The sequence below is a fragment of the Patiria miniata genome, unplaced genomic scaffold, assembly GCF_015706575.1.
Source record: "Patiria miniata isolate m_02_andy unplaced genomic scaffold, ASM1570657v1 HiC_scaffold_7, whole genome shotgun sequence".
In the NCBI taxonomy this organism is placed as follows: domain Eukaryota; kingdom Metazoa; phylum Echinodermata; class Asteroidea; order Valvatida; family Asterinidae; genus Patiria; species Patiria miniata.
This window is the reverse complement of record NW_024037074.1, coordinates 4,236,805-4,358,030: the sequence shown is the minus strand read 5'-3', so window position 1 is coordinate 4,358,030 and position 121,226 is coordinate 4,236,805. Positions and strand designations below refer to the sequence as shown.

At 41.1% G+C, this 121,226-nt stretch overlaps 4 protein-coding genes across 9 annotated transcripts; 1 reads left to right on the top strand and 3 right to left on the bottom strand.

Moving 5' to 3' along the window:
• The first annotated feature begins 3,481 nt into the window (after positions 1-3,481).
• On the top strand, positions 3,482-34,476 carry LOC119744447 (GRB10-interacting GYF protein 2-like). 3 transcript variants are annotated; one of them, XM_038220377.1, is made up of 24 exons: positions 3,482-3,576; positions 11,629-12,075; positions 13,383-13,491; positions 14,666-14,771; positions 15,887-16,128; positions 16,638-16,846; positions 17,133-17,208; positions 17,692-18,278; positions 18,497-18,635; positions 18,860-19,026; positions 19,601-19,872; positions 21,174-21,490; positions 22,598-22,653; positions 23,985-24,169; positions 25,035-25,418; positions 25,611-25,695; positions 27,700-27,816; positions 28,420-28,532; positions 29,533-29,641; positions 30,760-30,935; positions 31,224-31,326; positions 31,866-31,962; positions 32,278-32,441; positions 33,856-34,476. In XM_038220377.1, the coding sequence occupies exons 2-24, from the start codon at positions 11,725-11,727 to the stop codon at positions 34,090-34,092; spliced, it is 4,401 nt and encodes a 1,466-aa protein (XP_038076305.1). In that variant the 5' UTR covers positions 3,482-3,576; positions 11,629-11,724; the 3' UTR covers positions 34,093-34,476. The 3 variants fall into 3 exon arrangements, with proteins under 3 accessions (XP_038076305.1, XP_038076304.1, XP_038076306.1); XM_038220376.1 differs by having other exon boundaries at positions 3,483-3,637; XM_038220378.1 differs by having other exon boundaries at positions 3,483-3,637; positions 33,729-33,987.
• Positions 34,477-54,608: 20,132 nt separating this feature from the next.
• LOC119745869 (transient receptor potential cation channel subfamily M member 2-like) lies at positions 54,609-88,191 on the bottom strand. Its single transcript, XM_038222519.1, has 25 exons — positions 88,062-88,191; positions 85,923-86,021; positions 85,005-85,073; positions 83,258-83,381; positions 82,432-82,618; positions 81,391-81,557; positions 80,097-80,283; positions 78,779-78,935; positions 77,637-77,764; positions 76,628-76,740; positions 74,943-75,080; positions 73,316-73,472; positions 70,879-71,071; positions 69,654-69,879; positions 68,564-68,650; positions 67,438-67,496; positions 65,840-66,002; positions 62,102-62,230; positions 60,943-61,191; positions 60,162-60,336; positions 59,117-59,273; positions 58,115-58,311; positions 57,761-57,902; positions 56,928-57,036; positions 54,609-55,025 (listed from the first exon to the last, which is right to left on the bottom strand). Exons 2-25 carry the CDS (start codon positions 85,931-85,933, stop codon positions 54,918-54,920), a joined length of 3,432 nt encoding a protein of 1,143 aa, XP_038078447.1. The 5' UTR covers positions 85,934-86,021; positions 88,062-88,191; the 3' UTR covers positions 54,609-54,917.
• A 3,513-nt stretch (positions 88,192-91,704) lies between these two features.
• Positions 91,705-108,982, bottom strand: LOC119745817 (CMP-N-acetylneuraminate-poly-alpha-2,8-sialyltransferase-like). Of its 4 annotated transcripts, none has more exons than XM_038222433.1 (8): positions 108,323-108,982; positions 106,277-106,366; positions 100,051-100,170; positions 98,292-98,442; positions 96,300-96,412; positions 94,703-94,792; positions 93,019-93,263; positions 91,705-92,338 (listed from the first exon to the last, which is right to left on the bottom strand). In XM_038222433.1, the coding sequence occupies exons 1-8, from the start codon at positions 108,640-108,642 to the stop codon at positions 92,121-92,123; spliced, it is 1,347 nt and encodes a 448-aa protein (XP_038078361.1). In that variant the 5' UTR covers positions 108,643-108,982; the 3' UTR covers positions 91,705-92,120. The 4 variants fall into 4 exon arrangements, with proteins under 4 accessions (XP_038078361.1, XP_038078362.1, XP_038078363.1 ...); XM_038222434.1 differs by having other exon boundaries at positions 100,051-100,167; positions 108,323-108,981; XM_038222435.1 differs by lacking the exon at positions 106,277-106,366 and having other exon boundaries at positions 108,323-108,979.
• Positions 108,983-114,091: 5,109 nt separating this feature from the next.
• Positions 114,092-117,036, bottom strand: LOC119744356 (monocarboxylate transporter 12-like). The gene is made up of 4 exons (XM_038220238.1): positions 116,907-117,036; positions 115,794-116,440; positions 115,369-115,537; positions 114,092-114,310 (listed from the first exon to the last, which is right to left on the bottom strand). The coding sequence occupies exons 1-4, from the start codon at positions 116,995-116,997 to the stop codon at positions 114,183-114,185; spliced, it is 1,035 nt and encodes a 344-aa protein (XP_038076166.1). The 5' UTR covers positions 116,998-117,036; the 3' UTR covers positions 114,092-114,182.
• Between the last annotated feature and the right edge of the window lie 4,190 nt (positions 117,037-121,226).

Genomic DNA, 121,226 nt, shown 5'->3' with positions numbered 1-121,226 from the left:
AGGAAGTGGGGATGGCATTCTGGGTAATTTATCATGACCTATGTATATAAAGCATCTGGCTGCAGCTGTAGACCGCGGTTAGCCAATGCGCGCAAATACTATCCGAAAAGTTTGCCACAGAAATGCATACACACCATACCGGATGTGATTTCTTTTCATTGCGAACCATGTGGACACAATTTTGAGCGTCGAATCCGTGCATTTCGTTGACCCTTCGTGAATTCGAAACGGAGCCTGAGCAACCGTGACGGGAGTTGAACATTTACAATACAGATAAGTTTGACAGATTTTCCTACATTATTATGCTTTTCAACCAAAAAGGGCATCGCATTTATGAATGGGAATAAAAGAGATCAGTGATGAGTGACTCAGTCTTAGCGGCCGTTTCAAACCTTGCAGGGTCGTGGCCGTGATGACGTGCAGGTCACAGGTCACGCAAAATCTATCCAATCAGAGCATTAATTCGTCAGCCCTTCCCAGCGTCCTGTTTGCAAGGCGGGGGGTATACGAGCGAACCATAGGGCTTACTTTATTTGCAACCTCGTTTTCAATACTATTAAGGGGCCATTAAAAGTTTTCAATGTTTTTAAAAAATTTTTTATAGAAATTGTGGGTGGGTGTGATCAAGTTAAATTGAAAATCGAAATACACTTTTCATAGAAAAAGCAAACAAAAGCCAAAAGAAAAAAAACCAGATCTTGTGACTTTCCGGAACTATACGTGCCAGCATTCCGATGCGCGTTTCTTTTAATTCTTCCCCGTTTACAGCCAAAATGACCTGTACTGTTTTTTTTTAATATTGGCAGTTTCCTCTTTGTTTCAACTTCAAAGTTGCTTGCTGGAAGCCTAGAAAAGCCAATGAAAACTCCTGAGCTGGGAGAGCATCGACCTAAATATCTGGTTCATTTGAAGCATTACTTTGATCTTCGGTGTATAGGATATATTGAATAGTCATTCAACATTAAAAAAAACCCCGAAATTTGGGGTGGGTGGGTGGGTCAAAACAATTTCGAGGGGAAAAAAAATTCGAAATTTAAAAACATTTATAATTTTGAATGGCCCCTAACCCCTGGGTAGGAAACTTTCTTCTGGTATCCTGATTCGATACCTACTTCTAGCGATTTTATTTTTAACGTTCAAATTTGGCCTACGTGTTTTGAAGGGCCTATGACATGAATTTTACCTGGGAACATAGTTTTTGCAACTTTGGACTCCTCTTAAATATACGAAACTGACTATTTGACATCCCTTTTTGGTTAATCTTATTGAAAAGTGTACTTCTTTAATCTTTAAAACATTTAAAATTGTCCTTTCTTTTCTGGACACATTTAAATGAGGGCGCTGTTGCTGTGTAGGGGTTTTCGGTACAAATTGTGAATATGTTTCGAACGAGCACATTTTGGGCTCACAATTTGTACAGAAAATACCTCAACTGAACAGTGTCTTCCTGAACTTGATATCACAGCAACAGCGCCCTCATTAATTATTGTCCAGAAAAAGCATGGACAATTATAAATGTCTGCACTTTTCAATAAGATTAACCAAAAAGGTATGTCAAAAAGAACATATTTAAGAGGAGCTGAAAGGTGCACAACACATATGTTTCCACAGGTAAAATTCATGTCATGAATGATAAAAATCACCAGAAGTAGGCCTACTATAAGTATTACTATTACGTCCACTCCTCCTCGAAAACAATGCTCCCTTTCCCTTTACTTACAATGATAATTTTTATGTAATGTATGGGTACGAATCCATTATAACTTTGAATAAAGAATCGTGTCTTCGGATCTCACCCAGCGACGACTTGATTCCGTATTTATCCAAATTTCGAATTTAGCTTGCGATCATCTCCCAGATAATTTCGCTCGTACCCCCCCCCCCCCCCCCGCCCTGCATCAGGGCGGGGGTTCAAGCTAACCAGATAACAACTTGGATCAATCGAAATAAGCAGTGGATGGACCGGGAACCAGTCTAGGTCTCACCAACTCTCCTTTTCTGGCCGTTGAAGGGGTACTTGTCTTGTGCACGAACCCCATAAGGGTGCAGACAAGTAAATCGGTCCGAAATTGCCTACGCCGGCCAAATCACGATTTGCATGCCCTCAAAATCTTCAGTATTTGAGCATGCTGTGGGCCATGAACTTGAGGGTTTGTAAAAAATATGGGTGGAAGCCGTGCACAGGACTGGGAGCTTGCAGTTAATTTGGATGTACTTTGGACCCTAAAAGCGCTCTATTTTGCAATGGAGTGTAGGCATCGTTTTTCAAAATGGCGATGGGCTTCAGGACTATTTTCAGGGGTGATCATCTTCAGATGGAAATTTCTCCTAAAAGTCGTCAGTTGACCCCCCCCCCCCCCCGAAAATTGAAAAGAAAATGAAAGATGATGAAATAAGCTTTAATTTGATGTGTGTCTCGAACACCTTGGAGAGTTGTGAGTATTTTTGCCGAATTTCTGAATTGGGAGCATTTACCATTGGGGTCTATGGAAGTTTATTTACTGGTCTGCTACCATAATGTGTGTCACCGGCGCGTATTAACGCACGAAGCTGAATGACAAATTTATGGCTGCGCCCAGCAGGCATGGTCTGGAGTTTGCCAAGTTGATTGAGGTATCGATGTTTGTTTTTACGAAAGATATTCTGAAAGCCCATAACAAAAACACTGAATCGGAAATATTGATGGACATGCGACCCCCCCCCCCCTCCCCCCAGTTTTGTACGCTTTTGAAAATGTGATAATTATGGAGGCCCCTTACCTCGGGGAAAAAGTACTTAACCCATAATGGCAAAAGATAGAGGGCTCACTTCGGAGAATTCTGGGGACAGGAAATTGGTGCGCCCTCTATTGGCCCGGCGAGACACGCAGTATAAGCTAGCTCGGTTGGGTCATCTTTAAGATGTTGAGCACGTACGGGCTGAAATTTGATATGATTTCTTTTCAATCGTCACATATTAAGTTACAAATAAATGAAAATTATGTGCGGAATATGCAATGATTTGGAATAATCAGATGATGAATCGGGGAGGGGGGGGGGGGGCAGAAAACCCATTTAATTGTACAATATAGGTCTACTTATGCCTATGGCCGGCCGGAGCTGTGTGATAATAACGCAGTTGAATCCGAATAACAAAATTACTAAATATAGAGGAATCGAAGTTGCATGCTTTAAAAGCAGGAAAATAAGATTTATCGATCCATATATGGTTTATAGAGAGAATTTTTTTTTTAAAAGTGACCTTTATTCAAAGATTATGATATCATGACAGATCACATGCGACAAAGACTGCAGTAAATGGTACAGCTTGAACTTTTTCACTAATATTTAATGACAAAATTTCACCAATGCTTACTTTAACAAAATAGTTACGAGAAAAAGAAAATCCTAACTTGGGCCATGCAATTTACATCTAGCTGTGAATTTACATAAAGGTCAGAGGGGAAAGTTTTTATACATCGAAGATATGCTAATTGTACTGGTCACGTGGTACATCATTCAGCGCAGCCATATTGGAATCGAACACGTACAGAAAGTTGAGATTGGAATTTTGCAGTCAAATTTGAACGAAAGAAAGGTAGATTTTTCAAGAGATCCTACTCGTATAAGCCTGCTAATAGTCGTCAGTTTACGTTCAGGTATATTAGCCTTTATTAATATCCTGGTTGTGTGATAATCTGCCGTTATTATGAGGCGTATGGAGGTTTATTCTGGTCCGACGTGCTCGTGTTGTGAGTGAATGCGAAGTGAGGGCGGTGCATTTTGTATTCAGTTTGTGCACTGTTTTGGTGTCAATGTGTGTGTGAACGAACATGACGAAGTGTTGTACGCTATGCGCACTGTGCATACGGTACACGCTGTACTGAAATTGTGAAAAGTGTATTGACGTACTTCTTCAGTTCTACCATAGGTTCCTTGCTCTATGGTTCTACTTTTCGAAGTTCCAGGCCAAATTTCTTAAGTTTTGCTCACAATTTTAAGTCAGAAGGGACTAGCATGACTAGGTAGGATACTCTTCCTTTTTTTTTCTTACTAGTTCTTGAATCTTGTGTTATGATTGATTGTTTGTAGACCTAGGCTAGTAACTAAGTCAAGTAGACCTAGGTGAAATATGGCCTACTGATTACTGTCCTGTCAATGCCTGTGGCTGTGCTCTCCCCCTGACTCTGTTAATTGAATTGTCATGACCATCTTTTGTTATTAAACATTTAGACTAGGAAATAAGTTCGCATCCTGACCTCACTTTTTTTTCATCATTTTCTCAAATGAAGGTCAGTCTATGAGCCATTTGCAAAAATGTTGAAAAGACATGAATCTGGGACTGAGAAAAATTTCCAATTTTGTTAGAAAATACTTTGAAAATGCACCCAACTCTCCATAGACTTTGTACACAACCCAAAAAGTGGCGTCAGGATACTACATTAATTCCGGCCTTAATTACATTTTTTTTTAGCAGGCATTGATTGACACAACTTTTGCCAGATTTTTAGTTTATGTCTTACACAAAAAGAGGAAGCCTTTACTAGACTAGTCCGACTGCCTCTGTCTTGGGCTCCTCTTTAACCCTAACTCCCTAGGCCATTTTGCTAGGATGTAGCCTCAATCCTGCAAAATCCTCCAATTGGCCTCATGGAAAAATAGCATATAGCCTCAATCCTGCAAATTCCTCAGCTATTTCTTGAATATGGTCCATGGAGGGGTGATCACTGCCTGAATCCTGCAAAATCCTCCGGCTATGACTGTCAATAGGCTGAGGCAGAGGCAGTGACATCCTGGAGCAGTGCGGAGGATGTCAAGTATAATCAAGGGCTAAATTTATGCACGGCTGAGCATAAACAACACAAGGTCCGGCCCAAGACCTTGACACAGTGCGTACGTCGAAATAGCAACGCACTTTTGCCATGTAACCTCAATCCTGCAAATTTCTCCAATTTGCAAAAAGGATTTTGGAGGATTCAGGGCGGTTAGGGTTAATGACTCGTGCCTAGACTAGTCGCCTATAAACACGATAAATGTCAGACTACATGTATAAGACCATCATCAAACACTAAATATCATGTTAGCAAATTCGCTTACTGGAAAATGTATGATTTCTCGCTTCTTGAAAGTCGTACTGTTTTTTAGAACATCATTAACCCTAACCTTTCCAACTCCATCAAATCCATCCCCCCTACTGTAGGTAGCATTAACTCATAACATTATGTAAAGAGATACATATGTAAGCTAGCTGTGTCAGAAAATCTCAATGTTTCAACATACACAATGTACCCCACATTCCAACAAACACCCCACTCTCCCCTTGTCCCCTACATGTTATTACAGGTAATAAACAACATAAATTTGCAAACATCAAATAACAAAACTACCAAATTATTATTGGACTATAAGTGAATAATTCCTAAGCATCCTCTGAAATGATGACACCTGGTGTGCTGTCATTTAGAAGAAAAGGTTTTTTTATATCAATTTCCAACGATGGTGGGCCGACCATCAATGGAAAAAAATGATTTTTTTTACTTCAAATACTGCCACCAATTTACCAAATTTCCTTAGTCCACATTTTGTTTGCAAGCGGTTACATATCCATGAATTTGTGCAAGCCAGCTAGTCTGGTCCCTGACCTGATAATTCCCTGACATCTATAAATTGCTCCGTTTCGTCTGCATTAGTTGGGTCAGGGAACCAGGTTACAAGAACAACATTTTTTCTTGGTTTTCCCAGCATCTATGAACACAAAACTTTAAAGGGAGTGTACATCATTGGCTTTTGCTGTAATTTTCAGAAATGAACTATTTGAGGGGTTAGTTTAATAGATCAAATATTGTTACACTGACATGTTTGAAGTTTTGTGTTCGAAAATGCTGGAAAAAAAACAAAGAAAAACAAAAATGTTCAAGTAGTCTGGTTCCCCCTGACTCCACTAAAGATGAAATGGATCAATTTATAGATCCCGGAAAATTGTTAGGCAAGGGAACCAGTCTAGCTGGCCTGCACCCATTCATGAACATGTTACCAATAGCAAACAAAAATTTTGACTGAAAAAAAAAATGATAAATTTGGAGCAGTAGTTGAAAAATAGTTAGGTTTTTCCAACGGTGGTCGGCCAGCCACTGTTGAAAAATGTTTACAAAAATACCTCTTTCTTGAAAATGACTGCATGCCAGGTGCCATAATTTTACAGGATGCTTTAGACTGTCATTTACCAACATCCAATAAGGTATTTCGTAAAAACTTGGTAGTTTTGTTTTTCGATGTTAGCAAATGTTGTATATTCCCTTTAAACAGGTCAGTGTATCAATATTTGCTTTAAAATACTAAAATACTAAACCCCAAATCCATCCATTTCTGAAAATTACAGCAAACACAAAAGTTGTATACATTACATGTACCTTTAACTCTCCTGAATTGGCAAAAACCCAACAATTTGGAGCTCTCCTTTCATGGGACCACTAACTGTAGGCCTACGCAAGTTCATGATGTAAAGATCATTCCCAACTGTATGTACACGTACCTGTACATGTACATTGTAAGCATACATGTACCGGTAGTGTTAATTTTTAATACATTTTTTACACATGCTATGTGTTAGGGATAACATTTCTGAACAAAATTGTACCTTTGTTTAACTGCTCATTATTGAACTTGGGAGGTACATGTATTTATAATTAAAGTTGTATTTAATGATGGGCACCAGTGAATTGTAGATTCTGTTCTCGTGTGAGTGTTCCACATGCAGTTCCCCATCTAGTCATGTCTTATGAATTGACTTGTTGACAGTAAGGGTAAAAATATTAAAGGGAAGATACAACATTTTGCAAACATCAAAAAACGAAATGATCAAATTATCACGAAATATCTTACTGGATTGTGAGGGATGACAGTTTAAAGCATCCTGTAAAATTGTGGCTCCTGGTGTTCTGACATTTTCAAGAAAACTTGTATTTTTCCAACGCTGGTCGGCCGACCAGCGTTGGAGAAAACTGATTTTTTTTCTCAAAAAGTGCTCCTAATTTTTCATATTTAGTTATTCCCCATTTCTTTGCAATTGATTGCACAACAGTTGATTGCACAACTGTTACATGTACATACTAATCCTCCAAATCCATTTATTTCTAAAAATTGCAGCAAAAGCAAATGTTGTACATTCCTTTTAACCCAAGCCCGTGAATACAACATCAGTAAAGCAGATAGCCATATGTTGGTTGACCTTCAACCCCTGGATAACTCATAGGAGTCCACTCGTTGGGGTAAGATTATGTCAGATGTGTTGGTGCTGTCTTTATCAATGCATTTATGGGCTGACCCTTGACACTGGAGGGTAATGGAACGTGCATTGTTGTCATTGGGATTGGCACAGAGCCAAATAACCTGTGTTTGAGTCTGAATATTTTATTGATCACAAAACAAAGTTATATAGAAACTGCGTGCATCTACTGTCGAGTGAAATTGATACAACTTTAGAGTCCGGATAGTTGATCTTAAATGTTGGCTTTAACGTAGTCGATAATGTATGTAATTTTGTTTGCTAAAAAGAGGTTTCAGTGATTTTTGCTTTTTCTGCTTCCGTATATAGTGGCAAAGCATGGAGTGTTGCTCCAAAAGTTTTAACTTTTCGAGTTACATAATAGTAGAACTTATTTTTTTTGGCAAGGGTTCATGTATAAAGATATAGGCCTACTACGGCTTTGAACTTGCGAATTTACATAGCTTCTAGTATATATCATTGAGGACATGTTTGTTTTATTCCTCCATGGTTACATCTATTGTGTAGTGAGATTATTTTTGGGGGATGAGGATGTTAAAGTTCTGGTTTTGCATAAAGCAACCCACATGTCAAATGTGGTGCGGAACAAACAATGTTGGACAGTAGTAAAACTGTTTTTAAGTTCCTACACGTATGCTCATGAACGCATGTACATGTAGTACTGTACATGTATGTAGTACATGTATACTGCCACAAATGCTCTGTGTTGTGTAACCTTTGACCCATCCTGTTTGTGTGCCCTTTCATGTAGTACATGTATGTAAATCACAAGGCAGAATGGATGCTCCATAGGGAGGTGGGCAAGACTGGGGAAGTTCATGATCATACTCCCAATACATTCCCAATTGGGAATTTTACGGTTTTTGCCAAACTTGCCTGGAAACGGACAGGAAAACTACACGTTTTCAGCAGATGTACGTATCCATTATGCTGAGTACAGTATGTCGCAGGTCAAAATACTAACTTGAATACCACACAAGTGTTACAACAGTGGACGGAGCAGACATTCGGATCGGGTGAGCTTTTTGCTCTCCGATGTCGATAGATTGGATCCCAGATCCCAGTTTGATATGTCTCTGTGTGCAGTACATGTACATGTAGGCAAAGAATCCCAGCTAACTAAATAATGGAAAAAAAATCCTTGTTAGCGGTTAGCATTTTTCACAGGTAAACAAGGAAGTTAGAGCTGTGAGCATGCTTTTGTACATGATACGTACATGTACATCCCATAACTAATGCTAGGTTCACACATTCCCAATTTTTAAGCCGAATCTCAGCGAATACCAATTCTTGAGTAAATCGGGGATGGTTCTTGGTAGTCTTGGGATGATTCTGTTAGTTCGGTGAAAGATCGTTAAAGATCGGGAAGCGCTCAACAAATTTGAACATGTTCAAAATTGTCGGGGTGATTCGGGAACCAATTTCAATTCTTGGTTTACTCTTGTTGTATTCATAACTAATTTGGGAATGTGTGAACCTAGCGTAAGGATTCTTTGCTTACAGGATAAGTGCAGAATTTCTGTGCAAGCTCAGAGTTTCAGTGTGTTTTGCTAATGACATTTGCTTTTGTTCTGTTCTTTGAACCATGCAGTCTACATTAGCGATTAGAAAAGCGATTAAAAAAAACATGGGTACCCGGCTACCTGTTAAAGAAACCCAACCCCAAAATTCAAATTTGGCAAGTTGCTGTTCAGATTGTTTACAAAGGTCCGCACGATAATACTACCACATCGGTACGTCAATACAGCAATAAACAAGTGTGTACAGTGAGCTTTATTATAGCTTTACGGTGTACATGTAAACTTCAACTTTCGTGAGCGTCATAAATATGTTATGTTTTCCTGTGTAGCCTGATTTTCATTTTGAAAATGCACCACAAATGACATTCAAAACCTTTCTTTTTTTATTGTCTGAGAAGCTCAGTCGCATAATCTTGAACCAGTTCCTGGCATCAACTGTTGGGTACTTGGGTACCGAGTTCCGATGCACAGCCCTATTGTACACTGTGTACATTGTACACATTGTATCACAATGATACACAATTGTACACAATGTATCACAATGATACACAATTGTACACATTGTATCACAATAATAAACACAATTGTACACAATGTATCACAATGATACACAATTGTACACAGTGTATCACAATGATACACAATTGTACACAATGTATCACAATGATACACAATTGTACACAATGTATCACAATGATACACAATTGTACACAATGTATCACAATGATACACAATTGTACACAATGATACACAATTGTACACAATGATACACAATTGTACACAATGTATCACAATGATACACAATTGTACACAATGTATCAATGTGTGGCGGGTTTTACTTTTTCCTTTAAATTGAATTCAAATATAAGGAGTGGTTTGATGCTTTTTAATTTTCTTTATTCAGCAAAAATGTTGCAACCTGATACCACTTCAGCGGTTGTGTACAAAGTCTATGGAGAGTCAAGAACATTTTCTTAAGTATTTCCTAACAAAATTGGAAATGTTTCTCAGTCCCAGATTCATACATCTTATCATCATTTTTGCAATGACTGACCTTTATTGAGATGATATATGAAGAAAAAAGTGGCGTCAGGTTGCAAAATTTTCCCCCTGTATTCCTCTTTAACTGCAAACACTACCAGGACTACTGTTTTGCTGACCTTGTCAAAGAAATATTTTACTTTAGAATGTAAATTAGCAAACATATATTGTCAAACACATGAACATGTATGTATAGCCGTGGGATCAAACCAGTTACATGTATTATTAATTTGTTTTATAGTGCAATTTTTTTTCTCAAATCTGCTTCCTGTGAATAAAAAGGAAATTGTTTTATTGTAGTTATTTTTACTGCGACACAAATGGAATTCCATGTGTATGGTTACATGTACCTGTATTTACTCAAAGTGAGGCATTTTTTCCCCACCCATGCAGTGTGGAAAGCGATGATGAAATAGTTGCCGCCATTTTGTTCCTCTGAGCAGGCTGGTACATGTACAATAAATACTTGTCCGAGGCAGTGGTATTACCAAGCATTATCACCTCTTGAACTTTGACTCATTATCTGACAACCATTATTTTCAAATTTAAAATCAATAGATCCAGATATAAATGTGGATATGCACATTGCACAACCAATGGTGCACTTTGGAAAAAAGACGACAAATTTTCATGAAAAATGATAACATTGCTTATTATCTTCAAGCAAACTTGAATCGTCGATCCTGATTGGTCGATCCATGGCAACAGGCCGTGCTACATATAACCATACCGCACGGCCACGGTTCATACCGCACTCCGCGTATTGCGCTAATCTAAGCCGTAGGTTAGTGCGCGATTAGTGCTGCACAATTCACTGTGAATTCAAAAGTTGCGCGTAGGTTACACAGCTGTATGCGTGTTCCAACTTTACTGTGCGTCAAGTTTGCTTGAAGATAAATTCGTTATCGCGCTCGCGCTCGTGGAACACGGAAAATGTATTGCGTCTGTGTCCCATATACCACTCAGCCTTCGGCCTCGTGGTATGTGGGACACATATGCACTACATTATTCCGTGTTCCACTCGCGCTCGCAAGATAACTAATATTATAGTCATTCCTGTCCTGTCTGGCAGTGTTAGGCACTAACAATTAATATACACTGAAGAGATACTGAGTTTAAGCCTTAGAAAACATGGTTGGAATACCAAGACTCAATTATGTGTATAGGAATCTGGGTTTTTTGATAAATTGATATTTTGATATAAAATGTTTAAGTAGGCCCTACATGAATGTATTTTCAAAATCTTGGAATGAGACGGTCTTTTCACAAATATTTGCACATTTTCTGGTGCTCTATTTTGGTTATGCATTTGAGCGCTTGATTCCTACTTATTCAACAGTACTACGCACAGCCTTAGTAAAGTGAAGTAAAGTCTGTCACAAGGCTATGTGGCCCAACAGGCCAGCGTTTGTCTCCGGTTTCAGTAGCACGAAACGACTGGGAATATTTCTACTCCCCCCTGGACGGGATGCGACATGTCCATGGCAGGTTACTCCCCAGCTGATGACGGTACCCATAACGTATACTCCTGGGTGGAGAGAAGCAAGTGGGAATGAAGTGGCTTGCCCAAGGACACAACATATGGTCAGCCGCTGACGTCAAACTCCTGGCCCTCTGATTATGGGTCACAAATCCTAACCACTAGGCCACACTCCCCCCCTTAGGGCTTGGGCGTAATTCCTTTTTTACCGTCTTTTTATTAAGTGTACTTAGATTTGGGAACAACATTGGTGATTGCAGATATCTGATTTTGAAATTTCTGGTCTTATAACGAAAAGCTGTTCTTTTTTTCTTAACTGCACAGTGTCGTCAGCAACAGTACCTCCAAGCCTCTTTCAGCTAAGTTCCATCTTGGCCACTTCCTCGCACCAAGTCCTGCCAGCAGCAACCCCCAAGCGACATGTCCGAGACGCTGAACTTCGGTCCCCAGTGGCTTCGCAACCTATCGTCCGGCACCGCCTCCAATGTCACCTCTCCCCCTCCCTCCCCCGGCATCGGTGGTCCCACAATGTCCTCGTCCGCTGGCCCGGGTTTGATGCCTCAGTCGGCCCCCGGTCCTCCTCCGTCCTCCTTGGCCCCGGTGCCCATGACCCAGTTCAAGCTCGCCGAGCACCGCTATGGCCGGGAGGAGATGCTGGCACTGTATCGCAAGACGGAGCGGATGCCTGCGGGCGTGGAGGAGGTGCAGTCCATTGCTAAGAAAGAACCGCTGACGCCCATGGCTTTGCTGCCGCTGAACGACGAAGAACAGGTGAGATTTTCCATCAGTAACAAGTCACCTCAATAAGGCCACCCCAAAAAATAGTTCTGCTTCCGATTACATGGCATTTGAAAATAGGGTAGGTAGGTAGAGAAATAAAAAAAATTTGCAAATTTTTTTGTGTACGATCATATGGAGGCGTCTGCATGTTGTCAAAGGTAGAAATTGATGGTTTGGGTGTTTTTTTTCTCATTTTTCCCATACAAAAATTAGGGTAGGGGCTGTCAGAATAGGGTAGGTAGGAAAACCGGAAGCAGAACTATTATTTTTTTTGGCCTAATGATCCCGTAAAAGTTGTGGAGGAATGTCTTTGATTGCCAATTGATTAGTGAAATCCACGCACTCTGTTGCACGAACAGTCCTGCTCCGACATCAAGCGGTGTCTGATGGAGTTTTCAATTAAGATTCACCCAGAGAAGTGTTGTAGTCGCGTCCATCAAATGTCCCTGCAAGTCCAAACAAGTGCATCACAAGTCCTCCAGTCCCAATTCAAGTCACAAGCTATTCAAGTGAGGTATGACAAAGGCATTCCTTTGTTATTGTTCATTCACTGTTATTTGTGACTGGGCTTGTGATTTACTTCTAACAGGACTTATGATGGACTTCTGCCCTAGAATAATTTACAGAGTTTAACCCTTAAAGGGCCGGGTTATTTTGACCATCTCTCAGCCGAGGGGGGGGGGGGGGTGGATTCTGCCCCCCCCCCAGATCTCGGCCATCGAGTGACGAAAAATTTTGAAACTCGGTTCATGCATAGAGCAACTCATCATGAACATACCCAAGAAATTTCATGACTATAGGTCAAAGGGATTTGGAATTATGGCTAATTAATTATTCATATGTACGAGTGGTAACTCTGCTCTGTGTACACGACGTATATGGGAAAATTCAGTTTTTACGTGGCGGAAAATTATTTAGTTCGGCAGATGTTATGCAAAACTTTCATCAACCTTAAAACCGTACAAAGACTTCTGCCGATTGCATCAAACTGCTAAAGTAAAATCAAGTCCTAAGCAAATATCAGCCAAGAAATAGTCACAAGCGATAGATATCGCATGAAATTTTAAAGTGGTAACCAGTTTTGGTTAAACTAATGCATTCTGTGCTAAGGGAGGACGGTGGATACCCTAACGCAGAAAAGCCTTTGAAAGAACAAGCCATGCCACAGCTAAGCCTGGGCCTTAACTGCCTTTTTCAATCCCCATCTTTCATTTCTTACCAGCCCCAAGTCTGACTTGGTTATTTGGATTTCTTTTTGAAGTATTGTTCATTATTCCCATTCCGTGTTGCCGTTCCAGCGGTGTTTGTCACAGTGTGTGAACAGTTCAGTGGTGCTACGACTGACAGGCAGAGGGGGTGGGGGTCCAGCAATTAGAGGGGCTAGGGGAGGAACTGGTCGAGGAAGGGGTAAGTAACAGGTTTTTGTTATCATCATCAGTGTACCAGTATAAGTTGAGCTTAACCCTAACGTACCTGAATCCATCAAAATCCACCCCCCTGTATCGGGGGATTTTGGCGGATTCAGGATACCTCCATATTGCACAAACTGGGGGATTTCGATGGAATGCGGATACCTCTATTTTTCAGCTGTTGGGGGACTTTGATGGATTCAGGTCTTAACAGTTTAACTCTTTTGCAATGTTTGTGGTCATGCCACTGCTGGCACTAGCCCTGCCAAGTCTGTCACAAACATGTACACACATGTACTGGGTGGATGGGAGCTTGTGACTGGGGCTATATATAGGCCTCAGCATATAAACAATGGATTATGTAAATAACCCATCCAGGCAATGCAATGCTGGGGTCGCCATGCATTGGTGTATTTTGATGGATCCTATGCAACAACACACATAACAATTATCATGCGAGCATGGTATCCTGAATCTGTCAAAATCCACCAGAAATTTAGGTGATGGATTTTGAAGACTCTATGGAAAAAAATGCTGTATTTTTTTTATGCCACCATGGTATCCTGAATCCGCCAGAATCCATCAAGACTTTTGCTGGTGGACTTTGGCGGATTCAGAATACCTTCATTATCTACACTGGGTTTTTTTGCATGACAAAATTGGTGGATTTTGGCGGATTCAGGATACTTTCTAGTAAAAAAGCCCCAGGAGTTAGGGTTAAAAGATTTATCCTCTCTGAAATAAAAAAAAAAAATCAGCATTTTAATTGATGCAAGTTACACAAGTTTAACCGCCTAAAAAATGTGTGAAGCGAATGAAGATATTTTCAACACTCGGTTTTGCCCTTCAGCGACGTATTTTATAAAGACACTGCGTACTCGGTGTTTCCCTTGAGTGATTGTGAGAAAAAAATCCCTCAGGTGGGACTTTTTTTTGTTATTTTTTTCTCATTTTTTATTTCCTCACAATCACACCTGGCCAACACTGGGTAAACAGTGTTTATAAAAATACGTCGGTGAAGGGCAAAAGTCAATATTGAATTTACATCACCCCGACGCAAAATTCAATCTTACGATTAGAAGATAGTTTGATATATTCAAATTGTTTGTATCAGAGTCTACATGTATGTTCGTTGTAATTTATGTAATGATTACATTGATTGATTGACTCAGGTAGGGGACGGGGAGAGTTTCAGCGTAACGTCTCGATGTACGATGAAGAAACTCCAGGGTTCCAGCGGGGACGGGAGTTCAATCGCACCTTGAGCTGGGATGAAAGGTGGGTAAGAAGTGAAAGGAGACTCTGAAATGCTTGCAGTGGTCCAGGACTATTTCTGGCCTGCTACTTCAACACCAGGGAGTTGTTATCTTGTCAATCGCAAGTTGGTCACAAAATGAAAGGCAGGACGGGTCCCAAATACTGGCTTAAGATTTTTCAGACATTTGTCTTAGATCAGACATTTTGAATCTGAGAAAAAGATGTTATCAGTTATAAAGACATGCATCTTTAAGACAATCATCCAATTTTCAGACCTTTTTTAATTCAAAATTTCATCATATAGGGCTGTCCATTTTCGATTACTTGAAACTGCGTTTGCTGCAACTGCGTGCTGCACCGGTAAAAAGTTGCACAAAGAGTGGCGAGTTAAACTTTGCGTGCAGCTTCCGATATGGAGCACTGGAGTGTTTTGCTCAGTACTTTCTGTAGAAGGCTTTAATCTGCTAAAAGAATGTGAACAATGAACCACCATCAACCAAAAAAGTTACCGTCGACAAAATATAGTGGCACCTGACAATATGGCAGCTTTACGATAAAATAATATCACAGTCGTGTGTGTTATGATATGTGCATATTTTCTTTTTTTGTCCTGAACATTCAAACCGTCAAAAAGCTATTTGAATTTTTGGTTGATGATCGAATATTCAATTCCTTGGTATATTCTGGACATCCCTACATCCCTACAAGTAATAGTGGACAAACATTGACAAAGGAAAGCTTTTGTCACAGTTGATTTAAAGAGATTTTTACAAGAGACACGAGTGACTTTTTGATGACTTGTCATTGTTTTTTTTTCCAAATGATGACTTAAAGTGACTTTTGGTGACTTGTGATGCCTTTTAATGCCTTGTGGTTGACTTTAGATGTCTTGTTGATCATTTTGCCTGTGAAAAGTTGTTCATTTGTGTACCCGTCACCTGTTATTGGCATATCTGGCAAATTGGTTCAAACTTAAACTCATACGGCCAGGCTTTAAAAAAACAGAGAAAAGACACAAAATTACATGATGTCTTTAAGAACAAAAATTACCTATGTATATGAAGTGCAGGTGGAAGTAGAGACTATTCTTTGATTACATATTGAATGTGTTCCATTGTTGACATACATACTCACAGTCAAGAGCACCGCTTTGACAAACGGCTGGACTCGCGTAACTTTGAGGACGCGGCCGGTGGGCCCGTCTCCCCTCGCAAGCACATCGAGCGCGGAGGCAGCTCCAGCGACAACTGGCGATCGTCACCGAGGGACCGGCCGTCGCGGGGGGACGAGGAGGACGAAGGCGGGACATGGAGGCAGGCCGGGGCACGCTCCATGAGGATGCCGCGAGATGGGGAGGATAATTGGCGCAGCGCAACAGGTAAGCATCCTCTTTCTTATGTTCCACCTTTACCTTAATAAGGAGTGACTACGTTAAAAGATCGCCTTATCTCAGTCATCCAGAACTACTGCAGAGTGCAGTCAATGGAAAAATTTATACATATCTGAAACCAAATCTATTTTGGTCAACCCAAGTTGCTCCTAGTGGGCTCTGTGCACAAGTACCCCCTCAACGGTCAGAAAGGGAGAGTTGGGGAAGACCACTGGGAGAGATATTCGAACGTATTGTTGACAGCGCCTGATACTCATGCGAAGATGCTTTGGCTTTGTGCACATGTGCACAATTCAGAATAAAATGGTGTGTGTACTTGTTGCTATAAGTGTGAGGACCAGTCTGGAATGCTGTTGAAAGTGGTAAAAAAAGCGCCCTCTCAGTTGGCGCAAAAAGCCCATACTATTCGGTTAGGCACAATTCTGAAACCGGTGTCAACTGACCAAGAGGTATTAAAATCATGTTGTAGCCTACCCGTTCTCGTAACATTTTGCCAGGGTTATCGAGGACAAATTGGAACCATCCCAGAGACCGGGAGGAGCTGGGGCGAGGAGGGGGCCTGAGGGAGCGTCGCTACAGCGGCCGGTCACGCCAGGATAGCTGGCACGAGGACAGCATGGAGGAGATGCCGGAGTGGACCATGGACGACCCCTTTGACGGGGACATTGGGACGTTTGACTCATCGGGAGCTTTTTGCTCGACTAAGGTGAGTGGGATTGCTCAGCCACTCTGTCAAGAGGCTGGCTTGTAGTTCAGATTTGGAGGAGTTCTCCTTACGTGTGAAATGAAGCATGGGATGTGTAACTGTTGTTGGACCCGAAGGGCCTAGCTGTTGTCCTCTCACTGAGTCACTGACTAACTCCCCGCCTGACTGACTCCCCGACTGACTGACAATTTACAAAGTCTACAATTTACAAATGTTTCTAAGTTCTCTCAAATGCTGATATTTTACCGAGTTTTGTATCGGTTTATTGTGTGTGTTGAACCTGCAGAAAGCAGATAAGGATTCAGGATCTGGGGACTCCAACAACAAGGATGAAGGCAATGAAGATCAGCAAACTAGTCAAGGTAAAAATGAAAAATATAATATGTGAGATTTTCTGGCAAAATGAGACAGAACTGGGCAGGGACGGTGGTAGAGAAAATGATATTTTTTTTTTTTTTCAGACTTATTGATATTTGTAATTTTTGATATGTCTGTCACACGTGTTTTCAAGAAATAGTATCAAAAACATGGAATAAAAGTGTTTTTAAGGGAAAACAACTTGCATGTTTCACTTTCACAACAAAACTTGAAATTTTAAGTGTCTTTTCCTCAGTAATTAAATTTGTATACATATTGATCAATGCAAACTTTAAATAACCATAATTTGTCAATGAAGTGCCCAATTGAAGTGTAACGAACAGTTTTGCCGGGAGAATTTTATGCTCTTTCATAATGCCCGCAAACCCTCAGTTCTGCTTCATTTTGTCAGAAGAAAGTTCTCGGTACCCTCTTGAGCAAATTTGTGTGAAACAAGTATTCCTTTGGTGGTTTACTATTTGGTTTAGACGATAAAGACAAAGAAGAGTCAGAACCTGACAGCTCCCTTCAGGCTTCACCCCACCCAGACAGCTCGGATAACTCGGAGCTGAGCGCCAAGAGCACAGAGTCTCAGAACTTCAAACCAGCCAAGCCTCAGAAAATCAGCGCGAAGGAGGAGCGTCGGACAACAGGCCCCTCCCCAATCACGGTGCAGCTGACAAACAACGTGGTCAACAGCGGCAAGAAACTGACCGGCGGCAACAACAACAGCAGCAGCAGCAGCAGTATCACCAGCAACACCAGCGCTGCGGGCGACGGGCCTGTGGCAGCAGCCCCACCAGAGCCTGCCCCTCAAAACTCAGGGAACCAAAACGACGAAACTAAGCAATCACAGGGCGGGGACGGGGTGCCCACGATCAGCGAGGTCATGGCCCAGGTGGCCAAGGTCGCGCTGCAGGATGCTGGGAAGGAGGCGGAGCCGACGCCCACTGCAGATGAATCTCAAGCAACGACGGAGAAGAAAGAGGAGAACCGGAAACCAGAAGAAGAGGACGACAGTCTGGCACAGATGGAGAAAGATGCAGAGAGTCTCATGTCAAAACTCATTGAAGAGGTACTGTATTCAGGCTGATTCACACTTAATGTGTATTCAAATGGGAAGTAAATTCGGTGCCATTGTATATTCACAGAAAAAAAAACGTCATTGATTGAAATGTGTTGTATTCACAGCAAAAGTTGTTGCCATGATGTCTCATGGTGCCAACTTAGCATTTTTAACTTGAAATGGCTCGCAGATGTCCCTAAGTTATTTGTTCATTGTCTTGACATCAGGATGATGACAAAGGACCAGAGGAGGAGGAGGCACCCATCCCCAAGCAGGCTAGCAGTGTTGCAGACACCAAAGTCTTGCACGCAACTCACGAACACGCCTTCAAGTGGTTCTACAAGGATCCACAGGGCTCCGTTCAAGGTATCGTCAAAATGAGTGTTATTTCGGGCACCGCATTCAAAAACAGGTTTTGATTTCGAAATGTCGCCTCAAATGTTGTAATCAAAACTAGTTGAATGAGCAATATATTGACTTGTAACAGAGTGCAGGTTTTTTTGGCCAAAACGTGTTTCATTTAGCATTAGTGAAAAAATTCTTTCTGTTCTCCCTCCCTCCCCCCCCCCCCCCCCCCCCATTTGCCACAGGTCCCTTCATGTCGAGTGAGATGGCGGACTGGTTCGGTGCTGGCTACTTCACCATGACGCTGCTGGTCAAGCGGGGCTGCGACGAGGACTTCATGTGCCTGGGAGAGGTCATCAAGAGATGGGGTCGGGTGCCCTTCATGCAGGGTCCCGAACCCCCTCCAATGGGGGTAAGAACCGACAAAAATCCGTAACCAGTTCCTACGTCATGCAAATGGGAAATACAAAGTGAACTTTGACGTCGTGAAAATGTCTGTGCGAATATCGCTACAGTTGAATGTGTTTCCAGCTTTTGCCAATTTTATTTCATGTCTGGTCTGGTCTGGTCTGGTCTGGTCTGTCCTGGCCTGGCCAGACACGAAGTAGCACAGTCGTTCAACCAAAGTTGTTCAATTTGTTCTTCCGAAGCTCTATTTTAAGGTAGTTTAGTGCCAACAGTAATAATAAAAATACTAAAGCATTTGAAAGGCGCACAGTATCTGAAAATAATAGTCATTCAAATTTGCCGGTCAGTTAAAAGTCAGTGTGTGTGAAGGTAGAGGCCATTATGTGTGAGAGAGAAACTGATTGAAGAGGTGGGTTGTTAGGTGGCGTGTGAGGAGAGATGATTCCTGGATTGCCCTTAACAATAGTAAGATTTCCAGTGCCAATGGCAACTCTACCAGGCGTGCCCAAGGTAAAGGCCACCCGATATTTCAACAGTGGTCTGTGAAAGGCATAAACTGTATTCTGACTTATTTTCAGAAACTGCCGTCACCAATCACATCCGAGGTCCGCCCAGTGCCCCCACCCTCCCAACCCCAGCAGCAGGCACGCCATGGTCTCCCTCCGCAGCTTTTTGCCCAACACCAACAGCAACAGCAGCAACAACAACAGCAGCAACAACAACAACAGCAACAACAACAACAGCAGCAGCAAGCTCCGCCCACACAGCAGCAGCAGAGAGAGCACCTGCAGCAGCAACAGCAACACCATGTCTTCCAGCAACTGATCCAACAGCAGCAGGCTTTTATCAGGTACGGGTTTTTAGACCCAGATTGAAAACGAGTCAAGTGTTTAACAAATACAATAATCTAGGACATAAGAGTAAGTACAGAAATTGACTTGAGATGGATTTGAACCCTGAACCTCTGGAGAATCAGACCAACATTCTTCCAACTAAGGCCAAGTTCAGGCAAGGACCATTAGTCGACTAGTGGTTGATTTGTGACGTACCTTACGCCTGCGCACTGATAGCAACGTGCGAACGTCTCTAGTCAAACGCTGGTCAAAATGTCATCGCAAAACTTCTGGATCCTTGCTCTCTGCTAGCGTTATGAATGCGCGCGGCTATTGGTTACCAGGGATGCAACCAGCCCCAGTAGGTTGGTTTCAAATAGTTGACTAGTGTAGTCAACCACTGTCGACTAGACAGAGTTCGGGCAAGCGTTAGTCAAACTATGGTTAACCATTGGTCAACTATAGTCCTTGCGCGAACTTGGCCTGAGCCTTGTGTGCAGTCACCCTCCTACTCAGAAGGCATAAATCATACAGCCAAGGATCACACCAAACGTCACGTTGAAGTTACATCAATAGTAATGCTGCACTCTTGAGAAATGGCAATAAGGATTACCTTGAGATAATAAGTTTTTCTAATCACAAGTATAGGCCAACCATCATCAACCTAAACATGTAAGCATCTTTTGCATGTTATTTTGCCCACAGCACTTTTAAACCATTTGTATTTCAAGAGATATACATGCAGTGCAGAAGAGAACCCTTTGCTGAAACTTGTCTCATGTTCTATACCTTGTTGAATTTCCTTCGTATTTGTTTGTTCATTTTTTTTGTAATAAAAAGATGTATCTACATAAAGTTAGGCACTGCCATTGGCATAAAGTTAGCGCTGCCACGGCTTTGCCATGGGTGCAACGGATCCCTAATCTGTTAAAAACTTAACCCTAACCACCTAGGCTCTTTTTGCTAGGAGCCATCCTCAATCCTCCAAAATCCTCCAAAATCCTCCAAAATTTTCATTAATGTTCAAATGAAGGATACCCAGTGCCTCAATCCTTCAAAATCGTCAGACAGTCCTGCCTCAAAAAATGCATTCATCATCAATCCTCCAAAATCATCCTCCTCTTCAAACTTCATTCATCCTCAATCCTCCAAAATCCTCATGTTTCTCAAACACCATTCATCCTTATTCATCTGAAATCCTCCAAAACCCCAATGAGGCTTTTGGAGGATTGAGGTGGGTTAGGGTAAGTGTCCCCTCACCATGGCCCACATCGTCAACAGTCATTAAATCTTTGTTCCCTCAACGTTGTCCCCCAAGGGTGCAAGCCAGCCGCATCTACCAGGAGCTCCTGCAGCGAGGCAAGTCCCTGACTGGGCCCCAGCAGACCCTCCTGCGCCAGCAGCTGATCAGCTTACAGCAGCAGCACCAGCTCCTGCTGCAGCAGATGGCGCTGCAGGGGGACCCGTCCCGTTCCGACATCGCTGCGGCGGCCGCGGTGGTGGAGCAGCAGCACGGCATGATGGGAGGCATGGGCGGGGGTCGCAGTGGGTCCGGAGGCAGCCCTGTGCCGACGTCGAAATCCGAAAACGTCATGGACAACATCTCCATCTGGGGCGGACCTCCTTCTAAAAAAGGTACCAATAAATCTTCAATTCAAAATCTTCAATTTATACTTACGATCCAGTGATTTCCCCCCAAAAATATTCCTGTAAAATAATTGTCAAGAGGATAAACTCTTACAGAATCGTAACGTTTACTTAAGAACCGGTGTCATGGTCGAAAGCAGGTGCAATTGAAATGTAAACTAGCGGAAAGAAGAGTCTGTACAAAAATAGCAGAACGCGCTGTTTTACTTGTGTTTCGAACTGGCCAGCTGACCTCAGCAAGCGCGGCATTTCTGTGTTAACCCTAACCCTGCTAAATGCAACAGAAAGCAACAAAGGTAAAAAGATGTTGCATACTGTTGCATTTAGCAGCAACAAAACAACAAGTCCCCTTGCTTTGTGGCATCTGGTTGCATGTAGCAGGGTAGTTACTCATAGTGCCAAGGCGATGCAAGAGTATTCACTGTTGCAGTTTGTTGCATTTAGCAGGGTAACTGCTTGGTGCCAAGGTTGGTATGCACTGGATTCACTAGTGCACTACGCTACAGAATCCACTGTTGCGGTTTGTTGCATTTATCAGGGTTCTCATTTGAGTTGAATTGTATATTGTTGCATTTAGCAGGGTAACTGCTTGGTGCCAAGGTTGGTATGCACTCACTGCAGAATGCAACAGAATCCACTGTTGTAGTTTGTTGCATTTAGCAGGGTTCTCATTTGAGTTGAATTGTATAGTGTTGCATTTAGCACGGTTCTCATTTGAGTTGAGTTGGATGTTGTTGCATTTAGCAGGGTACCTGAAAAATACCCGATGGGGGTTAGGGTTGAAGACATCAGTACTAGTAAGCAGGACGTTTTGGGTTCATATTCATGCTGAGCCAACCTGTGAATTGTCTTCACAAGCTCTTGAACAGCGTCGAGTCAACAGTGCTTATAAAATAAAGGAGAAAACCAAATGTTAAAAAATCCCTACCGGAGAACGTTTACCAGGTAGTTTCATTCCTGCTGGAGTTTATGAGGATGTGAAAGAGGGATTGTGATTGAGTAAATGTGTGTTCCAGTCATATTTCTTTGCGTTGCTTTGTCAGTTTACAATTTAACTGACAAGAGCCCTGTATTTCCGCTCTTCTTTTGTTCCAGATGACTGGGATATCGGCTTCTGGCATCCCTCCATGGCCAAAGATGCGATGGAAGAGGCAAGAATAATTTAACTCCTGTTTAACTTTTGGGAATGGAGTACTGAGAGATTGACAAGTGTTGAGCCCATTATCAATTATATTTGTGACCTGCTGTAGCATAATGAGGAATAACCCCCACCTTTGACTTTTCATGTTATGTACATCATGTTAAAGCACAAATCATTGGCTTTCCAATGATACCAAATTTATTTATGTAGCTTAATTTATTCCAAAGATATGACGCAGGAACTTCAACAGTGTCCTGCCAAGTTTCTTTAACGTCATTTTAAAAAACGGCATTGAAAAAAAAAACACGCATTGCGCTGCCAACGGCAGTGAAAAACGTTACTTAGTTTTTCCACTTTTGTGGGTATTTTTTCCCAACAAAAATGTGCAGTGTGAATCTTGGATATCTTGGCTACTCAAAAATACAAAACAGTCAATATTGATTTTGACACATTTTTTGCTAGTTTGTCCGAATTCAGATGTCTATTACTCAAAACGAGGTTTTGGGGGACATTCCTCATTTTGCCTCAGTAGGTCACATTTGATCCATCTATTAGTGGAAACCCTTGTACAGTAATGGGTAATTCCGTGTCAGTTCAACACGCTTTTTGACCCGACCCTCTCAGATTGAAACGATATTTGGTGTGATGATTGGCCTATATGAGAAACGCCCAGGACTAAATTTATTTTTGTAATTTGGCACGTTAGTTTTTGTGATACGGGTCAACAAACTTTTGACAAGTGAGCATGACCTTTGAACTTTAAATACTTGTATCAAAAACTATAGGCCTACAAAGCCAAGTCGTACATCATATTAAGCTCTTTGAATGGCCTCCATTTCATAAAATTAAACCAAAATCGTAGCATGAAGCGCAGAGAAAATGTGTAAGTAAATGATCTTTGACCTTGAATTACGAAAATCAATATTCTTCAAATTAAACGAGCCAAACTTCAAAAATTTCAGTTCTGGGGGTTTCTCATAATAGGCCAATCATCACACCAAATATCGTTTCAATCTGTGAGGGTCAGGTGACCCTAATCGGAGTCTGGTTAGAGACACCGAAACGAGGGAAGATGCTGAAATAATGAGACTGAAGGGGGATTTTTAAATACCCTTTTTTTTTCAAAGAGTTTCATAAATTGTTTGACATCATTTTTGAATTGTTTTATCTGAAAAAAAAAGAGGGATACAATTTGCAGATGGGAGCATTCCCCCTGTCTGTAGACCTCATAGAGTCGCTTCCTTGCTGACTTGCCAGCTGAGCACATCAAATGTGGCAAGTGGTATTTGCCAAGAGGTCCCCACTATGAAGGAAACCTCTCTGTGTGTTCTCAATTGACAGACAAGAAGAGAGAAGTTGAAGGCGAGGGAGGTGGCCAGACGCCTGGAGGAGGAGCGACGCCAGAAGGAGCAGCGAGATCAGGAGGAGAGACGGAGGCAGGACCAGGAACAGGAAGAGGAGATGAGACGGCAGCAGGAGATGGAACTCAAGAGACAGGAGGAGCTGAAACGCCAGGAGGAGCTCAGGTGAAAAGGGGTTGTGAAGTATAGTACAGCGGGGAATTTAGAAGAGTGGAGAAAGAGTGGAGAAAGAGCAGAGAAAGAGCTAAGATGGGAAATGGGTGATCTTATGTAGGGAAGGTCTGACTTCAAGAGATAAAAAGAGCTAGAGTGCCAGGTGGAGCTCGGGTAAAAAGAAGGAACAGCTAAGGGACCGTGACCATTCAGCCCTGGTATGAAAAGGGCCCCCGGTACCTCGTCCGGTCCAGAGCCAGTCCGGTTTTCAGCCCAGTCTCGTCCGGTACATGGTCCTGTCTGACCAGAAGTTTTGAAGTCAGTCAGGCGCATCAATTTATTGCCCTTCAGAGAACGTCCAGAGCAGAACAATAGCAGAATTACTGGATTAAAGATAAAATCCTTCCAAACGCCTTTTTAATTTACGGTCCCATTGTGATAACACGCATGGCAGGGGTTTTGATCTGTGCCGACGAAAGTGTTCTATTGTTTCGCACTGAGAGATGAAAACCACAAGCAGGTTTCTTCTGGAATATATTACATGTGTCAATACTTGCAAACAATAGACCCTAGGATAGAGGAGTTCCTGATTAGCAACTGGACCAGCTCCTGGGACGGTACGAGAGGACTTCTTGGGAGGGGACGAGCTTACCGGGGGGCCCTTTTCATACCGGGGCTAAATGGTCACAGTCCCTAAAGTAGAAAGTAGAGGAACTGAGGTTGGCAAGAGAGTTGAGATGATAAATTTCTGTCTAGGAGATCAGGCTGCAGGAGTATGAAGAAAGAGGAGGAGATGAAACTCCTAAGAGGGGATGTAAGGGGAATGCAAATACGTTATGAATATGTCTTTGGTTACACATTTACTTTTGATTCACAGAAGACAGGAAGATGTGAGACGCCAGGAGGAGATTCGTCGGCTGGAGGAACTCCGACAGGAAGACGAGAGGCGACGCAAACAGGAGGAGCAGCTGAGACTGGAGCAGCAACAGCAACAGCAACAACAACGCAAGGAAGAGCTGCGTCGGCAGGAGGAGGCCAACGCAGCGGCAGCGGTGGCCGCCAGGAAAGTCCAAGAGGACGTGGTCCGGCGGGAGGTCACGCGACGGGCCCAGGAGGAGGCCGAGAGACGGGCCCAGGAGGACGTGGCCAGAAGGGCACAGGAGGAGGCATCCAGGCGTGTCCGAGATGAGCAGGAACGAGCGAGACGGGAGGAGGACAAGCAGAAGGAAACGGAGAGACAACGACACCAAGACATAATCAGGTACAGATATTAAATGTCAAGTTGAGATTTCATTCAAATTTTTTCTTGACACACTGTGTGCTCAGTCTTAGACAATCGCATCTTCTAAATGCATCATCTGCACATAACATGACTGATGACAGAAATAAACAGACGGTTCGTGTCAATCTGTGCGAAGCTTGCCTGATGCAATGCCCATTTTTATTCCTCCAGGCAACAAGAGATGCAGCGGCAGCAACAGCAGCAACAAGACGCCTTGAGAAGACTCCAGCAGCAGCAGCAGCAACAACAGTCAAAAGTAAGAATCCACATTGATGACATCAGTAGCTACAGTAGCTGACATCCAAGATGTTGTAGACTTTATCAGCGTTGTATTGGTTTCCATCACAAGTCCCCACAAATTCTCACAAGTCCCCACAAATTCTCACAAGTCCATTACAAGTTCTACAGTCTCTATTCAAGTCACAAGTTGTTCAAATAAACTGTGACAAACTGCTGCTCATTTCCTGTTACTTTTGATAGGACTTGTAAGGACTTGCAATATTTATACTTTTATGATAATAATAACGGAGTCTTATATAGCGCACGTATCTACCAGCAATTAGGTACTCAAGGCGCTGGAAATTATGTCTATTATTAAAGAAATGTAAATACAAATAAAGTATATGAGAAATATGAGACCCATTATGTAGCACCTCATAAGGGTTGACAAGGTGCTGCGGCGCATATTGCAGCCACTGCCAGAAACACCGGGGCAAACCCCCTTCTCTTAGCGATAAGTGTCACTGGGTTCTTTAACGTGCATTACACAACACACAGGACCTACGGCTTTACGTCCCATCCGAAGGACGAAGCAATATTGGTAAAGTGCCTTGCTCAAGAGCACAAGTACCATGTTCCCATGGTCAGGATTCGAACCCATGTACCACGGCACACGAATCAAACACCGTAACCATTGGACCACAGCACCCCACTTTTGACCCGACTTTTGATGGACTTGTGATAAGTTCACCTGCAACATACATCTATTTTTAGAGAATAGATGTATGTAGCATGACTGGGTTGTTCACTTGTTTAAAAAAAAATAAAAATACAAAATCATTTGAAGTTATACTTAATGATATTTAAATGACAAATTACCAAGGGTAACAGGGACGGGAAAATGTAACACTTTCGACCCTGTATTGGGTCCAATGGTTACAGTGTTCGACTTGTGTGCCGTGGTACATGGGTTCGAATCCTGACCGTGGGAACATGGTGATTTTGCTCTTGAGTAAGGCACTTTACCACTTTTGCTTTGTCCTTCGGATGGGACGTAAAGCCGTAGGTCCCGTTAAAGCTGTTGGTCCCGTAATGCACGTCAAAGAACCCAGTAACACTTGTCGCTATTAGAGAAGGGGTTCGCCCCGGTGTTTCTGGCAGTGGCCGCAGCACCTTGTAAACCCTGGTGCCACATAATGGGTCTCATATCTCTCGTGTACTTCATTCATCTAACAATAGACATAACTCCCAGTGCTTTGAGTACCTGTTGCGTGCTAATGCCTGAATTGGTTTCTGCAATGTAGCCAACAGATAGAATGACCTGAAATAGGTCCTGAAATTTATTTTCTGGTCAAAGGCAAATCTTAATCGGAAACTTCTTTTTAACCCTTTCATTACCACATTGTTCATTGACTTGGCTCTCCCCAGGACCAAATTGTTTGCTCAGTCATGCGGAAATCACTAGAGCGTGAACAAAATGACCACAAGTCCAAAACTCACTTTTTTCAACCCAGATTTTCACTGCCAAGGAGTGATTTAAATCATAGGTGTTGTGTGTAAAGTTTGTTCCTCGAACCTTATTCTTTTACGTGATGTAAAAATGAAGTCCATATGTGTAAAGATAAGAAAGTTTTGCCTGTTTGTTCATCTGGTTCCATTTATCAAACTGCAAGCCATTTCACCACATGACCGAATGGCACTCCATACCTCAATTTGTGAGTGGATAGTTCTAAAGCACTTTTCTCATTTTTTTGTAATGGCAACACTATGAATAAACTACACCATTAGAACGATCCGAAAACACTCTTTCAGCTGGTATATGGTTGATGTATGGGCGGCCAAACATATCAACATGCCGCCTTTCTGAAAAGAAGTGAATATATCTGTGTTGAGGGTGTTCTGTGTGTGGTTTCCTGGTCGACTTAAGTCGCCCATGGGAACCAGCAGGGGGGTTCTTCTTGTCGACAAAAGTCGCCCATGGTAAGGAAAGGGTTGACAGTTCTTCTGTTCATTTAAATGTCTTCCCCGTATTTGTCTCCAGCTCCCCAGCACGGCCATGTGGGGTCAGGCCAGCACAGCCAGTACCCCGACGTCAACCAGCACGCCAACCCTGACTCAGATCCAACAGATGCAGCAGGAGCAGCGGGATAGGGAGGAAGTAAGTTCCCCTGCCATCCCCTTCTTTTTTTTCCTTCATTTTCTTACTCTACGTCCTGTGCCAAGTGCCAAAAGGCTTCACATTTGCGATTTGGTTGTGTAATGCATATCTGAATCTAGGCTGAACCTCAAATAATAGTGTTCCAAGCACTTGGCGAGCTTAACTGTTGTAACCCCTGCTCAAGTGGCTTTATAGGAGCAATTCCACGGTTACTCTCGTTACATTTTTGATGTACTTTTGAGTTTCCTTGGGCTGTAATTACCTTACTGAAAAGGTATAATAACGGTTATCCCCATGGTAGATAGAGTAGACCTAGACCTACCTAAGCACCAAAGATGACATCCAGAAAAATGTGTTATGTATGATAAACAAGACGCACAAAATCGGTTACTCACGTTACATTTTCGTAACGTGAGTAACCGTGGAATTGCCCATATGATGCGTCTCGTTCCCCCAGGAGCATGCTGTTGCCTTCTCGTTGCTCATTGGCTGATCAAAATACAGCAACCATCTCTGGATGGTGAGAAGCAATCCGCAACAAAGCGATTGCACGTAAATGTTATAAATGGAACTGTTTTGTTTTTTCCTACTCTGCAATTTCAGCAACAGCGCCAGCGACAGCTTCAAGCCCAGATGTTGCAGCAGCAGCAACAGCAGCAGCAGCAGCAGCAACAACAGCAGACCAGGCCCACTGGCTGGGGAAGTGCAAATCCAGGGTAGGTCCTTGTCATCTCACAGGCATAGCTGCCAACTATTACAAATTTTTCATAATTATTATGAATTATTTTGTTGAATTGCGAAATACGAATTGCCACTAAAAAATTACGAATTTCCCATTTTTTACCTAACAAAAAAACAAAATACTTAAAAGTATCGTTTTTGCCCGAAAACTTCTGGCGAAATGGTACGATAATGGATGGACTGGTGATAAGTCTAATAAGCAATGCGGTTAAGCACCTGATAGACATCAATGCGGTTTGCACAGTGGAGTACTTGAGAACCAGACTAAAAATATTTTTCAATGGTGTGTCATTTGTGTGCACCTACCTCATGGATGTGTGGTTGTGTGCACTGACTACTTTTCAGTGACGATCGTACGAGCACAATTGGTCGCTTATTGCCGGGATGAGACCCCTCAGTGCGAGATTTTGATCGTGGAATTTAATAAGAGTATAGTTGGAAGAATTGGTAATAGAGTTTGAGTTTATCACATGTCCAGAAAAGATAAATCAGCATGCGTTTGCAAGGTATGTTGGCGGGATATTTCTATTGCATACGGTGGCCCTAAAATCATTGTGTGTAAAAACATTAGAACTCGAAACTCAACATCGATAGCATGCATCTCAAAAAAATATGCGCACATGTTATTGTTATTATTTCTTTGCCTTCAACCAATAAATACAGACAGTAAAACAAAATTAATTAAATAAAAATTATTAATTTTTTTTTAAATTATTGTTTTAATTTTTAACTTTTTTTTTAATTACATTTTTTTTTTTAAATTATTTTTTTAATTTTTAACTTGTAGGAAGGAAGTATATTAGGCGTTGTACAGATGGAGCATGGCAGTTGATGGAAGATACTGACGTACCAGCTCAGACTTGGACACTTCCATGTCTCAGCATGTGTGCTCAGTAAAAGCTGTAAATATGTCACTTGATGTGCGTAGAGTAAAGTCAAAATTTGCTGGTTTCCTTTGGTTCCCCCCCCCCCCAGGATAAAAGGGAGCGCTCCCCCCACGAAGTCCCTGCGTGAGATCCAGGAGGAGCAAGCTCGGCAGCTGATAGAGAGAGGCAAGCAACAAGCCGCCAGCAAGCCACCGGTGGTATGTCTAACCTCTTTTTTTTTGCTCAGCACAAAAAAAAATTGTTTGACAATATTCTGTGAACAGTTTATAAGAATTGACCCTTGGATCGATTTCACAAAGTACTACGAGTGACAAGTTTCAAAACAAGTTACAAAATACTGTTTTATTGACTTTTGGACAGCGCCATGTAGATTGTCACTAGAAGTATCCCGGTAATAGTCGTGATTGTTTTTGCATAGTTTCACGACATATTTTTTGGTGTAAATGTGACTCCTCGCTTTGCACATGTGACTCGTGGCTGTGACTCGTCGCAATGTCCAATGCGATTTTCTATGACTGCATTGATTGGAACGTGGACATTATTTCTGTGTTCATGACAAAGACTGTTCATTGTGCACAGGCCTGCGCGCACCGTTTTCGTCTTCTTTACTCTTGAGGTGCCGTAACCTATCTTAACGCGTTACCCGCTATGGGTTGTACCACTTGGTACTTGTTTTTAAGTTAAGTCACAGTATTCATACACCACTTTCTTAGCGATTTGATAATAAATTCAAGAGAAAATAGGAAAACTCTTTCACAATTTGTTAGTCCATCCATTTCAAATCCCATCACATCTACAATTATTCGTAGCCCTGCGATGCATCATATAGTCCTAAGATCAATCTTAACCCTAACTCCCTAGGCCTTTTTGCTAGGATGTAGCCTCAATCCTGCAAAATCCTCCAGTTGGCCTCATGGAAAAATAGCATATGGCCTCAATCCTGCAAATTTCTCCATTATTTCTTGAATGTGGTCTGTGGAGGGGTGACCACTGCCTCAATCCTGCAAAATCCTCCGGCTATGACTGTCAATATGTCGAGGCAGAGGCAGTGACATCTTGGAGCAGTGCGGAGGATTTCAAGTATAATCAAGGACTAAATTTATGCACGGCTGAGCATAAACAACACAAGGTCCGGCCCAAGACCTTGACACAGTGCGTCCTCCAAAATCAGTAACGCACTTTTGCCATGTAACATTAATCCTGCAAATTCCTCCAATTTGCAAAAAGGATTTTGGAGGATTTGGGATGGTTAAGGTTAAGTTTCGATAATGTTTGCGAAAGTGACCCCTGGTTTGATTTTTTTTTTTTTTACCAGTCCATGTCGCTGGGCACGGCCGCTGTCTGGGGCGGGGCCAACACAAATGCAGCTCTGAGCTGGGGCAGTGACGGCACCAGCGTGTGGGGTGACCCCAAACCCAAGTCGGCCTCTCAGCCCACTGGCTTCTGGGACGAGGCTGTGGCTAACAACAATGCCGGAATCAAGTCACAGAGGTATAGCCGCAGCCGCTTGGAATATACATTTATCAATCAAGTGAATCCTGAATCTATACCAGTTACTACATTTTAAACCTTGCCTTACCATGGGCAACTTTTGTCCACATAGAACTACCCCCCTGCTGCTTACCAAATGCGACTTTAGTCGACCAGGAAACCACAAACAGAACACCCTCTGCATAGATTTATTCAATAATGTTTGATTCGGCTAGCAGGCTACCGCTAAAGTCGAACCCTGGAATAGTGTATAAAATCTTTCTTATTTTTTCCCCCATCACACTGCAGCAATTCCAACTTCCCGTCGCTTCGTAGCTCCACCCAGTCGGCCCCCATGCAGCGCCAGCAATCCTCCAACACCAACTCCAAGTCCAGAGTAGCAAAGGAAGAGGTACGTCAAATCCCAAGACCTCGGGTCTCAAGTCAGGAGATAAATCTACCTAAATGACTCACGGAGCACAGTGCAGAAAACGTAGGGTGATACCTCTGTGTCTCTGGACTTTAGCAAGTCAAATGACAGTGTCTTTTACAAAAATGTTGTTTTGCTTCTTAAACATTGCTATGTTGCCTCATTTTCCAATGCCAAGTTGGTTCCAAATATGCTGGAGAAGCCTAAGGCAATGCATCGCTTTGTATTCAGCCTCTTTTTCGTAAAGAGATGATGCTTACAAAGAGGATTTATTAAAACTGACAAGATCCGACCTCCACAACCACGGATCAAGTGAGCAGTCAGCTGAAGGCTTATTGACCAATCACAAGCAACCAGATCCATCAGGTGACCAACAATTTGTAGTCAGCTGAGGGGTGTTGGCCAATCACAACCAACCAAAGCGATCGGGTGACCAACACTGACAACAGAATAATCCAATGACCTTGCCTCCATCTTGATAATGTTTTTGTTTATTTTATAATTTTCTTGTTTATTTGCAGGAGAATGTCCGCAAGTTGTTTCAGAACAACTCGGCATCGGACGAGTTCACCCAGTGGTGTGAGTACATGCTGCAGGGGTTAGCCACATCGGTGGATAGTGAGTATCAAATTTAAGATCAGTTCATCTAAACTGACTTTGACTTCGTTGCGCCAGTGCAACAAGGTCTTAACTCGATTCTGCAACAAAGTCGTATCTCGCGCGAATACGCTCCGTACAACAATGTCATATCTTGACGTCCATTGACTTTGTACATCTGGGTTATTTGATGCGAGATACGATGCTATGCAACCCTGCTTTATATCGGTAGGGATCACTCAACTGTTAAAAACAGTCATGCAGTTAAGTTTTGACTGCCAACTTTTTTTTTGATTGCCCCCGTAATCATAACCTGTAATTCTGTTGGTCTTTCAGTCCCCACGTTCATATCATTCCTACAAGACGTGGAGTCGCCGTACGAGGTGCACGACTACGTCAAGATGTACCTGGGGGAGACGCGGGAGAGCAGCGAGTTTGCCCGGCAGTTCCTGGAACGCCGCAGCCGCTACAAAGAACAACAGAGGAAACAACAGGAAATGGTACGTTCAGGTTTCATTCGAACGGTTTCCCAATTGTGATAAAATGATTGAAATTTGTTACGAGATGCAAAGTCTGTGATATTGGGCAGAGTTTTGAGCCAAGCAAGCTGAGGATTATTTTCCCCTTCCTAAAAAGCACATCATTTGTGATGCGATCAAGCTAAATGGGTCGTTTGTTGGGAACTTTCATTTGGAGATTCAGGCCAAAATAGGGCCACTTCATCACATCACTTCATCACAGCACTTCATCACATCTCTTGGTGTTCCGACTTCCATAATTTTTGAACTAAAGATGGTATCAGCGTGCGGTTTTCACAGCAGTAATGCTGAGATTGTGCTCTTTTCAAAACTGTAAAAGAAAAAAAAAAATGACCAGGGTGGACAAACGACTCATTTAGCTTGATCACCTCACATTTGGAGTATACTTCAAGATTGATTATTTTTTATAGAAAAATTCAAGAAAATCGCCAGAGACTAGATAGCTTCAAGCTGTTAAGTTACTGATTTGGCGCTTGTTGTATATGGGTATAGAAAGTTTCAAGAGGGCATATGTGGCCGAAACAAGAAGGAGACACATAGCCCTGGCAGAAAGTCCCAGGAGCAATAGTGGGAAATCTAATTACTGTGACTATTGGGTGATGGTGCTGTCTGAGTACTGACTGTTGTTTAAAGATATAGTCCATCATTTGTAATTTGTGAATTTTTGTTCGTTTGAAGCAACAAAAGTGCTCAAAATCTAAAGAAGGGTACTGAACAACTAACCTGATGAAGTTTCAGCTCAGCTTCAGCTGTATAGTCCGAGAAAAACAGCATTCTAGGATCTCACTTTCAAATCAAAAGTTGCTGAATCATGTTTTGAATTGGGCCTGAATTCAGCGTCCGAGACACGTTCTCACTGAGCCGATTGCAGCTACGCGATGTCGCGCACTGATCCGACGAATTATAGCAACCGCGCGTGCGTGTGCATCGTGCCAATGCTTGTGCGCGCTTCGACGAATAACAAGAGAACTACTAATTTAAATTTCCTACGGTGCGTCTTACGAAGCACCGTTGGAAAGGCCTTCTTTCGTTGATTACTTCAAAATGACAGCTTGCCAGAAAGAATAATTTCACAGGGAGTTTAGTCCCCTTACTATCTTTCAACCAAGTATGTTTTTCAACAATAATTACGCCAGTTACTTTTCGGGTAGCTGCAAATGATGGACTATAGCGTTAATGATATTGGGAAGCGTGATCAAAATCCTTGTTTAAAAAGCACTGTGGTTGCCACCGCTTTGCTGTCGACAGATGCAGGGAGTCCACCCATTCTCTGGACTCCAAATCCGATGACTTCAACCAACCACAACGTAACCGAACCCCGACTTCCAGAAAAACTGGCCGCATCCACGTCTGTCTGTCTATGTCTCTTTGGTAGGGCAATATCTGGGGAGGAGGAGGAGGCAGTGGCTCGTCCTCGTCGCCGTCTCCGTCGCCAAGGCCCCAGGACTGGGACGACGGGGATGCGGGTCACCACGGCAACAATGGCGTCCCCGGCAACAACGGCAAGAAGAAGAAGCAGCGCATGCAGCGCGTGGACCGCAGCATTCTGGGTTTCAGCATCAACCCGGCCGCCCGCATCAACATGGGGGAGATTGAGACCTTGGATGAGTGAACTCTTGACCTCCGACCCCCCAGCCCTGCAGCTCGGCTTGGTTGACCTTGGACACGAATGATGTTGGTCCGTGGGACGTCGTTGCCAGCCGGCACTGTTGGTCGAGGCTCATGCCACAAAAAAATCGTAACAATGTCACAACTCTCAAAATTATACCTTGCCAGTGGAAATCCATTGCTACCTTTGAGTAGCCGTTTCTCGTTAGCCTTGAACCCGAGTTGTAGTCAAATTCCTTGCAAGTCAGTCACAAGTCCTTGAATCCTGGGCAAGTTAAGGTTAAGGCATTCCTTTGTCATCGTTCATCCCCTCTAACCCTAACCCCCATCAGGTATTCTTTAGGTACCCTGCTAAATGCAACAATATCCAACTTAACTCAAATGAGAACCCTGCTAAATGCAACAAACTGCAACAGTGTATTCTGTTGCATTGTGCAGTGAATCCAGTGCATACCAGCCTTGGCACCAAGCAGTTGCCCTGCTAAATGCAACCAACTGCAACAGTGGATAACTTGTATTGCCTTGGCACTATGAGCAGTTACCCTGCTAAATGCAACAAGATGCAACAAAGCACGGGGACTTGAGTTGCTGCTAAATTGCAACAGTATGCAACAAGTTTTTACCTTTGTTGCTTTCTGTTGCATTTAGCAGGGTAAGGGCTAAGGCCAGGTCTGAATCACGTGGCTATGGCCAGAAATAACACAGGAGTCTGTGGGAAGTAGTTGCAGCCACCAGCCAGTGGCAACAAAGCACGGGGACTTAGGTTGCCTGCTCAATGCAACAGTATGCAACAAGTTTTTACCTTTGTTGCTTTCTGTTGCATTTAGCAGGGTAAGGGCTAAGGCCAGGTCTGAATCACTTGGCTATGGCCAGAAATAACACAGGAGTCTGTGGGAAGTAGTTGCAGCCACTAGCCAGTGGCAACAAAGCACGGGGACTTAGAATGCCTGCTAAATGCAACAGTATGCAACAAGTTTTTACCTTTGTTGCTTTCTGTTGCATTTAGCAGGGTAAGGGCTAAGGCCAGGTCTGAATCACTTGGCTGTGGCCAGAAATAACACAGGAGTCTATGGGAAGTAGTTGCAGCCACTAGCCAGTGGCTTCTGCAGATGTGTGTGTGGTACTCCCGGCCGTAGGTAAGTGATTCAGATACGGCCTTATTTTATGACCTCACTTGTGGCTTGACTTGCGATATACTCGATTTCAACTCCACCTCTAATACCAGAGTGATCCTTCTGACAGGCTTCTGAATGACAATGGTACTTACTTTTCAGATTTCATTGGCATGTTCCTTGTTTAATGGTGCTGGCTTAAGTATGGCTTATTCTCAATATTGATAATGGTACATTTTGTTCTGCTCTTTCCCCAAAACTGTGTGGTGCCTTATTGCACATTTCAAACAAATTTCTAGACCTGACTCGTAATTCAATACTTACGTATCACAAAACGGTTAATTTGATTTTGATGATGATGATGATGATGACGACATACAAAGTTGACCCATGGAAGAAATTTTATAACGTGCGAATTCCAGGTCGAAAATAAGAATCTTTACCGTGTCATAACATCAGTTCTCTATTTACAAAAAAAAGACATAATTTGTGCATGGAATTTAAAAAAAAACAGTGTTGGTTGATAAGTAAATTTCACTACAGAAATATTTGTTGTCAACTTTGTTTGGTTCAGTTTTCATCGCAATCGCAACTATCATTGCATGTTTTGAACACGACCACGCCGTTCTCTCATTGGTCGACAATCGAAACATCAGTTCATTCTCGGAGCAAAAGCAAACGCAGTCACAAATTTGTGATGTCGCAGCAAAACATTTCAACTTTGGTAAAATCCACGGCGAGTGTTTTGCGACATCAAATTTGCTTCACGTTCACTCCTGCACCAAGTATGAACTGGGGCCAATTTCATAGAGCTGCTTAAGCACAAAATTCGCTTAAGCACAAAAACGTCTTGCTTAATAAAATCAGGTTTCCGGCCAAAACTCCATGCGATTGTTATGCTAAGTAAACAACCGCTAAATACTAGTCACAAGCAATGTACATCGCATGGAGTTTTGGCCGGTAACCGAATTTTAAAAAGCAATGTTTTTTCGTGCTTAAGCAAATTTTCTGCTCAAGCAGCCCTATGAAATTGGGCCCTGGACTTGACTCACGACAGCTGCTATCTTTGAGTGTGCATTCAGTTTCTTGTGGCACACTCTAATTCATGTTCAAACTCTTACATTGTGGAGTCGGCCATTTTGTTTTTGCAAGGCGACAGAAAATTTAACTTGATTACTCTCGGTATAAAGCCCTGTCACTTGTATGTATAAAGGTTTATGTTGAGCTTGTTGGTATAAGATGGAACTTGATGTTAACCTAAATCTCACGGCAGTACATGAAGATGTGATTTCCACTTGCTTGAAATTTCAGTGACAAATTTATAATTGAAGAGAAAAAAAAAATTGGGGTAAAACCTGCTGTCCTACTATACGAGTCATCATAACTCAACAAATAGAAGGTTTATGCTCGGTGAAGCAAATGCAGATGAATTCCCTGAAACAGTAAATGTCTTGAAAATTAAAAAAAAAGAAAAATGGAAATAAATATGCGAGTGGGTTTCTGCTGTATGTACTATCGTGAGATTGACAAATCAATAGACTTTATGAATAATTCAATATTTTTTTTTTCCCTAAGAGGGTTTTGCCCGCAAGAAATAATGACTAATAATAAGGTAGTCCCAGTTTTGTATCAACACAGATGTTTGGCCCCTTTGTAGCTAATCCTTATTTTAGCATGGAACACAAATTGTATATCCATCGGACTGAACATCAGTGGCATGGTCACATAATTATGAACGTTAGTTGTGGACTGCACGCGGAATAACCACCCCCGCTATGAAATAGCCATGTCCCAGCTTGGCCTTCCATGCTTTGTGAACGGGAGAGCCGATTGTCACTGGAGGGGTGTTAGTAACTGGCGGATTTGCTTGACTAATTGTGTTTACATTTCAAAGAAGATTTCCACTCTTCTGTATAAAGTGCATAATATCGGGGATTGTTAATAACCCATGCCCCGCCCTCTTCCCTTCCCAGCGAATAATTTGTCTAAAACTGTTGGTTCAGTTTCGGTCATAAGCGGTTTTGAGCACTACGTTGCATTACCGTTTTATACATGTTGGACTTTTGATGCTTACTTTCAGAATGCCATCCAGCTGGATACAAAGCTAGTAAGGCAATTCAATCTGGGACAATGAAAGCCCCAGAACATGCAGGGCTGCGTTCCACTTCGCTGGTACCCACCGCCCCAAAACAGGGCGCTGGGAAGGGCGGATCTCCTTGGAAGCACAAACGCGCAAAGCCAACTGCCTCATCTCATGCACGTACATTCTGTACGCGCGTGTCATGCGCAGGCGTTATTGTTCAAACAAATTCTATCCAATGAGTGCTGGAAGAAATTACGTCATGCATCCAGGAGAAATTAGCCCTTCCCAGCGCCCTGTTTGGGCGGTGGGTACGAGCGAAGCGTTCCACTCCCACCAACGTTCCAAACGTTCCCGATCATTTGTAAATATCTAATAGGAAATCATTTGCCAACGTTGGTAATGTATACGCAAGTGGAACGCACCCGTGGTGTAGTCTGGCCTTTTCGGGCCCAGAATGTTTTGCACCATCTTCTAGCCGGCACCTATTCAGCCAAGGTCTTCGGCAGCATCCGATTTGCTTGGCTGTGACTTGAAATTGCACTTGGGCCTATGGAAGTAGCCACAGCCACTTCACATAAGTGCATGTGTTTCTGTCGTCCGCAGCCAAGTAACTCCAACGCAGCCTGTTTATCTTTGAAAAATCTTGAAGGCGGAAATAAGTAATGATCTACAGCTTGGAATCCATTGACTGTTCTGTGTCAGTTGTTAGAAAATATGGGACATTGTGTATCATACAAATGGCACATGAACAATAAAGACCCCCTTTGTATTATTAAGCCCACTGTTGAGTACATGTATCTGTACAACAAATCTAAAGCTTTTTTTTTTGTGTTTCTTGTTTTCTTGGAGACTATGATGTTATTAAAGAGAAATGGGCCAGCGGTCCAACATTAAGAGAAATGTACATGTACATAGACAAAAACAAATTTAAAGACACATTAAAGTCATACACTTTGAAGAATATAAAACTTTTGTCATTGTGTAGCGGCTGTCATTTTTCTTGTGTGTGTGTGCTTACTTAATACCGTCAACGTGTTCACCAAGAGCCACACATGTGGATTTTAATAAGAAAAAGCGTTTTCGAGATAATCGCAAAAGAAGTTTCTCCTATTTTAAAACTGCAAAAAAATGCTACTTTGAAACAACTTTGTGCACTAAGGAAACCTGCCTAATGGACCATAGATGCCTAATGCACCATAGAACACATTCCAATTCGATTTCTGGATTGATCAGCTTTTAAAAGGATGTTTTGAGAAAAGTTTTGCAGTGAAAACAGTATAAAAAAAATTTCACCAAAAATTGATGATTTTAGCCGAAATCTTTTTTAAAATATTAGGTGGTTGAATGGTGATTGATGCTCCTCTCACCTTTAAAAGTATTTCTGCATAATTTGGAGAAAAGTCACTTTTTGGCCAAATTCCAAGAAAAAGTAAGGCTAACTTGTGGTGTTTTTTTTTTTCAATTTTGGACAAAAAATGAAATTGATTGAAATTTGCTGAGAAGATGCCTAAAGGACCCTAGAACACATTCCAATATATAATTTGTTTTTCTTCAAACAGGCCTTTTGCTTATTTTGGCGAAAATCTTTAAAATACATGTATAAGGTGTTTGAGTGCTGATTGATCCTCCTCTCGCCTTTAAAAGTATGTCTGCATAGTTTGGAGAAAAGTCATTTTTTGGCAAAATTTCATGAAAAAGTAAGGCTAACCAAAAAATGAAATTGCTTCAAACTTGCAGGAAAGATGCCTAAGGGACCCTAGAACACATTCCAATGTGATTTGTGGACGAATGGACTTTTCAAAAGAATGTCTGCATTGTTTTGGAGAAAAGTCAATTTTTGACCAAATTTCATTCAAAAGTAAGGCTAACCCCTTACATTTTTTTTTCAATTTTGGCGAAAAAATTAAATTGCTTCAACCTTGTAGGAAAGATGCTTACGGGACACTAGAACACATTCCAATGCGATTTGGGGATGGATGGACTTTTCAAAGGAATTTCTGCATTGTTTTGAAAAAGTCAATTTTTGACCAAAATTTCATGGAAAAAGAAAGGCTAACCCCTTGCATTTTTTCCAACTTTGGCCAAAAAATTAAATTGCTTCAAACTTGCAGAAAAAATACCTAAGGTACACTAGAAAACATTCCAATGTGATTTGTGGACGGATGGTCTTTTCAAAAGAATTTCTGCATTGTTTGGAAAAAAGTCAATTTTTGACCAAATTTCATTCAAAAAGTAAGGCTAACCCCTTGCATGTTTTTTTCAATTTTGGAGAAAAAATGAAATTGCTTCAAACTTGCAGGAAAGATGCTTAAGGGACACTAGAACACATTCCATTGCGATTTGTGGATGGATGGACTTTTCAAAGGAATTTCTGCATTGTTTTCAATTTTGACCAAATTCCATCAAAAAAGTAAGGCTAACCCCTTGCATTTTTTTCGAATTTGGCCAAAAAATGAAATTGCTTCAAACTTGCAGGTAAGATGCCTAAGGGACACTAGAACACATTCCAATGCGATTTGTGGACGGATGGACTTTTCGAAGGAATTTCTGCATTGTTTGGAGAAAAGTCAATTTTTGACCAAATTTCATGAAAAAAGTAAGGCTAACCCCTTGCATTTTTTTCAATTTTGGCCAAAAATAAAATTACTTCAAACTTGCAGGAAAGATGCCAAAGGTACACTAGAACACATTCCAATGCGATTTGTGGACGGATGGACTTTTCAAAGGAATTCCTGAATTGTTTTGAAAAAGTCAATTTTTGACCAAATTTCATGAAAAAAGTAAGGCTAACCCCTTGCATTTTTTTTCAAGTTTGGCCAAAAGATAAAACTGCTTCAAACTTGCAGGAAAGATGCCTAAGGGACCATAGAACACTTTCCAATGCAATTCGTGGACGGATGGACTTTTCAAAGAAATTTCTGCATTGTTTTGAAAAGGTCAATTTTTGACCAAATTTCATCAAAAAAGTAAGGCCAACCCCTTGCATTTTTTTTCAATTTTGGCAAAAAAATAAAAATTAAATTTCATGAAAAAGTAAGGCTAACCAAAAAATGAAATTGCTTCAAACTTGCAGGAAAGATGCCAAAGGTACACTAGAACACATTCCAATGTGATTTGTGGACAGATGGACTTTTCAAAAGAATTTCTGCTTTGTTTTGAAAAAAGACAATTTTTGACCAAATTTCATTCTAAAAGTAAGGCTAACCCCTTGCATGTTTTTTTCAATTTTGGAGAAAAAATGAAATTGCTTCAAACTTGCTGGAAACATGCCTAAGTGACACTAGAACACATTCCAATGCGATTTGTGGACGGATGGACTTTTCAAAGGAATTCCTGCATTGTTTTGAAAAAAGTCAATTTTTGACCAAATTTCATTTAAAACCCCTTGCATTTTTTTTCAATTTTGGCCAAAAAATGAAATTGCTTCAAACTTGTAGGAAAGATGCTTAAGGTACACTAGAACACATTCCTATGCGATTCGTGGACGGATGGACTTTTCAAAGGAATTCCTGCATTGTTTGGAGAAAAGTAAATTTTTGACCAAAATTTCATCAAAAAAGTAAGGCTTACCCCTTGCAGTTTTTCCAACTTTGGCCAAAAAAATAAAATTGCTTCAAACTTGCAGAAAAGATACCTAAGGGACACAAGAACACATTCCAATGTGATTTGTGGACAGATGGACTTTTCAAAAGAATTTCTGCATTGTTTTGAAAAAAGTCAATTTTTGACCAAATTTCATTCAAAAAGTAAGGCTAACCCCTTGCATGTTTTTTTCAATTTTGGAGAAAAAATGAAATTGCTTCAAACTTGCAGGAAAGATGCTTAAGGGACACTAGAACACATTCCATTGCGATTTGTGGATGGATGGACTTTTCGAATGAATTTCTGCATTGTTTGGAGAAAAGTCAATTTTTGACCAAATTCCATGAAAAAAGTAAGGCTAACCCCTTGCATTTTTTTTCAATTTTGGCCAAAAGATAAAACTGCTTCAAACTTGCAGGAAAGATGCCTAAGGGACCATAGAACACTTTCCAATGCAATTCGTGGACGGATGGACTTTTCAAAGAAATGTCTGCATTGTTTTGAAAAGGTCAATTTTTGACCAAATTTCATCAAAAAAGTAAGGCTAACCCCTTGCATTTTTTTTTCAATTTTGGCAAAAAATTAAAATTGCTTCAAACTTGCAGGAAAGATGCCAAAGGTACACTAGAACACATTCCAATGCGATTTGTGGACGGATAGACTTTTCAAAGGAATTTCTGCATTGTTTGGAGAAAAGTCAATTTTGACGAAATTTCATCAAAAAAGTAAGGCTAACCCCTTGCATTTTTTTCAATTTTGGCCAAAAGATAAAACTGCTTCAAACTTGCAGGAAAGATGCCAAAGGTACACTAGAACACATTCCAATGCGATTTGTGGACGGATAGACTTTTCAAAGGAATTTCTGCATTGTTTGGAGAAAAGTCAATTTTGACGAAATTTCATCAAAAAAGTAAGGCTAACCCCTTGCATTTTTTTCAATTTTGGCCAAAAGATAAAACTGCTTCAAACTTGCAGGAAAGATGCCTAAGGGACACTAGAACACATTCCAATGTGATTTGTGGACAGATGGACTTTTCAAAAGAATTCCTGCATTGTTTTGAAAAAGTCAATTTTTGACCGAAATTTCATCAAAAAAGTAAGGCTTACCCCTTGCATTTTTTCCGACTTTGGCCAAAAAATAAAATTGCTTCCAACTTGCAGAAAGATGCCTAAGGGACATTAGAACACATTCCAATGTGATTTGTGGACGGATGGACTTTTCAAAAGAATTCCTGCATTGTTTTGAACAAGTCAATTTTTGACCAAATTTCATGAAAAAGTAAGGCTAACCCCTTGCATTTTTTTTTCAATTTCGGCCAAAAAATGAAATTGCTTCAAACTTGCTGGAAAGATGCCTAAGGTACACTAGAACACATTCCAATGCGATTTGTGGACGGATGGACTTTTCAAAGGAATTCCTGCATTGTTTTGAAAAAGTCAATTTTTGACCAAATTTTCATGAAAAAAGTAAGGCTTACCCCTTGCATTTTTTTCAACTTGGCTAAAAAGTGAAATTGCTTCAAACTTGCAGGAAAGATGCCTAAGGGACCTTAGAACACATTCCAATGTGATTTGTGGACGGATGGACTTTTCAAAAGAATTTCTGCATTGTTTTGAAAAGTCAATTTTGACCAAATTCCATCAAAAAAGTAAGGCTAACCCCTTGCATTTTTTTCAATTTTGGCCAAAAAAATGAAATTGCTTCAAACTTGCAGGTAAGATGCCAAAGGTACACTAGAACACATTCCAATGCGATTTGTGGACGGATGGACTTTTCAAAGGAATTCCTGCATTGTTTTGAAAAAGTCAATTTTTGACCAAAATTTCATCAAAAAAGTAAGGCTTACCCCTTGCACTTTTACCGACTTTGGCCAAAAAATAAAATTGCCTCCAACTTGCAGAAAGATGCCTAAGGGACATTAGAACACATTCCAATGTGATTTGTGGACGGATGGACTTTTCAAAAGAATTTCTGCATTGTTTTGAACAAGTCAATTTTTGACCAAATTTCATGAAAAAGTAAGGCTAACCCCTTGCATTTTTTTTTCAATTTTGGCCCAAAAATGAAATTGCTTCAAACTTGCAGGAAAGACGCCTAAGGAACACTAGAACACATTCCAATGTGATTTGTGGACGAATGGGTTTTTTCAAAAGAATTTCTGCATTGTATTGGAGAAAAGTCCATTTTTGACCAAATTTCATTCAAAAGTCTTACATTTTTTTTTTTCAATTTTGGCAAAAAAATGAAATTGCTTCAAACTTGTAGGAAAGATGCTAACGGGACAATAGAACACCTTCCAATGCGATTTGTGGATGGATGGACTTTTCAAAGGAATTGCTGCATTGTTTTCAATTTTGACCAAATTCCATCAAAAAAGTAAGGCTATTAAACCCATGCATTTTTTTCAAATTTGGCCAAAAAATGAAATTGCTTCAAACTTGCAGGTACGATGCCTAAGGGACACTAGAACACATTCCAATGCGATTTGTGGATGGATGGACTTTTCAAAGGAATTCCTGCATTGTTTTGAAAAAGTCAATTTTTGATCAAATTTCATCAAAAAAGTAAGGCTAACCCCTTGCATGTTTTTTTTTCAAATTTGGCCAAAAAATGAAATTGCTTCAAACTTGCAGGTACGATGCCTAAGGGACACTAGAACACATTCCAATGCGATTTGTGAACAGATGGACTTTTCAAAGGAATTTCTGCATTGTTTGGAGAAAAGTCAATTTTTGACCAAATTTCATCAAAAAAGAAAGGCTTACCCCTTGCATTTTTTCCGACTTTGGCCAAAAAATTAAATTGCTTCAAACTTGCAGGAAAGATATCTAAGGGACACTAGAACACATTCCAATGTGATTTGTGGACGGATGGACTTTTCAAAAGAATTCCCGCATTGTTTTGAACAAGTCAATTTTTGACCAAATTTCATTCAAAAAGTAAGGCTAACCCCTTGCATGTTTTTTTTCAATTTTGGCCAAAAAATTGAAATTGCTTCAAACTTGCAGGAAAGACGGCTAAGGAACACTAGAACACATTCCAATGTGATTTGTGGACGGATGGACTTTTCAAAGGAATTCCTGCATTGTTTTGAAAAAGTCAATTTTCGACCAAATTTCATCAAAAAAGTAAGGCTAACCCCTTGCATTTTTTTTTCAATTTTGGCCAAAAAATGAAATTGCTTCAAACTTGCAGGAAAGATGCTTAAGGGACATCAGAACACATACCATTGCGATTTGGGGATGGATGGACTTTTCAAAGGAATTTCTGCATTGTTTTCAATTTTGACCAAATTCCATCAAAAAAGTAAGGCTAACCCCTTGCATTTTTTTTCAATTTTGGCCAAAAAATGAAATTGCTTCAAACTTGCTGGAAAGATGCCTAAGGTACACTAGAACACATTCCAATGCGATTTGTGGACGGATGGACTTTTCAAAGGAATTCCTGCATTGTTTTGAAAAAGTCAATTTTTGACCAAAATTTCATCAAAAAAGTAAGGCTTACCCCTTGCATATTTTTTTCAACTTGGCTAAAAAGTGAAATTGCTTCAAACTTGCAGGAAAGATGCCTAAGGGATCTTAGAACACATTCCAATGTGATTTGTGGACGGATGGACTTTTCAAAAGAATTTCTGCATTGTTTTGAAAAGTCAATTTTGACCAAATTCCATCAAAAAAGTAAGGCTAACCCCTTGCATTTTTTTCAATTTTGGCCAAAAAAATGAAATTGCTTCAAACTTGCAGGAAAGATGCCAAAGGTACACTAGAACACATTCCAATGCGATTTGTGGACGGATGGACTTTTCAAAGGAATTCCTGCATTGTTTTGAAAAAGTCAATTTTTGACCAAAATTTCATCAAAAAAGTAAGGCTTACCCCTTGCATTTTTTCCGACTTTGGCCAAAAAATAAATTGCTTCCAACTTTCAGAAAGATGCCTAAGGGACATTAGAACACATTCCAATGTGATTTGTGGACGGATGGACTTTTCAAAAGAATTCCTGCATTGTTTTGAACAAGTCAATTTTTGACCAAATTTCATGAAAAAGTAAGGCTTACCCCTTGCACTTTTACCGACTTTGGCCAAAAAATAAAATTGCTTCCAACTTGCAGGAAAGATATCTAAGGGACACTAGAACACATTCCAATGTGATTTGTGGACGGATGGACTTTTCAAAAGAATTCCCGCATTGTTTTGAACAAGTCAATTTTTGACCAAATTACATTCAAAAAGTAAGGCTAACCCCTTGCATGTTTTTTTTCAATTTTGGCCAAAAAATTGAAATTGCTTCAAACTTGCAGGAAAGACGGCTAAGGAACACTAGAACACATTCCAATGTGATTTGTGGACGGATGGACTTTTCAAAGGAATTCCTGCATTGTTTTGAAAAAGTCAATTTTCGACCAAATTTCATCAAAAAAGAAAGGCTAACCCCTTGCATTTTTTTTTCAATTTTGGCCAAAAAATGAAATTGCTTCAAACTTGCAGGAAAGACACCGAAGGAACACTAGAACACATTCCAATGTGATTTGTGGACGGATGGACTTTTCAAAGGAATTCCTGCATTGTTTTGAAAAAGTCAATTTTTGACCAAATTTCATGAAAAAAGTAAGGCTAACCCCTTGCATTTTTTTCAATTTTTGCCAAAAAATGAAATTGCTTCAAACTTGCAGGAAAGATGCCTAAGGGACATTAGAACACATTCCAATGTGATTTGTGGACGGATGGACTTTTCAAAAGAATTCCTGCATTGTTTTGAACAAGTCAATTTTGACCAAATTCCATCAAAAAAGTAAGGCTAACCCCTTGCATTTTTTTCAATTTTGGCCAAAAAAATGAAATTGCTTCAAACTTGCAGGAAAGATGCCAAAGGTACACTAGAACACATTCCAATGCGATTTGTGGACGGATGGACTTTTCAAAGGAATTCCTGCATTGTTTTGAAAAAGTCAATTTTTGACCAAAATTTCATCAAAAAAGTAAGGCTTACCCCTTGCATTTTTTCCGACTTTGGCCAAAAAATAAATTGCTTCCAACTTGCAGAAAGATGCCTAAGGGACATTAGAACACATTCCAATGTGATTTGTGGACGGATGGACTTTTCAAAAGAATTCCTGCATTGTTTTGAACAAGTCAATTTTTGACCAAATTTCATGAAAAAGTAAGGCTTACCCCTTGCACTTTTACCGACTTTGGCCAAAAAATAAAATTGCTTCCAACTTGCAGGAAAGATATCTAAGGGACACTAGAACACATTCCAATGTGATTTGTGGACGGATGGACTTTTCAAAAGAATTCCCGCATTGTTTTGAACAAGTCAATTTTTGACCAAATTTCATTCAAAAAGTAAGGCTAACCCCTTGCATGTTTTTTTTCAATTTTGGCCAAAAAATTGAAATTGCTTCAAACTTGCAGGAAAGACGGCTAAGGAACACTAGAACACATTCCAATGTGATTTGTGGACGGATGGACTTTTCAAAGGAATTCCTGCATTGTTTTGAAAAAGTCAATTTTCGACCAAATTTCATGAAAAAAGTAAGGCTAACCCCTTGCATTTTTTTTTCAATTTTGGCCAAAAAATGAAATTGCTTCAAACTTGCAGGAAAGACACCGAAGGAACACTAGAACACATTCCAATGTGATTTGTGGACGGATGGACTTTTCAAAGGAATTCCTGCATTGTTTTGAAAAAGTCAATTTTTGACCAAATTTCATGAAAAAAGTAAGGCTAACCCCTTGCATTTTTTTCAATTTTTGCCAAAAAATGAAATTGCTTCAAACTTGCAGGAAAGATGCAAAAGGTACACTAGAACACATTCCAATGCGATTTGTGGACGGATGGACTTTTCAAAGGAATTCCTGCAACGGTTTTGAACAAGTCAATTTTTGACGAAATTTCATCAAAAAAGTAAGGCTTGCATTTTTTTTCAATTTTGGCCAAAAATGAAATTGCTTCAAACATGCAGGAAAGATGCCAAAGGTACACTAGAACACATTCCAAAGCGATTTGTGGACGGATGGACTTTTCAAGGGAATTCCTGCAACGGTTTTGAACAAGTCAATTTTTGACGAAATTTCATCAAAAAAGTAAGGCTAACCCCTTGCATTTTTTTTCAATTTTGGCCAAAAAATGAAATTGCTTCAAACTTGCAAGAAAGATGCCTACGGGACACTAGAACACATTCCAATGTGATTTGTGGATGGATGGACTTTTCAAAGGAATTTCTTGATTGTTTGGAGAAAAGTCAATTTTTGACCAAATTTCATCAAAAAAGTAAGGCTAACCCCTTGCATTTTTTTTCAATTTTGGCCAAAAGTTAAAACTGCTTCAAACTTGCAGGAAAGAGGCCTAAGGGACACTAGAACACATTCCAATGTGATTTGTGGACAGATGGACTTTTCAAAAGAATTCCCGCATTGTTTTGAACAAGTCAATTTTTGACCAAATTTCATTCAAAAAGTAAGGCTAACCCCTTGCATGTTTTTTTTCAATTTTGGAGAAAAAATGAAATTGCTTCAAACTTGCTGGAAACATGCCTAAGTGACACTAGAACACATTCCAATGCGATTTGAAGACGGATGGACTTTTCAAAGGAATTCCTGCATTGTTTTGAAAAAGTCAATTTTTGACCAAATTTCATTCAAAAAGAAAGGCTAACCCCTTGCATTTTTTTTCAATTTTGGCCAAAAAATGAAATTGCTTCAAACTTGCAGGAAAGATGCTTAAGGGACACTAGAACACATACCATTGCGATTTGGGGATGGATGGACTTTTCAAAGGAATTTCTGCATTGTTTTCAATTTAGACCAAATTCCATCAAAAAAGTAACGCTAACCCCTTGCATTTTTTTTTCAATTTTTGCCAAAAAATGAAATTGCTTCAAACTTGCTGGAAAGATACCTAAGGTACACTAGAACACATTCCAATGCGATTTGTGGACGGATGGACTTTTCAAAGGAATTCCTGCATTGTTTTGAAAAAGTCAATTTTCGACCAAATTTCATCAAAAAAGTAAGGCTAACCCCTTGCATATTTTTTTCAATTTTGGCCAAAAAATGAAATTGCTTCAAACTTGCAGGAAAGACACCTAAGGAACACTAGAACACATTCCAATGTGATTTGTGGACGGATGGACTTTTCAAAGGAATTCCTGCATTGTTTTGAAAAAGTCAATTTTTGACCAAATTTCATGAAAAAAGTAAGGCTAACCCCTTGCATTTTTTTCAATTTTTGCCAAAAAAATGAAATTGCTTCAAACTTGCAGGAAAGATGCCAAAGGTACACTAGAACACATTCCAATGCGATTTGTGGACGGATGGACTTTTCAAAGGAATTCCTGCATTGTTTTGAAAAAGTAAATTTTTGACCGAAATTTCATCAAAAAAGTAAGGCTTACCCCTTGCATTTTTTCCGACTTTGGCCAAAAAATAAAATTGCTTCCAACTTGCAGAAAGATGCCTAAGGGACATTAGAACACATTCCAATGTGATTTGTGGACGGATGGACTTTTCAAAAGAATTCCTGCATTGTTTTGAACAAGTCAATTTTTGACCAAATTTCATGAAAAAGTAAGGCTAACCCCTTGCATTTTTTTTTCAATTTTGGCCAAAAAATGAAATTGCTTCAAACTTGCTGGAAAGATGCCTAAGGTACACTAGAACACATTCCAATGCGATTTGTGGACGGATGGACTTTTCAAAGAAATTCCTGCATTGTTTTGAAAAAGTCAATTTTTGACCAAAATTTCATGAAAAAAGTAAGGCTTACCCCTTGCATTTTTTTCAACTTGGCTAAAAAGTGAAATTGCTTCAAACTTGCAGGAAAGATGCCTAAGGGACCTTAGAACACATTCCAATGTGATTTGTGGACGGATGGACTTTTCAAAAGAATTTCTGCATTGTTTTGAAAAGTCAATTTTGACCAAATTCCATCAAAAAAGTAAGGCTAACCCCTTGCATTTTTTTCAATTTTGGCCAAAAAAATGAAATTGCTTCAAACTTGCAGGTAAGATGCCAAAGGTACACTAGAACACATTCCAATGCGATTTGTGGACGGATGGACTTTTCAAAGGAATTCCTGCATTGTTTTGAAAAAGTCAATTTTTGACCAAAATTTCATCAAAAAAGTAAGGCTTACCCCTTGCACTTTTACCGACTTTGGCCAAAAAATAAAATTGCTTCCAACTTGCAGAAAGATGCCTAAGGGACATTAGAACACATTCCAATGTGATTTGTGGACGGATGGACTTTTCAAAAGAATTCCTGCATTGTTTTGAACAAGTCAATTTTTGACCAAATTTCATGAAAAAGTAAGGCTAACCCCTTGCATTTTTTTTTCAATTTTGGCCCAAAAATGAAATTGCTTCAAACTTGCAGGAAAGACGCCTAAGGAACACTAGAACACATTCCAATGTGATTTGTGGACGAATGGGTTTTTTCAAAAGAATTTCTGCATTGTATTGGAGAAAAGTCCATTTTTGACCAAATTTCATTCAAAAGTCTTACATTTTTTTTTTCAATTTTGGCAAAAAAATGAAATTGCTTCAAACTTGTAGGAAAGATGCTCACGGGACAATAGAACACCTTCCAATGCGATTTGTGGATGGATGGACTTTTCAAAGGAATTGCTGCATTGTTTTCAATTTTGACCAAATTCCATCAAAAAAGTAAGGCTATTAAACCCATGCATTTTTTTCAAATTTGGCCAAAAAATGAAATTGCTTCAAACTTGCAGTACGATGCCTAAGGGACACTAGAACACATTCCAATGCGATTTGTGAACAGATGGACTTTTCAAAGGAATTGCTGCATTGTTTGGAGAAAAGTCAATTTTTGACCAAATTTCATCAAAAAAGTAAGGCTTACCCCTTGCATTTTTTCCGACTTTGGCCAAAAAATTAAATTGCTTCCAACTTGCAGGAAAGATATCTAAGGGACATTAGAACACATTCCAATGTGATTTGTGGACGGATGGACTTTTCAAAAGAATTCCTGCATTGTTTTGAACAAGTCAATTTTTGACCAAATTTCATTCAAAAGTAAGGCTAACCCCTTGCATTTTTTTTCAATTTTGGCCAAAAAATGAAATTGCTTCAAACTTGCAGGAAAGACACTTAAGGAACACTAGAACACATTCCAATGTGATTTGTGGACGGATGGACTTTTCAAAGGAATTCTTGCATTGTTTTGAAAAAGTCAATTTTTGACCAAATTTCATGAAAAAAGTAAGGCTAAACCCTTGCATTTTTTTCAATTTTTGCCAAAAAATGAAATTGCTTCAAACTTGCGGGAAAGATGCCAAAGGTACACTAGAACACATTCCAATGCGATTTGTGGACGGATGGACTTTTCAAAGGAATTCCTGCAACGGTTTTGAACAAGTCAATTTTTGACGAAATTTCATCAAAAAAGTAAGGCTTGCATTTTTTTTCAATTTTGGCCAAAAATGAAATTGCTTCAAACATGCAGGAAAGATGCCAAAGGTACACTAGAACACATTCCAATGCGATTTGTGGACGGATGGACTTTTCAAGGGAATTCCTGCAACGGTTTTGAACAAGTCAATTTTTGACGAAATTTCATCAAAAAAGTAAGGCTAACCCCTTGCATTTTTTTTCAATTTTGTCAAAAAAATGAAATTGCTTCAAACTTGCAAGAAAGATGCCTACTGGACACTAGAACACATTCCAATGTGATTTGTGGATGGATGGACTTTTCAAAGGAATTTCTGGATTGTTTGGAGAAAAGTCAATTTTTGACCAAATTTCATCAAAAAAGTAAGGCTAACCCCTTGCATTTTTTTTTCAATTTTGGCCAAAAAATGAAATTGCTTCAAACTTGCAGGAAAGATGCTTACGGGACACTAGAACACATTCCAATGCGATTTGTGGATGGATGGACTTTTCAAAGGAATTTCTGCATTGTTTTCAATTTTGACCAAATTTCATGAAAAAAGTAAGGCTAACCCCTTGTGTTTTTTTCAATTTTTGCCAAAAAATGAAATTGATTGAAATTTGCTGAGAAGATGCCTTAAGAACCCTAGAACACATTCCACTTCGATTTCTGGCCTGATCAGCTTTTAAAAAGGATATTTTTACAAAAGTCTGCGCGGTAAAAGCAGTCTAAAATATTGATTTGTTTTTCTCCAAATATTGATGATTTTTGCCAAAATCTCTAAAAAAAAATTGGGTGTTTCAATGCTGATTGATGCTTCTCTCACCTAAACGTATTTCTGCATAATTCGGAGAAAAGTCATTTTTTGGCCAAATTTCATGAAAAAGTAAGGCTAACCCCCTTGTGTTTTTTTTCTTCAATTTTTGCCAAAAATTGAAATTGATTGACATTTGCTGGAAAGATGCCTAAAGGACCCTAGAACACATTCCGATTCGATTTCTGGACAGATCAGCTTTTTTAAAAAGGATATTTTGAGAAAAATTTACGGTAAAAACAGTCTAAAAAATAATATGATTTTCTCCAAAAATTGATGATTTCGACCAAAATCTTTAAATTATTGGGTGTTTGAATGCTGATGGATGCTCCTCTCACCTTTAAAAGTATTTCTGCGTAGTTTGGAGAAAAGTCATTTTTTGGCGCAATTTCATGAAAAAGTAAGGCTAACCCCTTGTGTTTTTTCAATTTTGGCCAAAAAATGAAATTGATTGAAATTTGCTGGAAAGATGCCTTAAGGACCCAAGAACACATTCCAATTTGATTTCTGGACAGATAAACTTTTAAAAAGGATATTTTGACAAAAGTTTGCGGTAAAAACAGTCTAAAATATTAATTTGTTTTTCTCCAAATATTGATGATTTTTGCCAAAATCTTAAAAATATTAGGTGTTTGAATCCTGATTGATGCTCCTCTTACCTTTAAAAGTTGTTTTGCATAGTTTGGAGAAAAGTCATTTTTTTGGCCAAATTCATGAAAAAGTAAGGCTATTAACCTCTTGTGTTTTTTTTTCTAATTACAACCAAAAAATTAAATTATTGAAATTTTCTGAAAAGATGCCTAAAGGACCCTAGAACACATTCAAATTCGATTTCTGGACAGATCAGCTTTTAAAAAGGATGTTTCGAGAAAAGTTTACGGTAAAAACAGTCTTAAAAATAATATGTTTTTTTCCAAATATTGGTGTTTTTTGCCAAAATCTTGAAAATATTAGGTGTTTGAATCCTGATTGAAGATCCTCTCACCTTTAAAAGTATTTCTGCATAGTTTGGAGAAAAGTCATTTCTTAGCCGAATTTCATTAAAAAGTGGGGATTGTCACTTTTGAAGTGACGAAATCCCCACCCCTCGGGCAAAATTTAAGTGACAATCCCCGACCATGCCCCGACATACATACGTGGGGCGCACTAGTGATTGCCTTTAATGTAACACGCCAATGTTAACAATGCAATTTGAGCGACCAAAATCCCCACCCTGGGGCATGAAAAACGTGACCAAACCCCGACATCGGACCTGGGGCAGCGGGGGGGGGGGGGGGGGCATTATAGACAGAGTGCTGAACGTCATAGAGTTCTAAATTTCACATTGATTAAGCTCATGAATGTTTGTCTGCTACAGAAGTAAAACATTGGTCAATGGATCAATTCAAAATCTGTGTGTATTTTTTTTTTATTAAATACAATGGGCATACATTTTTTTATGTTTAATTCCAATTGTAACCCTTTACTAGGGCTAAGGGGTTTAATTGTTCAGTGAAATAAAACATAACGTAACATGAAAACAAAGGTGTCGTTCCAATTATTGAACAACTTAAGAAAATGTACAGTTTTCATGTGTGGTGTAACTTTGGGATCACCACAAAAGTAAATGATATTTCAGCAAAACAGCAACTACATATCAAAAAACACATCGGATCACTCTCATAACTATGATAACTGGCACTTATCATAACATTTATTGAAAACCTGCTGCTTCCAATGTTAAAATAACATGCTTTACATGTGAAAAGTTAAGTCTTGCACTGCCTTCTACTTGGCTACCCTGGAGACTTATGGGATTATTCTGATATCATTTTCAGGATACGACATGGTTTCATTTTCACTGAAACATCACGTACCTATGTGATCCGTGGACAAGGTTAAAATAATGTTTGTTCAAAATTCAATAACTGCAAAAGTACATGATCGATTTCAATGATTCTTTCACTAAAAGAATTTTAGCTTATTAATTGGGCTTTCATATCCTAGATTTGGAAAAAGCTACATGCGGAAATTCTTTAAAAAATAGGGTGCACCATTTGGGTTTCCTGATTTTTTTTAATCACCCATAGTACATGTATAAACATACTGTACATGTATCTGATGTAAGGAAAACTGATCAAAAAAAAAGTTGCAACCAACCAAAACCACGACACTTTCTGCTGTATACAATTGTATATAAATAGCAATAAACCAAATTTAATCTAACATGATTATAGTACTTTTATCCAGCATTTTTATGAAGATTTCAGGAATGATGATACAACCTTGTCGATAAGACCACATAATGGTACGTTTGTTTATGCATTGTATTTACACACAATATAGCTCAGTTGAAGCGCCAGTATGGTAATCCTGAGGTCACAGGTTCAAGTCCTGCTCTAGACAATTCCTTTGTCAAACTATAATAATAACTACATACAAATACAACTGCTGCTATGTACATCAGATTCGAACCAGCCAACCAATTCCGCAAGCTCGGTGGTCGAGTGGCAAGATATCTGCACTAGAAAGCAGGAGGTCGTGGGTTCGAGTCCCACCCGAGTGATTTTTTCCATCTTTCACTCGGGAGGTAACACACTGAGTATACAGTGTTTACACGTCGGTGACGGGCAACACCTAATATTGATTTTTTATCTTCAAGCAAACTTGTATCCTCGATCCTGATTGGTCCATCCATGGCAACAAGTGTGATATGAGGCTGTATCGCACAGTCCATATCGCACCCTGCGTATTGCTCTATTCCAAGATGCGAGCGACATTCCAGCTGCATTCGCTAAACCGCTAAAAGGTTCGTGTAAAACGTGCTTGTTCCAACTGTACTGCACGTCAAGTTTGCTTGAAGATAAATTCGTTATCACGCTCGCGCTCGTGGAACACGGAAAATGTAGTGCGTCTGTGTCCCACATACCACTCGGCCGTGGGATACAGACGCACTACATTATTCCGTGTTCCACTTGTGCTCGAGGGATAACTAATTATATCACCCCGATGCAAATTCCATCTTATGAATAGTACATACATATAATTATATAGAACTTAATATTTCAATATGGCACATTACAAGCTTGCAGATAAGGCGGCATTTGCATTAACGATATGAAATAATTATAAAGATCATTTATGGCACATTAGAAAAATATCTCATTTTGTAAGTCTTAAATTGCACAATAACAACTCTGCACATGAAAACAGCTTACTATCTAGATTCAAGAGTGCTTACTAAGGGTGCAACCCTGCAAAAAAAATCCCATAGACGCTAGTGCTAAATGCGCATACTTCAAAATTCTTTTACAAATACTCAGAAATCTCACAGGTTTTCAAGCTGCACAGAAAATTGATGATCAATGTGTCATCTTTCATTTTCTATTCATTTTTTTGGTGGGTTGACCATTGACTTTTCGAGATATTCTCACCCAAAGAAGACGACACCTATTTTCCCCAAAGCGAAAAAGTAGCCATCTTGAAAAAACGATCCCTCCACAACGTGGCAAAATAGCGCCACTTTCGAGCCCAATAGCATCCGAAATGCTCAGAATTGGAAGCCCCAAGTCCGGGCCAGAGGTTCATTACCATATCTCTTCAATTCCCCAATTTTATGGCTCTCAAAACTCTCTAATATAGAATATTTTGAGGGTATAACTTTCATTTATGAGCTCTGCAGACGGATTTTTGAACTATTTACAGGCGTGAACCCCTTAGTGACCAAGCAGATCAAAGTGGCTCATGGAGAATGCTGGATGCAGCTATAGCCTTCAGCAGATGCATTGACCTATTCCAATGGATGACCTATCATCCATGAGGATTGTAGGGCTTACACATTCAAGACCCTGGGTTGAGTACAGGTGTTATATGCCCTGCTGTGCTGGGTGTTGATCTGCTGTCAAGGCGCCCGAAGGGCCTGCTGACAGGTGCATGCCGCACACATTTCTGAGTAATTGTTCTAGCCCATTCATCTGAAAAAGCAAAAAGCACATATCTTTTATGCATTAATCTGCAGCATATGCGTAATTAACACTTGTCTGTTCTCAAGATTGGTGTTTTGAAATAGCTGCCTGCATGTATAGGCCTACAGTTTAATTTAATATAAAAAGTGAAAGCAATTTTTTTTTTTCAAATATGAAGAAAGACATTGATAATGAAGACTCTATCACACCCAACCTCGTCCCCAGTGCTTACTTTATTTCCAACCTCGTTTCCAATAGTAAGCCCTGGAGAGGAAACTTTCTTCCTGTATCCTGATTCGCCACCGCAGTTGGCTAGGAATGGATTTATATCATGTACTTGGTATTGTTATTCACAACGTGCAGTACGTGTTTTGCTATCATTCATCCACGCCTTCTCGAAAATATTCATTTCTTTCGAATTTGTTCATATTAATATGAAATATGATACTGCATGTTGTCTCATTAAGATCGTAAGAGTTTAATTGAAATAAAATCGAATTGTTCTGTTTTACCCCAGACAACGCATACAAAAACAAACGCAAATGTAACGCACTGGCAGGCACCAGACTACTCCTCATTTGCATAGGTGTTCAAAAATCTTGCACATGCAAATGATCCAATACCAGGGTGAGAGAGCAGGTAGTGGTGGGTGCGTACTGCTTGACACCCTGGGGACGAGGTTGCTGTCCCATCTAACCCAGTGAAGACGTCTGCTAAATACTGTATGCCAGAAATTTCTTGCAGTCGATATTTCCCGATGGTTCTAGCTATAATTCTGGGTCATTAGTACTTTTAAATACACATGATATATGTATTCCATTAGACTCGGTGCCAAGTCGGTTTTGCGTACGGTAACTGGTTACTGGCTCCACGCGCGCAAAATATCGCTGTGGCTGTAATGCCCGTAGTCTGGTTCCCAGACCAAATGATGCTGACTATTTATGATAAAATAACCGACTTGGAGAAAACGTTTTCGATTTTGTACGCAATATATGGGAGTATTTTGAATCGCTAGTGAAATCTATGCGAGCACTCTGATTGGTTCAGATTCCAGAGCGTATTCTAGGCTGCCACGGAAGATCGTTCTCATTACTTCGAGGGTTTGTACTTTGTGTTGTGTAACATTACAAAATTCATTATAGGGCATACACGACTCAAATAAATCACGTAAATCACAATGATACATTTTATTTCTATACAGAATTGACCAAGCTGAGCGTATTGGTCGATTAAACGTCGCCAGATCTGCAAACATGTCCCTGACGTATTGAGAAGAACTCCCCATGTAACGGAATGAATGAGTCCTCATTTGCATAGCGGTACGCGATTGGATCTCACCGCAAAAATGCACTGCATATGTATTACGTTGCTTGCATATGTGAATAACTTGGTTACTTGGTACTTGGTTCTTCTCCTAAGGACTTCCACAAGGAAGTATAACTAGGAGGCCAGAAACACCGGGGCAAACCCCTTCTCTTAGCGATAAGTGTAACTGGGTTCTTTTACGTGCGTTAGGCCTTATACAACACACGGGACCTCCGGCTTAACGTCCCATCCGAAGGACGAAGCAATAATGGTTAAGTGCCTTGCTTAAGGGCACAAGTGTCCTGGGCCCTGGCTCGAACCCATGCCACGGTTGCCTCTGAAACACCAGAGCATGAGTCCGGTGCTCTTAACCGCTAGGCCATGACACTCCATATAACTGTGCGGAACGTAATCGTCAAGTCGCTAGATTTGTCGCAACCCAGCCGATTACGTACTAGTCTTATACCAGCCGCGCCGATGGAGTTCGACTGAAGTTCACGGACAAAATACAACTAACGACTTGTCATCAAGTCTTGTATTCCATTTGCCAACTGGCATGAATGAAAAAAATCATCGTAAAAAAACATTGTTGGCAGTTGTTTGTACCTGAGTTTCAATTGCTGTCAGTCTCCTGTCAACCTGCGTCTGCATCGAGTCCAACCTCTGCATCAAACCTCTGTCCTCTGCTCCACTGTTTGCACTCATTTCATCCAGTCTGTATTCAATAAAAAGAAAAAAAATACTTATGAAATGTAGGCAAGTATTCCTATCGACTTTTCTTAAGCACCAGGTTTTTTCAACTAAGATTTTATAGTTGTGCCTTTCTTTGCCATGACGTAATGAACACTCCTCTTAAGACCAACCCTATAATTGGTTCCATAAAGGAACGAAGGTCACTCTGCTCGAGAGATTTCAAGCATAGTATTTTGTTGCTAAATTCAATCTGTCGGCCGACAAAAGTATTATCATAATGACATACCTGAAATGTTGGCTTGTTTTGTACATGTTGAACTCTGAAAACTGGTGAATAAACGGCCGAGAACGATCTTTTACTGCTATGCTAGCGTAAACCACAATCACCAGAAAGTATAATTCCAGAAAGCAGTATGTGTTCTTTTAGCAAAATAATGAAAACAATTCTCATCGGGGAGCCTGTGAATTGTTTTTATTTAGCTGAAAGAGCACTAACTTTTTTTGTGATCCGTGGACAGAACTTGAAAACTGTGGTTGTGTTCAAAATTCCGTAACGTGATAAGTACATGAGTGATTTGAATGATTCTTGTACTAAAAGAAAGCTCATTGAATGGGCTTTCATATCGTAGATTTTGAAACTGTATAGGCAAAAAAAAACTTCATTAATGAAATGGTTTTGCCATTTGTTTTTCTTTTTTATTCACATTGATGGCCTTGATCAGGAGCCATGAGTGATTCTGCCTGACCTTTTGTTGGTTTGTTTGATGCGACGTAGTACGTCCTTGTCATGCTGCTTCTCTGCAGCTGCAAGAAAGTCCTTTCCCTTCACTGTTTCCCATGAAGACAGTTCTGAGTACAGCTGCTGGTCTTTGATGTATATATGTTTTCCTACAGATTTACAAAATGAAAAAAATCCCACTTTCAAGTAGAGATGTTTGTGCAAACAGCAAGTAAATTATGTAAAGGAAGTCACGGCTGGGCAGTCTGGGGCGGTACAGGAAGAAACAAGCAGGGCAGTTTGAGGCGTTACAGGAAGTAACAGGCAAGGCAGTTTGGGGCAGTACAGGGAATAATGGGTTAACATCCATGTTAATACTCACTCATTACAGATGAGTCATCCCGCTGTTTGTTCTGAGACAAGAAACGGCGCCACAAAAACCTCAGGACTAGATACACGTGGGCGACGATAATAAACGGTGGAGCTACAACAGGGCGCATGTAGTATTCCTTGACGAGCTGGAAGCGCTGAAACTTCCAGTAAGTGTCCGTGTTATCTTGAACTGTGGAAAAGGTGTAGCTGGACAGGAAGAAAATTCAGATTGCACAATCAGAACACTGAATGAGCATGAGAGATCTGTTTATTAGGACAGTATGGGCTCTGTGCGCCAACGAAAGAGGGCGCCCTTTTACCTGGCAACAACGTCCCATTGCTGGGACATTTAGCTGGTTGACGCACACTGTTCCTTGTGTGTGACGCACGTACACCAGGGGATTTGTACTATGTACATGCAGTGGTACGGCCACGTGTCGCGGCAAAATTGCAGTCAGGCAAGATGGCGTCGGTCGGTCACCCCCAACTGTACTTTTTTTGCCGCCGAGGGGGTACTTGCGAGTGGCATTGATCAATTAGAGCATGAGTTTTGGTCTGTTGACCACAATAGCTGAGCCCACCTTGGCCACAGCTTTTTTTTGCTGCGACAGGGAGTGGCCCTAGTGGAATCATAGTATCATTAAGAGTTTTAATAATATAGTGCTTATATAGCGCTTTATACCAAAGGTCTCAAAGCGCTTCACAATTTTTATCCCTGTTCATCAGGCCATGAGACCAGTTTCTGCAGCAGTTCAAGATCAGCGCAATCTGGTCTCTACCTTCACAGGTACCCATTTATACTCCTGGGTGGAGAGAGGCAGTTGTAGTAAAGTGTCTTGCCCAAGAACACAAGCACCATGTTCCCCGTCCGGGTTCGAACTCACGTACAGCGGCAAGTGAGCCAAACACCGTAACCATTGGACCACAGCGCTCCACATTTCTTTCTTGAAGGTCTCTTTCAAGTTTTAGGATCAATCAGTTTAAGGTAAAATGTGAGGCATGATGCACTTACTTGAACATAGCGATCAGTAGATTGAGCAGCATGATGTTACTGATGAAGAGATAGAAGGCCAGGACAATGGTGCCAAACCAAGAATTCTGGGGGCAAGCAATCGGTGTGGAAGCTGGCGTGGTCATCATGTCAGACGTCATGCGCTCACACTCATCCCCTGGAATATAGAGTGGGAATTCTTGTGTAACGTCAAAATAACAAACACCTCTATTCCAACAATTTGGCTATATCACACAAAAACATGTACCAGGGTTCGACTTTAGCGGTAGCCCAATAGCCATAGTCAAAACAGCCGCAGACTAGTCCAACTATTCCTTAAGTAGCCCAGCTGGCGAGTCTAAAAGTATTGGGCTACGGCAAATTAAAGATGAAAGGACAGGAAGAAATAAAGAATTTAATTCAGAAAGCAAACCTGTATCAATTTGTGTCTAATTTGATTAACTGTTCGAGGTTAAATTATCAGATGTGTGCTTTAAAAGCACTGACAAGATTGCCTCAGGATACACGTTTTACATGTATGCACATTGTTGTTCATCGTGTTCATGAGACACTCTATAAAAAAAACATGCGGGCTAGCAAAAATGCCCGCTGGCTAGTTAAGAGTCTGTTTCAGTAGCCCGGCTGGTTAGTGATAAAAAAAGTGAAGATCGAGCCCTGCGTGTACCCTTTGGTTCCAAACTGTTTATGTAAAATAACAGTTTGAAAGTGCACTGTTTGAAAATATATCATAACAAAGAACCATATATTTTTGTGAGCCTCATGTGTTTGTTATGGCGACGTTATACTGTAGTGAACAATTTACTGACAGAAGTAGATGCACTGATGCTTTTGATTGTGCAGTACTTCACGTCATTTCAGTAAGAACCAGGGGCTGAGAAACATGTCTAATTTTGCTAGAATATACTCTAAAAATGCACTCGACTCTTCAAAGACTTTGTACATAACCAAAGAAGGGGTGTCTGGATACTACATGACTCTCCAAAATGTGCTTGGCGTTTTCAAGTTGGAAAGAATCATCAAGACCTGATGAGATAGACGGTCTTACCGTGTATATCTTTCAGGAAAAGTTCCCCGTACAGCTGGAAGTATGGCTGGTACAGGACTCCCCTAACAATTTCCAGTGAACTTTGCTCATTGGGGTAGAGGATCGACTGGAAGGCCACACCGTAGGCCACCAGAAAGACGAAGAGGATACAGATGAACGTCACTATGTCCACCATCTGTGAAGTGAATGACCCGAGACCGTTTAGCAGAGTTGTAACCAAGTCATTTTTTTGCAAGTCAAGTCAAGTCCCAAGACAATTTTTTTCAAGTCAAGTCAAGTCTCGAGTCATTTTGTTTTTAATATTAGATGCACATACTACGTACGGGAACCAGTTTATGTGTTCGACGACGGAGCCGGAGTAGAGATTGGAATGGGGTTTATCAAAGCGTGCATCATGTAAAGAGATTTTCAAAAAAAAATATTATACTTTTCAAACATTCTCTCTCAAACACCTTATTTGTATCTAAAGAGTCTAAAAATGCATTTTGATATATTTTAAAACTTGTTCCATCATGTTGAATGTTTGAAGGACGTCTGACAAAATGTCCTTCCGAATGTTTTCATTATATGCATGATGCAAATTAAATATCAACACCTTCCCCCCCCCCCCCAAAAAAAAAAAAATATGAGGCATTCTGACAAACTGAGACCAAACTGGCCAAAGTGGAGAAAATTGTAAAAAAAAAAAATGAATGGGGATGTAAAAAGTCATGGATTTCAGTTAATGCACACGAAGTGAGCCATTTCAGCTGAAGAAAAAAGTCGTTAAAATAACACCTACCATTTTAACGATCATGATCAGCTTGGGCCCCAGGAACTTATTGGCCGAGAAGAACTGCAGGATGCGCAGGTAGAAGACAATGAGGTCCAACGCGAGGACGATACGCGCCCCAACCAGCGTGCCATGGGTGTACCTTAGGGCCATCCCAACGCTGAACATGACCAGGGCCACGAGGTCCAGGAGGTTCCAGTAGCCCCATAGCCAGGCTTCCAAACGTTCTCTCACTGAATCATAGTCCTCCTGCAAAAACTGTAACAAGCATATAATTAAACCATTAGTAACTGTACTACTTTGTATTACATTGTTATGATTGTATTGATTCCTGAATCAATCTATGGCGACCACGTCCACGAGGTTGCAATATCCCCATAGCTAGATAGGCTTCGAAAACGTTCCCTCAGTGAATCATAGTCCTCTTTCACCACCTGTAACAAGCTTGTGTGATTAAAACATTAGAAACTGTATTCAATACTTTGTATTACATTGTTTTTATTCCTCAAAGAATCCAAGGCCACCACGTCCACGAGGTTGCAATATCCCAATAGCTAGCTAGGCTTTGAAAACATTTGCTCAGTGAATCATGGTTCTCTTGCACCAACTGTAACAAGCATGTGTAATTAAGGGAATAACTGTGTGCTTGGCTGGTTTTAAACACTACATTTAAGACCAGTTGGAGTCTGGATGCTGATAATTACCTGAGCTAAAGGCGATGGTAATTATCAGCATCCAGACTCAGATCAGAGACGAGAATAGAAATGTGATTTTGGAACAGCACAGCTGTGCAAATGTATTGCCAATTCTCAAGGGCGGATCCGGGGGGGGGGGGGGGGGGGGGCCAAAGGGGGCCATGGCCCCCCCCAAAATGAAACCAATTTTTTAAAATTTTTTATGTGACATCGCAATAAAGGCAGGCAATGAGTACACCACCATCTTTTCCTCAAAAAAACATTGGTTAAAGTGGTCAGAAATTACCTCAGATCGCACCACAGAGCATCTAGAATCCAAAAAATTTTCGGGGGCCCCCCAAAAAATTGTGTTCTGGATCCGCCCTTGCCAATTCTGCACCACATGCCGGGCAACAGGAAGAGACCCACAGTTATTAAAAAAAAAAGAAGAAGCTTGTTTGCAGAAATGAACAGTAAAAAATGCTGTCAATTACCTCTCGCAGCTCTTCAAAGATGAGAGTGACCACCCAGATCATGAGAAAAATCTCCAAGAGGGACTGGTGGTCGGTGAAATCCTTAAGGAGGATGTAGCTGAACACTAGAAGGAACAACAGGTGGGATATCTGCAGGTGGGTCAGCACAATAATGCATGCATTAGTATGAATAGCTCGATCATGTCCAAACAAGGCCTCAAAGGTAGTTTACAACGTGTTTTGTGAAATGAATTGCAGGACGCGCCGCAGCGGCCACGTATCACAGGGATGCGTCACATCGCGGCGCAGTGATGCATCGTAAGTAACAGTGCGTGTCATGCAATCTCGTTCCCATGGGTACGAGATCTTGCTGCGCCATGTTGTTTCCCATCATGCCTTGCGCGATCTCAACCCCCTGGAATTGTGTAATTTAAATGTGTCAAAATACGGCACATTATAATTAGGCTGTAGTTCATCCATTTTACGTGCCGACGCCATCTTTAAAATGTTAAAAGTTGTGATTTTGAAGAATCAATCCTTTCAAACATAAGTTTTAGACGTTGCGTTATTTAGCAAAGATTTGTATTAAATGTACGTACCTCTTTCATCCCTTTACAACTGAAGATACCGGCTTTTTTTTTTGCAAAAAACAAGGCTGCCATAATCCATATCGTACAGGTATCGCGAGTTTTGAATAACAAAAGAATTTTGTACGTGACGTGACATGCAAAGCACACGAGCACATTATGGGCGCACCCAGCTTGCGATCTTCGAAATGCGCGCGCAGTACGCTCTGAATAGCCATTCAGCATCGTTTACGCGTACATCACGGCCAGGGGTTAGTGAAGGAACGCACGCACGCACCCATGGAGTCGAGGCTGCGTGTCATGATAACATCAGGTACAGGTCTGTGAGCATTCAGAATACAATCAGCCGTGTGGCATTGGCATACCAATACAGATCAGTGCACGCAAGCCTGCAGCTCACAAGAGGTCAAATAACTACCATTTTACTTATCATGCACAGAGTTATACACGCCGTATCCACCAAAATAGGCACTCGATCATCAGCATGCACAAAAAAAGCAAGGCTCCAGATGGGTTACTTTTCTGTGTGCACAAAATGCACAGACTGGGGGACGGGTATTCACAAGCAATAGAACATATATGGGGGTTTGCAACCGAACGCATTGCATGCTTTTTAATTTTGATACTGTACACCAGGCATCAGGGGTGGATCCAGGAATTTTCGCAGGGTGGGGGGGGGGGGGGGGGTGTCTGATTGCTGTGGACAGGTGGACCTTATTACATGTAGTACTATAATTGTTATATATTTTTGTACGTGTCCGAACAGGAGGGGGGTATCAACCCCTCCCCCTCGCCCTCCCCCACCCTCTGGATCCGCATCTGGGTATCTGTTCTTGCTAAGTTCAGAATCCTAGTCTGGTTCCCAGACCAAAAGATTCTGACTATTCCTGATGAATCTTAGGTCAGGCAGCCTCCGTGGCTAAAAATAAACATGACGACATTGACAACCTTTTTTCAAAGCTCGGCTTCCTTTCCGATTTCGCTTTATCACTTAAAGCTTTTAATGTTCTTCTGATCAAATTTTTTAAAATAAATCACTTGCTTCATATATCATACAGTTATGATATACAGTTTTATAATTCTGTAAGAAACCATTCACTAATTTTCACCTGGAATCTTCAAAATTAGACACCCAAATAGCACTGTTCGCAGGCAGAGCCGAATTGAGGCCACGCCGAGTTTTGGAAAATGCCAGTAACGGTCGTCAAATTCAAACTAGTACATGACGCAGCAAAAAGTTCGCCCTCGTATACGATCCGAGTACAAAATCGGCGTTGAATTTCAAGTTTTCTAAATGAAAGCAATGGATATTAATTATCAACTAGTTTTTTAAAGGTTTTAATAAGCAATTAACAGTTAATAAAAACCTATATTATACTCGGAAATACTCGGGCACTATCCCATTGTCGACGAAATGAATTCGGCAAACGTTGGACATTTTCGGAAAAAGGAGGAATTCCTCCCGTTTTAGTCACGTGACATAAATTGTAATACAATGTATTACCGGAGGCTACCGGACCTAAGATTCATCAGGAATAGTCAGAATCTTTTGGTCTGGGAACCAGACTATTCAGAATCCTAGACTTCTGTTACTATTCATTCAAGATGCGCGCACTACCCGAAACAACACTGTGGGAGTAAGTAAGCAGAGTTAAAAAGAAAAAGTGGCAGTAAAAATATAAGAAGGGTTGTAGGTTGGGGTTAGGTTTGCACAATAAAACACCACAAATATTCAAGCAACCTTCCCCCGTCCCCTGAAAAAAAGGGTGAACAATATGCTACATGCATTTCTAGACATGCTTCAGTGTTCTTTTGAACCTGAAGTCCCCGAGTTTTGCATTCCTTGCCTTATACCCAACTGCATGCGTGAGTTGCATAACACTTGCAAAAACCACCAAAACTCACACTCTGGTACTGCCTGATTTTAGGTGAAGGCTTAATGTTTCTGGATTGATGGGGTTAGTTTTTGAAATGATTGCATTACCAGAATGTTTGGTTTTGGTGGATTTCCAACAAAAGAGAAATCTTTAAAGAACAACATGGGTTGAAGAACCTTACGTTTATTATGTCCCTTTCCTGTTTAGGATGTTTTCTGTCGTGATATTTGGGAGAAAAGGGTTTTATTATTAATGTTACTGTAAACCCTCCTATGCATACATTCTGTGCCAAGTAGTCCTTTTCAGTAAAATCAAACCAGCGACTTTTTCAACAGTTTAGAATTCCCAGCCTACAAAGCAGGATTGACTGGCTGGGACTGTTTAAGTAGCTTGATACAGCTATGCTTTGACTCCTGGTAAGTGATAAAACAGCTGTGACCACAACTTGCCTGCTTTGTCTGTTGACTGAGTTTGACTAGTCACAGTGCTTGCTTGACATATGATCTGACTGCTGGTGACTAGCCTTTGTTCAAAGTATGGCAGGGGAAAGTGGAAGTGAATTTTGACTGTCTGTGGCTGTTTAAATAGCAGGAGAGATAATCAGATTGGCATGACGCTGAAAACTATAAAACGCTGCTAATATGGTGGCACGGGTGGCTACGGCGTACAACGCTCACCTCTCACCAGTGTGGCCCGGGTTCGATTCCCAGCTCGGACCATATGTGAGTAGAGTTGTGCGTTGATTCTCTCCTGCGCCACAAAAGTTTTTCTCCGGGCTCTCCAGTTTTCCTCCCTCCGCAAAAAAATCAAACACTTTTGATCTCTGGCTGTGCTCCGTGGTCAGACGTGGGTCGCATGGCGGCTGCCAAAGGCGCCTTTACATGCCTTCGGCTTAGCCGCGTCCTTCGCAATTCAGCTTCTCAGCTGCGAGTAAGGATGATCCCCCAAAATTATTTATTACCAAAGCTCTCAAAGCTCTTCACAGTGTAACCCTTTTCATCTGGCTTTGAGACCATTGTTCTGCAGTAGCTTGAGATCAGCGCTATCTGGTCCCACAGGTACCCATTTACACACCTGTGTGGAGAGTAGCAATTGTAGAAAAGTGTCTTGCCCAAGAACACAAGTACCATGTACCCCATCAGGGTTCGAACCCACACTGCGGCACACGAATCAAACACCCTAACCACTGGACCATGGCGTTTTGTTACAATCACATTTTAGCAAATGATTTTATTAGTTTTCATACATGATATCGTACAGTATCAGAGATTTCAAGAGATCTACTGTAAGCTCACCAGGTGATAACTGAAGCCAATGACCGGAGCCTTAAAGAACAGCAAGAGCTTAGTCAACCAGAAGATTGGGGAGGGTTGATTTAGTGCCTCTGGGGTCAGCTTGGGGAACAAACTTCTCTGGAGCGACTTGTACTGACCGTCAGCTTCATCCAGGTACCGGTAGCTGGGGAACAAAACAAGTAAAGATTTTCCTCGGGGATATGTCAGCATGCTCTACATGCAGCAAGGCTTTATTGTAAACAGCTAAGAGCAGTGGTGTAGTCGAGTACTTTTTTGCTCGAGTACGAGTACGAGTACTTTGCCATAAGTCCAAGTACTTTGCCATGAGTACGAGTACTTTGCCATGAGTACGAGTACTTTGCCATGAGTACGAGTACTTTGCCATGAGTACGAGTACTTTGCCATGAGTACGACTACTTTGCCATGAGTGCGAGTATGAGCATGAACCCAAATAGTAGAAAACTGTCTTTTCCTGCATGTTGCTCTTCAATTTTTATTTTTTTAAATTCTTGCAGAAGAGTATTGCAAGAGTACGAGTAAGCGTATGGGTATTTTGTAACAAGTAGATAAAAATAATACCGGAGTCTTATATCCGCTCCGTTCCAAGTACCCCCTCACCGGCAAAGGAAGTACAGTTGTGGGTGACCGACCGACGCCATCTTGCCTGACTGCAATTTTGCCGCTATGCGTGGCCGTACCACTGCGTGTACATAGTACAAATCCCATGGTGTACGTGCATCACACACAAGGAACGGTGCGCGTCAACCAGCTAAATGTCCCGCCAATGGGACGTAATTGTTAGGTAAAAGGGCGCCCTCTTTTGTTAGCGCACGGAGCTCATAGTGCACGTATCTACCAACAAGTAGCCACTCAAGGCGCTGGTAATTATGTCTTTTTTACAGTTAGATAAATGAAGAGTACAACTTTGAGTAATTTTCTTCTTGTGAACTCATGAGTGTGAGTATGAGTATATTTTCCAGAGTATGAGTGCGAGTATGAGTACCAAAAAATGTACTCCAGCACGAGTACGAGTACTACCGGTACAACACTGGCTGAGAGTGTTCTGACTGTAACCCAGTGGTAGGCAGGATTCAAAACCTGATTTACAATTGAAGACAGTTATCTGGGTACTGAGTAACAGCTCTATTGTCAAGTCTATCATCTTGAAATAGTACTCGCTTCATTGTTGTTGTCTAGAACTGTTTTTCCTACGGCTCTAGCAATCAAGTTATTGTCATTGCTTAACCTGAGGGCAAGTTTATGCAAGAACTATAGTTGACCAATGGTTAACCATAGCTCGACTAAAGTTAACCCGAACTCTGTCTAGTCGACGATGGTTGATTACGCTAGTTGACTATTTGGAACCAGCCAACTGGGCCTGGTTGCATCGCTGGTTACCAATAGCCGCGCGCATTCATAACGTACAGCAGGGAGCCAGGGTCCAGAAGTTTTGCGATGACATTTTGACCAGCGTTTGACTAGAGATGTTCGCACTTTGCTATCAGTGCGCAGGCGTAAGGTACGTCACAAATCAACCACTAGTCGACTAATGGTCCTTGCCCGAACTTGCTCCAATGTTGTACTTAAACAGCTCCCACCTATTGTTCGGGATTCCTGATACCGCATACACCCCTCTGTTGGGTGAAGAAGGTACTACCTGTACGATCAGACAAAACAAAGTGGGAAGTTTCACAAGCTACATACACAAACTCATATAGCTGCGTACCCTTTACCTTAAAGTTTATTCAAACAATCTTCACATTATATTCAGTGTGTTACCTCCCGAGTGAAAGTTGGAAAAACTCACTCGGGTGGGACTCGAACCCACGACCTCCTGCTTTCTAGTGCATAAAACGTCGGTGAAGGGCAAAACCTAATTTGATTTATATCACCCCGACGCAAAATTCCATCTTATAATAGTTTATGCATACCCGCTGCTATGTACATCAGATTCGAACCGGCCAACCGATCCCGTTAGCTCGGTGGTCGAGTGGTAAGACATCTGCACTAGAAAGCAGGAGGTCGTGGGTTCGAGTCCCACCCGAGTGAGTTTTTCCAACTTTCACTCGGGAGGTAACACACTGAGTATACAGTGTTTAAAAAAAACGTCGGTGAAGGGCAAAACCTAATTTGATTTATATCACCCCGACGCAAAATTCCATCTTATAATAATCTTCACATTACAATGGTTATCAGTGCCATTTCTCAACTAAGAGAATGTCTTAAAAGTTGGAACGCTTGGAGCATTCCACCAGGAAACATCGCCTATTCCAATTGGGAACACGCGTTGTTCGCACTGGCAACGGCCCAGAAACACCAGGTGATCCCGCGTTGGAACATTGGTACGTGTTCTACTTAACCCCCGAGGACCGACACACAAAGGGAGAACAACAGATCCTTTCAGTCCTCGGGAGTTGGGTCTTTTGTTGGAAACGGTCCTCTGTGGTAGTAACTTTGTGTGCTTAGTCTATGGGAGAGTGTTATATTACAGGGACAAAGGGAAACACAAAGCATTGTCCTCGAGAGTAAAGTAAAACAAGAATGTCGGTCTATGATGCGTGCTCTTTAGTAAACAGCATTCTGAGGTGTGTTATGATGTGTTATAAAAGGCAAGAGAAGTATTTCTTCTTTGTGGTACAATCTGCTTTTTGAAAAGGTTTAGGATCAACAAGCTATTTATGTTATTTGTATCAGGCAGAACAAAACCCAAAAAATTGTCTGTACCTTCACTGTGGGTTTGGCAAGCTTGTCGCTGGGGGTGAACTTCACAAGGCTCAGAGCGGCAAAGGGAATCAGCGTACAGATCCACATCTGGTCAAACAAAAACATTTACCATGGTAAATCGGAGAAATCCACGACACACACCTGACATGAATTATGCAGCATTCAACTATGGAATATTAAAACGATATTTGGCCCGATGTACGTTCATACACCATTTTTAGCCGATATGTTAGCTCACCAGATACCATGTTGGATCAAAACTGTGCCCGACCCATTGTGCTCTAAATCAAGTCCAGTTTTTAAAAATGTTTTAATTACTCTCAAATGTTTTGGACAAATAATTTCATATTTCACCAGCCCCTCAGTCAAACATAGCCAAATAACATTGTGAGTGCCCCTATAAAGTAGGTTGAACCATTGAACCTGAAAATCCTAGCCAAACACCGTCCCCTCTAACAAGAACCACGTTGTGTAATAAAATGGGGGGGGGGGGGGGGCAACCGCACATCTGTGCCGAAATGTAAACATGTTTTTCTCAGGACACTTGCCCTCCGTAAAATCAAAAGGGGGGGGGGGGGGAGAGATGGAAACCCATCTTCCAAATGGGGGCGCTCTTCAAAACTGACCATTATTATGCATACTACATATTATATGGACATTTTCACGGCGCATTGTAAAGGTTGTTCAGCTGGTCTCAGTTGGTGGGATTGATGTCAGAAGAAGTCTATAAACAGTTATTTGAATTTTTGCTGACAAAAAAATTTGTCAAAAAAAATCCTCCAGGGGGGGATTGCAGCTACGAATTATAGCAACCGCGCGTGTGTGTGCGTCGTGCCAATGCTTGCGCGTGCTTCGCTGAATAACAAAACGAACTTCTAATTTAAATTTCCTACAGTGCGTCTAAAAAAGCACCGTTAGAAAGGCCTTCTTTCTTTGATTACTTCAAAATGACAGCTTGCCAGAAATAATAATTTCACAGGGAGTTTAGTCCCCTTACTATCTTTCAACCAAGTATGTTTTTCAACAATAATTACGCCAGTTACTTTTCGGATAGCTGCAAATGATGGACTATAGCTATAAGAATGTTTACCGCCATGAGACCTGTGTCCGCAGCCAGCCTCCCCATCCACAGCTTCTGCAGGAGGTTCTGCACAGCTGCCTGGCTGATGAACAGCTTGTTCTTAGCGGCGAAGGCAAACTCCAGACAGGTGGCGTTACCCCAATCAGGGAGGACCTGAGTGAGTAAGAGCCACGTAGCATGCTGGTTCTCTGCGTAGCAACAGTTCATCACCTTGATGGCTCTGTCTTGGAACTCTCTGGAAGTACATGCAATATCGAGACATATTTATTACAGTTTCCAAGAAAATATTGAAACGGAGAACCTCTTACGGAGGCCACGCCCCCCAGTTGAATATACAAAAGTCACGTAAACTCAAAATAATTAACACGGGAACACAAATTTGGGTCTCAAGAAATCAAATTGTTTGTTCCCTCTGGGGACTTTCGTCTTGGCTTCACATTCATAAATTTACCCATGGAAATAAGTAAGAAACTGAAATAGAATGGGCCACACCCAACGGCAAAACTTGTAGAACAAATCGATGGATGGTGGGTTAAATTATACAATGCAAAAGTCGCTACATATTTATGCCCTGTGGCAAAACTAATACAACAAAAAAACAGCCACCCGCCTAGCCATGTAATCGACCTATCGCGGTAGAATCGCGTTAGAATCGCGTCAACGCAGCTTGTGAAATAACGTCCAATTACATGATATACAAATGGACGCGGGACGCGCAAAATATGAGACAAACAAAACTGAGTGTACAAAAACTCCATAGGGTTGTCTAAGGGGCGTGGCTAACTCGCACACGGCAATAGGTCAATTTAGTTGTCCTCAGTCACACAGATGTAAAGAATACCTCTGCAATCATAGCGCAGAGGGGAATATACTGCATGGAAGACACCACTGATGAGACGTGCAGTCAACCATCAGTGCAGTCCATTGTTACAATTAAGAAGGTACAACAAAACTAAAGGCATACCAAGACCTGGGTGGGGCAGCAAGAGCATTGGAAAGGCCCTTGCTGAGCCTGCACACCAGAGCAGAATAATGAAATGCATTCGTGCCTCAAACAAAATATGGAATACTCATCCACAGGTGGATATTATACAAATATTGACTGCTTCAAGTGGTATAGTAAAACTAGCCTCCCGAGGTGATCCACGGTGCATTCTATTTTCCTGAGGCTCAAAGGATCACCAAGGGTGATTTGGGGTAGTGCATGCAGCAACTAAATGGATTGACCCCCTACCGGCCATGCTGAAGCATTTCGTCCGCGATGCCAGGCTCATTGACGAGTCTCGACATGCTCTTCAGTAGCTTGCTGGCCAGGAGAGCGCCCCCTATGGACGTCCCGCCATGCTTCCAAAGCACCCAGGCCATGTTCTTGCGATGCTGCAGAACAGCCCAGACCAACAGCTCATGGTACGGTTTGCTGAAGGTGTCTAGAGCGCAATGTAGAAAGGAATCAAGGGCAATTTAATACGAAATATATAGACTAAACACTTGAAATAGTTTGCAAAATTTGGAGACTTTGCATTTATGACAGTTCATGACAGGTCCATGATAACCACAGCCATACTGCTCCTATTCATGTCACAAGCTGCTGTTATTATCATTACTATCCCAAATTATATTATGTAACCAACATACAGATCCTTGTCATTCGATTGGTGGAATTCACATCACGTGTTGTTCGTTATTACTGAAATTCACGCCGGGGCTCAAAAAGTACTACCCGCCCATGGGAAATGGGAAATACTATTGAACAGTTAGGATCATTCTTGTTCCATGACGCGGTATTTGTGTGCATTGCATGCTGATGTGCGCGTTCAGCGTTGCACGTATTGTTCCAAAGAGCCAGCACTACAGCGTTGGGTTCTTGAAGGGGTGGTTTGGAAGAGAGAAATACATTTTTCACCAATTTTGTATTAAAGTAAAAGTTCAAAAATATCAAATGACAAGGATTATAGGTATAAAACAAATATTCAGTGGCTTTAAATTGTGAAATGAGAGGACTTTTACAGGCATGCAACTGGGGAGTCCACAAAAAAAGAGGGAATTCAAATCTTTCCAAGACTTTGTGCAGTGCTTTTCTATTTTCAATGGCACACATGGGAAATAAAGAGGAAATCAGCTGATCCGAGGAAAAGTTGCATGCCTGATATTATCGCTCGGTAAAATCTGGACTTTTCCAGTTCACTCGGCTTCACCTCGTAAAATGGAAAAGTCCAGATTTTACCTTGCGATAATATTTCTCCCATTCCACGCTGATCTAGTGTGGGAGGTTTGCCTTTGACATGTGGAATAAGGGAGACGTTTCAATGTCTCCCTTATGCCTCAGCTTCTATTTAGAGGCAACATTTTATCGTCGCAAATGGGCTAGATCGATTGCTCATGGTAAAAATACCCAGATTTGGGGGGTGGGGGTAGGACAAGGGGTGAAAGTTGGGGTGAAAGGTCATCAGGAAAGTCAGATTATTATTTGTGCACAAGTCTATGGGAATGTTTCCCTAATGGTGCATATTTTCCAGTTATATATATTATTATTATTATTAATTATTTCTGGTAATGAAAGCAAGGATTCCTGAAAAGCACCCTAGGCACTGTAGCTCGCAAGCCTGAAAAAAAAACCTATGGAGAGAAGACAGTGAGAAGTAATTACAGTTTTAGAGGTGGGAGGAAAAGCCCAGAAGAATATTCTGGGGAAAACCCACGGAATCAGGCAGGGACTGAAAACCCAAATCCACATATTGGCCCAGGCGGGATTCGAACCCGGGTCACAGCGGTGGAAGGCAAGGAAAGTACCGCTTCACCAACCTGATGACTCCCTTAATATGAACTTTGACAAAAGCCCGGTTCATACTTCATGCGAATGCAAAGCGAAGCGAATTTGACGTCATGAAACGTTCGCTGCGAAATTCGCTGAGTTGAAATCTGTTTAACTTTTACGAATTCGCAGCGCGGATACTTGCCACGACGTCACAAATTCGCGTTCGCTTTCGCGCAGAGTATGAACCGGGCTAAAGGCAGTCCCTTGTCAATGTTCATCCCTTGTTACTTGTGACTAGGTCTGGACTTGTGACTGGACTTGTGACTGGACTTGTGACTGGACTTGTGACTGGACTTGTGACTGGACTTGTGACTGGACTTAATTGTGATTAACTCTTGATGATGGACGTGTGATGACTGCGCTATTATTTTGCATAATGCACTGTGCAACTTGTAGACATCTGTGGATACACCAAATGAAGTAACTATTTTCTAAAATGTGGAATGGTTCTGAAAAGAACCAGAGGTCTTTCATCAACAGTCAGATAGCACTGTCCAGAAATACCTCTACCTTTTCCTCACAAACAGTTCTCCGGTATGATCACTGCAAGTGATGTATGCACTAACTTCTCCACAATGGCATCGGTCTGTTTTGATCAACACGAACAAAAGAGAAGTTTAGCTGAAACTCTTCATCGCTTGCATGTATTTAAACTCAACTAGTTCAAATTTTACTTCTATTCAATCAAACCCCAGTGATGTCCTTTTTTCCAGTCAAATGAAAGGCAAACGTACCTTCAACGTCATTCCTCAAATACTCTGGATTGTAAAGTTAAAACAATCTTGTTCAAATTTTACTTCAATTCAATCAAACTCCAGTGATGTCCTTTTTTCAGTTAAATAAAAGACCAACGTACCTTCAACGTCATTCCTCAAATACTCCGGATTGAAGCTGTTGAGCCCAATCAGACTCTTCAGGATGTTGCCCACATCTTTAAGATCGGGTTTGCTGCTGATCGGGTTTGCCTTTCTTTCGTCAATTAGCAACTTCCACAGGAGAGTTCGAGCGCCAACCTAGGATTAAAAAAACAAATAACGGAACTGTTAAAACTATAGTTTCGCAGAGTAAGCATGCTGAGCTAAATTCTCAATGGTGCAAAGCAATGTCTATAGTTAACAATAATTTAATCTGATGAGCTAAGTTGAAAAAAGCTTATTTCTCTCAAGAAGGGAGTGCATCCCCAAATGTCAGTTTTTGTACAAAATTTTATTGGAATAGAAACAAGACAAACAGTTGAAAACATTTGTTTCAAAAATCTGGTAGATCAGCACCCGATTTCATCAAACTCTTCGTAACTTACGAAACACATCGTAAGTGCGACGCGTCGAAGGTGTATTTATAGCACAACTCGGTGACTGTTTTATGTATATGGTCAGCGTACAGTAAATAGTCGTCTGATATTCAACAAAGAGTCGTTGGATCTTTGCTCAAAATTTGTTAAAACGTAAAACAAAATGGTGGTCGTGCGATGCAATTGTGAAGGAAAACAAGCTCTTAGTGGACTGTATAGCTACTTTGAAATTTCAACTGCAATATTCCAGTCTAATTCATAATTATTTAATGAATTTTCTATTTACACAAATGTACAACTTTACACACATTGCCTCGGTATTATAATCTCGTTTATGTAATGTTTATGGCATTAAACTGGCTAAGAAAGGGACTCTTCTTATTTTGCGATGACCACTAGACACATCGTAACTTGCGACGTGTTTTAAGCCGTTGTCAAGGAACTTATGACGCATTCAACACATCGCAACTTTCGTGAAATGGATGATACGACGCGTCGCGAGTTGCAACGTGTTACACGTCGTAACTTGAGTTGCGACGCGTCGCAGTGCTTCGTGAAATCGGGTGCAGTCCTCTTGCTGAGGATGCGAGTGAAGTGCAGACTTCTTTCTAAGCACGTTATTTTCACCAGAACATCATAGTGGTGTGCATTTATGAGCAGTACGGTAACCGGATATACCCTTCATTGAAGTAAAACATGGGTACTCAGGAACTCAGGTAAACGACGGTCTCATGAAAACTGAAGACAACAAGAATCCGCAAAACTGGTAAATTCCCTCTATTGTCAGGAACTTTAGTTCTTAACAAAACTTAACAGCGTGAATATTGGCGGTGTCTGAAGGGCTTCATAGCTTTCTGGTGTAAAGTTCGCGAGCGTCACCGTAAATATGGTCCGTGGAGGGGTGACCACTGCCTGAACCCTGCAAAATCTTCCGGCTATGACTTTCAATAGGTTGATGCAGAGGCAGTGACATCCTGGAGCAGTGCAGAGGATTTCAAGTATAATCAAGGACTAAATTTATGCTAGGCTGAGCATAAACAACACAAGGTCTGGCCCAAGACCTTGACATAGTGTGTCCTCTGAAATCAGCAACACACTTTTGCCATGTAACCTCAATCCTGCGAATTCCTCCAATTTCCAAAAAGGATTTTGGAGGATTTGGGATGGTTAGGGTTAGTAATGCCTGACCAACCTGACTGTAGAGATCTATGAGGCGCTCCCTCGTCAGGAATGTCTGAAGATCAATGCAGTCCCTGTCAAGGAAAAACTCCACAAACTTATGCTGATCATGGATGAGGGCATACTGCAATGACTCGGCCAACTGGATCTCCTGAAAGCACACAGAAAAACCAAGCATATTTTTGAACAAAGGCCATGAGGGCAATTCCACGGTTACTCACGTTACATTTTTGATGTGCTTTTGAGTTTCCTTGGGCTGTAATTACCTTACTGAAAAGGTTTAATAACTGTTATCCCCATGGTAGATAGAGTAGACCTAGACCTACCTAAGGACCAAAGATGACATCCAGAAAAACGTGTTATGTACGGTGAACAAGACGCACAAAATTGGTTACTCCGTTACACTTTTGTAATGTGAGTAACATATTTCGTGCGTCTTGATTATCATACATAACACATTTTTCTGGATGTCATCTTTGGTGCTTAGGTAGGTCTTGGTCTACTCTATCTACCATGGGGATAACAGTTATTAAACCTATTCAGTAAGGTAATTACAGCCCAAGGAAACTCAAAAGCACAGCCAAAATGTAAAGTGAGTAACCGTGGAATTGCCCATTAGACTGTTAAGTTCAAGAGAAACACCATTAGTACTTGCACCATATTGTATTTATTCCCTGTTTAGGGGGAGCTGGGAGTACCAGGCATGGCGGTTTGGGGCGATAAGGAGACTAGTAAGTTAGGCAGTGCACAAAAAGTTGCACAGATTATCACAACTCTTGGGTAGTTCGCTAGTGACAGCCCAGTGCACCAGAGGGTTAACTGAAATGAAATACGGCATCATTTATGCCACTCGATAACTGTTTTTGGAACTTCACTTGCAACACCCCATCGCAATATGTAGTCTTTTATTGTTGGGAATACAAGCATTAAGCCTAGCAGGAAAGGTTGCAGTAATCGAAATTGTTCATGAACAGGAAAGCTACAAAATCCTTTCCATAGGAAAGCTGGTGTGCTTCAATTGAGTCAAGTTGCCGCAGTGGTTCTTTCCTCGCCTTCCACCTCTATGGCCCAGGTTCGATGTCTGTCCTGGTCAACATGTGGATTGGTTTTCAGTCCCTACCTGATTTCGTGGGTTTTACCCAGAATATTCTTCTGGGGTTTTCCTCCCACCTCTAGAACTGTAATTGCTTCTCACTGTTTTCTCTCTTCAGGTGTCATCAGGCTTGCGAGCTACACATTACGTCCACATCCCACAAGAAGCTTTCCGAGTTACCACCCGTACAATTTTAACTTATAAGATCTTATAAGATTCTTATAAGAATCTTATAAGATCTATATAAGATTCTTATAAGAATCTTATAAGAATCTTATAAGCTTCTTGTAAACGAGTAAGAATCTTATAAGATCCTTACAAGTGAGTAAGAATATGGTAAGATTCTTATAACATATTTTCAAGTCAGAATTTCTTCTGATAATTTCTTATCGTTGCTGAGGAATTCTTATAAGAGACCAAAGTTTGAGTCAGAATGTTAAAGAATTCTTATATAAGAAACCCTTTGAGTAAGAACATGGTAGGGGGTCTCTATAAGAAACTTTGTCAGGAGTATTGTGTTACACTGAGTGCCTAGGGCGCTTTTGAGGAATCCTTGGTTTCATTACCAGAAACAAATAATAAGAATAATTATAATGAATACTTACTTGGAATTGGTCTATCCAGTTCTTGTTCATGGCAAGTTCTTTCCTCGCCAGGTCAATGCGGTTCCAGATCACCGCAAGCAGAAGTTCATTCTGACCTCTTGCACCCCGATTGGCTGAGGGAGTATAAAATCAGTAGCATGTTCACCTTTGAACTTTAACCCTAGATTTGCGCAGTGCAGTGCATCAACGTGGGGCCCAGTTTACTTTGTCCATGTCATAGGTCAGCATTTAACCTTTTCTCCAGCCTGAAAAGGATCTGATCAGCTTTGGTCTAGGTGTTTCAACGGTAGAATCACTCCATTCACGACTGGTGAAAAAGATTAAAACTACTACACTTGTGCAAATTTTTATGTGCCGTTTTCATCAACTTTTCATGGACTTTTTTTGGCAATTATAATGAAAACAAAAAAAGTTTGTGGGAAAAATCGTTAAATAATCCTTTTTGTGGGATTGTTTAAAAATCTGAAATTTCATTTGTAAAGTAAAAAAAAAATCTGATCTAGATTAAAATCTGAAAAGTTTCATCAGTGCATAATGCGAAATCTGTTTTTGTTGTCCATGTAGCCTGGTTTTCATATTGAAAATTCCCCACAAATGGCATTCAATAGCTTTCTTTTTCATTGTCTTAGAAGTTACTGATAGAGTAACTTGTAAAGATGCATGTAGTTACGGGTACCATATCCCATAATGTAAAATAACTTCATGGGGTGTTTAGTACCAGTACCATCTTTAATCCAAGTAACTTGTTCATAATGATTAGGCAGATAACTTTTGGGATGTACTTTGGAGTTTCCTTGGGTTGTAGTTACCTTTTTAATAACTGTTATCCCCATGGTAGATAGAGTAGACCTAGACGTACGTAAGCACCAAAGATGACTTCCAGAAAAATGGGTTGTGTATGAGAAACAAGATGCACAAAATCGGTTACTCACGTTATGAAAATGTAACGTGAGTAACAGTGGAATTGCCCAAATGGTCTTCCTTTGAGTCAAGACAAAGTGAAACCTACTGTTCATGAGTGACATTAAGAGCGCTGCATCCATTCCCTGATCCTCTCTGTACACCGTCACAAGATGAGCACGAGACGGGTGCATGATCTCTTGAATCTTGGATGCATTGTCCTCTTCAGCTGAGGTACTGTGGGTTTATAAGGGGATAAGGGGAGAACTAGGGTTGGAAAGGGGTGCAGAATCAGGGCACTTGGAGGAATTTAAGGGACACAGAAGGGGCGAAGATTGAGAGAAGTCAGCTTTGTTTCTGTGATGGAATTACTGCTTGTGCATTTGGTGGCTGGTCAAACAATGACACGATAATTAACCCTAACTCCCTAGGCCTTTTTTTGCTAGGATGTAGAGAAGTGGAGTGCTGTGGCCTCGTGGTTAAGGGCATTGAATTCGTGGTCTGCGGGTAATTCTGCGGGTTGTGGGTTCGAGTCCAGCCTGGAGTCATAGTGCGTGTGCCCTTGAGCAAGGCACTTTGCCACTCATTGCTTCTCTCCACCCCGGAGTAAATGGGTACCTGTGAGGGCAGAGATGGTTATGTGATTGATTTAGCTTGCTTGCGCCTAACAGGCAGCATCGAGCTGTATACTCCCCAGGGAGCTGAGATGGTATTTGGAATGTTTAATTGGCCCAATGAGCAGGGGGAATAATAATACTGTAAGCGTCGTGATTTAGTTTACTAAAAAGGGCGTTCTTAAATTACTACTATTACTGTAAAAGGGCGACAGGTTTTGCGAACTCCGTCCACAATAGGGCGATACACCTTATTGAGGCGACAAAATAACTGTCGCCCTTTTATGAAAACGACCCTTAGGACAAGGAATTTTGCCGTCGCTAACCATCTAGATCGATTCCTCATGGTCCAATTAGTATAAATACTAAATTTCGTGGAAAAAACATAAGGTAAACTTGGGTTAGGTGACAGTTTAGGTTTGTGCACAAGTCTATGGGAAAGTCACCCTATTGGGGCGAAAAGAGTAATAATTATTATTATTATTATTATTATTGATGTAGCCTCATTCCTGCAAACTCCTCCAATTGGCCTCATGGAAAAATAGCATATAGCCTCAATCCTACAAATTCCTCCATTATTTCTTGAATATGTTCCGTGCAGGGGTGACATGTGTATTCATGTCTTGAGAGCATGTACCTATAGTTGGATTGAACAGCTGCCGCTAGCCGGTCCGCCACGCCCCCTGAGCCAGCTACAATGATGACAGGGATGTTCCTGATAACCACTGCGCTGTGGACGGCAAGAAGGCTGTCCTCATCCCCACCAAACAGCACATACACCACAGGCACGGTGGCTGATAAAGCAAACAAAGACAAATGGAATAAGTTAAGGAGAATACACGAGAAAGTGTGGATTCGTAATTTAAGAATTCACGAGGCGCGAAACGCCGAGTGGATTCGTAAGTTAAGAATCCACACTTGCAAGTGTATTCTTCGACTTAAACCATTGTTTCAAATGAAGTATTGGCATTAACAGTGAGTGGAGATGAAAAGACTTGGGATAAATGTTGCAACCTGACGCCACTTCTGCGATTGTGTACAAAGTATATGGAGAGTCAAGATTTTTTTTAAAGTATTTCCTAACAAAATTGGAAATATTTCTCAGTCCCAGATTCATGTCTTATCATCATTTTTGCAATGAATGCCCTTCATCGAGATGATATATGGAGAAAAAAAGTGGCGTCAGGTTGCAACATTTGTCGCGGCTCCTTCCGTCCACAAATTGAAGGTTATACTGTCATCTGGTTTGTCAATTTTTGTGAACTGGGTCCTGTTTTTCTCACTCATGTGGAACTCCCAGATATTCCGTACATGTGTATAATAGGTCAAATGTCCTCTTGCCAACTGATATTTCTTACGCCGAGACTTGGAAAAGGTGTCAACGTTAAGCACAGGCTGAGCAGGCCTGTATTTTATCAGGTTATCTACAGGTCTCTTCCACTATAGACAGAGGGATCAATGACTTGTCACTTAAGATCTACAGTATTATCAATCGGGTATTTTTGTAAGTGGCTAGCTCCACACATTTCATTGGCGCACCTGCGGGGGGAGGGGGAGGGGGGCTTGAGCCCCCCCCCCCCCCCAGGAGGTACATGTAGTCAATTTTTTTTTAGTCCCACGATTTGACCTTGGTGATATGTATGTGGCCTATTTTCAAGTAGCATAATAGGGGTGTAAGTGGTGCCAAAATAGTCCTCCCTCCCCCCCCCCCCCAAAAAAAAAAGAAAAACCCCAATTTTTTTCTGCAGCCAAAAATTGTGGGCAACATTTTTTGAAAAAAAAAAAAATTAACTTCTAAAATGTGTGAAAAAAAATTTATGAGCCGAAAGCCAAATCCTGGCCACTGACATGTTTTGAACAATATCATCCACTCTGAAAAAAACGACAAAGGTTCAACCGCTCATAAAAGTCGCATGGACACATTTACTGACATGGAAACAAACACAGAAGCTCACCATTAGTCTGCTGTATCTTGCTCTGTGCGATCTTATCAATGAGAGCAGCGAGTAGTGGCTCTGACACCGCACCATCCTGACACCTGTCTTGCTCTATAATGAAGTGTGTATGGCTTGAGTCCAGCAGGCAGGTACTGGTATCTGAATCACCGTCGAGAATTTCCATCTGATATTCCACGGGACCACCCTGTGTTCAAAGCCACAGATGAAAGGTTATACCCCTGTCTATTGATACATAAAAGGTAAAAGGTAAAGGGGGACGAACCTGTATTCACAGGAACGGAGTGCCCATCTCTCTTTCGTTAGCGATTGGGCCAGACTCGTATGCTGCTGTTGGGGGATCGCCACACCTCCTCCACAGTGAGTCTGTTACCTTCCCAGCATTGAATAATGCCGGTACCCATTTAACACCTGGGTTGAGAGGAGTAATTGAGGTAAAGCGCCTTACTCAAGGGCACAGCACGTATGGCCACGGCGGGGCTCGAACCCACAACCTCTCGATCGCGAATCCTGTGCTCCACCGCTAGACCACACGCGCCCACAAATTGTTCATTCTTGTTTTGCCTAGCTAATTCTAATTGCACAATTGTATGTTTGCCTCAAAGTTGTCACATATTTTGTGCATGTATGACATGAGGACAAGTGTTTTAGGTTGTGTACATTACAAGTCTGTTAACACATCACATATGAATTACAACTGTGGAGTGCTGTGGCCTCGTGGTTAAGGGCACTGGATTCGTGGTCTGTGGGTAAAGCTGCGGGTTGTGGGTTCGAGTCCCGCCGGGGTCATGGTGCGTGTGCCCTTGAGCAAGGCACTTCGTCACTCGTTGCTTCTCTCCACCCAGGAGTAAATGGGTACCCGTGAGGGCAGAGATGGTTATGTGATTGATTTAGCTTACTTGCACCTAACAGGCAGCATCCAGCTGTATACTCCCCAGGGAGCTGAGATGGTATTTGGAATGTTTAATTGGCCCAATAATCAGGGGTAATAATAATACTGTAAGCGCTGTGATTTAGTTTACTAATAACAGCGTTCTGAAATGCCAATTATTATTACTATTATTATTATTAACTCAATTCACAAGCAACATGGGAAGAAAATTTCAAAGGATTGCCTTCGCCATCAGAAAAGCTGGCGGCTTAACTATAGTCCTCGCCGGAACTTGCTCCTACACGTACATCGGTCGCATCATCGGCACCGATCAATACAATGTAGCTGTGTGCATTACGATGGATATACAGCAGGGAAGCATGAATCAAGAGCTTCAGGTTGTAAATTCTTGGTCAAACATACCACTGACTGTTGCAGATTCTCAATGTGTGTTATGGCAATCGCAGGAGCCATGCCTATCGCAACCAACTGATGCTGATCTGTACTGGCAATTTTAGTGGCATCCACAAGGGCCTTCCCAACACTTTCCGTGATACCATGGTGGAGACCGTTGGTCAGAAGCCAGGCATCTGTAAAAGAATATCATTATCGCAACATGGGCCATTCTATATTTTTTTTTCCTTGTCCCTGTTACATCTGACATCTGTGATTGTATAACTCTGATGCCCTCCTTATAAATGAAGATCATCCTCATCCAAGATTGATTGTGAATTAAAACTACCTACCCAACAACAACAACAACAACCATTTAAAGTCATTCTTAATGATACTTCAATAAGGGAATACAGTCAAGTCTCGCTATAACAAACTCGTTTGGACCCAGCCAAATTGTTTGTTACCTCAGAATTTTGTATTAAGAGGAACATCAGTCCCATTCATTGTGCACATAAATGCACAGTCGGGACCAAGGCTTTATGTTTGTTACAACCAGAATTTTGTATTAACAGAGTTTGTACTAACGAGAGTCGACTGTAAATGAGTGCTTTGCCAGTTTTAAACACTCTGTTTAAAGGGACACTGCTTCCTGGAATCAACCCAATTGGGCTACAAAACGCGTTTTTAACAAAATGATGTATAATCGGAAAGAAAAATTTTTGTCAGAAATTAATACGAGTTGTTCCAAAACTTACGTTTGACAAATTTCAAAATTGTACAATTTATAATACGCATGGGAGAACATTAGATTCATAATACGCGTTTGAGAACCCTTCAATGCAAATTTCTTGAAAATGATATTTGCGTCATAACGCTCATATGCTCTTCTGCCGGGCACCCTACAATTTACATTTCTAAAGCTGGATGTGGAAACCTCTGCTTAAGAGTTGCTGAGCAAGCACCACGACCCCCCCTCCCTCCCCCTCCCCCCCCCCCCCCCATCCCCATCCCCACAAGTATCATATCAGCAAATAGGCCTGCATGTGTGTATGCATGTACTCTACCTACCAGTGTGATGAATGGCATCAATCAGTTCCTTGGAGAACGTCTTGCCCATCATCTTGCTATACTCCACTCCTGTCTGTCTCTTTGCTCCTACTAAATGGATCAGCAGCTTGGGCAAGTCCAGTTGCCATTTCTCGAGGAGAACTCTCAGCAAAGGGTCAGCTGACTCCCTGGTGTCAACGATCAGGAACTGTAAGGAATCGAGCCAAGAGGGGAAGATTAAAAAAATATCAAGAAAATCCAAGATCAAAAAGAGAGAGGCAGCCCAAGATACCCAAGGTTCTAAAATCTCCTGAAGACCCGAGATCTCATTAAGTCTCAAGAAACATAAGAACAAGCTCGATCGGATCGCGGAAGCTGCGGGCCAACAAATTCGTGTTCATGCATGAGTCCCGTGATTGTGCCATGTAATTTCTGAGGAAAGAAAAACCAATCAGTTTTTGATCCCAGTGACCCCATGATGATCTTTGACCCCAGTTTGGTCATGTGACGTGTTGGGGCTGGGCTACTGATACTTTTAACAAAGTTTGGTTGAAATCGGTCAAAATATGTAGGAGCAATAGACAATGTCAACGTTCGTTACTAACTAGGGCCAAAAAAAAAAAGTTCTGTTTCCGGTTTCCCCACCTACCCTATTCTTACAGCCCCTACCGGAAAAATGAGGGGGCAAAACACCCAAAACCATCAATTTCTACCTTTTACCCTTGACACCTCAGAAAATGGATGTCGCCGAATAAATTCATCATCAATACCTTAATAAGTGGCCAAATGTCAACATAACCAGAATACTGATACACGAGTCAATAAAGATTGCAAGCACTTCACTTACCTTGCTATTTTTCTTGTGTTTCTGAGCACCTTTGAAGAACTGAATGCTGCCGAATTCACAGCTTGCTTGACTTCTGAAGCCACACGCTGCCCAGTCTGCTATGTGCCTCGTCTGTCTATGGCGACTGCAAACCAAAAGTCACGCAACAAATGTTCATTAAAGAGGTTGTGGAATGCTCGAAGACATTTCCGTCATTTTTTGGGTATATGTAGCCTAAGGTGTGATGAAATAAAAACGACTATTGTTTCTGTCATAAAATGAGTACAAAAGGTACTTTTGTGAGCTGTTTTTCAAGTCCCGTCATGCCTGTTTCGACGCGAACGTGCAATTTGTGTAAAAGTCGTCGTTGCGGGCAGCAAACAAAACACAGTAAATCGTGACGTAACAAACAGGACTCCCGATGCAGAGTAGCATAAACGAGTCCTGTTTATTACGTCACGATTTACTGTGTTTTGTTTGCTGCCCGCAACGACGACTTTTACACAAATTGCACGTTTGGGTCGAAACAGGACCTGAAAAACAGCTCTCAAAAGTACCCTTTGTACTCATTTCATGACAGAAACAATAGTCGTTTTTATTTCATCACACCTTAGGCTACATATACCCAAAAAATGACGGAAATGTCTTCGAGCATTCCACAACCTCTTTAACCCTACATGTAACTCCCTAGCTGTTGTTAGTATAAGGCCAAAAAAAAAATAGTTTGGCTTCCGGTTTCCCTACTTACCCTATTCTGACAGCCCCTACCCTAATTTTTTTTATTGGAAAAATGAGGGGAAAAAACAGCCAAAGCAATCAATTACTACCTTTTACCTTGACTACATGCAGACGCCTCCATATGATCGTGCACAAAAAAAATTCCAAAAAAAAAAAAAAAGGCCTACCTTCCTACCATATTTTCAAATGCCATGTAATCAGAAGCAGAAGTATTAATTTTTTTGGGCCTAATTCATGCTTGGGAGTTGAAGTAAAAAAGAAACATGCAAGACAAAAAAGAAAAAAGAAAGGGAGAACAGTCCCCCCCCCCAAAGAAAACCAACCACCCCCCCCCCAAAAAAAATGTCTTTTGGGGAACACTCGTTAAAGCTATAGTCCATCATTTGCAGCAATCCGAAAAGTAACTGGCGTAATTATTGTTGAAAAACAAGCTTGGTTGAAAGATAGTAAGGAAACTAAACTCCCTGTGAAATTATTCTTTCTGGGAAGCTGTCATTTTGAAGTAATCAACGAAAGAAGGCCTTTCCAACGGTGCGTCTTAGTAGTTCGTTTTGTTATTCGGCAAAACAGGCACAAGCATTGTTGGCACGACGCACACGCGGTTGCTATAATTCGTCGGATCAGTGCGCGACGTCGCGTATAGCTGCAATTCAAAACAATTCAAAACATGATTCAGTAACTTTTGATTTGAAACTGAGATCCTAGAATGCTGTTTTTTCTCCGAATATACAGCTGAAGCTTAGCTGAAACTTCATCAGGTTAGTTGTTCAGTATCCTTCATTAGATTTTGAACACTTTTGTTGCTTCAAAGGAACAAAATGCACAAATTACAAATGATGGACTATATCTTTAAGTTTACGTAACGGTATGGACTTCGAAACTGGTGACTCAGTGTCAGAACAACCATAACCACTCATTTTTACATGCAGTCTTACTTTTTGAACAAAATCAAACACACATGCACAACAATGTATATGTATATCAGTCCAAGATGTATTTTGTTGGATGTATTCAAAATAAATGCACTTACAGTGAAGCTTGGGATCCCCTGCTACACGTTGATGAATCCATGGACAAATCCAGGGGCACCAACTCCTTACTGAGTACCAAACAAAACAGAGAGTTTCCAAGTTTTTTCACAATCGCCAAAACTGTTCCGATAATTAGCTTTGCATGTTCATGTAAACATAATGTGCAATATATTTGGAGGCAAAGGGCTGTTATTTTGTGTTAGTTTGGACTTTGTGCATTTGTGTTGCCTACTTAGTACGAACCAGAGTGTAACAGTTAAAGGTCAAAAGTGTGTCATTGCGCACACATACTGGAATTTATATCCTTGTGGAGATATTTCTTTTTTCTCGTAGTAAAGTTTTCGAGTTTGAAAGTGTGGTTTCAAAATGCTCTTATTTCAACCAGAATTAATTTCCTTGGCTGAAATTCGGACTTAATATCCCTTTTCTAAAACTCTTCCATTGATGCCTTGGAAATTCCTAGTTTTTGAGTAAAGTCCATATCTGTTTCGTGATAACCTTGTGGAGACGTATTCATCTATAGAAATTGCTCACAGAGTAAGTTACAACCATTTATCTTTTACTGGTATGATATAACGAAACAATTGTTGACTGCTGAGATTTGGGATATGTCATTTTTACCCCCCCCCCCTTTCAGGGCGCATAGCACTACATGTATGCCCCCCTCGGGTGTTTAAAACTGTGTGTTCACAGTTTTCATTTTCTGCTTTTGTCAACATGCAATGAGACTTGTTTTCTTATTGAGGTAGTATATTAAACATAGAGTATCTTGCCAAATGCAACGGAATGCAGGGGTGGAATGCATCAGATCTGGACTCTGCTAAATGCAACAACTTGCAACAACTTTTTATCACTGGCGCATTCTGTTGCATTTAGCAGGGTCAGGGTTAGTGCTAATTGGTTGAAATGAAACTCACGTGTCAGTCATCTTCAAGCCAGTCAATGGATCAGTTGCATTGCGAGACAGCTACATGTATAGTCCATCCCTGAACCTCAACAAGGACACGAAGGATCACCTGTAAATAAAACAATTGATTGGTTGGTGTAGTAATTGGGGAATACATGTCACAGTGTGAGGACAGGTCTCCACTGCGTGATAATGACCGGGTAGGGGGATGACCGCTGTTAATGGACTGAGCTGTTGTTTATATTATGCGGCCATAACCCAGGTGATTATTTTGGTCAGAGGGAAAGATTCCCATGGCATCACTAATTTTGGAAAGATTTCCATACACGGATGTCACTCTTTTCAAAGCTTCATCTATTTTCCCTCCTCGACTCTCACTCTCTACACTCCTCCAATCCTCTTTATTTACCAGCTACTTACTCCACCGGGATTCGATCCTGGAATCTTGTTATTTAATCACACCAGCCTTATCCGCTACACTAGTCGAACAATCGTTGCCAGTAAGCATGGTAACAGACTACTTGACGTTTTTACAAATGTAAAGTATTAAGGCTAATGAATATTTAATAAATTAACTAAATATTCATGATACATTAAACATTCATGATGACGTATTATCATTGGGCATGGGCGTCAATCCTGGGGGGATAAGGGGGACATGTCCCCCCTCCCACACTTTTTGAAGGGTGGGGGGACACGATATCAAATGTCCCCCCAGATTTTTGAACTTGTGTCTCATTTACAGGGCCCTTTTATGTACTACAATGTACCTTTTGCTTAGAAAATATTGGTTGAAGTGGTCAGAAATTGCCTCAGATCGCACCACAGAGTGTTTAGAATCCAACATTTTTAGGGGCCCTTAAGCGGGCCTCGAACCCCACGCCGGAAGGGCTTTGCGCTTCGCACTCGCATCAGTTCTGATCAAGGTATGTCCCCCCCCCCCCACTTTGGAGAAGCCATTGACGCCCATGTCATTGGGTACGGGTAGTGCGTAGTCGATGTCACGTCACGCACATCGCATGCAATAATAACTAACATAAAAAAATGGCCGCCTAGTCCGTCTGCTGCTGAGCTGATGTGCGCATCCAAAGTGCGCTTTAAAAACACATTTTTCCTGAAATGTCTTCACATTGCTGGAACTTCCTGGATTTGTCTTGGGTGAAACCACGACACAATGTGTTTCCTAATCCTACCTCCATTGATATTGTTTTGTGGCAGATAACTGATGTATGAGTATGGAATTATTTCCCTAATTTTGGGGATCGTGAAGTGTAGGGCCCCTGTTTTGTTTTGATCAAATTAGAATCAAAAATGTTTTTTATTGCTCAAAAATCACCTTTACAATTAAAAACCGACTTTTCTGATTTCTATAACAGTAACACCCGTTTTGCAATTTTGAACAGATTCTTGCCCAATCTTGGGGTAGAAATCACGATTTTCCTGCGTTGTTTGTGCCTTGCGATTCAGCATGTTCAGCGCGCCGTGCGTGCTCACAGTACATTGCGCGGTGACCAGTATCTTTATTTTCGGGTCGCGTGTTGTCACCGCACTGTCATCGTCATTTTACCCCCAAATATCCCTCATAAAATCAAAACCCTGCCCTGTATCTCTGACATAGGCCTATCTGTTTATTGAGAATGTCGCACGTTTGGTAGGCCTAGGTCCAATAATTTTAAAGTGGATTTTGTTCCCTTATAGGAACCGGGCCCTACACTTCACGATCGCCCTAATTTGTCCCTTTAATGACCTCAGAGCCATCAGAAAGTGATATGTCATAACAAATAGGCCTAAATCAAATTTAGCAGGGAAAATGTTGAAGCATTTACTAGTCCGAGTAACTAGGCCTCTACACATATCGCTTTTTTAACATTTGGACATGGTCGGGCGATGATACCATCACCCGACCGTGTCCAAATGTTGAAAAAGCGATCTGTGTAGAGTCTAACTTATACTCGGACTTAGACCCGTGAACGTGGCGTTTACAAGCCACGTTCACGGGTCTAACTCGGACTAACATGACTAAGCATTATAATAGACATTTTCAGAACACTGACCAGTCTTAAATAACTCTCATCACAGTTGTCAAGTGATGGAATTCTTTTCCCAACACTGCACTGCTTATTGGAAAAAAACCTGTAGATTTCCGTACCTTCTGAGGTCTAGTTAATCTGTAATTTCGGGCAGAATTCGGACGGCTTTCACGCTCACTTGTAGTTGTACTTGTAGGCCTGTCCCGTGTTATGCCTGACTCAGGTCAAGGGTCATCCCGGCTGATCGTTGCCAACAGGGTGACCGTAAGGTCATGCCTAAATTCTGCTAAATGCACTTCAAAAATCTGTCAGATTTAGGCCAAAAAAAAAAAATAGTCAGTCTCTGGTCATCGCGTGCGTGGATTTTAATCATGCGCGTCAACCTTTTTTTTTTGTTCTTAAAATTGTCCCTGGTAGCTACAACAGCGCCCTCTATTGCCGCACCTCCTCAAATTTTGTACCAAGGAATGGGGAAATTGCACCAAGGCAAATCATGGAGCTAGGGCACCAAGGCAAATTATAGAGGACACCAATGTACAGTGTATATGACACAAAAAAGCAAAAAATAGTACCCACCTTGTCTGTAAAATCAAAGCTTGATTTTCTGTCAAATAACCATTTTTGCAGAATTCTGCCGGAAATCTGCAAAAATTCCATTCTGTCAAATTTCCTGTCAAAGTTCCTGTCAAAGTTAGCCGAAAATCGGCTAAAACGGTCACTATGGTTCCTAAAGTGCATCGACGGCTGTTGCCTGTCGATTCCGGTCAACGGGTTACGTTCGGGGGATTTAATAACACCCTGTTTAAGACCGGTGGGAGACTGGATGGGTGATAATTACCCGAGGCGAAGCTGAGCTGAAACTTTTCTACTCTTGCTACTGTTCTGATCTAATTCCGATCGTCTAAATATCGTTGCAGCCAGGTCGCACAAAATCGGCGACTGAAATGTTCCCGACGGTCATTGCTCCAGGCGTAGCTATAATTGCTCCTGAAAAGTCAGTCGCCGACTGATCTGTGTTGTCGCAAGGTCGACCTGAGGCCGGCTAATTAAGCGCGTCAATGCTCGGCAAGAGGGCAGGGGTATGCGCGCTGATAATGGCTGGAGCGCCGAACCGGCAAAGCACATAATTTATTCCCTTGTTGTCAAAATGGGACAATTCTTCCGGCCAATTAAAGCGTGTGATGAAAATGTCACCGTCAAGAAACAGCACAGCAAACACATTAGTATTTCAGCCGAAAGCTTGTCGTCTTTAATTACAATTACATTACTTTATTGCTTTAGAGGTCCACCAGAAGTAATTTATAAAAACATTTTCTCCTACCCCGGCCATCATCATACACCAAATCAGCCGGTTGAGCATAATATACCGCTTTTATACCAGAATTACATGAACGGTGATAATCTCCTAGCTCTTTCTCACAGATGAAAAAAAGGTTTCAAACGTTTTTTTTTTAACATTCTAAAGTCGCTTTAAAATGTAAATTAAGTTAAATACCAACCATTTTACCCAAGTTGAATTTTTTTACTGGTCCCCCAAAAAGTAAACAAAACAAAACTAAACAACAACAATATTTTATATTCTATCAAATGGTACATTATAGGAGACACTTTGTAGTAAATTAAATGGCATTAGGGAGAAACTTGGGAGACACATTGGGGAGAAATTTGAATGGCTCCATAATGTATTAACTACCATTTCTGGAGGGAATTCAATGTCGGAAGTTGCTTATTTAATACGAGTCCTTAGACCGAGAATAGCATACAATAATTCAAAGGTTTTGATTGGGGGAAACTTCTTAGAATTGGAGTTATGGGAGGGTTTTTGTTTGTGGGCAAGTATGGGAATGTATACACCTAGGAAAATAATAATAACGTAAGAATGAATGATTATTATTATGAATTGTTAATAAATAATGATATACACTATGTTACAGATAAACTTACATCAAAGAAATGTATGTTAAAACATGTAAAAAGAAAGGTTATGGTAATTCGGGCGATTCACAATGCAGTGCGCCACCAAGAATTTGCCATGGAGGGTCAACTTTTCAAGTTTACGGTCGACAAAACATGGCCCATTTGAATGAGTGTCAGTAGACACTTGGGCTAATTTGTTATAGATTGGGACATAGCGTTCTGCCGCTTACCAAAAATCACCATATTGATACAAAGAAAAGAAAAGGTCAAACATATGCTCGAATCATACGCTTACGAAACTACTGACAGGAAAAAACGAACAATTTCAAATGTCCCGCGCTGCAAATTTGTCGACCATCTCCCACAATGCACTGGGAAAAATGAACTCTCCGTGGCAAACTATTGGTGGCGCTCTGCATCGTGGATCGCCCGAATTGCGCTACTACTAAACTGAGCAACGTGGCAATTTCGATCAATCTGCTAAACGTATTAAAGACGTATGTTAATGAAACATTTGTAATATTCCCACTTGGCCCAGGTTCAGTAGCAGTGCTATAGGAATATTTACAATAAGCAGTTCTGTTTGGCATCGGCACAGTATCCTTCTGTGTAAATGTTCGAATGACAGGCATCAAAGAAGTTTGAAAACTTCGTACAATTGTCAATCTGTAAGTTTTGGATGCATTCCTACTTTGCCAGGCAGTATTGGAATGCCAACATTGTCCCACGGGACAAAGTGGGAATTCCAACTTTCCGCGGATTCCCACTTGACCGCGACACAAGGCACAAAGGAAACAAGAAAAAAGGACAAACAATTATTTGCAGTTTTAGATCAATTCATTTCGGATCAATTCACGATGCCTGCTTTGTATAATTTTACACAGTGGCTTGTCGCATGTGTAAATATAACACAATAGTTTTTTGTAATCCAGTTAATGGTCCGTTCATCGAATGGCCATAGACCTTCGTTCGCACGAGGAGAAAATAAATGTATGGCAATCGATGACATCTGATGAAGTTCGTTATAATCATGCAATTAATTGTTTCAATGCTGCGAGCACTGAATTAAACCTAGGCGTGGTTGCTTATTTGACATCTGTATGTCGTCACATATTTCATAAGAAAATTACTTAAATTTTTAGCTAAAAATGGTTTTTTTTTTAAGACCAGAGTGCACAGTGTAGTCAACTTTATTTACAAATTCCAGTTTGAAACCAAATCTCCATGGCAGGGAATAACCCCGCTCGACAGAATTTGCCATGTAAACAAATTGTGCACTATTCAAACTGGCTTTCCCGTTATGGTCCCAACATTTGGGTTTCGTTTTTTCTACTCACCCTGTATATAATTAGCAAAATAGAACGAAACCCAAATGTTGGGACCATTGTTTCAGTGGAGTTCTGCATGTAGCACTTTCAAAATCAAGGATATAAAAGCCCAATTTATAAGCTTTGTTTTAGTACAAAAATCATTCAAATCACTCATGTACTTTTAAAGTTTTTTAGGTTCTGTCCACGGATCACAAAAACTTCAGCGTTCTTTCAGCAAAACGAAAACAAATCACTTGGGATGTGTGCGAATTATTTTCGTTTTGCTGAAAGAACGCACACTTATTTGTTGTGATCCATGGACAGAACTTTAAAACGGTCGTTGTGTTAAAAATTCCGTAACTTAAAAAGTGCATAAGTGATTTGAATGATTCTTGTACTAAAAGAAAGCTTATGAATTGGGCTTTTATGTCCTAGATTTCGAAAGTGCTACATGCAGAACTTCAATCAAACAATTGTCCCGACATTTGTGTTTCGTGTTTTTTTACTCACCCTGTACTATTTAATAAATAGCTTACCAAAATAGCTTACCAATGTAAGTTAATATAGTAAAATAGTTAATAATGACTAAAGTCTATACTGCCATATGGTTGCGAAGGCAAAGCGCCTGCCGTTGATGGGCAAAGCTAATCCGATTACATACTTAGATGTTATAACAGAGCAGTGAAATTTATGCACCCCCAAAAAACATGGCCTTTTGAACGTTGTGTTACACATAAAATATAATCAGTATGATTCAAATGTTAAATTAAAATGGAAGCCAATAAACCCTGAAAGTTGCATGAAGATACGGTCTTCCAAACGGGAGAAATTAATTTTCAAAGATTTCACCCGCAAACGCATGTCTGTGTGCATGTAGTTTCATTCAAAATAAAGTGTTACGCAACCTTTAGAAATCGCCCTTCGCAACCACATGGCTGTATGCAGGTTTCTTCAAAGACAGGAACCTACATGCAACTGGATAATACCGCGATCATGTAGCGCCACCAATGCTTTGAACTCTTTGCTGAAGCTGTGAGCGCTGGTGGCGTTGATTTTATCGTGGTAGTGGTACGGGACAGCAGCGCCCTCCAGCGACGTTTTGAAAGGCCAGAAACCGTAGACGTCAATCTGATCGCACAGGTCAAAGATGGAGGAGATTACGTGGAAGCCTGTCCAGATAGCGAGAAACAACAAAGAAATGAGAATACAATCATTCCCCCCCCCCCATAACTAGAATTTGGATACTCAACAATCTATTGAAATCCTTGGGGGGGGGCATCCGTTTCCCGCGAATTTCGGCGATTTGATTCTTGTGTCAAAATTCATGAGGTTTTGCAGCTTATGCCACACACAAGTGGGGCCATACTTTATACAGCCATGACTGTAGGATAATGTTAATGCCCAAGGTCATATTTTCCATAGTCATAGTGCAGTTAATTGAAGAAAAAAAAATCCTCTTCATCCCGAGAGTAACAACCAATTCATAGCCCTGGCCTTTGAGGCCCTTCATAAATTATTGCTCTTATTATTATATGTATCAAAGATATACGGAGCGCACATGACCTTTGACACGGTTCTTTGTTTAAAATCTCCAATTAAAAATCTTCAAGAAATACAAAACTACGTATATTCCAAGTCATGACTGATATCTCATAATTATGACTTAATAGGGACATCATAACAAAATACGCATCATACTTATGCCTTATACTATGTTTTCAGTATGACTTAGCCTAATACGCAATTTCGTTTTCATCATGTCCCTCTCACGCATATTTTGTACCAATCATGTCCCGAAGACCATCCGAAGGTTAACACCGAGAAATTACAACATTTCTAGTTTTCTCACCCGTGGTCGTCCTTTCCGTGCCATTCAACGTGTCCTTCCAAAGCTTGGCCACGGTGTCGTAATGTTGAGGATGACCGTAGATGGGCTGGACGTATTTGGAAGACCGGGCAACATCGGCAGCCTTGACTAGCACTTGGTACTTCCACCTGAACGCGAACGCTGGTAGCCACAGGTGACTGCCCCGGAACTGCTTCAACATGTCTGCAAACGTTTCGCGATCCGCTTTCTTCTTCAGTGCATTCAACCTGTACGGTTCAAATACAATGTGCGACAAGTGGTTTTTATTTTCATGTTTTGTCCTGTGTTTGGAAAAGCTAAGGAGAAATTAAAGAAAAAAACATGTTTAAAGTCCTGCCTTTTCGAAAAAAAAGGAAGCGGGAGGCCCTTTTTTCCCTCCGAAATGGCCGCCCGACCGGGCTGCGATATGTTCTTCCGTACATCATACATTCGTTATGGGCGTATTTCGAAGTACGTTGAGTTGCAAGTCAGGTTCTCGGACTTTATTTTCCCTTGAAAAAAAAATCCTCCAAACCACATATTGGTAAAAGAAAAATATTCAAAATGACTAACAACCTTTTTAAGAGAAAAAAAGGAGTAAAGAAGAAGAAATTATAAAAAGCATCCGTGAGAATCGAACTCACAGCATCGGATTAGTAATCCAATGTATACCCATGACACTACAGCAGTGACTCCATCGAAGCGGTAGTTTTAAACATTATTCTATTGCATGTATAGGGCCCTCCAGTATAATTTATCATTTTTTCGGTTAAAAAAAAGAGGCGTCCGCCAAAAAGAAAGCGGGAGGGGACGCTAAACATGTTTTTTTTTTATTTGGCCTAATAAGAACCAATTACTATTTCACGTGAATGGGGAAGGTGGAGTGAATTAAACGTCACGGAACATTCGCAGCGGAATTTGACAGAGTTGAAGGGTTGTGTTTAACATTTTGCGAAATCGCGTTCGCGGTCACTTTCGAGTTAAATTTGATGTTCATCAAATGCTGGGTACACGGACAACAAAGTCGGGGTTTGTTTTTATTCAACTTCGTTTTTTAACGAGTTTATCTTTCGGGCAAGGGATGGGTACGTCAGGAAGATTTTTTTTTTATTAAACATCGTGCCACTCTTCCGCGGCAAGAGATTCGCAAATGCCCATTACATTGCAACTTTTGAAATAAATGGTTGTTTCTCAAAAATCTCGTCGAAATAATGCATCTGCCCGCAACGGGGTCGCAACGGGGCACTTACTTCTATGGTCTTATCCATGTACACATTTATATTGCTTATGTGAGTACCCGTTCATGTCATTATGTTATGATCTCATTTTATACCCATTATATACACAATATTTTTCTCATGTATTCCTATTTGTTTGACTATTTTATTTACTTTTATCCTTTTCAATTGCTAGTTTTCTTCGCTTTTTGGGGACCCCCATCCACGTTTATCTTAATTAATGTTCATACATTAATTGATGTTTGTCCTGATGCAAAACATTATGTCGAAAATTGGATTTGGATTTGGGTTTGGATGTGGATGTGGATTTGGATTTAGATTTGGGTTTGGATGTGGATGTGGATTAGGATTTGGATGTGGATGTGGATTTCGATTTGGATTTGGGTTTGGATGTGGATGTGGATCATTTGGATTTGGATTTGGATTAAAGATCAAAAATAAATACTTACTTTGCATATAGTATGGAAGGATTAAGGGTTGTGAAGTTTATTTTAGATCCCACATCTACTGCGTAGTCGTTGACGTCAGCTAAGTTGAATCTATAAAGCGAATTATAAGAAAAATAAACGTGTAGTATTTTTCAAAAGCGAGTGGAATTTTTCAAACTGGAGAATTAATATATGTCTAGTCAGAAAAAAGGGGAACAGTAGTACGTACGACCAAATGTTATATGGCCGTGGATTGTGAAAATCTGCAGGAAAAATAAATCTGAAAAAAAAAATATGGTTTTTTTTTAATATTTTGCACCTGTTTAATCCTGGCCTTTCACAATTTATGCAGTGCGCCACCAAGAGTTTGCCAAGGAGAGTTCACTTTTCCCAGTGCATTGTGGGAGCTGGTCGACAAATTCACAGCGCGGGCTATTTGAAATTGTTAGTTTGTCCGGTCAATGGTTTTATAAGCCTTTTTTTCTTTTATCAATAATTTTGTTTAGGGTGGGAGAACGCTGCCCTAATCCTCAACAAATTAGCTGTAGTTGTCTACTGATAGGCCTGCTCGTTCAAAATTATGGGCCGTGTTTTGTTGACAGTAACTTGAAAAATGGACACTCCGTGGCAAACTCTTGGTGGCGCACATCACTGTGAAACCCCGAATGATTTAAGACATGTTCACAAGCACAGCACAATTACATTAAAAAGTCAATTAGTTAAAACATTAAAACAAACCAGTGAAATACAAACAGCAATCAAGTACCACATGTAAATTCACAAGTATACCAATATTACACAATAAAGAATTAAAAGAATCTGTCATGTTCACAAACTGTAACATGTACATAAACATACACTGAGCAGAGCAGAAACAGAATCGTCTAACTGCATTGATCCTTAGATCCTTTGAACCAAATTCGAAATAAATGAAGAGACTAAACGAATGGTGATTGGTAAATGATTCCACAAGAGTGTTGCTAGATATAAAAATGCTCTATCCCCAGTGGTTATTTTTACTTCGAAATACAGGTGGTTACAAGAACATGTAATTTACAAGCAAATTTTCCGGGGAGCGACCGACCGACCACCAAACTAGCTTTGTAGCAGCATGTTGAACCCTTGACGGTCTGTTATTTACCCGGGAGTTTACCCAGCTTGTGCCGTCAACGTTGTGTATGCAAGAGCTCGCCTCCACGTACGTTTGTGTTGATCGATAGCATTGTGTAACTTTCATTTTGATAACTATTTGCTTTGTCTTCATATCCTTTATAGCCTTTTCTATTTAACTTCCGTTTTATAAAATCATTTCCTTTTTCGTCATTTCTGTTTGCCCTACTGTAGCGAGCATTTTCAATGCATACACTGCCAAAAAAAACCTGGCTATAATGTGTTGAATTACACTCTTTCTTGGTATATAAATAGGACAACAAAAAAATTGGTGTTTACGTATATATCGTCATTTGGTGTTGATATAAAAAAAACACACAGGTGAATCATTAGGCCTACTCACACTTCGAAATGTCGATGTGAGTGCATTTCCCTACAATCGACAAGGGGTCTTGAGTTTAACCAACGTCAGTGGCATCAATATCGATTATTCTATATATTGACTTACCTGAAAACAAAGTCAGCTGTGTCTATATTATGCCCGCACCCAGAACCATTTAGAATGCCGCTGGAACCGACTACGCTGCACCTGTTGTATAATCCCGATCTATACAATTTTTCCTGAAGCAAAAAAAAAAAAAAAAGAAAGAAAAAAGGAGAAAACAATTATGCAAAATCGAAAATATAAAATGTATGTTTATCTTGAATAGTTCATTATTATTATGAATTAATTCGGGTATCTGAGGAAAAAAATTCTGGACAGAGCAGCTATCTTACACCTTCTGAATTAATAATATAAGTCATCGTCGATTGATGCTTTTCCCTTAGATGGCATCAATGGTTTGGTCACGAAAACGGATATCTGTATAAGCATCTGAAAGGACAAATTCGGCAAAAAATCCGTATTTTTTTTAAATTCCGACCGAAATCAGTTAAGTGAACAGCAACGAACGTTTTGACGAAGTTTTGTTGTTTGGTCAAAATCAGTTTAAATCAATAAAATCATGACAATCAATGTATGGAAAATTCAACTGAGTTTTTTTTTTTTCAGTTTTCTCGCCATTCACACTTTATCACGTTGTTCTAATGGGCAAAAACAACGCGTTTTGAAAAAAGGCGTTTGAAATTTCACGAAGAGACGCGCGTGTGGGATTTTCAGTTTTCACAAAGAGACAAATCTATATACATGTAGTGCGCAATTGGTATGGACAAATTTCCCCTTCAAAACAATGCGCTTGTGGGATTCTGAGTTTTCACGAACAGGCAAATCTCTATGAAGATTAATTAGTCCGTAATTAATTGTTCAATTATACTGTAATTGGTACATCTTTGAACTTTATCATCTCAGCTTACTATTTGTATCAAAAATTAGTCAACAAATTGGCGAAATCTTTATTTCATAAAGTGACCAAGTTAACCCTAAAAGGGCCAGGGGCGGAATCCCCCCCCCCAATTTTTCCGTGATAGCCTTGATTTTTTTTTTTTTCGCGAACCGAGCTGTTATGACTTTTTAGCCTCGAGCCTTGCGCATCTTTTGATACCAAAAACATAAAAATCGGACCACGGGTTGCCGCGCAGGGTATGTTCATGATGAGTTGCTCTATGCATGTACCGAGTTTCAAAATTCAAGATCATGGCCGAGATCTTGGGGGAATCCGCCCCCCCCCCCCCCCCCCCGGCTGAGAGATGGCCAAAATAACCCGGCCCTTTTAGGGTTAAAACCCGAATTTTTCTTTAAACCACTGTTCAACAGCCTGTGGCTAAATTCGTCCCTTCGTGAAAACCCTGACGACAGAATTGCAAGTTAAACACTTCCATTATCACGATGTCTGTTACGTGTTCCCAAACTTGTATTACTTTGTATTCTGGTGAAAGACTGCTGTTTCCATGCCAACACCACGACCTCACAACAACAGTCTGTAAACGACATCATTCATTAACTTTTATAAAAAGTTCAGTCGCCTTCTCTAGAGCCTTTCAAACCGTCAACAACTACGTGCTGGACCAGCGAGTGCAACGCGGAAATTTAGGCAACCCCTTTCGATCCACTAGCTAGAATCCAAAAACGGCTTCTGCACGGGTCAAGGGCTATCCACAGTAAAGCGGGGTAAAATCTAACCGTACGGGTGAACTCTAACCGTAGCGGGTAAAATGTAACCGTAGAGGGTAAAATCTAACCGTAGCCGGTACGCGATTTTTTTCCCCAAACAACATCGTAGTGATGCCATAATAAATGCCATAAATTACGGTTGGCTGTCGAGCTCTCCGATGGCTCAGCTGGTTATGCCATGGTTTTGAGATCGGAGGGTGCGAGTTCGAAACCACATTTTTCTAATTTGTTTATTTTCCTTTTCTAATTTGCGGCTTTGGAGAATTTTTTTTTAAAGGGAAATAAAAAAGTCCGAATTTCATTACGTTCGAATTCATTTCTTTTTTCCCCTTTTTAAGTCAAAACCTCATTTCTGGCGAGTCGACGAGGATTTCCAGTGTGTCTACTTACACTGGCTAGCGACTTCCAGAAGACGCTGGATACCTTCACAGAACCGCCATTATATACAAAGTTGATCCTGGCTCCGGCCTTAGTGTTTTGTCTTGTGAGAATAAAGTTATTCAAGCTGGCTTTGTCTCCCAAAGCAGCCCGTAGATCATTTCTGGTTAAAAAAAACAACAACAACATAAATATATACATGTAACTGTTATTTCTTCAACTGAAAAAAAAATGACTGTGCACATTGGCGTAGCAAGGTAATTTTTATTGGGGGAATGTGTGAAAAAGGGCACTCACCATCCGTGCTGAAAGTGAAAGGTATACTATACACAGGTTTTTTTTTACACCGGTCACCCGGCCTCCGTAAAATAAAGAAGTATGAGCGCACAATAAATCTGGCCATCTTGCATGAATGTCTTGCATGAAATCTATCAAAATGATCCCTGCCAGAGTTTAAAAATGCGACCCCAAAAATACGACGCAGCTGGCAAATATGGAACACCCTATAGTAGATATACACCTAGATTTATTGCGATTTGTGATGCTGGCAAATATGGAACACCCTATTTTAGATATATACCTAGATTTATTGCGATTTGTGATAAATGCCACGAGACTATAACATTACCGCACATATTTTGCCTCCATTCACAAAATGTTCACATAAACATCTTTCCGAATTGTTACAAACAGTTTTTGTTACGTTTGTAAATTATTTTGTTGAAATTTGTTTTTGAAAATTTGGTAGCTATATTTTATGGGAAACTTAGGGGCTTATTTTGGTCAATTTTCCGCGGGGACCGACCGACCGACCGACCACCAAGAAGCTCCTGCCAGAGCTTAAAAAGCGGGGGGGGGGGGGGGGGGGGAGGAGGCTGGACATGTACGAGGCAATGTTCAAACCGCATGTCCATGCACGGGCACTCTCGGATAATAGGTGGCGCTTTTCATGGCGGCATAATTGCAGACGTTCGCGCGACATTCCAATAGAGGGCGCCCGTGAAAAAAGGCACTCTTCACAAAATATTGGGGGTTAAAATACCGCCGCCCCCCCCCCTCCCTTCCTCCCCCTGACTACGCCACTGAAGCATGACTGAAGTGCCCAATTATGCGACCGTCTGTTGGTTAACCAGCCCTGTGCCATTAACAAATGTCAGTACTTCTAGAGGTGTTTGCTATCCAGAGGTCATGAAACTCAAAGTACATTGTAATAATAGCGTATCCGGGTTTCATATCCGTGGGGGGCGGGGGGGGGGCGTGTCATTTTTCATCAAAATGTGGCCCCATTGTTTCCTTCGTGGACGTGGTTGAAAAGGGGTTATCACTACTAGTAGCGCCTTTTATATAGTTTGGATGTTCTGGGGCTACCGTTGAAAAGAAAGAAGAGACATATCGCCAGAGGGGAAAAATTCCCCACCCCTTCCGCTTGCAAACCTCAGTGCAGACCAAGAGACTAATAGCGGAAGAAACCATATATTTTTTAATCACTATGGCAAATTTGTGTTGACTACTTCTTAATCAATATATGTTTAGTGAGCCTTGCTACGTCTACAAGACGTTGACAAGTGCAGGTAATTGCACTTGGATGTTTTACTTTGCAAAACCTCAGCATTAGATATACTTGATTGTCAATGTATTAGGCTATGACTTTGTAACTTGACAATCGAATCCATGTCTCAGCTTCCAATAATGTTGTCGAAGTAAAACAATGCCCCTATCAGGTTATAGCATGGACAGCGGTTTCCGGGCGGAGGGGGTAAATAAGGCTTACCTAAATTCCTCCAAGTTGGTTACATTTTTCCTCCATTTCCGATCCATGATGTCGTGCAGGTCAAAGAGAAAATCCGTGTCGTTCTCACAGTAGTGGTTGGCGTACTTCTGTGCAAAACTACTACAAAGATAACCCAAAAAAACCCAGTTACAAATACTGAGTCCTAGATTGTGTGAATACGGCCTATAGGGAAAAATGTTCACGCTAACAAACTTGTAAGAATAAACAATGAATAATTATAATGTTATGTGAGTAGCGCAGTTTTAGACCCAATCCTGGCAGTTTTCTATTGTTAACCCTCCTATGTAAACATACGTTCTGTGCAAAGTTGTACTTTCAGACAAAATCAGTCAAGTGACTGTTATTGACAGTTGAGCTCACAGCACACATGCTGACTGGCTGTGACTGTTTATGTAACTTGATACAGCTATACTTTAACTGTAGGTGATTGATAAGCCAGCTGTGCCTACCATTATCTGATTTTTGTCTGTTGACTGAATTTGATTAGTCACAGTGCTTGCTTGCAATATGATCCGACTGTTGGTGAAGAAGGCATGGCAGGGAAGGGGATGTACTTTTTGAACTGGCGGTAACTTTTCAGACAGCAGGATTGTAACGCCTGATTCATTAGAGGTTATTTACTTCTTAGCTCCCGTATTAAGGGTGTATTAAGTCTCTTTTTCTGAGCAATTTGACCGCAAGGGTGTCGTTGGGCGCAATAAAAAAAAAGTCATTTTGACCCAAAAACAGTGTTGGGTAAAAATTTGACCCGAATTCCGAATGAAAACCGATCCGCATTTTTTAAGAATGCATTTTGAAAAAATAAATGGGTGGCATTTATGACAATGTAATCAGATATCTCTGGTGATATCCCTGGATTTCATCCCAATGTAATCATCATCAAGTCTGGTAACTACATGTATTGAATAATTTCACATGGATCAGTTTTGCAATGAGAGTGACATGAAATGAAAATGGGTGACATCTTTACAGGTGTTAGTCATATCTAATTACGTTAATTTAGAAAAAAAAAGTTGTGCAGTCAATATCATCTGGATGACTCAGTAAGGCGGAAGTGCAAAAAAAAGAAAGAAACAGCAGCATTATCATATTATAGATTTTACTTCAATAGCAACGCCTTGGTCAATATTTTGATGAGCAAAAAAAATAATAATTATGTTGGAAATGTTTATCATTGATACTGCTGCAAATGTTGCCCGGTGCTTGTATTTCATTGTGTATCTCCAGTCCTTCCCGTGAATTGGTACAGAAGTTAGCATTCGACGTGCACAGTGTATACACTACGTCAATCGAGCGAATAATTTAAGTATTGATTTAAATTTTGTTTGTAAAAACCTAATTAAAGGTTTATGTTAGGCGAGATCCACTGCAGAGTATACGGATATTGTGTTAGTACGTCATGTAAATTTAACATATACATGGAATTCTCAATTCAAACAAAAGATTGCATCTTTTATAGCATTACATGTACACAGTTCAAACATACTCAAAAGTGTTTCTACACATTGAACAGTGTTTCCTGAGGTTACAATTTTTAATATTAAAAGGCAGAATCTACAATCCTGGCCAAATCTTGCTGGGCCCCCAACCCCCAGCCCCCGTTCAAGGTTGTCTCTCATTGCGCGGTGTGTGCTCCATCAGCTGGAGAGAATATAGCATTGACCGGGGCACGCTCAGGAAGTGTCCCAAGCATTTTGGCCGGAGTGCATCGCAGTCGTTTGTAGAGTACCATGGAATATTTTTTTAATGAGTCTTTGAAAAAAAACAACTTCAATCTTCATACACATTTTCAATCTTCATGTTTGTCATTGTGAAGAGTGTTTTGTTGCCTTTTTTCATGCTAATGCGAACTTCCATATTGCTGAAGAAAACCGTGATGTCGTTCAAGACATAAACTGTAGTGTACATGTAATACGCTGCTTTGGCACCAAAAGTTGCCAGAATTTTAGATTTTGTTGCTTGGTAAATTATAACTATTTTTATATTGTTGTTGTTTTGTTGTTGTTTTTGCAGCACCTGACAGTAAGTCGATGAGCAAATGTAACACAATACAATGTATAATTGCAATGTTTTCCAAAAGCAAGATGTTGAGTGCTCAAATTGGGGTCTACACGATGTGCCCCAATACCTATGTTCCCTACCTAAAATCCTTAGAATTGGGCGGGTTAGGGTTAGGGTTGGGGAACCCAATACCTATGTTCTCCAAAATCTTAAAAAAAGGAGGTTAGAGTTAGAGGGTTAGGATTAGGGAAAGGGTTGGGGCACATAGGTGTTGGGGAACATAGGTATGCACCCCTCAACTGGAGACAAGTCCCCTAATCTGAACAGAGTGTGCCTTAAATGACATCACAGAAACAATGACCCGAGTTTTCAGGAAGCGTGGACCATTTCAAACGTTTTACAAAGTGAAGTTTACAATAATTTTACCCAAAAGGGGAGTCTTTTAGCTTCATACATTTCACAAGAACGGAAATTAGCACAACACGTTCCAGTGTCATGTTCTTTTTTTAAAACCGCATTCCAGAGGGAACCGTTGTCACAAGTCGTACATTCGCATGATCACATTTCGCAGTTTTATATAAGGACACTTACGAGTATTTAAAGGGAAGATACAACATTTGCAAACATAAAAAAACCCCGAAATAATCAAATAATCACGAAATACCATACTGGATTGTTAGGGAATGACAGTCTAAAGCATCCTGTAAAATCGTGGCTCCTGGTGTGCTGACATTTTCAAGAAATCTGTATTTTTCTTCAAAAACTGCTCCTAATTTTTCATATCTAGTTATTCCGCATTTTCTTTGCAATTGACTTCACACTTGTGAAGGGATACAAGCCTGCTAGACTAATTCTCTGACCTTACAATTCCCCGAAGTCTATAAATTGTTCCGTTTCACCTTAAGTGGGGTCAGGGAACCAGACTACAAGAACATGATTGGTTTTATAGGTTTTCCACCGTCTACAAGCCCAAAACGTGAGGCAAGTCAGTTAAACAATATTTGCTATAACATTCGAATCCTCCAATCCATTTATTTCTGAAAATTGCAGCAAAAGCAAAATGTTGTACATTCCCTTTAAACTACATTTTATGCACACTATTTCCAATTCCCACTAGAGATTATGAACACCAACGTTTCCTTAAACATAATTTTCACAAGTAGGTCGATCGAAACTAAAAATAGCCCCCCTTTTTTATTATTACTAAGCACTGGACACACTTCGCTTTGATTCCAAGAAAAAATACGTATCAGTTTCAGATTACGTGCAGTTGCAAAAAAGATAGGGAAACCGGGAATTTGTGTGTGTGCGTGAGTTTGTTTCTGCATTCAATAGGGGACGTTGAAAAATACAGAGGTCAATACGGTGCTAAATTCCGAAAGGCCCCGAATTTTGCGAGAAAAAAAATTATGGGAGGTCTTCCTAAAAATTGAGAGTACAAGCAAAAGAGGGACAATAGGTGGTCCCCGATTGCTGGCAAATACACACTTGTGTGCGTGTGCTTAGTATTTCCTACATATATATTATTCACAACACACCAAGTGTGTAGTTTCGGCTGTAATTTCATTTATATCAATAATGCTATCCAAACTGGTCACCCGAGAAAAGAACAATAGTACCCTGCCTTTACTCTGCTTCTGCGATACTTAAACAAAATAGAGAATTTAATTTCCTTACGAAAACAGCGGTTGTAAGTAAGACGGATCGATTGCGTATATAAAGTGTAACAGTCGGGAAATGAAGGCATTGGGTCGATTGCAGAACCGGAAGCAGAAGTACTGTAATTGACCTATCGCCGTTTCACGAGTTGGCCACGCCCCTTAGACAACCCTATGGAATTGTGTACACTAAGTTTCGTTTGTCTCAGATTCCGCGTCCATTAATAATTGTGTATATCATGTAATTGGACAATAGTTCACAAGCAGCGTTAATTGATGCGATTCTACCGCGATAGGTCAATTCTTTTTGGGTCCGCTCGTAAATCCGACGCCTCATTGGTCCGACAAAATCTTATGAGGCGTCGGACTTACGATACGGCCGCATTCTTTTTGCCTAATAGTCAGGCAGATTGGTGCACAATATGATGGCATTGTTTATTTGATGATTAAAAACACGAAACTTGGCACACGGTCTTGGAAAAGATATTTTGCTCTACGGCCATCGCCGATTTGTCCTTTGAAAAAATATCATAGAAAAACTGCAATGGCCGCTATTTAGAAAAATTTGGAATTGTCTTGTTATCCTATGATATTTTTTGCAAAGGACACATCTGCGATGGTCAAATATCTTTCCCATGACTAAAGCCCTGTCCGCACTGGACTTTTTTTTTGGAAGGTTTTACCGAGACGATGGTAAAATGAGAAATGGTCAAATGTGACCACTGTCCGCACTTGGACTTTCGACACGGGAAAATTTACCCAGACCGCGTGGGAGAAGTAACCGAGCTGTCACAGTGTCAGTAAAATGACTCACCGTACACAGAAAACAAATTGCCGATCACATTTTCAGCCGCCGATACGCACAGTAATATTACACATGCCATTTGCATGCACAACATAATCGTTTACACGATATTATTTCATCTTGACACGCTAAATCTTGACGAAAAGGCCTATAATTCTGAAGCATTTTGTGATGCACGTCGTCGAAGCCATGCCGCTGTACGATGTTCCGTGCGGCAGCAGTGCCATCATTCTGAAGCATTTTGTGATGCACGTCGTCGAAGCCATGCCGCTGTACGATGTTCCGTGCGGCAGCAGTGCCATCAGTATTCGTTGGTTCCCATCGCATGCTTACAGAATCGAAGCTATGATGTGGGCAGGAACCAGTGACTACGGCCTACGTACGGTACCGGACGTACCATGATGTTCCGTGCATGACTACAGTAGCGTATCAGGACGAATTTGGATCGTGAAAAATAACATACATCGGTGGAGAAAGAGAATTTCCGCAAATTAATTCTCAGAACGTGATCTCTCTTCTCTGTGTATATGTATTTTTGTCCGTTGAAATATATATTTTAACGAGATTTTACCGCTTGCAGCGTGTTTCTACAAAATGTTCAGCCACCGCACGTGCAGGTTCGTGCGGTCTCTGTATGCATAACAGGGCGCTCGGGCCGGATGTACGCTTTCCTGAGCCGCTTTTACCGACTCACACTGTCCGCACTGGACTTATCGTCTCGGGAAAAGTGACCTGGTCAGTTTTCCTGGGCGCGTGGGAAGTTTTCCTGGGCAGCAGTTGGCCAGTAAAAGTAACCGCTGGACTCAGGAAAAGTAACCGAGAGGAAAACGTCCTAGGCTGTCCGCACTGGACTTAAAATGGGAAAAGTACCCATAGTCTCGGTTAGTTTGACCAAAAAAAGGCCAGTGCGGACAGGGCTATAGTCTGACCATGGAGCGTGGTCTGACTAACGGTGTGCCAAATGCCATGCCTTTATCGTCAAACTGAATAATCTTATCGCCAATCTGCCGTACTATAAGCTATTGCAATAAAACCACCATCAAGTACCCCCACCGATGCCATAAGCGGTTCAAAGACAGCCACTGAACATACATGCATGCACATGTATATAAGCATAATAACAAAAAATCCCCCAAATCCTTACCCTAACCCAAACCCTAACCCTAATCCTAACCCTAATGATTTCGGGGAACATCGGTATTGGGGAACTCAAGGTATTGGGGAACATCGGGCAGTAGTGTATCCAGCTTTGCATGTCGGGGGGGGGGGGGGGGAGGAGGAGGCAACCGCCTATCCGCGCTGAAATGTAGACATTTTTTTTCTCTCTGGACACTTGGCCACCTTAAATTAAAAAAAAAATGGGGCGGGGGGGGGGGGGGGGGCTGGTACCTATCTTCCAAGTGGGGGCGCTCTTAAAAAGGACCATTATTATGTATACTGCAAATTATAGATTCATTTTCACGGCGCATTGTAATGCTTTTTGAGGGGGGTTTCGATTTGGGGATTGATGTTAAAACTCGTTAACCATTTATTGAATTAATTGCTGAACAAAAAAATTGTGACAAAAATCTGACAGACTGCCCCCTCTGCCCCCCCCCCCCCCCCCCCCCCATTGGATACACCACTGACATCGGGTAGACCCCAAATAGTGTAGTGTAATGATTGAAGTTGCGATGAAATCGATGGCGCACAGTGAATGATAAGCTATGCAGAAACCAGTGTTTTTTTCCTCATACCGTACCTGTTGGTGTTTGGCGTTACTTTGACGGTTTGTTGCGTTGCATTCACGCTGCTTCCGTTCGGTTGTAAAGCAGTCACGGGTGTGAGAAATCTGAGTGAAACACATCAACTACCATAATTCGGGGTCTATACTAGCCTTTCGCCCAGGCCATCGTGGCTAGAGCAGTGGTGTTGTGAAGACCCGAAGCGACTGGAGCAAAGATTAAGTCAGCATGCACGAGTGGCAAAGCCACGAGGCCTTTCCCAACTTGATTTTGTTGAATTATGGAAATAAAAAGAGTGCTGAAGGCTAACCAATCACAACGTGGATTTTGCCTAGTCGCTTCTATTTTTAAAAGAAGGGTGAGTAAGGAAAACGTAAGAGCAAATAACTGTAAGTTCAGATGAAAAATAAGTTCATACACTCAAATAATACTTGAAATACGTTTATAAGTAAAGTTAAAATAAGATAATGTAAGAACAATTACGCGGTCACGATCTCGTGGAAAACTAGACTCGCATTTTTTGTTTTTAAATTTTGTGCAAGCATCCGGGCACGTCGATGCGTCCGGGTAGTAGCCACGCACGCACGAAAGGCTGATGATTGGTTGGAATTTTGCTACCCTTTTGGAGTAGCAAATATCGAGATTATATAGAAAAACATAAGAATTTCTCGACAAGTTAGAAAAGGCCTTCGTTGCTTCGCCATTCGCATGTGTGGTCTTCATCTCCAGGCGTTGAATGCTGGAAAGTTAAGCCACGATGGCCTTGGTGAAAGGCTTGGCCTATACCCATTGTTCCTCAATATCTATGTTCCCCAATACCTATGTTCCCCCAAATCCTTAGGGTTAGGGTTAGGGTTAGACCCCAAATCCTTAGGGTTAGGGTTAGGGTTAGATGGTCAGGGTTAAATTGGGGAACATATGTATTGGGGAACATTATGCATCCTACCTCCATAATTCACCTGACAAGCAACATGTAGCCTACCGTTCACTTGGTCATGCATGCGCTTTCACGTATTCATATTTTCAGCTATGACATTCTTCATGTACGCATGAAGACATGCATAATATCCAAAATCGGAAATCAAACAGAGTAGGAAATATAATTAAGGCTCGCCGTAATTATACAGGTGAATAATGACGTGGCTTTTGGGTGGGTCAGTATGTGTGAGCACACGGTTAACTGGGACACCATACAGCTACGTACTCGAACTCGCACGTCGCGGTATAATTACCTATGTATACGATTCCCCTCCTCGTGCAGGAGGTACATGTATATAATATATATTATAATTGTTCCATTTAAAGAACATTTACGTGAGTGGGCCTAGGGTTTTGGCCACATTGTACCACATTGTCATGGGGACAGACTGTAGAGTGTAGTATCCATATGCCATTTGGTTGTGTCCAAACTCCAAAGTACATGGAGATAATCGAGTCGAGTGCATTTTCAAATTACAATTTGAAAGGTCCTCAGAACCCGATTCGGGAAGAATTCGAAACATGGACATCACTGATTTTCCCTGCAGTGACCTATCAGCCATCACAAAGCGATAACGTGCCCTAAAAAGTCAAATTGGAAAGAATGCATGTTGCAACAGGACAACACTTCAGCGGTTGGGTACAAAGTCTATGGAGAGTCAAGACCATTTTCTAAGTATTTCCTATTACAAAATTGGATTTTTTTCTCAGTCCCGGATACATCTTATCATCATTGTTGCAATGACTGACCTTCATGGAGATGATATATGAAGTCAAAACAGCATCAGGTTGCAACATGCCATCCGTCAAATTTAGCAGGGAATATATGTTGAAGCATTTACGCAGAAAACACGGCACTTTTTTTCAGACATGTCGCAAAGGGTTTGTGCACAGGTTGTCAAGTGATGTCCGGGTATGGAACTCTTTCCCCAGATCGAGGCGTGTCTTTTCAACATTTTTGCAATTTCCGACCTTCATTGAGATATATGGGGGGTGGCGGGTGGGGGGGGGGGGGGGGTGGCGCGTGGGGGGGGGGGGTCTGGATGCAACACTTTCCGTAATTGCAATATTATAACAGGTCTTACCTCCAACTGCTGTTTGTTGTCGAAATGTAGGCGTTGTCTTGAATACCCTGTACAGTTAATATGTGTCCCAGTTCATCCTGGAGAGCGTAAGCGGAGGGCCTCAACAGAAGTAAGGCTACAGTCATTGGTGCTAGTACAGATACTAAAAGAATAGTGCGGTATGATGATAACACCGTACGTTTGCATCGCAGTACAGCCCACCGAGATATGGAAGAGTAGGTCACATTGACGCTGGTCCGTGATGACGAGACGTGCCTCCTCCGTTCTGATGAATGTCGCTGCGATCTGTAAGACCAGGCGTGTTGAGGGTATAGCTCCATGGTATTACGGCGGTATGGACCAGTCTGGCGTTCAAGTGTTAAAGTCCATTTTATTTTGTCTGGTCGTAGATCTAGCAATAGGTTCGTACGATGAGTACTTATCGTGCTTGCACCACATCAAATGCCTTGACTGCAATTCAAAAGGCTTATATAAGCATGGAGCTCCATGGTATAAGCAACGACGGAAATATACATACACAGCACAAGAGCCAAGCGCATGTGCGTACGATCACATCCTTGTTATTGAATCAGTCGTGTGATCCGCAAACGCTCACTCAACACCGCCATCTATATCTATATTTATTCACGCGGCCGCTGATGTGCAAATAGCAACCAATTGGTATGGTATCCAACGAGTGCAGTCAAGCATTAGCTCTTACGCAATGGCAGTACACTGCACATGTGAAAAACCAATTGGCTGATCAGTTCACAATGAATAATTTGCAAATCAATTATGGTAGCGGTGCCGCGTATATAATTTATTAAAGGCGACGCGTGTTCTCTGACGTGGTTGGGTGCGCAGAGGTCATGACGGACAATACACCATGGAGTCATCTCCCGCACTTGATAATTACTGTCAGTCCACAACACATTGTAACCGCGCATGCATGAGACAGCAGCGACCGTATGGCCGAGTATAGTATACGTACGGGATACGGAATGTTAAAGGCGTATATAGCATCATTTGCTTTTATGCATGTTTGTTCGCTTCCAATAACACCACTCATCATCACTTTTTAGAGAAATTTGTGGGAAAAAAACATGCACAACCTTTTGTTCGCGAAACACGATTTCGTCGATATTTCCAAAAATCAGTCAACTGACCGATCTTTGGGAATCATTCATATTTCTTGCTTTCAAAATCGATAGCAATCCAGACGGAATGATGTCTTGGGGTGTTTAGTACGAGTGTGATAATCATTTAATCCAAGCAAACTTCTCAATAATTCGGTAGGTTACATTTGAGATAAATGCATGCAAACTAATCCTACAGGCCCTTTGCCTTTAGATCAACATATTGCGTGGTTATTCCATTTGGGTAAACTGTCATCATAACTGTACATCTATTCCTTCCTCCATGATCTACAGCCAAATGTTTAGATCATGTAGATATAACTACACAAAAAAGTGACACAATCGTCATTTTTCTCCCCCAGCCCATGCGTTTCCCTACCCGCACTATTTCTAATTGTCCCTATTACGAGAAATTAACTCTGATCAACAATGAATCGGAGAATTGTGACCCATATCAACTGTTGTTGATATTCTCGAAAGTAATTACCTTCAATAACTAAAAGACTAGCATATGGTAAACAAATTATTTGCAAATAAAATGGCAAACGTGTCTATACAGGGTGAGTTAAAAAAACACAACGAAACCCAAATGTTGGGACCGTTGTTTTAGTGAAGTACTGCATGTAGCACTTTCAAAATCGAGGATATGAAAGTCCAATTCATAAGCTCATGTGCTTTTAAAGTTTAGGAATTTTAAACACAACCACCGTTTTAGGGTTCTGTCCACGGATCACAAAAAAAGTTCAGTTTTTTTTTCAGTAAAACGAAAACAAAATCACATAGGGATGTGTGTGAACCGTTTTCGTTTTTGCTGAAAGAACGTAACCACATGGCTGTAGTGCGGCTGTGTTCCACATACCACTCGGTATTCTTCTGGGCTTTTCCTCCCACCTCTAAAACTGTAATTACTTCTCACTGTCTTCTCTCTACATGTTTCTTCAGGCTTGCGAGCTACAGTGCCTGGGGCATGAACTCTTGAGGAATCCTTGGTTTCACTACCAGAAATGAATAAATAGAAAAATAAATAAAGAAAGAAAGAAATAATCGTTTACTTCGTTTCTTATGAATAAAAAAAACCCGTAAATGCTTCAGATTTCAAACATGCACCTGTCATTTGGCAAGGCTGGTTTGCGACAACCTTGAGACTATAAAGCAAATCATTCTTTGCATACTGCATTTATTAATGTTAATCGGGAAAAATTAATATTAAAAAATTTCATAAAGTACAAATAATACCATGTTCGTATGAATAAAACATGGCATATGTTTTTCCCACCAATATGGTAAGGCTGGGTTGAGACAACCTTGGCATTATAAAGCAATCATTATGCGCCAAAAAATGCTGCATTTATTAATGTTAATCGCGAAAAATGAATATTAAAACAATTCATAAAGTACACATGATACCCTGTTCGTATGAATAAAACATGGCATTTGCTTTTACTGCCAATTTGTAAGCATTTTGTGTGAATACAAATTAAGCAAACGATTTTACTGAAAACCACTTGCTAAAATCTGAAAATATTTTCTTTTCACCTTAAGTTTTAGCTTTTGCTACACTATAAGCGTGTACTTTGTTTCATATGAATAAAAAGGAGTAAATGCTTCAGATTTCAAATATTTTCTTGCCATATTTTAAGGCTGGCTTGGGGCTACCTTGAAGATATAAATGCAAATAATTTTGCCCAAACAATACTGCATTTATTAATGTTAATCGTGAAAAATTGAAATATAAAAGTTTATCAAGTACAAATAATACCGGTACCATGTTCGTATAAATAAAACATGGCATTGGCTTTTACTGCCAATTTGTAAACATGTACCCGTATCTGTATGAATACAAATTAAGCAAACGCTTGCACTAAAAACCATTTGCTCTTGAGTAAGTGGCTTGCACAATGTAAAGGTTCACAGATTTATAAATTTGCAGAAAATAAATTATCGTAACCGAAACGGAAAGCGGCCCACCAACGTGTGTGCGCAGCGCGTATGTACTCACCGTGCGCATTTCTAGCTTCGCGCGCGTTGAGCTAGGTCACGTGCTTAAGGACAGATACATTTAGCTGTATGACTTTATGTTAATTTTTTTGCTCATCCATGAGAAACAACAAAAATGGCGCACATTCATCGGGGCTACGTATTTTTTAAATATGAAATAAAGTTTTTGGGGGGTTGGGTTCCGGTTTATTTACTCACCCTGTAGAGATAAATATGACGATGTACACATAGTTACAAATTATCCTGGCGTGATTTGAACCCACGACCACATGATTACTAGCATTATGAACACTCTATTAACTGAGCTTTCCAGTATTGTCACAATTTGTAAAAACGAAACTTGAAAAAATGTCAAAGAAACATACAACAGCTGAGAAAAACATATTGGGAAAACAAAACAACACAAAACAAAAGTGTCAACACAAACCAAAATTGTCAACTCAAAACAAAAGTGTCAAAACAAAACAAGTGTCAAAACAAAACAAAAGTATCAAACCAAAACAAAAACTACAAAGTTTTTCCTCATATGATAAAAAAACCTTGCATATGTCTGTCAAAATTCATTTAATTGCCCTCGGAGAATACTGACATGATGTAGTCCATGTGCGTGAGGGCGCTATACGATAAAATGAGTCAAAGTCCCGTGGTAACGAAGTGAAAATGTTGAGAATGGCCCTGTAGACCGTGGGCCAGAAATCTCACCCAGAAATGAAGTCCGTTCAACATTTCTGGTGGCAACATAAAAATGCCTGTTCCTCTGCAATTCGAGGCAGAAAGCAATAAACTAAAATTGAAATAGACTGGTGACTGTTTGAAATCGCCCTATAAAAGAAGTCTTGTAAACGAATCTGAATGGACATAAACGAAAGGTGCTGCTCAATCACTTAATTGATTAAACTGAAATGGAATCAAATGCTCTGGTAGCGAAAATGAAACGCGTGTTCAGAGCGATTCTCAAATTCAGACGAAAATGATTTGCTAATTTTCAGAAGTGAATGAACATTTTAGGAAATTGGCCGGGAAAACCTATATATCAGTCTTCGTTTTTACGTATCCGTGTTAAATTCACGTTCCTGTCAACCCAGTGACCTCAAATAATTCTAAGGGACCTCGTCGGGACAAGGAAAGCGACTATTAATGTTTAGTACCTGAAAATGAAAAAAAAAATGGGCAGGCTCAAAATATCTTTTGTGCTTAAAATGTAAAAATGTGCTGCAGACCTGAAACATGTATTTCACCAGAACAATAACTTTATTGACCCAAGGCCCCAAGCACATGATAATAACACATAACGCATCGCACATACTGTTTAAACAGTGGGCGGATGTTCACCATAACCTTCTATTAGTGTTCATTTGTTTTTATTATTATTATTTTTATTATTATTTCAATGCCTGCAATGTCAGTTGCTTAAAAGGCAACACTGTAATAGTTTTGTAAAGTTACTCTTGGATGTAGTGTGGGCCTGACATTTCGAGCTCAGTATCGTTTTGTCTTTCACAAAAGTTCGACTCTGATCGAACTGTCAGTCCGTCTACAGCTATTAGGCCAAAAAAAAAATAAGTCGGTCTCTGGTCAGCGCGCGCGTCGATTTTAATCATGCGCGTCGATCTTTTTTTCCAAAATGTTCCGCGGTAGCTCCAACAGCGCCCTCTATTGCCGCACCTCCTCAATTTTTTTTTACCAAAGAGCACCAAGGAATGGGAAATTGCACCAAGGCAAAGGATCGAGAGCACTAAGGCAAATTATGGAGGACACCAATGTACATGAGGACACCAAAAAAGCAAAATAGTACCAGTAGTCTGTACAATCCAAGCTTGAAAAAAAAAAAAGCAAAAAAAAAAAAAAAAAACCAAAGCCGCGTGGCCGCGTCAATTCCGGCATTTTGGTTTGACCAGAGACCGAATATATATTTTGTTGGCCTTACTATGGTTTATACTTTCACCTGTTTGTACACATAGTCGTCTTTGTTCCTCTGTGCATATGACATGCACGAGTTTGTGGGTTCATTGTCACTGAATTTGAATAGCGAAAGACTGCCCTCGGTGAGGGCACACTGCAATGGGTCTATGAGCAGGTTCCAGCACTATTTTGAATTATTATACCTCATACATATTCATGATCGACAGCCGAACTTTCACTGGTCAATTCACCAGTAAATACACATGCGTAGTAGACTGTCGCACGGGTTACCCGTGCAACAGTTTACTACGCATGCGCTTCACAAAGCAATCCTGGAACTGTCGCACGGGTGTAGTACGCACGCGCGAACATCGCCCAAACGAGCTACACACGAAGAGATAGTTAAGTTATTTTTTAAAGATGCCTCCTGTACAAAAGAATGTTGTACACAAACTACTGTATTTACAGCTGCACTGTATGGTAAACGAACTGAACTAGTGAAGTTGAGCAATACGATTCTTTTGGTGAACTGGACAAGTTTTTCAACAAAAATATTATTTGAGGTTCATCATGCAACGGAAAAAAAACCAATCGGCGCTGAATATGTATGAGGTATAGTAAAACAAATATAACATGGTTTATTTCGGGTGGACCGCCGATATTAGCTCCCCTCGGTATTGGAAGTTGACAAAGTAGTTCCCTCGGCTTCGCCTCGGGAACTAGTTTGTCAACTTCCAATGCCTCGGGGAGCGAATATCGACTGTCCACCCTCAAACCATGTTATGTTTGTATATTAATCTGAAGTTACGTTACAGTGTATGTGAAAATGAAAATGTCCATTGCAATCAACCGGTGTCAGTGAAACACTTTGAAGCCAAGCGATCCACGATACACATAGCCGTCGTTACACCAGCCATGAAACCAAGCGAGAAGAACGAAGCACTGTAGTTTTGCGTCAGGTTGTATAACTCTCCTAAATTGAAACAAATGAAATGAATGAAATGAAAGAAATGAAAGGATATCCAGACAAGGGCGGATCAGGGGGTGGGGCAAAACGGGGGCCGTGACCCCCCCTTTTTTTTTTAGAGACGTCGCAATTCAGGCAGGCACTGCGTGCACCACCATCTTTTCCTCAAACAGATTTGATAAAAATTGTCAGAAATTGCCTCAGATCGAACCACAGAGCATCTAGAATCCCCCCAAATCGGGGCCCTTACACGGGCCACGAACCCCACGCCGTAATTTTTCGAACCACTTTTTGTTGGACCAACAGGGTTTTTTGCCCCTCCCCCCCAAAAAAAACCACATTGTATCCAAAGCCCAATTATTAATCAACACGTATATGCAGAAACGTGCTCTTCAATAACCAATACATTTACTATATAAGACCAACCTTTAATTGATCGTTTTCTTCTCATGATTGTATCTGATTGTATCGATTTAATTGAAAGATATCCTACTTGTGGGTAATCTGTATTTTATTTTAATGTTTATTGTATTGTGATGGTGTTTTGTAATTGTTACGTTTTTCTTTTTAAGCCGGTAGTTTTTAATAAAACACGAATCGTAGTTATTATCATTCATTTTTTATATTGTAAATAACTTTCAATTCAGCCTTTGGCTGCGAATCGCATTTGGTTAATTAAATTAACATGTTTGAATTCGAGCGATTACAATGCAGTGCGCCCCCAAGAGTTTGCCACGGAGAGTTCATTTTTCGCAGTGCTTTGTGGGAGATTGTTGACAAATTCGCAGCGCAAAACATTTGAAATTGTTAAGGCTTTCCTTTCATTAGTTTCATAAGCGTAAGGTTCGAGTACATGTTTGCCCTTTTCTTTTCTTAGTTCAATGTGGTGTTTTTTGTAAGGTGGCAGAACGCTATGCCCCAATCTATACGAATTACACTCATTCAAATGGGCCGTGTTTTGTCGACCGTAAACTTGAAAATATTGGACTCTCCATGGCAAACTATCTTGGTGTAACACTGCATTGTGAATCGCCTGAATTAAACTGAATAGAATTGAATCTTACCCGCAAGAAAACTGCCCAACACCTCCCCAGTGCCGAATAGGCAGATACCTATTATGTAAATGTCCGTGACATAGCCTGTTTCCTCGTAGAGTTCTTTCGTGACCGACAGAGCAATCCAATTGATGACTCCTTCTGCAGCCCCGTTTACGCCGGCCAACAACATTAGAGCCTGCAGGGTTAGAATGCCCCCCACAAATCAATAGTTTTTTTTTATATATTTTATTGTGAAAACAACATTTACTTGTTTAAAAGTGCAACGGACATGTATAATGCCCTTGTAAGTTCTCTTATCTAGAATTCCTTACCATGTTAACAACGGGGTCCTCGTTTAATGCTTTTTTTCACAACTGTCTTGCTATTTCAAACAAGCACATAATCAACCTCGGCCAACGCCGTGCAAACACTGCTATGTTGAATGGACTTACCAAATAGTTATCCGCAGCTGCATAGTCCAGGAAAAAGGAGACAGTATTGACGAGATTCAGTACCACGAACATCCAGAACGCGCTCATGAGCTTGCGGTCAAGGATGAATGGGTGGACAGCCCTGCCGAGAAGATGTCCAATTCCCCCTGCCGTTGACAGGAAGGCAGCTTGAACGCTAGGGATACCCCTCGCTATAGCGTGTGGAACCAGGAACACCATCCAAGCCGCGAACACGGCTCCCAGGAGGGGCCATGTAGTTAAATGCAGCAGCACCCTGGGATGCTTGACGCAGAAATGCAACGAGAGCCATTGGACCACTGAAGAGGCAAAGGCACTGAGCTTGGAACGGATGTCGCTTGGTCCGTTATGTGAGCTTTCACTGTCTTCTTTTTTTAGTTTCGCATAACCTGACGGCGGCAGCCTCTGTAAGGCGCCACATGCCGTGACGTTCAGACTGGCGGCAGCAATGATTAGCATGGCGCCACGCCATCCATACGTCATCGTCAGAAGGTCGACAATAGGTGGGCACACCATCATACCAAACGAACCGCCCAATCCAGCGAGGCCAAACATGAAGGGGAATCGCTCAGGAAAAGACACCATCAACAGCATTACCTGTGGCAAGTACGCAAGGCTCAGACCAAAACCTACCCCCCCAAGAAAAAAGAAACACCCCAACAAACAAACAAACAAAACAAAACGAAAACAAAATTCATAATCAGTATTCCGTTTTCCCCTCATAATTACGAACATTTTATGCTCTTTTAAAGAATCCTGCGTACCGTAAGATTGCCTACAATTCAGACCATATGGTAAAAAAAATGCAGTTTGGGCCAGATGCTGTGTTTCGTTTAGGTACAAAATGATTTAGAGAAGTTGCAACTTGCATTAGATGTATAACGGAGTTACCACATAACTCGTGTGCCAATACATGTACGATCGATGCCACAATACAAAACTTGACAGTGTTCCCTACGAGATATAGCAACTGCACTGTTTTTGAAGGGTGGAACATTGATTGGCACTGCGCTCAATAGGACTTCACCTTTATGACAGAATGATGACCGTCTACTTCAGATTGCTTAGGCTGCTAAAACATTCTGATATACACACCTGTTAGTGCAAGAGTGATGGCCAACTGATAAACGTTACTGACGAACGCAGTAGCCAAGAACCCGACGAAGAGCAATCCTCCGCCAGTCATCACACACAAGCGATTGTCGACTGTCCGTGCAATGTTGCCAGTCAGAGGAGCTGTGGACACATAAAACCATTTCTGGTCATGCTGAACCAGGCAGTAGCAAGATAAATTTGATAGGCCAGTTCGGCCTTCCACCTGTATAAGTGCACATCAAACTTCAGATAAAATGCAGTGGTGGGTCTATCGGTCTGCAATTCTTTATTCAATCGGGAATAAAACTGGAAATATAACTACAACAAAAGTTGAATGTAGCATAAAAAAACCATTGTGTCATAGAAAGTTTTCGATTTGTTCGTACTTCAGGATTATAACTTTTCAATTTTGTTGTTTATCTCCCAGCGACACTTGTCAATACGTATTTGTTGCAGACGCAGTTGGAAACCGAACTTAGTTATTCAAGTTGGAACTGTGGAAAGCAACAGTGAAAGCACCGTACCGGTGATGAGGTGATCCGGTGAATCGGTAAAATCGGAAGGTTGTGCGACAGGTTAAAGCAACCTAATATAATAATAATAATAATAATAATAATTTGGGAGGCTAATCATCCTTTAGGGCCCTGTCACACTTCTGCGTATCCTAATTCCTTATGAGTTGCGCATTGACATTTTTTTCATACGCAGTCGTACGCACAATACGCACCTCATATGCATCTCTATCGTTTTGTGTAGGTTTTATGTACGCAGATATACGCATGGTACGACCCAGTACGCAGAATAGTTTTGGGCATGCACAAAACTACGCTGCGTACGCTGTTACGCAGGTCATAAGTTATAAATACGCAGCGCATCGGTCCCGCATCGGTCGAGTGCGTTACGAGTACGCTATGTGTTCGTGACGCACCCCGTCAGCATATGAGCCGCCTGTATTGGACGTATACATAGCGTACTTGCAGCGCAGATGCAACGCACGCTGAACGGCGAGCGGCAGAAATGCGGCGGGAATACGCTCAGAAGTGCGTGAAGCATGCGGTCGGCATAAGTCGGGTGCGTCCGGAATACACTCGGCATGCGTACTGCATACTGACCTATTCGCAGCCCGAAAAATAATGTTGTGCACTGAATACGCAACTCATACGCATCTCAAACGCAATGGATGCGCTGAATTCGTTACTTGTACGCTAGATGTGCGTCGCACATAAGTCAAAGTGATCAAAACATTTCGACGTTAAAGGATACGCAAAGGTGTGACAGGGGCTTTAGCCCCTGTCACACTTTCGCGTATCCTAATTCCTTATGAGTTCCTTATCAACATTTTTCAATACGCAGCCGTACGCTCAAAACGTCGAAATTTTTTGAATACTTTGACTTATGTGCGACGCACATCTAGCGTACAAGTAACGAATTCAGCGCATCTATTGCGTATGAGATTCGTATGAGTTGCGTATGCAGTGCACAACATTATTTTTCGGGCTGCGAATAGGTCAGTATGCAGTGCGCATGCTGAGCGTATTCCGGACGCACCCGACTCAAGCCGCCTTTCCATAAGTGCGTTTTTCGGTCCGTTTTGTGTCCGTTTTGTGCCCGTTGCGTATACGATGTGTATACGTTGAGTTTTTACCGAAATGATGAATCGAAACACAGAAAAAACATAAGCTCCTTTCCATATACACCCATGCGTTGCGTGTCCGTTATTGACGTCCGTCACAATCGCTACACAGAGCGATTTTAACGGATGCCAAAATGTTTACGGACAATAATGCGCATGTTCCATAACCTTTGATCAGTGCAAATTCGCTGTAGATAGAGCGCGCGCTGAATGAATGTCATCGAAAGAGTCAAAATGCCAGCACTGATTTTAATTGTTGCTATGGCCACAAAACGCACATTTTACGGACGCAAAAAAACGCACTGATGGAAAGACAAACGACTTGCGCAAAACGCATCGTATACGCAACGGATTTAAAACGGACGCAAAACGCATTTATGGAAAGGCCGCTTTATGCCGACCGCATGCCTGACGCAATACGTCGGCATTCGCTATGAGTTCGTTCAGCGTGCGTTGTATCTGCGCTGCAAGTACGCTATGTATACGTCCAATATAGGCGGCTCATCATGCTGACGGGGTGCGTGCCGGGAGGTCAGCGTATTACTGCGTATGAACCGCTTATCCCCCACGAACACATAGCGTACTCGTACCGTGCTCGACCGATGCGGGACCGATGCGCTGCGTATTTATAACTTATGACCTGCGTAACAGCGTACGCAGCGTAGTTTTGTGCATGCCCAAAACTATCCGGCGTATTGGGCCGTACCATGCGTATGCCTGCGTACATAAAACTTACACAAAACGATAGAGATGCATATGAGGTGCGTATTGTGCGTACGACTGCGTATGAAAAAAATGTCAATGCGCACCTCATAAGGAATTAGGATACGCAGAAGTGTGACGGGCCCTTACTGGCAGCTGGGATGCTGAATTGCGAAGGACGCGGCTACAACGTGGTCGGGCCGCTGGCACGTAAAGGCGCCTTTGGCTGCCGGCCACATTGACTAATGACCACGGAGCACAACCTGAGATCGAAAGTGTTTGATTTTTCCGGAGGGAGGAAAACCGGAGGGCCCGGAGAAAAACCCTCGTGGCACAGGAGAGAACAAACACACAACTCTACTCACATTCGTCACCGTTTTGACGAAGTGACGCATCCGTCCAAAACCGAGATTTTCTGAAATCTGAGATTTTGGGATATTCTAACATTTTATGATGTCCTCTATGTGATCCGCGGCCAGGCCATGATCCGCGGCCAGGATTCGAACCGTGGTCACCTTGATGAGGCGAGCGCTTTACGCACAAGCCACCCATGATTTTACCAGTTCACCGGATCATCGGGCCACCGTACAGATGTGTGCGATGAAAATTCGGGCCGATCTGGCCTTACACCGGTCGACCGGGTGAACTCAAACGTGTTTGATTTTTTTTTGCCTCCGATTTCACAGGATCCGATGTCACCGGAGTGTGCGGGCAGCACTCCGATTTCACCGGACGCGATATTCATGTTTACCAATCAGATTCACGAAGAAAGTCACATGAATCATAATTGACGGCTCCTATTTTGTTATCAATCACGTGACTGGTCATCTGGGACTGATCATCATGTGACTGAGTACAGAAAGGAATCGGCCACGTGTGTGAGTAAACAAACAGTACCGGTGATTCGGTGATCCGGTAAACCAGTAAATTAAGGTGTGCGGCGCGCTTAATTTGAATTTCATCTCCAATATATTGTCTATCAGCTCGACAATTAAAAAAAGGAGGACAGTCGTGACCAAGTAAATAATTATATACCAGTTTCTCGCCCTGTCCACTTTGCGTCTATCCACCTCCTTTCCCTATTTAATTTGAATCATACATTTACATTGTATATTTTGTCTTTTCATTTTCCACGAGTAAACTCGTAAGTATGTATGCAAGTTCAAAATCTGGTTGAAAGGGTGACGGCCTCTTTGGAAACAAAAGTATCAACAAAAGAGTCGAGAAAATGGAAGAATCCATCCGCCATCTCGGAAAGTCCGCATGCATCTTGGGGGACATTTGCAAAAATGGGCATTTGCAAAAATGCCCGGACAAGAAACTACTTTTTGTACTTGGCCTAATGAGCCAGGTTTAACATAAAGGAAAGATGATGTTGAAGAATGCAATGAACTTATTGTTAGCAGCTAATATCCATGATCAAAACGAATGTCGTACACACGCTCACCCAAAACAAGGCCTAGGCTGTGTGTCATGCTTACGACGGTCCCCAACACGGCTGTAGAACACTGAAGTGAGTCTTGCATTGGGTTGAACAGCACCCCAAAGGATTTCAGTATACCAAACTCCACGAAAAATACCGCAAAGGCTGTAAGAACGAGCAGCCAGCTTCCCTCCATCTTGGATACTTTCAACATCCGATATCTGCGGGAAAAACTTTGGAATGAGTTTCATCTTTATCTACGATATTCATCTATGATGGTCATCACAGGTTGCTGTTATGTATGGCTCGGGAGAGATGTGTAAACATACAGTATGAACACTGCCGCTGGAACAAACCTTTGCCAGGGGGTGCTGGAATTTCTAAAGGACGGACAAAATTAATACGAAAGCGGACCGCAAAGCCCTTACGTCGTGGATTAATTTGGAATGTAGATGCTCTGTGGTGCAATCTGAGGCGATTCCTGGCCACTTTCAAGGATTTTTTGATTCAAGTTAAAACAAATGGTTCCACTGGAAGCGGATGAATTTCTGTTCATAAAAAT

Bases quoted from the DNA above. Each gene is read 5' to 3' on its own strand.
- LOC119744447 (XM_038220377.1), top strand. From the start codon at position 11,725: ATGTCCGAGACGCTGAACTTCGGTCCCCAGTGGCTTCGCAACCTATCG. The intron at 13,492-14,665 runs GTAAGTAACAGG...TGATTGACTCAG, and splicing joins AGGAACTGGTCGAGGAAGGG to GTAGGGGACGGGGAGAGTTT. The intron at 24,170-25,034 runs GTGAAAAGGGGT...TTTGATTCACAG, and splicing joins AAACGCCAGGAGGAGCTCAG to AAGACAGGAAGATGTGAGAC.
- LOC119745869 (XM_038222519.1), bottom strand. The intron at 66,003-67,437 runs GTGGGAGCTGTT...TTTGTTCCCCAG, and splicing joins TCAGGAATCCCGAACAATAG to CTACCGGTACCTGGATGAAG. The intron at 59,274-60,161 runs GTAAGACCGTCT...TCTATATTCCAG, and splicing joins TTTCCTGAAAGATATACACG to GGGATGAGTGTGAGCGCATG.
- LOC119745817 (XM_038222433.1), bottom strand. From the start codon at position 108,642: ATGGAGCTATACCCTCAACACGCCTGGTCTTACAGATCGCAGCGACAT. The intron at 100,171-106,276 runs GTACGGTATGAG...TTATCTTTGTAG, and splicing joins GTAACGCCAAACACCAACAG to TAGTTTTGCACAGAAGTACG. The intron at 93,264-94,702 runs GTAAGTATTTAT...TGAACCGTACAG, and splicing joins CCTTCCATACTATATGCAAA to GTTGAATGCACTGAAGAAGA.
- LOC119744356 (XM_038220238.1), bottom strand. From the start codon at position 116,997: ATGACTGGCGGAGGATTGCTCTTCGTCGGGTTCTTGGCTACTGCGTTC. The intron at 115,538-115,793 runs GTAAGTCCATTC...CTAACCCTGCAG, and splicing joins CAGCTGCGGATAACTATTTG to GCTCTAATGTTGTTGGCCGG. The intron at 114,311-115,368 runs GTAAGATTCAAT...GTTTCAATTTAG, and splicing joins GTTGGGCAGTTTTCTTGCGG to GAGAGTTATACAACCTGACG.